The sequence below is a fragment of the Aotus nancymaae genome, unplaced genomic scaffold, assembly GCF_030222135.1.
Source record: "Aotus nancymaae isolate 86718 unplaced genomic scaffold, 86718_ANA_hifiasm-v0.15.2.pri h1tg000021l, whole genome shotgun sequence".
Classification (NCBI taxonomy): Eukaryota; Metazoa; Chordata; class Mammalia; order Primates; family Aotidae; genus Aotus; species Aotus nancymaae.
The window spans coordinates 27,574,037-27,706,058 of record NW_026988433.1 but is presented as its reverse complement, the minus strand read 5'-3'; the positions used below and the strand labels follow the sequence as shown (position 1 = coordinate 27,706,058).

Genomic DNA, 132,022 nt, shown 5'->3' with positions numbered 1-132,022 from the left:
TGAGTATCTGTTAATATGCCGGGTATTGTTTTAGGGATTTGAGATGTAGCAGTGAGCAAATCAGAAAAAAGCTTCTGTCATCCTGGGGTTATGTTCTACAGAGGGGAGGCACATTAAATGAATAAATAATATATATGTAATTGTTACAGTAATACCAGAGAAGAAAAATAGCCAGTTGGGAAGGTGAGCATTGCAATTTTTATCTTAAACAGATGATAGGGAATTACTCACCGGAAAGATGAACTTTAAAGGCAAAGACCCGAAGGAGAAGTAGCCATGCATGCAGGTATCCATCAGAAGACAGTCCAAGAAGGACAGGTGACAGGTGAAAATGCTTCCTGCAAGAGTGTGTCTGGCTTATTTGCAGGAGAGCCAAGAATTCGGTGTGGCTGGGCAAAGATTGCAAATGGGAGGGTATTAGGAAAGTTTAAAGGGCTGCTGGGAGGGGGATTTGGAGGAAGATCAGGTCTCCTGCAGACCACCAAGTTTATTTCCCGGGTAGCTTTCACCTTGGGAAACCATCCAGCCCATAAATTGTTTGGAGCAGAAGAGTCATGTGATTTAAACTCAAGGCAAGTTCCTGGCTGCTGTGTCAGGTGTGGTGAGGATGGGAGCAGGGGGATCACTTGAGAGGCTGTTGGAATAATCCAGGAAGGAGGATAAGACTTTGGAACAGGGTGACAGTATTGGAAGTGATCAGATTCTGGATAGATTTTGAAGATTGAGTGGACAGAATTTGCGGATGTGTTAGCTATGGGGTGCAAGAGTGGAAGAAGAATTAAGGAGTAATCCAAAGATTTTGGCTGAACCACTAGTATAAAGTTGCCATTTGCGGAGATGGTGAAGACTGTGGGAGGAGTAGGTATGAGGGTAATCAGGTGATTTGGACACATGAAGTTTGAGATGCATCTTTGACTTCAAAGGGGAAGCATAGAATAGGAAGGCGAGATATCAGGAGAGAAGTCAGAGCTGAGGTTTCAGTTTTTGGTGTGCATACCTGGGTGTGTATTTGGCTATCAATTAGGTAAAGAATATTTGCACCATAGGGCTGCTGGGACCTCCAGCAGAGTGAGTAGATAAAGAAGAGTTTGAAGGGCTAGTCCTGGCCACTCAGTGTTTAGGATCTGGAAGATGAAAAAGTGTCAGTGCTGAAGTAGCCAGAAAGAGAGAGACACAGAGAGAAAACCAGGAGAGTTTGGTGTCCTTGAAAGCACATGGAAAGAGTGCTGAATGAGGTGTTTAGCAAATGGGTAGAATAATCATACTCTCACAGGCACAGATTCCCATCGAAACAAAGCCAATGGAAGCAGAGAAGAACGTCTGGGAGTATTGATTTTGTATTAGGCAGATAGTCTATTAATAGAAACTCTCTTGTATTTAGGTCTATTATAATTGTTGGCTTAGGTATATTTTTATAACAGATGTAGTTCTGTTTGGAGCAAAGAATAAAATCTGTAACCTGAACTTCCTAATTCCCTCCCTAAAGGTGGTATTTGTTGTGAGGGAGTGATATAAAGAGGTTGTATCCTTTAGTAACAAATGATTATCTATGTAATAGCTTTAGTGCAGTTACAGTCATAAAATATGTCACTTGAGAGAGTGGAAGTGACGAGAAGAACATGCCTTACTGGATATCAAAGCATTGATGTAGCCACAGTAGCCACAGGAGGACGGGGGCAGGAATAGATAGATGGATGGAACAGAAGAGGAAACAACTTATACTACATACATTTTGCATATGATGATGTTATTCATTGGAATGTAAAGAAAATTATTTTTTAAAATGGTGCTGGAAATAAATAGGTGGAAAAATGTCACATATCACCTACTGTCCTATAAATACAATCAAGTGGATTTGAACATAACATAAATGATAAAATCATAAAACTGAAGAAAATATTGGTGAATGGTTCTATCTGACCTGAGATTGGAAAACACATTTATATGAATGCTGCATGAAGCTGAATTTATAAAGTAAACTATTGCTAGACCTGACTATGGAAAAAAACTGGGGCTGGGTGAGGTGGCTTACACCTGTAATCCCAGCAGTGGGAGGCCAAGGCAGACGGATCATGAGGTCAGGAATTTGAGACCAGCCTGACCGACATGATGAAACCCTGTGTCTACTGAAAAATACAAAAATTAGCTGGGCATGGTGGTGTGTGCCTGTAATCCCAGCTACTCAGGAGGCTGAGGCAGGAGAATCACTTGAACCTGGGGGGCGGAAGTTGTAGTGAACCGAGATTGTGCCATTGCACTCCAGCCTGGGTGACAGAGTGAGACTCTGTCAAAAAAAAAAAAAAAAAAAAGCCGGAAACATATAAAAGGCAAATGGCTGGAAAACAAGGGAATATTAGTGACAGAGAAATAATATGCTTTGTAAAGAGCTCTTAGATGAAGGGCCTAAGAGAATTACTAACAAAGGAACCAAAAAGGCAGTTTGTAAAAGGAATATAAATGGCCGTGAGTCATAGGAGGGAATTGAGCCTCATTAAAGTCAAATGATTGGAAATAAAAAAGGAAAGTTTTCACCGATCAAATGAAACTGCCCACCACCCCTACTGTGACTGTTAGCTGGACCGTGGGGGGCTGCTGGTCCATGAGGACTTATGTTCTTGGTCACTGTAACCAACATGACTCCTTGGTGATTTCCACATCCATGTGCAGGAACCATGCAGCACCCTGGCCTCGCAGCTCCTTGATCTTCCCTTCTCCAATGAACTTGTCCTCTACCCAGCCTCTGACATCTGCTCCCATCCTGACACCCAGCTTTATAATCCATAACTACAGCTTCTCTCAAGGGCAGTTTCTAAAATCCCACACTCGGGCCGCTATCTCCTCTCTTTCTGTCTCTGACTCCAGCCATCTTTTGGCCTCAGGGCTCACTTACTGCTCTTTTCACTGCTCGCCTTTCCTGTCCCTCCTTCCTCAGCTTAAACACCAAGGTCACTCAGTGTCATCCCTCCCTTGCCCCTCTATCTTTTTCTTGTAATCACTTGCCTGACTACAACCCTGGTTGAAGCCATGTCCCTGCATGCACGTGCCCAGCTGATAGGGCTGCATAAAAATAGACAACCACATGGACAGGGACTTCCAGCAGGTCCATATGCTGCCAGGGTACCACCCTCTGTTTCCTGAGCCCATTCACTCTCCCTTTCCTTAGATGACTATTTCAGATCTTCTCACTTTTTCTCAAACCTCCAACACATCTTCTCATCCTCACTCTCAGCTGACACCCTTGCTTCCTGTCTCACTAACAACAAAACGAAACAATGTGGAAACAATCAAGCTTCCCCCACGATGGGTGCCACTTCTCCCCCTTTCCTGTCATTCCTCGGGACATGGCGTGAACACCCCTATACATGTGCATTGCATCCCATCCTCTTGCACCTAACCGAGCACATTGCCCCAACAATTCTCAACAATTCTCAAGTCAGTTCTTCCTCCTCTACAGGATTATTTCCATCACCATACAAACATGATTTTATTTCTCCTGTCTTAAAAAAAAGAACCCTCTCTCTTGACCGAATACCCCTTTCTCTCCTGACCGAATACCCCTTTCTCTCCTTCCCTTGGCATCAGAGCTCCTAATAAGATTAGTCTATAATCACTGTCTCCACTTTCTCTCTTGAACCCACTCCAGTCAGGTCTTTGCTCCTCTCACTCCACTGAGACTGACTCTCATGGGCACCAGTGGCCCCCTTGTTGCTAATCTAATGGTCCATTCTTAGTCTTCCTCTTAATCCTGATCCCTCCAGCCTCCCTGAGACTTCACTTGGCTTCTGGGTCACTGCATTCTCCTCATTGTTTTCTTGCCTCACTGTCTGCTCATCCTCAATATCCTTTGCTGATTCCTTCTGGCATTCAAACCTCTGAACATAGGCATGCCCACAACCTTCATCTTTGGATGGATCCTCTTTTCTGTCTATTCTATGTGCTGTTAATTCCTGTGTGTCCTCAACCTTGACCTCTCCCTAAGCTTCAGTTCTCTATCCAGCTTCCTAATTGGTGCCTCTACTAGTATGTCTTAACCTGTTTCTCATATTTAATAAGCCCATATCTGAGGTCTTGATATCCACCCTCTACCTCTGTTCTGTTTTGTTCCTTTCCAGACTTCTCCAACTTAATAAATGGCAATGGCAACCTCCCTCTCCAAGCTGCTCAGGCCAAAAAGCTGGGACTCACCCTGACTCTTTCTTAGCTCTCTCCAGTTCTGGCATCAGCAAATCCTGTAGGTGCACGAGCCGCCTTCACAATGTCTCTAGATTTCTATCTTCTCACCATCCCCATCACGTCTATTCTATTGTAACCATCATCTCCATCCTGGATTACAGCACTAGCCTCCTTCGTTCCTCAGCCCGCCCCAGCCTGTTCTGAACACAGCAGCCAGAGGGATCTTGTTAAATCCCAAGTCAAACCCTCCAGTGCTCCCCCTCTCTTCCAGGGAAAGTTGATGTGCACACGGTCCTCCACAACACATCTCCTTCTTCTTTTCTGATTTCAGTTACTCTGACCTCACCTATGTGCATTACTCTTCTCTCTCCCTTTCTCCAGCCACACTGATTTTACTTTACCTTGAACTTGTCAACCAGGCTCTCATCTCATCCCTTCACGCTTGCTGATCCCTCATGTCTGCAATCTTCTCCTCTAGATATTTGCATGCCATCTCCCTATTTAGGACTTTACTCAACAATCTCCCCAGTAAGCCCTTCTCTGCCCACCCCTTCTAAAATTCACGTCCCTTTTCACCCAACACTTCCCAGTTGTCCTTGCTGGATTTATTTTTCTCATTAACATTTACAATGAACATGCTATATACTTTACTGATTTCTCTTATTTACTGAAAGCCTCCTGCACAAGAATGGAAGCTCCAGGAAGCAGGAATCCTTATCTCTGTTACTTACTGCTGTGTCTCAGCACCCAGCCCAGAGCCTGGCACCTAGTAAATACCCAATAAGTAATTTTTTGAGTGACAAGACATTAAATGTGATCATTCTCAGCCTTGGCATGAATGTGGCCAAATGGTCACTCTCATCTTTGCTTGAAAGGTTCAATTACTAAAAGCTTTTTTTTTTGTTTGTTTAGAGATGGACTTTCACTCTTGTTGCTCAGGCTGGAGTGTAGAAGTGTGATCTCAGCTCACTGCAACCACTGCCTCCTGGGTTCAAGTGATTCTTCTGTCTCAGGCCTCCTGAGTAGCTGGGATTATAGGCACCCATGCCCCCACATCTGGCTAATTTTTTGTATTTTTAGTGGAGACAGCATATCATCATGTTGGCCAGGTTGGTCTCAAACTCCTGACTTCAGGTGATCCACCCGCCTCGGCCTCCCAAAGTGCAGGAATTACAGGCGTGAGCCACCGCACCTGGCCCACTAAAGCCTTTTTAGAGAGCAGTTTGGCAATTTGAATCAAGAACATTTAAGGCCAGGTGCATTGGCTCATGCCTGTGATCCCAGCACTTTGAGAGGCCGAGGCAGGCAGATCACTTGAGCCCAGGAGTTTGAGACCAGCCTGGGCAACATGTCAAAGCCTGGTCTCTACAAAAAATATACAAATTAGTCTGGTGTGGTGACTCTCATCTGTAATTCCAGTTACTCAGGAGGCTGAGGTGGGAGGATTGCTTGAGCCTGGGAGGTCGAGGCTGCAGTGAGCCATGATCACATCACTGCACTCCAGCCCAGGTGACCCTGTCTCAAAAACATATATAAATAAATAAGATGTAGTGACTGCAAAAGGAACGTTCATCAAAGTTGCTTAAAGGAGAGTTGGACGCCATATAATGTCCAACAATAAAGGACTGCCTAAAAATTATGAATCAGCTATACAAGGGAATATTGTATAGTCATAAAAATTATACTTTTGAAGAACATGCAACTTAATGAGAAAATGTGCACTGTCTATTTCAGAAAGCAAAGATGAAATTTTGTATAGAATTATCTCAGATATACATGAATGTGTGTATATATACATACACATATATACACACATAAATATAATAGTGTGTCTATAAGAGAGACAGGAAATACTGCTTTTCTGTTTGTGATGGAATGCAAATTCCTTATGTATTTTCCTAAAATGTTTAAAATGAGACTTCTTTGATCAGAAGCACATAAGCCCCCTTCCCCCAAAGCAAATGATTATTCTACTGCCTATCTTGGCTGTATTCTTACTTGGGGGTAGGGTGGGTGGAGTGAACAGGGAGGGCTAATCTCTCCTCCTTCTTTCTGACTCATTCCACAGCCAATCCTCTTTCTTATTATTCTCCAAAGGCATGAGGACCTTCCACATTCCAAAGTATTTCATTTCCGAAGTATTTTGTTGTCTAGGGTATTTCTTCTAGACTATTTTCCACTTCCTTCCATCTGCCCAGCCAGGTATTCTGCATCTGTAAAAGCTGGTTTCTGATGTCATCTCTAGGCAGGACCACTCCCTCTCTCTCCTGCACTCCTATACTTCATGGCAAATCCGCCCCAAGATAGCACCTGTCACTCTGTTTTCCAAATTCAGTTCCATTCATTTTCTTCACATTGCACTGAGCCCACTGATTTCTTTCCCTCTCTGTTGCCAGCACTGGAGACCAAGCCTGCACCATCAATCATCTTTTAACACAGAATCAGGGTGAGTGGAGAGTGGTGGAGTGGTGTGGCCGGTCTTTGCCTCTTGCTGTCTAGTGAACTTCATGCCTGTCCTCCTGATCCCCAGCACTAGCGCAGGATCAGGCTCATGGAAGTGAACAACAACCATTGATCTCTGGAGTGTTGGCGGAAGTCCTTTCATTTACTTGACAGTTTACCTGTCAATTTTACATGCGTGGTCATTTCTAATCCTCTGCACTTTCAGGTAATGGAAAAATAATGTAAATCAGTTTCTTCCTTCACCACTAGTCTAAAATCAGTGATTAAACTTTTTGTCATTTTTATTTTTATTATTATACTTTAAGTTTTGGGTACATGTACAGAATGTGCAGGTTTGTACATAGGTATACATGCGCTATGGTGATTTGCTGCATCCATCACCCTATCATCTATCAAATTAGTGCAATCAAATTAGAACTCAGGAATTAGAAAATCACACAAAAATGCACAACTACATGGAAACTGAACAACCTGCTCCTGAATGACTACTGGATAAATAATGAAATGAAGGCAGAAATAAAGATGTTCTTCAAAACTAATGAGAATGAAGGCACAACGTACCAGATCTCTGGGACACATTTAAAGCCGAAGTTTTAATATTTAACATTTAAAAAAAAAAATTCTCCAGGCTTGCCTCATGCCTAAATAATGCATGCATCTACTTCCCCCTGGTGGACTCATCTTCTAATAGCAGCTTGGCTTTTCCACCTTTATTATTGGCAGGAGTAATCCATCTCTCACTTTCCTTAACACAGAGATTCATGGATTGCAAGGTTCAGCAGTTTCTTCATAATAGCAGGAAGTTTATGTTCTGGCTTTGCCACTTATTAGCTGTGTAACTTGGGCAATTTACTTATCTTCTCTACGACTCAGTTTCTTAACCTGTAAAATGGAGACAGTGTCAATCATAAAATATTTAAAATGAATACATATGAAGTGCTTATCACATAACATGTATTAAGTCACTAAATTTCTACAAAAAACCCTATTACACAAGATTTGAAATGGCCTATACAATGGAAACAAATAGCCTGAGCAACATGGTGAAACCCTGTCTCCAAAAAATACGAAAGCATTAGATGGGCGGTCCCAGCTACTTGGGAGGCTGAGATGGGAGTCCAAGGAGGTCGAGGCTGCAGTGAGCTGTGATTGTGCTGCTGCACTCCTGCCTGCTGGACAGAGTGAGACCCTGTCTCAAAAATAAATAAAATAAAATGGACACAAATATTCTTTCTGTTTTATAAATAAGGAAATCAAGAACTGGAGAAAATAGTTCCTACTTCGTAGAGAAGTGTGAGAATCACATGAATTAATACAGGGAAGATGGTTAGAGAGGGCCTGGCACAAAGTGTCCCCTAACATCCTGGTCATTGTTAGTGTTACAGGATCAGTTCTGTGACAAAGGCATTGCCATGGGCCATGTGGATCCCTGTTCACACTTGAGCTACTCTCATTTTACTACACGCACCATTCACTTGTGTAACAAAATATACACTATATCAAACAATGTGCTATGTTTATATATTCATAGTTTTCTAGACACTTCTTAAGTCAGGACATAAGTCTTCATTTCTCCAGAGGCTAAGAGAAGGTCAGCCCGTTTCACTCTTGAGTGTATTGGGGAGATCCTTGGAGAGGGGAAGGAAGAGTGAATGGGCAGATCGAGTATTTATATTAGGATGCAGCTGTCTAGCGGTAAAGGGGATATATTTTCCCCACATTTTCCCAGGTCTGAGCGTGAACAGTGGGGATGAAGGAACTGCGAAGGTGCCCACAGCTGTGCATGTGGTTTGTTAGCCTGCTCATTTCCTCACGCATCTACACCCTGAGACCCTAAGTGTCTTGCACTGTTCAAAGTACTGGCCTCTTGCTCAGCGCTTCCTTATGAAGTCCATCACGCTGCTGATGCCGACAGAACACAACCAATGTGTGGATTTTCATGAAGAGAAATCCTTTACATTTGCTGGGGTCTGAATACTTGTGCCCTCGCCGCCACCCCAACTCATGTGTTGAAATCTTAACTATCAACTTCATGGTATTAGGAGGTGGGGCCTTTGGGATGTGATTAGGTTATAGGGATTCAGGCCCTTAGGAAAGAGGCCTGAGGGAGCTTGGTCATCCCTTCTACCAGGTGAGGACATAGCAAGAAAGTGTCCTCTATGAACCTGGAAGGGGACCCTCACCGGACATTGAATCTGCCAGAGCCTTGATCTTCAACTTCCCAGGCTCCAGGACCATGAGAAATACGGTGTTTTTTGTTTTTTTTGTTTGTTATTTATAAGCCACCCAGTCTATGGTATTGTGTTATAGCAGCCTGAAAGGACTAGGACAACGCTGCATTTAAAAAATAAAATATAGGTATTGTGTTAAGAAATGCAACAGGCCGGGTGTGGTGACTCATGCCTGTAATCCTGACATTTTGGGATGCTGAGGCAGCTGGGTCGCCCAGGAATTTGAGACCAGCCTGGGCAACATGGCAAAACTCCATCTCTACAAAAAAAAAAAAAAAATTAGCTGGGTGTGGTGGTGTGTACCTGTAGTCCCAGCTACCAGGGAGGCTGAAGTGGGAGAATCACCTGAATCCAGGAGGTTAAGTCTGCAGTGAGCCAAGATCGAACTACTGCGCTCCAGCCTGGACCACAGAGTGAGACCCTGTCTCAAAACTCAAAAAAGCAAAAAAACAGAAACAAAACAAAACACCCAAACAAACAAACAAACAAAAAGAAATGCAATAGTGTGACTGTTTTTGAACTCTCAACAACTGATATTAAATTTGATTCTTGATTAAAGGCTAATCATGCAAAATTAAATACTGAACTTCAATTTAAATTTAAAAATAAATTAAAATTAAATTTCCATTCCAATATGAATGGAAATTATTGGGGGTGGGAGGGAGTACATTTTGGGACTTGATTTTTTTTTTTAAACAAATAGAGCACCAGAAGCCATCTCATAGAAAGCTGAGGAAATATGAGAGAACGTTCTAGGGAATGGCCAGGTCACAGGGTGCTCCATGGAAAGTCAAGCTTGGTGCTGATTCTAATCTGAAGATGAGTACTACAGTGACAGCACAGGCTGCTTCATGGAAAACGGGCAGCTGCCCCTACGTGTCCTTCACCTAAAAGCACCAGTTCCCTCTAACGCTGCTGCTGTGAAGGTGCACACAAGGCACAGTGGATGTTGTCATGCAATTCATTGCCATTTACCTTTCTGGTGAGCATAGAATGGAATCTCATCCACGCTCATTTTACTTGCTGATGACATTAGGAGCCCCCGATTTCTTTCTTCCTTCCATCCCCTCCCTCCCTCCCTCTCTTCCCTCCTCTCTCCCTCTCCCTCCCTCCCATCCCCCCTCTCCCTCCTTCCCCACCTCCCTCCCTCCCTTCCTGCCTCCCTCCCTTCCTTCCTTCCTTCCTTTCTGACGAGGACTCACTGTCACCCAGGCTGGAATGCAGTGACATGATCATAGCTCACTGCAGCCTCCAACTCCTGGGTTCAGGTAATCCTCCTGTCTCAGGCTCCCAAGTAGCTGGGACTACAGGCACGCTCCACCACACCTGGCTGTTTTTATTCTTTTGTAGAGACAAGTTCTCACTATGTTGCCCAGGCTGGTCTCAGACTCCTGGGCTCAAGTGATCCTCCTGTCTTAGCCTCCCAAAGTGCTGGGATTACAGGCATGAGTCACCACGCAAAGCCTGATTGAGTTATTTATTGGTTTTGAGAGCAATGCCCAAAGGCCTGAGAAATGGTAACTCATTCAGTGAAGGCTACAATATGAAATGTCAACTTGAAAAAACGGAAAACAAATTGCTTAATTTCTTCTCCACAACTTGAAAAGGAACAGTGCAAGATGTTGATTTAGAGGAAAATTCAACAAACATTTATTGAGCACTTACTATTTGGGCCAGGCCAGTGTTAGATCCTTTCTATATATAGTCTCTCATTTAATTCTTAAAGCCACAGAGAAATGAAAACTATAGAGATTATTATACTATAACAAGGTTAACTCTCTATGCAATGGTTTGGGATTTCCATGTATGGCTATTTACTGCTAGAGAATTTAATTTGGAGACAAAGCGATTTTAATGCCCTCACACCTATAGGTATACTTTTCTTTCTCTTCCTTCTGTTGGAATGTGAAGAGACCCAAGAAAATATTACTCTTCCTTGCCAAGTTTTGAACGAGTTGAAAAATAGAACAAAAGAGTAAGGCAAATGGAAGAGTAAGATGTCACCTTTGTTGCTGATAAAGCTGACTTTGGAGATTGTGGCTTTTTTTCTGTGGGCCGGCAGATTTCCTACTACTGAACCCCAGAATTAGAAATACCTAGCCACCAGCAGTGCGGGGCCACCCTGGGCCTCTGCACACGCAGGAGTATCCCCAGAAAACCCTCAGTGTGTCTGTGTGGTGGTGGTGCGTGGGGAAGAGAATGTGTATTTCTTGCAGGGAGTCATCTCCCAAGGAGAAAGGGAGGAAAAGGGCTGAGCTGCCCTGGTGCAGCACCTGCTGTTAGCAGAGTTGGCCCGCACCGGCTTGTGGATATCCCTTCTCAGCTCCAGGTTCAGTGAGCGCTGGTTGGTAGCTTGGAATCAGCCATGCTGAGATGGGTATCTTTACATCACAGAAGTTATCCAATGCTGCAAATTAAAACTTTTTCCCCAGAGAACCAGTTGTTGAACATTTAATAGCACACCACTAACTGCTCCCAAAATTTCCAACCAGAGATCTTTCTTCTTCCCCAGCAAAAATGTGAATGAGAGGGATGGAAAAAGGGTGGAGCTTCTTCTATATGGAAGGAATATCAGGAGCTGAGAAGCAGAGTTCGGCATCACCACTGTATTCCTCCAGGTGAGGTAGAGTTACATCTTTCTCAATGATTCTCAAGACCAGGGCCATGAGAATGACCCCTCCAGCTAGGGCTCTGCTCTCTGTTTCCCTTTACAGCAAAATTCCTCAAAGGATTGCCTACACCTTCTGTTTTTGTTTTGTTTTGTTTTGTTTTTTTTGAGATGGAGTCTCACTCTGTTGCTCAGGCTGGAGTGCAGTGGAGTGATCTTGGCTCACTGCAACCTCCACCTCCTAGGTTCAAGCGATTCTCCTGCCTCAGCCTCCTGAGTAGCTGGGATTACAGGCGTGCAACACTATGCCTGGCTAATTTTTTTTTTTTTAAATATTTTTAGTAGTAGAGATGGGTTTTCACCATGTTGGTCAGGCTGGTCTTGAATTCGTGACCTCATGATCCACCTGCCTCGGCCTCTCAAAGTGCTGGGATTATAGGCATGAGCCACCGCACCTGGCCCACCTTCTGTTTTAAAATATTTTCTTTGGGTCAGATCATTAATGAGATAAGGCTGATGAAGCTTCTTACCCTACTGAGAAGCACTGGGAAGTTACAGGCTCAGGATGCATGCGTGATCCCTTTATGACAAGGACGCATACTCCTTTTAGAAAGGCATGAAGAAGTGGAGACCATCATCCACTCACCACTACCACCCATGGTCCTCGAATTCTGCATGCTCATCACACTGTTGAGGATGATCGCTATGGGGTTCCCTAAAGCTTTGCCTTCCAGGGGCATTTCGTTTCCAGAGATCACAGTGATAGTGCAGTGGTTGGATTTACACACATAAGGACATGCACTGTCAGAGCCTGATCCTCTATTTTTAGCTGTATTCTCCTGACCTCAGATCCAACCATGCCAGAAAATTCATCCTTGATTTTCATTTCCTTGAGTGTTTGGCCACCTCAGACCACTCCTAATACTGATTACTGTAACAGGGCTCTTGTTGAAACACAGAATCCACTTTAACTAATTGTAGCAGAAAATGCATGTATTAAAGTATATTAGAAAGTGCAAGAATCTTGGGGGTGAGGAGGGAGAAGGAAGGCAGAGAGTGTCAGGCTTTGAGGCTATTTCAGCTAGAAGCAAGACCCAACTCATCCCATGGGGGTGCCCCAGTGAAGACCCCAATGCTTCTGCTTCTGCTGCTGCTGTGCTCAGCACAGACTCTACTTTTCCCACTCGTGATTCTGGGATTACACACCCGAGGCTCTGCCATCTGCATCAATGCCCTGCTCCTTCTAGCACCTCCCGTCCTCACTTTGTGTGCTTGGAATGCATGCATCTAACTGATGGAGTCTATGTCACATGACTGGCCCCAGCTGCAAGGGTGGCTGCCAGGTGGAGTTCTGGCTCCCTCCCCTGGGGAGGAGGGAGTGACTCATAACATGGTACTTTCTCCAGTATGAGAGGGATGGTCCCAACACGACACATGTCCACTGCCCTTTCCAAATCCCACTTCTCACCACTTGGCCTTTCCCTCCACAATGCTTCAGTCATTGTGAGTGGCTTGGAGGCCCTGAAATTTCTTGTCACCAAGCTTTTAAACAATACGTTCTCCTTGCCTGGGATGCTCAGTTCACCCCACTATGGCGGAGGCATCCTCAGGCTCAGCTGTCACCTTTTCCAGGAAGCCTTCCCTGGCCCAGCAGAAGCCAACATAGAGTCATCACAGACACATGCATGGACTCTCATGGAGCCCCAGAAGCAAAGTTCTCTCTGCTGCAAGAATTCTCCCAAGGGTCTCCCGCCCATTCTTTTTTGCTCTTCCTTCGGGTCCTGTTGATGGCTGCTATTATTTCCATTTTTTCTTGTTCATGCCTCAGTGAAGAAGAATCACATTTATTTATTTATTTATTTAGAGACAGGGTCTCAATCTGTTGCCCAGCTGGAGTGCAATGGCATGATCATAGCTCACTGTAGCCTCGAACTCCCAGGCTCAAGCAATCCTCCTGCCTTAGCCTCCCAAGTAGCTGGGACCACAGGCATGCACACCATGCCCAGCTAATTTTTTAAATTTTTGTGCAGATGGGTCTCATCATGTTGCCCAGGCTGGTCTCAAACTCCTGGGCTCAAGTCATTCTTCTGCCTTGGCCTCAAAGTGCTGGGATTACAGGCCCAAGCCACGGTGCCTGGCCAGACAAATCACGTTTTTTTTTTTTTTAAACACAAAATCTCACTCTGTCACCCAGGCTGGAGTGCAGTGGCACGATCTCAGCTCACTGCAACCTCTGCCACCAGAGTTCAAGTGATCCTCCTGCCTTAGCCTCCTGAGTAGCTGGGATTACAGATGCCTGCCACTGTACCTGGCTAACTGTTTTTTTTTGTATTTTTAGTAGAGATAGGGTTTCACCATCTTGCCCAGGCTGGTCTTGAACTCCTGACCTCATGACCCACCCACCTTGGCCTCCCAAAGTGCTGGGATATACCCAGTGACAAATCACTTTTAAAAACAATCTAGAGGCCAAGTGCAGTGGCTCACACCTGTAATCCCAGCACTTTGGGAGGCTGAGGCAGAAGGATCAAGTGGGCCCAGGAGTTTGAGACCAGCCTGTTGGCAATATAGTGAGACCCTGTCTCTACAAAAATTTAAAACTTAGCTGAGTATTGTGGTGTGTGCCTGTGGTCCCAGCCACTCAGGAGCCTACGGTGGGAGGATTGCTTGTGCCTGGGAGTTTCAGGCTGCAGTGGGCTATGATCAAGCTACTGCACTCTGGCCTGGGCAACAGAGGGAGATCTTGTCTCTAAAAGCAACAATGATAACAACAAACAATCTGAAATTGTATTTGAGAGCAACGTGCACCTCTTCTGGCTTTAGTGGCTCTGGTGAAGAGCCAAATTGTTTCTCAGGAGTGTATCAAGTACACAGCGCAATGGCACCCTGTCAGGCCATTCTTCGTGTTGCTCTAAAGAAGTAGCTGAGACTAGGTAATTTATAAAGAAAAGAGGTTTAATTGGCTCATGGTTCCGCAGGCTGTACCAGCGTGGCTCCAGCACCTACTTCTGGCGTGGCCTCAGAAAGCTTACAACCGTGGCGGAAGGCAAGGTGGGAGCAGGTCACAGGACGAGAGCAGAAGCAAGAGGGCGGGTGTAGGGAGGCACCGCACACTTTTAAAGAACCAGATCTCGCCAGAACTCACTCACTGTCACGAGGATGGCACCAAGCCATTCACAAGTTATCTGCCCTCATGACCCAGAGACCTCTCACCAGGCCCCAACTCCAGTATTGGACATTACACTTCAACATGAGATTTGGAAGAGACAAGCATCCACACTGTATCAAGCACTTAGATCTTTACATCTGGAAATCCATGAGGCTATGGCCTGTGTGGGAGTGGGGGTGGTGGGGTGGGCAATTAGGCAATGGAAAAGTGGTGGGGCAGGGGAGAGAGGGAGAGGGAGAGCGGGAAGGAAGCCAGGCTCTGCTGAGAAGCTATGGGCTGCAGGAGTAGCTCCTGATGTTGGAGCTCAGCTTGCTTGGAAGGCCTCTAGGGCTGCTCTGTTTACTGTGCTGAGCTGCTGTGAATTCTCTTAACATCCGCAAAAATTGACCATATAACAGTTCTGTCTCCTTGATCCCACTCATATGAGAACCATTTATTTCATAGTCTTTTTCATTAAGCAGAGATTTAATATTTCTCAACACTCCCATGTTTCAAAAGAGGAAACTGAGATACAGGAGAGCAATGCACTTGCCTCAAGGCCTCTCATCCACTGGCAGGTTCTACCCACACCTTTACCGAACGTCTACAAAGGGTCAGGCTGTAAGGACTGGCAGGTAGTGGGGTGGGTCTTGAACCCAGGTCTGTAAAACTTTAGTGCCTTTCCACTAAAGCAAGGCAGCAGCATGCACCAGAGATCTAACTGGCAAAGGAGTGCTTAATAACACAAAGAAAGAGAGAGAAGAGAAAATGAGAGGGAGGAAGAGAAAAAAAGGAGAGATGAGAGAAATTAGCTAATGATGGTGCCCTTTAGAGGCTGCGGATTGGTGGAATTCATGTCGAATATGGCTGCTGGGTTTTCGGAGATAAGGAAACAAAGGTCCTTTCTTCCTCTCCCAGTTGGAACCAGTGTAGAGACAGATGTGGAATCAGACAGGTGAAGATTAAAATGTTGCATATTAAGAAGGGAAAGTGAAAACAACTCTGTTGAGTTGAGTAGCCCCAAATCATGTCTGCTAGAACCTCAGAATGTGATCTTATTTGGAAATAGGCTCTTTGCAGATGTAATCAGTTAAGACGAGGTCATTCTGGATTAGGGTGGCCCTAATGCGATGACTAGTGTTTTTATAAGAGAAGACAGACTCAGAGACACACAGAGAACACCTTGTTAAGACAGAGGCAGAGACTTGAGTGATGCAGCTGTAAGCTCAGAGATGTCAAGGATTGCCAGAGTCACTAGAAGCTGGAGGAGGTGAGGAAGGATCTTTCCCAGCGCCTACAGAGGGAGCATGAGCCTGCTGACACCTCGATTTTGGACTTTTAGGCTCCAGAACTGTGGGAGAATGAATTTCTGTTGATTTAAGCCACCCATTTTGTGATACTTTGTTACAGCAGCCACAGAAAAGTAATGCGAGCCAGGCAGTTTGGAGAATTGGTTTTCTGTTTGTAAGGAAGTGGGTTTGTGGGTGCCTCATCCCTAAATAGACAGACTTTCCCTTTCCAGGAAGCAGAGACCCTCCATGGACAGGCTGCCTCTCCAGGAGGAAGGAGCTAAGTTGAGTCTTTCTCCAAGACTTACCAATCAGAGGCAAAAGATGAGAAGTGGGGGTAGTCTAGCTAAAGTTCCTCCCATGGGAAGCATGGGGAGTGGGAAATAAGAGTCCCGTCTAATGGTGGGCTGTAGATGCCTATTTTTTAGCTTGCACTATGTGTGTGTGTGTGTGTGTGTGTGTGTGTGTGTGTACATAAATTGAATATATATAACTATATATATATATATATATATATATATAAATTGAATTGGTAGTCAATACCTAAAAGTTGGAAGTTTTTTTATATAAAATCCAAATTTCAAGGTTCTCCTATGGAAAAATCTGGCCACAATGGACTCACATTCCCACAGGGCTATGTTGCAAAGAGCCTGCCTTCTGCAGGTGAGGCCCAAGCTCTCCAGCTCGCCATTCTGTCCCTTTCTACCTCCTACCACTCCCTACCGCCCACCCTCATGCCTGTGTCCCCTGGTGCCTTTAGATATTTTGGTTTGGGACTTACAGAGTAGAGGTTAAGAGCACAGACTCTGGAATCAGCCAAGCCTTCTGTTCAAATCTGATCCATGTCACTTCCTAAATGTGTGGTGTTGGGCAACTTAGCTAAACTCCTTGAGACTCGGTTTCCTCATTTGGAAAAGGAAAATAATAATAGAACTACCTTATGGGGCTGTTGTAATAATTAAATAATGTAATCATGTGATTCTTTTTGTATACGTGTAAGATACATAATAGATGGGAATTACTGTTACTCTTTGAAAAGCAAAACTGGGCAATGTGAGAGGAAACCTGGAAGAGAACTAGAGCCTCTGGCCTGATGTACACTTTGTCTGGTTTTAGCACAACCCCTGGTCTCATCGGTTTTCAGAAAAATATTTTCATAAGCTCACTTCCAAGGAGTCCCCTTTCTGTGGCAAGGAGTCCAATAGCAGTTTTGGGAATTAGGGGTTCAATTAGAGCAGTTTTCCCTCTTCCCCACATTTTGATTCTCTTCTGGAAGGAGGTTGCAGTGAGGCAGGAAACTCTGGATTCCATCCAAATACTTTGATGTCTGGCTTTTAAAATAGCAGCGATCTTAGCTGGCTTCACAGACTTCCTAGTGGCCCTCAAAGGACAGCTTCTGCTTTGACTGATCACTTCTCCTGGGAGGCCCGGAATGATGGAAGATGCAGAAGTAACCAATTTACTTCAAATAGCCTACTTCCAGGTAGAGGTGAGAAACCAGATGGAATTGGGAAGGAGACAGGGTGATAGTGAGGAGAGCCTTTTTAGGAAGAACATATACACTTCTCACTAGGAGAAAGAATGTCCAGTTAGAAGGCCATCAGCCTTTCAAATAGTTGCAAGCTACAAAACCCAACTCAATTCAGTCCTTGCAAAAAGGTAAATTTATTTGGAAGGACACAGGCATATTCTGACTCACGAGGGACATAGGAGTATTCTCTATAAACCCAGGGACACCTAAAGACAGCAAGGCCTCCCCGGGGACAAGAATCAGGGCCTAGAAAGCATACAAGGTGCGAGGTGTTAGGTCTTGGTACAAGAGTTCACTGCTGACACAACAGAGGGCTACCTGATAGTTCAAACACTGTGTATTAAGTAATCTATTTTTTCTCAACTGGTTTGAAATGCCACATTTATAGAATTCTAATTTTTTTTTGTATTCGGGTCAATTTCTGGCAAGATTTTATCCCATCTGCTGTTTGTGGTTGTTATGGGTTGAAATATGTCCCCCAAAAGACATATGTTAATGTCCTAACCCCCAATACTATGGTAACTGACCTTATTTGAAAATAGGATCTTGCTAGAGGTAATCAAATTAAAATGAGGTTATTAGGTGGGCTCTAATCCAATATGGCTGGTGTCCTTATAAAAGGGGAAATTTGGATGCAGAGACAGACATGCACAGGGGGAAGGCAGCCATCTGAAGTGGAGGACTGGAGTGATTCTTCCATAAACCTGGGGACACCAAAGATTGCTGGCTAACCGCCAAAAGCTAGGAAGCAGCAAAATAGGAAGCTTTTCCTAAATGCTTCAGAGGGCACATGACCCTACCAACACTTTACTTTCATACTTCCAGCCTCCAGGGCTGTGAGACAATACATTTTTCCCAGTTTGTGGTACTCTAGTAGGGGAGCTCTGGCAAACTAATACAATACTTCAATACCAAACCGTTTAATGATAGCTTTGTAATATTTCAAAACACCTGGTCATGCCCATCCCAGGGAGGATATATTTAAGATGAAAAAGATTAGATTTAGTGGAAATGCTGAAGATTATAATCTAAACCATCATTTTAAAAATTGATTTTTTTTTGAGACACAATTTCGCTTTGTCACCCAGGCTGGAGTGCAGTGGTGCCATCACAGCTTACTGCAACCTTGACCTCTCAGGCTCAAGTGATCCTCCCACCTCAACCTCCAAGTAGCTGGGACTGCAGGTACACACCACTATGTCTGGCTACTTTTTAAATTGTTTGTAGAGACAAGATCTTATCATTTTGCCTAGGCTGGTCTGGGCTCTAGCAAGCCACCTCGGTCTTTCAAAGTGTTGGGATTACAGGCATGAGCCTCTGTACCTGGTCTACTTTTTAATTATTTAAAACACTAATAGAAACATATTCTTGAAATTGGTATATTTTATTGCATGTTGATTATACCTCAATAAAATTGATTTAAAAGACTATAGAAACAACACAGCTTCAAATGTGTTATATACCTAAATGTAGCAAATAGAAACCACCACCAGTTGGTCCTCTATTGTATGTTGCATGGTTTATGTAAACTTTGGACTAGAGCTCTGCATATATTTAAAATTCCTGTGGAAGTCTCATTGACTTATGCGGGTGGGGTGTTATACTAATATTTCAGGCACTTTAGGCTAGCACTCATATACTTGCCTAAAACCGTGCAAGTGAATACATTCTTATATGTGCAGGCCGTTCTCAAGTATGGCCTGGGTGAGGCTCTATCATTGCTCAATGGATCAGCTCTGTAGTAACAGCAGAAGAAAAAACATGGTAAGTTGTGACAATGTAATGTCATAGATAATTTTCACATTTAAAGTTTTTGTTGTAGTTCTGACTTTAGTAAGCAGAATGATTTCAATATAGCAATGTGGGGCTCACTATATTACCATGCCTATAGGAGCAGTTAAATCTTCATGAAAGTAATTGAAAGACTAAGCTTTGGACTCAACATTTAAAACAAAATCAATTAGATGGTTTAGAAGCATTTTATGAATATCCAACGGAGACAGAAATGGAGGTTTCTAATAATTAAAAATGTTTAGTGTGTCAAGAGGTATTTTAAAACTGTCTTTTTTTCAAGGAAAATTTAAATTGGCTGCCAACCTTGTTCATCAAATTCCCCTAAGCAACACAATAATTTAGAAATGGAAGCAATTGTTAGTGATTTATTATTAGACCAAAAATTCTTACTGTTTTCTGACCTCTGGATCCTTTCTCTTATACCAGATTAAAAGACGAACTATTCAAACTTTTACATGTGCAATAACTTATGCAAATTAAGTGATTTGAAAAAGATAAAAAGCTTGGCCTAATGGGCATATACAGATTTCTGCATTTAGCAATTAGAGAATATTCGTTCTTTTCAAGCACACATTGGGTATTTGCATTAAAAAAAAATCTTGTACTAGGCTATAAGGAAGTCTCAACAGATTGCAAAGAAATCTCTGATGACATAATATTATGAAGTTAGAAATCACTAACAAAATGGGAAATAAAAAATTTTATATATCTGGAAATTTAAAAGTATACTCCTGCAGGTAATGAAGTAACTCAAATAAGACTACTTATCTTCCAAGAACAACTAGAAAACCTGTAAAGATATATGAAAAAAATCTGTTTAAAGGCATGAGAGAACTCCAGAGGCAGCTAAGACTTGAGGGGCCAAAATCCTGGAGAAGAGGGAATCACAGAGTTTAGTTGACATTCTATAGCCACTTTTCCCCTCGAGGCATTTGACCGTTCTGGGAATGGGGTGAGAATCTGAGAACAGAGGCAAAGGGTCTGGATAGAAGGGCTGCTAATAAGAGGCAGAATTTTTGGCTGTCCCACAGGGCTAGAAAGACACAATGTAGAGGTTCAGGGGCCAAGGTCCCAGGGAGAAGGGAGGGGCAGTGAACTGATCCCATACAAGGTCGATTTCCCTCTTATGATATTTGCTGATTTCAGAAATGGCTTAAGACAGGAGGCAGGCAGAAAGTCTCTGAAATGTAGAGTGTATATTGTTTGGCCATCTTGTGATGTTGAAGAAGCAAGGACTAATAGTTAAGGACCTCTGTGGGGCTGGGGGAAAGGATCTCTGAATAAATCCCCAAATTCTCTATTGCAATTTCTGGACCTTATTGCAATTAGTGTCCCTGCTGAATTTGCATTTTCATCCTGTCCTGTCAGGGATTCTCTGAGATCTGTGGGAACTCCACACCTGCATTTCTCCGGATCCACCCTTGCATAGGAAATGCCCCGAACTGAGCCAAGGCTGCCTTGGCTTTGGCAGGAAGTCAAAGCTCGCCAACCTCATGTTTTCCTTAACTCAGCAGTCTTCATTCCAGTTGTATTAATCTAATTAGCAGCACATGGAACTTATTCCACCTCATGTGTCCTTTCAGGAGGTACAAAGGTAGTATAATAAATAAAACCGGCATTATAACACATAGCGTATCATTTATGTTACATTTTGCCTCTTTGAAGTACCATGCGTGCTCTTGACTGATGTTACTAGCCTGAGAAATCATTACTTTCCCTGGCTGAATTGTCCTTTGCGATTATGCCGTAATTTAGTAATTAAAATCTATTTGTAAGCTAACCTCTTTTCTGTTTGTCTGTCTGTGGTAGCTAGCAGATGGTCGCAATGATCCTTGCTTCCTAATATGCATCTCTTGTGTCAGTGACCACATTGAATGGGGCTGATCTGTGCCAACAATAGAATATCGTAGAAATGACAGTGAGTTACTCTGGAGGCTAGGTCAGAAGAGACATTGTGGTTTCACCTTGCTCTCTCTTGGAGCATTTTCTCTGGGGGGAGTAGTTGCTATGTTGTGAGGACACTCAGATAGCTCATGGAGGACGAACTGAGGCCTTGTGAAAACAACAAACACCGTGTACATAAACCATCCAGAAGTAGATGCACCAGTTCAAGCCAGGCCTTCAGATAAAGGCATCCTTGGCCAACATCTTCACTGCAACTTCATGACAGACTGAGCTAGAACTACTCAGCTAAGGTGCTCCAGAATTCCAGACCCACAGAAATTGTATGAGATAATAAATATTTGTTGTTTTAGGCTGCTAAACTTTGGGTTAGTTTGTTATGCTGAAATGAATATATTAATACACTGTCTTATTTTCTTGTCTGAATTCCTGAGTTCTTTCTCCCTTTTTCCTTCATATGTGTATCAGTATAATTGAGTTCTTTCCATGGTGCACATTTCTGTGCATTTATTGAGCACTTTTCTTGTCTTTTTTTTTTTTTTTTTGCCATTGGCTGTTTCAGAGAAGGATTCCATGATGGAAATATCCTTCTTTAATACTGGTTCATTCTTTTCCCAAGATGCAGCATAGGGAGTTTAATTTGCAGTGTTAAACGTGGCCTTGGAGTCGGTCCCTTGGGAGAGCATACCTGATATGGTTTGGGTGTGTCCCCACCAAATCTAATCTTGAATTGTAGTCCTCCAAATCCCCACATGTCATGGGAGGGACCTGGTAGGAGGTAGTTGAATCATGGGGGCAGTTACTCCCATGCTGCTGTTCTTGTGATAGTGTGTGAGTTCTTAGGAGATCTGATGGTTTTACGAGGGGCTTTTCCCCCTTTGCTGGGCTCTCATTCTTCTCCTTCCTGCTGCCGTGTGTAGAAGGACATGTTTACTTCCCCTTCCACCATGATTGTATAAGTTTCCTTAGGCCTCGCCAGCCATGCTGAACTGTGAGTCAGTTAAACCTCTCTCCTTTATAAATTACCCAGTCTCAGGCATGCCTTTATCTTTATTAGCAGCATGAAAACAGACTAATGCAATACCTGAAGGGGTTTCAGGTGCTGATCTTGCTCAATCATCTGTGAAAGCCACACAATGGAAGCAGTTTATTTTGGTTTAGAGATCAAGGTTGTATTTTTGCTAATTAGTGAGAGGAGTAGTGGGGAGGCTTTGGCTGTCAGGAGTAGATTCTTTTTTGCTGACCCATGGAAAGTGACTTTCCTTTCCTGGACAGAGCCTTTCAGATGGCTTTTTAAATGGTGTGTTTTCAACTAAGGATGTGCGGTTGAGAGTCAAGCTGTTGGAGAAGGCTTTTGGCAGACTTGTGGGCACTCTGATAAACTGTCTTTCCTCCAGAATTTTCAGCAGTACTCTGCTGAGTTCATTTCATGAATACCCAGAAATGTTTGCCTAAGTTATTCACTTTTAATGGTTGGAAATATTATGTTCAGTAGGATCAGCACTTTTGTTCCACCCTAGCCTCAACATCTAACCTTTTTTTTTTTTGGACAGTCTTACTCTGTTGCCCAGGCTGGAGTGCGGTGGCACAATCATGGCTCACTACTAGCTCAGGTGATTCTCCCACTTCAGCCTCCTGAGTAGCTGGGACGACAGGTGGCTACCACGCCTGACTAATTTTTTGTATTTTTTTGTAGAGAAGGGTTTTCACCATGTGGTCTAGGCTGGTCTTCAACTCCTGAGCTCAAGAGATCTGCCTGCCTCAGCCTCTCAAAGAGCTGGGATTACAGGCATGAGCCACCATGCCCGGCCTGGACATTTTTTATGTGAAGATAGTGTAGGTTCTAATCTCCAACTGATCTTTAAGTCTGTGCTCTTGATGTTTTGGGGCTGTGATAGGCTCGATAGCTTCCTGTGCTGAAATGCTCTTGTGTCATCCCTTGAAAATAAGAGCTGCTTTTCACTTAGGGTTCAGGCACTATGCTAAGTGATGTACCTGCATTATCTCATCTAACCCTCCACACATCTGTGTAGTAAGCACCACTACCGTCATTTTACAGGTGGTGAAGCGGAGGCTGTGACAGGTGAAGTGATTTGTCTGAGACTGTGTAGTTGGTCAGTGAATGGACAGAGAACTGATCTCAGGCTGGTGAATTCCAAAGCTGGTTCTTTGAAGCATGACGAGGCCACCCTTGCTCTACCATAAGCCGTTTGCTGGGACAGTAAGTAGGATACCAAGGGCAACAGAGTCTACCTGCTGACTTGATGTGCTGAACACCAGTGTCAGTCCTCCTGGCAAGACTCTTGCCCTCCACACCCATTCATAGAGCCGAGTGTGAGTGTGTGACATCAGTGTGACATCCTGTGGGACACCTGTGTTTCACTGGCAACAGTATCATTCTCCATTCAGTTCCACTTGTAACTAGCTCAAGAAACAAAATTGTGAAAAGGCTCAGGGAACATATATCAGCCCATTTCCTCTTTCCCTTGGCTGGAAAATACGATTCTGGCTGAATGACATCTTAAAAATATTTATAGCCATAGAATATGAGTGCTACAAAGGCCGTTAGCGCAAACTCCATTTTGTAGGTGAAAAACCTGAGGCCCAGAGAAGGGAAATATCTACATGTGATCGGAAGTCAGTGCAGTGTAGTCGTGACAGCTACTTGGATCAAAATCCCGGTTCTTTCACTTACTGGCTACATGACCTTGAGCAAGTCACAGAATGTTTCTTAACTCTCAATTTCCTCATCTGTTAAATGGGAATGATAATATGAGTTGGTGCAAAAGTAATTGCAATTTTTGCATTGAAGTTTTTGCATTAAAAAAAAATGGCAAAAACTTTTGCACCAACCTAATATTATCATTTCCATTTTACAGGTGAGGAAATTGAGAGTAAAGCAGGTTTTATTAGGTTGGTGGAAAAAAAAATTAGCTCATGATGAAATGAGCTAAGACCTTAGGGGACTGTTGGAAAGGCATAATTGTACTGCCTTTCCAGTGTGCAAAATTACTTTCGCACCCATCTAATAATACCTGCCTCACGGTGGAATCATGGAGAGTGGATGCGCTTAGGTGTGTGTGTGTGCGTGTGTGGCTCTCAGCCCCATACCCGGCAGTGGAGAAGTGCTTAGTCAGTATTAGCTCAGGTGCTTCCTACCAGTCCTCCTTCACTCCCTCTTCCAGTGTCACCCAAGGAAACTGCGGTAGAAAGCTCACGCTCTCCTTTCCACAATCCCCACATTCTGGATGGAGAATTGGTGCCATTTTGTGTTTAAGGTTTCCATCAACACCAGAGTCACATATGCTGCTTCACCTTTGAGGACAACTTTGATTTCTCTACTTATCTAATTAAACATGTCATTGTGATCACATGAATATTTATATAATTAAATTTATTATAAAAAATAACAATGGGCATACATGGAGTGTGTTCAATATGCCACTGTGCATGAGTCTTCCTAGCAACCTTCTGAAGTAGGTTCTATTTTTATCATCCCCATTATTCAGATGAAGAAACTGAGGCACTGAGAGGCAAAGTCACTTGCCCAAGGTCACTGGCTGCTAAGTGGCAGTGTCTAGTTAGGGGCCTGGAGCTATATGATTTTGGAGTTACAGTGCTTCACTCCATCAACTCAAATAGCACGTCTTTACTCTAAGCTCTTGCCCTATTTAAAGAGGATCATTCTGTTTTTCTTTTTTCTTTTAAAATCCATGTTGACTTTACAAGTTTTATGGGCAATTATATTGTTTCCCAGTTGTTGACTCTTGGGTGTGGGTGTAGGTGTGGGGCTGGTGGTTTCTTTTTAGATGAAATGGGAGATGGCTGAGGCCTATTAGTTAGCTTCAGATATTTGACAACTGGAATTCTTTGCTACATTCTTTCTTTCTTTCTTTACATTGAACAACTTTGGTCTCAGATGAAATAATTTATAGTTTTTTTTAATGACTTTCTTTTTGAAAATTTGAGGATTGGAGGTGATGGGTGGAAAAACAGGCGGGGCAAAGGAGAAGGTCTTGAATTTTGAGTCTGGCCTCATTTAGAAGACTCTTTTTGTACCTTCCTTAACATTTCGGTTTTTAAGTTTTTCTCTTGTTCGTGGTTTCGCCCTGTCTCTGTTTATTTTGTGAGTCCTGGCTAAGGAGGGTTTTCTCAAAAGGGAATTATCCACACTGAATCTTGTTCTGGCCAAGTGTTGACCACCCTCTCTGTCAAGACCTTCTTTGTGCAGAGGGGCTGAGTGTTTATTCTGGTTGACATGGATGCCATATAGAAGCGATCATTAGGTGGGGCAGGCACATAGTGAGCTTCATTAGAATAACCAGACATTTGAGATGGAATCCCATGACAAGATGTTTTTCCTGGCACCACAACCACTTCAGCAGAGGTTTAGGACACAGGACTCAAATGTGGGTGACTGAAGCACATCGCGGTTCCTGTTGTTTTAGAGCTAAGGAAACAAAATTTAAGGTGGTTTAAATGAGGGGGCTCATTTGAAGGTGAAAACAAATTATCATCACACTGGAAAACAAAGAAGCTTGGGCCTCGCAGGGACCGGAGCTGGACTTTAGGGGCACAGGTCATGCTCTCTGGTTCTCAGTTAGTGCAGGGATTCCCTCTTTCTCCCATTTCTCAGCAGCTGCATGATCTTCTCTGAGCCTCAGCTTTCTCATCTGTATAATGGAGCAGTCGCAGAGCGATTAAGAGTATAGATCCAGAAACAGAAGGTCAGTGTTCATTCTTGTCATCACCACTTCCTAAACTTTTGGCAAATCACTCTGTTTGTGCCTCTGTTTCTTCATTGGTGAAATGAACATTGCCAGACTTGGGGGATGTTGTGAGGTTTAAGTGGGTTAACAGCTCTCAAGTACTTAGCACAGTGCCTGATGTTCACCGGTGTTCAAGGCAGATTAGCATTGTCTGTCTCTTGCGACGGGCTTCTTTTGCTCTCACAAGGCCGAAAATAGCCACAGCCAAGAGTGGTATTAACACTACTAGCAATAGTAATAATAGCTAATAGTTATTGAACTTTTACTATATAAGCATTTTGTAAACACTTTCATTTTATCCTCGTAAAAATCACTTTGGAATAGTTACCTTTATTATCCCCACATTACGGAGAAGGAAACAGGTTCAAGGAGACCAAGTAACTCACTTAAAGTTACACGGGCAAATGAGACCCAGATCCACCTCGCGTGACTCAGTTGCCCACTATGGGAATACATGATCTTATTCATTCACTGGCTCCACTATCTGATGGTGTGGTTCACCGTTCTCAATCTTGGTTTCTTAGTTCAAATTCTTGAGAAAAATGTGACAGACCAACTTATCCTACAGATCTTTTTTCCTCAAGGGTTAGGTGTGAACTCTTGGATCAGTCAGGTCGGCCATGTGGTTCCAACATGGTGGTCTCAGACACATAGGGACTGCAAGCTTTTTTCAGAAGAGGAAAGTGGGCAATAAAAAAACCTTTCCGTAATGGACCCCCATTCAATCCTAAAATTGCCTCAGTATTCTCTCCAGAGGGTTAAGGTGCTGCAGATATTACTGCCCGCCTTTCTCCCACTGAGCTCGGCTTGGGCACCAGGGACCTTTGCTGGCAAGCTCAGTCCCACCCGTTTCTGGAATCGATCTACCCAGCTTTGGCAATGCTTTGAGTGCCCTGTGTCTGCCAAGGGGTGGGGTCTGGAAATTAGTCTGGCAGCCCTAAGCAGCAAGTATCTATGTGTCCGTCATGTTGGTTTCCTCCCACCTTTTAGTAGGACTTTCTTTTGGTGTTCTTGCCTGCTTCTGATAGACCCTTAAATGAGCCTATTTGCCTAGCATTTTCCCTTCCTCCCCTCTGCCTGGGACCCCAGCCACCAGCTGACCTCTCCCCTCAATCTATACATACAGCTGTGAGGCACAGATGTGTTTGAGGAAGAACTCTTTCTACCATGACTCATCCACTCATCCACTCAGCCTCGACGTTACTCTGACTAAATCACTTTAGTCAGTCACTAGTGCGATCTTTGTGCTTTCAATCCTAATCACCTTGTTTCTCTCTTTCCCCAAACATGAATAAAATTCAGTGTTCTAAGACTTCTACTGCAACTAAACAGACAGGAGGAAAAACTCCTCAGGTGAGGTGGGGTAAACCCCATGAGGCTCCTGGCAAAAGATCCAGAGGAGGCCAGGCCACTCATGTTCTCTTCTCATGAGTGGATGAGTTTAAAGTGGATGAGTGGATGAGTTTAAAGGTTTTATATAGGCCCCTTTGCATATATACTTTCAAACTTTTATTATGGAAAATTTCGAACACACACAAAAATATACAGAATCATATCATAAATCCTCATGTACTCATCAGCTGGTTTCAACAATGACTGAGTCATGGCCAAACTTGTTTGATCTGTCCTTCCATCTAATCTCTCCCACTATTATTTTGATTCAAATTATCTGGCCAATGTTTATATTTTCAATCGTCTCATAAATGTTTTAAAGTTTCTTTTATTTTTTAACTTGTCATGCAGGCTGGTTAATTTTTTTTAACAGTTTGAATCAGCATCTAAATAAGGTTTCCATATTGTGATTTGCTGATGAAATATCTTTGTCTCCATCTGTATTTTTTTCTTGTGATTTATTTCTTAAACAAATTGGGTTGTTTGTCCTGTAGAGTTTCCCATTTGGGACTTGTTGATGGGACATCCCCATGTAAATTAGTATTTAAATAGAAAGTCTTGATCATATTTAGATTTGATGTTTCTTGGCAAGGCCATTCCATAGGTGGTACTGTGTTATTTCACTAGAGGCATTCAATGGTTGTCTCTTTTTGTGGGTGCATCAATGCTCAATGCTGAAATTTAATAATTTATTAGGGCTTGCAAAATGGTTAGGTATGAATTCTCTGATTACTTCTGTATTTATTAGGTGGATTTTTTTTTTTTTAAGAGCTGAGATTTTGTTCTGTTGCCCAAGCTGGAGTGCAGTGGTGTGACCATAGCTCACTGCAGCCTTGAGCTCCTGGATTCAAGCAATCCTCCTGCCTCAGCCTCCTAAGTAACTAAGACTACAAGCCCATGCCACCATGCCTGGTTAATTTTTGTTTTTTGTAGAGACAGGGTCTTATTATGTTGCTCATGCTGGTTTCAAATTCTGGCCTCCAGTGATCCTCCTGCCTTGCTCTCCCAAAGCACTGGGATTACAGATGTAAGCCACTATGCCCAGCCAAGATGAAACACTTAAAAATAAAAACAACTTCTCCTCATCTACCATTTGGTTATCCAGTGGCATAGTTTATAGAGAAAAAAGGCAAAATAAATGCTTGATCCTTTTCCTTTACTCCCAGCTTCATGAATATGGAGTTAGTTCATTAACATCTTCCAACAGTGAGCAATTAGGGTTTTTGAGAAGCCTCATGAAAGTTCGGATATGTTCCAATCCATTTTAGTTATTATCTTTATTCATGTTCACACTGTTCCATCTTTGGCCGATGGAAGCCTCTTCAAATTGGCTTCTGAATCCTTATAGCCCCTATGCTGGGTTTGGCATATTGACAGGAGCCCAGTTTGAGCCATTCGCACACTTAGCACGATGTCTGGCACATCAGAGAATTTAACAAATGGTAACTATGAATGTTATGATCATTTGTAAAAATCATAAAGCCTTCCCCACCCAGGGCCAGTGCCATAACTGGGCTTTTTAACACCCGCCCTACCCAGTCCTGACTTCTGCAGGGCAGGGGAGGAAGGAGCTCCATTTTTCTCTCTCCCACCCTTGTCTTTCCCCTGTCCTTATCTCCACCCCTCTTGCTAATGTGTCCCACCAGGGGAAGGAAGGACATATCTCATGGATGAGATTGAGACCAAGGGAAGTGACCATAGCCAGCATAGCCCCTTCTGAACTCAGGGGCAGGGTTTGTCCATAAGCTACGTTACCTTCACAGCTGCCTCCTCCATAGGGAAAGAGCCCAGAGCAGGCTGAGCATCTGGAGGAGTTTCTGGGAGGGAACAGGCAATCTGCAGTTATACCTGCCACTGGGTATACAGTTATATATTTTTATTATGTTTTTGAGTTACATGGTTTGGCTCTGTGTCCCCACACAAATCTCATGTTGAATTGCAGCTCCCATAATTACCACGTGTTGTGGGAGGGACCTGGTGGGAGATAATTAAATCATGGGGGCTATTACCCCTCTACTGTTCTTGTGGTTGTGAATAACGCTCAAGAGATCTGATGGTTTTATAAGGGAAGACCCCTTTCACTTGGCTCTCATTCTTTCTCTTACCTGCCACCATGTAAGATGTGTCTTTTGCCTTCTGCCACAATTGTGAGGCTTCCCCAAACATGTGGAGCTGTAAGTCCATTAAACTTCTTTTTTTAAATAAATTACCCAGTCTCAGGTATGTCTTTACAGCAGTGTGAGAACGGACTAATACATTGAGACAGGGTCTCACTCTGTCACTCAGGCTGGAGTGCAGTGGCATGATCACAGCTCACTGCAGCCTTGACCTCCTGGGCTCAAGTGATCCTCCCACCTCAGCCTCTTGAGTAGCTGGAACACTGCAGGCATGTGCCATCACACCTGGCTAATTTTTTATTTATTATATTTTTAATTTATTTTTTGTAGAGATGGGATCTTGCTATGTTGCCCAGGCTTGGGTATGCATTTAATTCAGAGAGGAAGGAGTAGAGTCCTGCATTTGGCTTCATATCCAAGCTGTGCTTTCTAATCCTACTGCTAGATGAGTCCATATCCTCCTGCCTTGGCCTTCCAAAGCACTGGGATTACAGACATGAGCCACCATGCCCAGCCAAGATGGAATACTTAAAAAAACCCAACAACTTGTTTTCTCCATACTTCTAGAAAGCATCCTAACACCATGTTTGCAGTGTCTCTCAGGGTCCCTGCCAAGGTATTAAATCCTATATTTGGAGGAAGTGCCCAATAATGATAAACTCTCTTTTATCCAGTTTTGTTTTCTATTTCTCACACCTTCCTTAATCCAGCACGCTTAGAATGCATTCTCATTTGTACTTTCCTAATGAGACTTGGCAGGATTCTGTAGCTCCTGTGGGGTAGAGTTCTTTTCTTCCTTATAAGGTTCAGCACCTCCACCGCTGGGTTGTGTTGCAAGTTGGGATGTGCATCTGACTGAGAGGCCAGGGGGAAGTATGGACAGATCACAGGGGCACACACATTCTTTTACCCAGGAAAGGCCTCTGCATCACCTTTCAGAAGGCAAACGGGGATGGCGCTTAACAAGATAGGTTATTTTGCAGGCCCAGACATTCAGAGAAATCAGAGGATTCATGCTTTTTCAGGGGCATTAACCCAGCTGTCATCCCATACCCAAGGTCAAATCATTGCTTTCCCAGCCAGGGTCCTATTAATGCAAATCTACCTAAGGTTGAGAATTTAACCTCCTTTGCTGCAGGAGATAAGAGTCTTTCTTTTTTTTAACGATGCTAAGGAGGCACTTGAGCTTTTGTGTTCAGTTTTCAGTTGACTATTTGTCACCCTCAGTAGTTTGTCATCTTTTTCCAAAGCATACGTTTTTCTTCAGCGACAGCCACTTAATTCCACTGCCCTTATAATGACTACTTCCCACGTATTTTTAACACCAAATATGTTGCCTCTCTAGTGCCTTTCCTTCCACCTGTATCTCATTTCATTTTAACACTGTTGGAAGTTTTGCCAGTTTCGCTGACATCCTGTGTCAGGAGCTATATCAACTCGATGTACCAATTGTAATGGGGTTCTCATTGCTTGTCAGTCGTTGACTGGCAGCCTCAGATCTCATCTTAGCAACTTCTTTCTCAGACTACTCCTGGCATCATCTGTTTGGTTGATTTCCCCAGGAAGCAGGTGCTGGACAGAGATTCGAGTGTGTAGGTTCACCAGGAGTTGTGCTCAGCATGGACACCTGTGGTGACAGGGAAGGAAGCGAGATCGAGAAAAGAGAGGTGGTGAATTGCAATTCAGTTTCATCTAAGGCCTCAGCTGACTCTTTTGGGAAGCTCTGAACCTTCAGACTTGTCCCAGGTTTGGGAAATGGCCCAGGCGTTTATATTCCTGTATTGACTGGTGCAGTGGGCTGAAGATTTGTGTCTCTCCAAAACTTCATGTTGAAATCCTAACCCCCAAATGTGATGGAGATGGGTCTTTGGGAAGTGATTAGGTCCTGAGGATGAAACCCTCATGAGTGGGATTAATGCCTTTATAAAGGGGACCCCAGAAAACTCTCTTCTCTCTTTCTGTCATGTGAGGATAAAATTCTCACATGAGATGTGAGATGACCATCTGCAACCCAGAGAGAACCTCCACCAGAACCCAACCATGCTGGCATCCTGAGCCTCGAATTCCAGCCTCCAGAACAGTGAGAAATGGGTTTCTGTTGCTCCTAAGCCACTCGGTCCATGGCACTTTGTTGTAGCAGCCCGAATGGACTAAGACAGTTACCATTGCAGGCTGCCCCTGGGAAGGTGGGGTGTCCTTGAGTGAGGCAGCTTTCTTCAAGGAAAAAAGAACAATTTCTGGAGAGAGATGACAGTTGGGGGCTCTCAACCAGCAAAAGTCTCAGCAGCAGAAGGAATGAAGAGAAAAGAATGGGTGCAATATTTTGTAGATCTGTCTCTTAAGAAGCAGATTCTGTTCTTCCAGCTCTTGAATGTGGCTTGGCTTTGTAATTTGATTTAGCCAGTAGGAGAGTAGCCAGCACCAGACAGGAAAGTCCTGAAAAGCACTTGGCCAGGCTTGCTACTGAGAACCCTTCCATGGTGTGTGAAGAAGCCCAGGCTAGGCCCCTGAAGGAAGAGAGAGGCCCTGTGCATCCCAGGCAAGGCCTCAGACATGTCTGTGGTGTCCTATACTAGGGGTCCCCAAACCCCAGGCCACAGACTGGTACTGATCCATGGCTTGCTAGGAACTGGGTCACACGGTAGGAGGTGAGTGGCAGGTGAGTGAGCATTACCGCCTGAGCTCCGCCTCCTGTCACCTTCTAGATGAGTGGCAGCATTAGATTCTCATAGGAGCATGGACCCTATTGTGAACTGTGCATGCGAGGGATCTAGGTAGCATGCTCATTATGAGACTCTAATGCCCGATGGCCTGAGGTGGAACAGTTTCAACCTGAAGCCATCTTCTCTACCCACTCCACCCCTGTCTGTGGAAAAGTCTTCCATGAAACTGGTCCCTGGTGCCAAAAAGGTTGAGGATGCTGTCCTAGACCATCCAGTCCTGGCCAGAGGGGCCCAGATGAACCACACAGCAGACCCAGCGGTTCATGGGAAATAATAAGTGTTTGCTGTCTTCAGCCACTAAGTTTTGGGAGCCATTTGTTACATAGCAAAAGCTTATTGATGAGTAGGCCAGCATGTTTGTTCAGAATGTCCTGGTATTTGGAAAACTTATTTTCTTCCCCCTCTCTAGGTTTCTAGATTTCCAATAAAACTCTAGCCAAATCCATGTTTGTTTTTTCAGAGCCTTTTACAAAGCACTCTTTCAATTACCTTCTTCAGCTCAGAAAAGGGAGTATAAGAGGCCTTTACTGTTCAAATTTGCTAAAGAAAATATACGCTTTCAGAGCTGCCATTGTTACTGAACAGAAAACACAATTACCACTGGAAAAAACAAAGAACTGTTATTTGATCGTAAATGTTCTAAAGAGGGCAGTATGCTGATTATTAGCTGAACTGAGTTTTTGGAGGAGCATTTGAGGACCTGATGCAGTGAATTAAGTGGAAATGTGCTAAAAAGAAAAAGAAAAAGAAACCGAAAAGGAAACACAAACCAAGCACCTTCTAGCTGCCTACTGGAAAAATATTTTCATAGTACATATTTCTTGGCACTAAGTAGGAACTTGGTAAATGTTTGTTGACTGAATAAATGAATACATGAATGGTAGGAATCTGTGCTACTGTGCTTGAAAAATGCACTACCCTGCTGCCCTGGCTTTGGGATCGTGGAGGAATCAAGTTGACATTAAAATAGAGGAATTGGGGTCAGTAATCTTAAGATTTCCCTTCCCAAACTCCCTAGAGTTTTGGTGAAATTCTAGGGTCTCCACTTCTGTAGGATACATCTCTCCCCTTTTATGCCTCTGTTTTCTCTTCTGAAAATGAGAATATCTGACCATTTTGAAAGCCTAGATTTTGAGATTTGCCACAGGGTAATGGAATGTGCCTGGAGACAGTGATCTGTGTTTAATTCCTCACTAGACCTCTCACCAGATGTTTGTGTGATGTTGGGCAAGTCACTCAAACTCTCTGTGCTTCAGCTTCCAAATCTACATAATGGGGACAATAATACTATTGCAGGATTGTTGGGAGAATTCGAAATAATATACACAAAGTGCCTGGAATGTGGGTGCTAAATAGCTGGAAGTTATGATTAATTTGTAGATTTCTATAGAGTGAGGAGAATAAAATTTGTACTATTCTGATGGCTTTTGTGATGCATCCAGTATTTCTGATTTTATTCACAATTGTCAAATATTGGGGAAAACTCCTCTGTGCCCATTCAGCCTCATGTCTTTATTTAGAATTCTGAACTCTTTCTTTCCAACTGTTTCCTCCTCTGAAAGCCCATGGGGACAAGTCACATTTCTTGAGCTGCTAAATTGAATGGCAGCTGCCTCTTACTCCATATGTTTCTCATTCTAACATGTTGTCTCAAATATTTTTAGCTACTAAGCACACACTCTGGCCTGCTATGTTTTGCCTTCTAATTTTTTTTTTTTTGCACGTTTTAGATGCCTGCTTTTGGGTTTTGCATTATTCTGTGGTTTCCTGCCCACTTGCTCCGCCCTTTAATTGCTCCACCAGCACTCAGTCCCCGCCGCCTGCCAAGGCTGGCTCCCCCTCTTCCTAATATCCCTGGCTCTCCCCAAGGGCCGTCCTTAATCCAACAAGCTCTCCAGTGCTTTGCAAAATTGAAACCCCTCTGTTTATCCTGCCCCCTCCCCTCAATGTCCATGGCAGTTATCTCACTTGGGCTCCCATTTCCTGCTCTTATTCTTGGCTTCCTGCCAGTCATCACACATTCACATGAAATCCTGCCTCTCCTCACCGAAGGGAAAGGCTGTTTCCATTCATGGAAAGCTCATTTGCCACAAAGATGCTACACCCTTGCCATAGGCAGGGTGTTCTCGGGTTTCCTGACATGCCCGGGGCAAGGTTGGAGGGCCCGGGTCCCATTAGTTATTTACAGTGAAGGCAAGTCAGGTTAGAGAACAGTGTGGTCTTTGTGGTGTAGGGGAGAGAGCACGGGCTGTGAATTCTGACTGACCTGGATTTTGGTCCATGTACCATTTCTTAGCCTCAAGTCATTTATCTATGAAATGAGAATCATCTTAGTACCTACCTCACAGCAGTATTGTGAGACTCTTGAATGGAAAGGACTCAACACAGAGCCTGGAGAATGATATTTGCTCCATAAGTATTCTATTCCCCCGCCCTCTTCACTGACTGCTAAGGCTTCCAGATCAGCCAAAGTCTCAACAAGAATGAAAATGACTTGTGTAATCCCAGCACTGTAATCCCAGTGCTCACACCTGTAATCCCAGCACTTTGGGAGGCAGAGGTGGGTGGATCATGACGTGAAAAGATCGAGACCATCCTGACCAACATGGTGAAATCCCGACTCTACTAAAAAAAAAAAATACAAAATTTAGCTGTGCACAGTGGCACGCACCTGTAGTCCCAGCTACTCAGGAGGCTGAGGCAGGAGAATCGCTTGAACCCAGGAGGTGGAGGATGCAGTGAGCTGAGATTGTGCCATTGCACTCCAGCTGGTGACACAGCAAGACTTTGTCTCAAAAAAAAAAAAAAAAAAGAATGAAGATGACACTTCAGAGGATTTAAGTGAAGAGTGTATAATGAAGATTATTTGTAGAGATGTGGGCTCGGGTGAGATACACCCCGGGATGTTTCTCACCCGAGCCCAGAAACAGCAGAAGCCCTAGTGCCTGCCGAAGGGCAAGACCAGGGTGAGCTCCTACCCACAGTGTCTGGTGAGAGCCGGAAGCCTGACACAGGGATGGGGCCGACTGGCACTTGGAAAGTGTCCTGAGGTCTTAGTGAACTGACATCATTTCCTCTTCTCTTCCCCAGGATCTCAGATTTCTAAAAAAACCCTATACAAATCTAAGTTAGTTAAAAAACAGCAACAACAAAAACTAAAGTGGTTGGATGGGAACTATGCTTAGGTAGAGAAACACGGCCCATCCAAGAGGGACTAGGGATCTAAATAACCCCATCCTCTCTCTTCTTGTCCATGCCTTCTGTTGGGTGAAACTAGAGGCCCACTGGGCAAGGGGGCCTGGGTGGAGATGTCCAGTGGCATTAGCCTCCCAGGTACAGAGAAATGCAGAGAAAGATGCAAAATGGACCCAGAGGAGCTGAGAATCATCTTGTCATTTGTCACCTATTCTCTGGTTGCTTTGTACAAGGCCTTGAGTCTCAGTTTTCTATAGAGTGGGCATCAAACTTACTTCTTGCCTACCTCACAGGGCCACGGGGCAGCCAGTGAAAGCATTAAAATCATTCACTTGCCATGTGACCCTCTTCTTCATTTGCATTATCTCGCTTAATTCCACAGCAGCCGGGTAGAGCATAAGGGAGAGAGGCCAGGAGACAAGTACAGGCACTTTGGAATCAGAAGAAGAGGGTCATCAACTGTGGCTCAGCCAAGCTTTTTAACTGTGAGATCGTGGGCAACTGAAGCTCTCTAAACCTCAGCTATTGTCCTACTTTGGGTTCCCCGAAAAGCACATCCTGAGACAAGTATTTGAGTGCAAGTATTTCATTTGAGAGCTGATCCCAGGATGCACCGGGAGGGCGTGGGCAGGGACTCAGGGAAGGGAGAAGAACCAATTTTTGGTGTATTCACAAGTGGGCAACTTGGTCTCAGTGCCACAAGTGCCCTGAAGACTGTGCAGGACACATCCTAGGGTTGGTTGACGGCCGGGTGAGGGTGCTGAGGTGTTTATCCACCAACTCCCATCCCTCACTGGCTGAGGGTGATTCTTGGAAGTTTTCACTCCCTGGCCATTTCACACTGCCTGCTGTGGCCGGAGGAGACTCAAGCAGCCAGAGAATGCCATGGGGTGGAGACACACAGGAAGCCACCTGGAAGTCCTCTGGCGTGGGCCAGGAGGAAATGTCTGGGGGACCGACGCCATCCATTTTGTTTTTCTAATTTGTATGCTGGAGATGATGTCTATGTCACAGGACAGTGACAGAGATGAAATGATTAATGATGAGATGGCTAAATATCTTCCAAGTGCCTGGCTCATAGGAAGGTATCCAAGAAAAGGAGGCATTCATAGTAAAGACGGGTAAATATTCATGTGTTACAGATGGAAGCAAACGGACTCAAAGAAGTTAAGACATTTGCTCTAAATCACACAGACAGTTCTTAAGTGGCCAAGTCAGCTCTGGCCCCAGTGTGTTCCCCTTCCACTCTGCCGTGGCTACCTCCTGTTAATGGACTATGCATTTAGAGTGCTTTTGCCTCATAAACTGTGAGAAGCTCCATAAATATAAAATGTTTGTAGTCCCAGGCTTGCTAGCTCAAATTCAAGTTAAATTGACTCTTGGGTAGTTCTTCCCTCACCCCTGATTCTCATAAGCTCAAATATATATTTTCTTAGTCCACTGGGATCCTCCATTCTGTGCCCCAACAATCCCTAACCCTTCATTAGTAATGCCTAGGTGTCTCCACATATTTCAAGGGGTGCCAGAAAGTCTCCAGACAAAATAAAATATGCCATAAAACACAAAGTGCATAAAACTCTAGACACCTTGTTCCCCATGTCATGTTTCCTTTTAAAAACAAATATTTTGAAATGCCCTCTTTACTATCCTGCCGATACACACATAAAAACCAATAAAATGCACAAACTCTTTTCTTAAAAATGGTGGGAAGACATACATAATAAAAAATTTTCCATTTTAACCACTTTCGAAGTGTACAGTTTTGTGTTTTTTAGTACATTCATATTGTTCTGCCATGACTGCTACCATATTTTCAAAACTTTCATGATTCTCCCAAACTGAAAATTTACATTCGTTAAACACTAGTTCCTCATTCCCCTCTCCTCCCAGCCCTGCCACTAGCATTTTACTTTGTGTCTCTATGAATTTAACCATTCTAGGTACCTCATATGAGTGGAATCACACAGCGATTTGCCCTTTTGTAGCTGGCTGCTTTTTCTCTTTCTCTCTTTCACCCTGCCTTTCCTCTTTCACCCTCCTTTCCTCCCTCCCCTCCCCTCCCCTCCGCTCTGCTCCCCTTTCCTTCCCTTCCCTTCCCTTCCCTTTTTTGATAGAGTCTCACTCTGTCAACCCAGGCTGGAGTGCAGTGGTAAGATCTTGGCTCGCTGCAACTTCCTCCTCCCAGGTTCAAGCAATTCTCATGCCTGAACCTCCTGAGTAGCTGGGACTACAGGCATGCACCACCATGTCCAGCTAATTTTTGTATTTTTAGTAGAGTCAGGGTTTCACCATGTTGGCCAGGCTTGTCTTGAACTCCTGCCATCAAGTGACACTCCTGCCTCAGCCTCCCAAAGTGCTGTGATTACAGGTGTGAGCCACCACACCCGGTGTGGTTTATTTCACTTAGCGTAAATTCTTCAAAGTTTGTATTGCAGCGTGGTTCAGAACTGCTTTCCTTTATATAGCTGAACAGTATTCCATTGTATATATATAGCAGTTTTTTTTTTACATTTGGGGGTATATGTGCAGGTTTGTTACATGAATATATTGTATAGTGCTGGGGTTTGGGCTTCTATTGAACCCATCACCCAAATAGTGAATATAGTAACCAATAGGAAGATTTCAACTCATGTTCCCTTCCTTTCCTCCCCCTTTTTGGAGTCCCTGGTGTCTATTGCTTTCATCTTCATGTCCGGGTACACCACATTGTGTTTATCCATTCATCTGTCGATGGACACTTGGGTCTCTTCCACCTTTTGGATATTTTAAATAGTGTTGCTATAAACATGGGTATACAAATATCTGTTTGAGTCCTTGCTTTCGATTCTTTTGGGTATATACCCAGAAGTATAATTGGTGGATCATATGGGACTCTATTTTTAATTTTTTGCAAAGCTGCCTTATGGTTTTCCATAGCAGCTGTACCATTTTATGGTCCGATCTGCATAACAGTTTTATAAATGAGAAAAATAGAAAAGCAATTGGTAGCTAAGTAGTATGTGGTATTTCAGAATGCCAAGGCTGGAGCTGGGCAGCCTGAGTACACAGTGCAGCAGTTGCCCATCTGCCCCTCGTGCCACAAAAACAGACTAACGTATAGGTGCCGTGTGGCGATGCAGTCCCTGGAGTATGTTGCCAGAAGTAATTTTCCAGAATAATGAACAACTCTTCGTAAAGCTCTAAATGAATCACAGCGCATCTGCATTCGTCTTCCTAGAAACTCAAGTAGATATTAAAGATGCACTAAAAGGTACCTTGTATTTATATGTGAAACAAAATTATAATTAGAAAATTATGAAGAAATATTTCATCTATAGCAGTTTCCAGCAGGACATCTGAGAGTTGTTAGGATGGGGATTCTTTTTCATTGTGTCCTTTTAGAACTCTCCAATACCTCACTTACTCATTTCTAGTAGCACGCTATCTGTCAACATTGTGAACAGAAAATGCCCCTACAAATTCCTATCTCCTCTAGAAGTGAGATGCAGCCCCCATTTAGAAATGCTCTAGGGAAGCTCACCCAGGTGGTGGGTGAATGATTTCTGATTGCCTGACAGTAACAATAGGACTTGTTGGAGCAAAGGTCATGTGCATTAAAAAATGTCCAAGCTATCCAAGGTCTTGATCATAAAAACCAGCACCTGGCTTTTTTCCCATTAGTTTCTTGTATCCCATAGAAGCTCAATTGTTCTCAAAGTCTGTTTTCTATGCCCAATCCACAGATAAGAAGGATTGAGGGGCCTGGGCACATGTGGCCTTTGTGGGAAGGAACAAAAAGAGGACAGATATGTGAGATATTTTCAAGGCTTGTGCACCAAAATTTAAGTCATTAGATGTGGGGAATGAGAAAAAGATGAACATAAAATGTGGCTTAGTATTTTTGAGATTGGGCACTGGAGAGTTAACATGCCATTAACATAGTAAGGGTGGTAAAGTATTATATTAACAGCTGGCCCCAGAATTCCACAGATGAAGAGCTGTCTGTGACCAGGTGCTCTACTATGAGAGGCGAGGCCTGAAAGATGCTCTGGAAGGAGAGTGAACCCAAGAGTGAGGCATTTTGGAGGAGGAGAACTGGGGTTTAGGTTCTGCTCTACCATCCATAAGATGTGAGGTTTGAGAATAACTGCTTATAAGTGATGGTTTCCTCATCTGTAAAATGGGCTATTCTAGCAACAACCTACCTCCCAAGGCACTTGTGTGTGAGCACAGTATCTGAGACTGGCTGCTCTGTTCACCTCATGCCTGAAATAGCAATAGCTACTCTGTGTATTAGACCAATGGAACAAAATAGAGAACCCAGAAATAAGACCACACACCTACAACTATTTAATCTTCAACAAACCTGACAAAAATGAGCAATGGGGAAAGGATTCCCTAGTCAGTAAATGGTGCTGGGAGAAGTGGCTAGCCACATGCAGAAGATTGAAACTGGATCCCTTCCTCACACCATATACAAAAATTAACTCAAGATAGATTGGGGCCTTTTGGAGGGTGGAGCGTGTGAGGAAGGAGAGGACCAGGAAAAGTAACTGATGGGTACCAACCTTAATACCTAGGTGACACCTACAACTATCTGATCTTTGACAAACCTGACAAAAATAAGCAATAGGGAAAGGATTCCCTAGTCAGTAAATGGTGCTGGGAGAACTGGAATGACACAAGTTTACCTATATAACATGAACCCCTGAAGTTGAAAGTTAAACAAAAAAGGCAAAAAATAACTACCTGTGTATCAGTCAGAGTTCTCCAGAGAAACAGAACCGAGAGAGTCTACATCTCCATGCACTAAGATTTATTGTAAGAAATTTGTTCATGTGATTGTGGGGGATGGCAAATCTAAAATTTTAGGGCAGTGGTAGGCTGGACACTCAGGCAATAGTTGATGTCTCAGCCTTGAGCCTGAAATTTGCAGGGCAGACTGGCATGCTAGACACTCAGGCAGGATTTCCATGTTATAGTCTTGAGGTAGAATTTCTTCTTCAAGAAATCTCTTGCTATGCTCTTAAGGTCTTCAAATGATTGGACGAGGCCCACCTACATATGGAAGGTCATCTCCTTCACTTAGAGTCAGCCAACTGCAGATGCTAATCACATCTATAAATACCTTCAAAGCAACATGCAGTTTAGTGCTTGATCAAACAACTGGGCACCATAGCCTGGCCAAGTTGACACATAAAAGTTAACCTTTACCCCTTGGACACATAGGAAGCTAGACATGAGAAGTGTCCAATCCATGGCCAGGAACTTGTCCACTTGTCACATAACCCAGAATACACCCTGGCCTTGCTCTGGGTCTCATATCCTTACTTAATAAACTGGCTATCAAGAGCACAGTCCTTCCAAAGTTCTAGGAAGAGCTTCTTCCATTAAAGCTCCCCTGCCAGATCAAGTTGCATTCAGTCTCTCCCTGGCTAGATACTGTCCCTGTGGCATCTCTAGTACCACAGCCTATCTAGGCAGGGGTGGGTAAAGGTAGAGGGGCAGCAAATAGGTGACCTTCCACGCTACCAGGTTCTCTGCATTTCTCTGACGTCACTGCCAGTCTCTTGCCTCCTTCGACTCAATGGCCCTCGGTGTGTGTCTGCTCTTGCAGATGCTAATCACATATATAAAATGTATCCTTTTACTGTTTCTGTTATACTGCTTGTTGCCTCTAGGATGTTAAACACAGCCCAGTGTCTGGCTGCCGTTCCCAAGAAATCCACCCACCCCAAAGATTTTGTGAATTTCAGCAGCATTTCCTCAAGACTTGGTGATAGCAAGGGTGATTGAAGTTTACCTACATTACCTACATTTAATTCTTACATCAGCCTTTGAGATAGACATCATTAGTTTTACTGTCCTAAGCATCGTGACTCTGGCCACATAGCTAATAAATTGAGGGTGCTTTCAATCTTTTACTTTGTACTGGGTCCTTCTTAAGAACCAGGGACTTGGGAGCCTTACGTTCACTCGTAAGGTAATGGAACTTAACTGAGCCACTGGAAATAGTGATACTTGTCATTTATTCAATTTATCCCACACATGAATACCTCCCAACAGTGAGCATGCAGCCTAAGGAAAGAGTCAGCTGTGCTCACTGAAGAGGCAGTGAGGCAGTCACGTGCACATGTACGTGTGTGCAGTCAGGAATGTGGAGACCAGGGTAGGGAGGTGTAAAAAATGCTGTATGTGGGCTCAGCATGGCCCTGCCCTGCCTCAAAGCCTCCACATAGGAATGCCACTGTCATGAATCTTAAATTCCATCCCAGCTGCATGGGCAATATTAGCCCCACCCAGTTGGAGTAGGAGGGGGCATGGGGTGAGCTTGCTGAAAGGGTGGCCGTCTTTCTAGTCCCGCCTAGTGTCACAGTAGCCAGGCAGATGTCTGTGAACACTTGTGGAAAGTGGGATCCAAATATGAAGAGCTTCTGCCTCCTTGTCTGTGCTGGTCCTCTGCCTGGGTCACGTTCCTTTCTCCCTTCTGCGTAGGGGAATCTGCTCTTCATCCCTCACCATGTCCATGGGCAGGTGCCCTTGGGGCTCCCATAGCAATACCGCAGTGTCTTGGATGCTCTTCTGCGTCTTGTTTCTCCTTGTGATGATAAACTCCCTGTTAAACTGCCTGAGGCCTGAGATAACTAAGCCTCTTCTATCTCCTCGACACATTCCTCCCGTTGACACACTGTCCTGGGTGCCTTCTTCAGATGGATTTGTGCTTTTCCAACAGGACTCTGAGGGATTGCAGCCCCAGACAGCTTTGCCAGCAGGCCCTGCGCTTTCTTGCCTTTGCTGGTCCTCACACCTGGACACCACCTCTGCCTTTCCAAGGCCCGACGCCTCTTTCCCTAGTGTTGTGAAATCTCCGTCTCCTTGGAATTCCAGACTGCTTAATTCCATTTCTTCTTGCAGCATTTATAATTATAGCAATAACTAACCTCTGTCTGGCTAGAATTCTTTACAAAGCACTTCCCCATATATGATCTTTTCTTGTTCCTACCAAAAGAATTTGGTGAATAGCTGTCCTGCCTTTCATATTTTCTGTGAACAGATTCTGTACATATATATCACTCTTTTCTTTTTTTTTTTTTGAGACGGAGTCTCACTCTGTCACCAAGGCTGGAGTGCAATGGAGCAATCTTGGCTCACTGCAACTTCTGCCACCCAGGTTCAAGCGATTCTCTCTGCCTCAGCCTTCTGAGTAGCTGGGATTACAGACATGCACCACTACACCTGGATAATTTTTGTATTTTTAGTAGAGATGGGGTTTCACCATGTTGGCCAGGTTGGTCTCCTGACCGCAGGTGACCCACTGCCTCAGCCTCCCAAAGTGCTGGGATTACACGTGTGAGCCACCATGCCCGGCACATATATACCACTCTTAATTGTCACAGCAGAACCACAAGATGTGTGTTAGTGTTCCTGTTACACAGATGAAGAAACTGAAGTGCAGAGAAGCGAAATCCCTCACTCTAATTTATCCAGCCAGGAGTTGAACCTAGGTCTGCCTGACTTCAAAGCTTTGTTAACCAACAAAGCATGTAGCCTGTGGTGCTCTACTGGGCTCTGTTTATAGAGGTGGAAACAGAGGCTGGGTGACTGAAATAACTTGTACAAGATGGCAGATGCAGGACTGTGTCCGGGTCTTCTGAGTTCAGACCCCAGGCTTCTCCCTTGACATGGCTGTTCATCTGCCGTACAGTCGCTGATGTTCATGACTCATCTTCATTTCTCGATGTGAGCAACATGAGGGTAAGATCATTGCCAAAGTTGCTAAATTACCTATGAAGCATAAAGGAGGAGGGAGCAGGAGTGGGTGGGAGATCCTCAGACCACAATGTCACCTCCCACCAGCAAAGTGGGGGCAGGCAGGCAGGAAGACTTAGGGAGGAGAGCTAGGACTGCAGCGTGGCTCTGAGAGGGCCTCCCCAGGCCCAGGGGCAGACTCCAGGCACCAGAGCTATCAAGGAGGCCTATCCTGGGCAGATGTCACCTGGCTTTAGTCCTCCCTCATGCTCAGTCATGGCTGGGAGAATTCGGGGAGCCGGTGGCCTTAGTGCAAATGCCACATCGATTCTGAAGGTGCACAGGTGGTGGCTGTCAGTCAATTGCACCCTTGGCCAACTGCATTCAATTGCAATGCTCTCTGGAAAGAAAAGCTGAGCAGCATGCCTGCATGAGCATCGCGTGGACGAAGCCAATGTTTTGAACTCAGACAGACCTGACTTACCAGCCACAGGACCACAGGTAAGTCATTAGTTTTTTTGAGTTAATTTGCTTACCTTTGGCTGACAGATGGATTAAATGAGGTAACGTATGTAAGATGCCTGTCATGATACAGCTGCTCAAAAATTGGCAGTAACCTTCCCTCTGAGAAGTCTGCTGTAGTGGTTAGCAGGACAGATTCTGAAAAGAGATGGCTTATGTTCAAATCCTGTTTCTGCTACTTGTTAGCTGTCTGATGTAGAACAAGTTACCTAACCCCTCTGGGATTCAGGTTTCTTTTGCAAAAACTGGAGATAATAATAGTTCTTAACCTCAGGAGAGGTATTGTGAAAACTAAATGAGATAATCCATAAAGAAGTCAGAATGTAACAGCTATTACTAATGGCCTGTATCCTGGAGCTGGGCTTCTCTCTTAAAGGGCAATGCATAGCAGTGGCCTGCAGGGGGCAGTATCACCGCAGCAATCTGATTTGCCTCTGGGCTAATACTGTATCTGGGCCTTTCAAACTCAGAGCAGAAAAAAACCAAGGCGTACAAAGAACAGCAAAGTGACCAGGTGACAGAATGTGCCAGAAGAGATGCAGACAGCATGTAGAACAGGTAAATTTTTTAAAAATAATATTTATTGGTGAGTGGCTGCAATGAAACAGAATGGAGAAAAATATCAAGAATTTCAAATTAAAATCCTATGCACAATTTAAGGTGAACATGCAACCCAAAACTTCTCATAGAAAATGACACACCTGCTCTCTTTGGACAAGTCTTAGGAGCCCCTAGAGTCTGGAGACCTGGGCCTTAGTTTGTTTATACAATTTGTGTCCGAGATCAAGACATTCTTTGAAAACACTTGGAATGCAACTTAAAGATCAACGGTCTAGAGCTGAGTGAGAGAAAGTGGAGTGCTTTGGACTTACAGGACATCTGGTATGTAATGCCAGCTCAGTCCCGAACTAGCTGGGTGACTTTAAGCCATGCGAGTCATCTCTTTGTGGGATGCAGACAACCTTTTGAACAGTCAGAGCAAAGGGCCAGGCCAGGGATTACCATCAGTCTGTATTCCATGCCACAGCCCCAAAAGTCCTTTTCTGTTTGTCCCCATGCTATCCTGCAGGACATTCTTCTCGTTTCTTAAGCATCTTGGACAAAGGGGGCATTTTCTTACACCCCCACTGTGCTTGTCACTCTTTTTGCTCCTGATAACTGCAATGTCTACTATCTAGTCTCTTAGGGGTCTCTTGGGACCACCATTAAGCACCTTCAGACACTGAAATTCCTACTGCTATTTGTCATGGAGCCTGCTTCATGTACAAAAATACAGTTCAGTTCATGTTGTTTTCAACTTAAATGTCTAAATCCCTGCCTCATTCTGTACATATCTTTCTGCAACTTGCCCTTTTCACTTAATCCTGTACCTTGGAGAATTTTCCATGCCACACATAAACATTGACCTTGTTCTTTACGATGGCTTAATGGCAATCCACTGTATGAATGTCTGGAATTAAAGAATTCCAGTGTCAAAGGTTGTTTAGACTTTTTCAATTTTCCCCTTTAAAAAGCAGTGTGGCAAGGGTGCCTGTGTGTGCCTCGTCCATTTCTGCAAGTCTTTTAGTAGGCTGGATTCCTAAAAATGGGGTTACCGGGTTTCAGAGGTGAGCATGTAGAATTTTAATAGATACTACTGAGGCACCCCTAAAGTCTATACCTATTTACATTCCTGTCTCTTTCTAACACACTCTTTATTATAGTCCTCAGATGACAGGTAGGGTTTAATGTCAAGAACTGAGGAATGTGAGAGACATATAGCCTAGTGGTCAGGAGCCAGATATTGCATTCAAATCCTAACTCTACTCCTCACAATTTGTGTGAATTTGGGCAAGCCATTTAGTCTTTTGTGTCTCAGTTTTCTCAATGACTTAATATATGAAAAACACCCAGAACAGGTGCTGACAAGTAGCAAGCAGGAATCCATTGTTTTGTGTTACTGTTATCCCAGGTTCTCTGATCTGTAACACCCAGGGGTGTTGGTGTTCTTAATGTGTGAAAAGAAGTTGCAAGACGCATGAGGTGCACGAAGTCAGAGGATACATTTCACCAGTAGACTTGTTGAAATAAGTAGTTGATAAACACCTAAAATCCTTTTTTTCTTTTCTTTTTTTGAGACAGAGTCTCACTCTGTTGCCAGGCTGGAGTGCAGTGGCGCGATCTTGACTCACTGCAACCTCCTCCTCCCGGGTTCAAGTGATTCTCTTGCCTCAGCCTCCTGAGTAGCTGGGACTACAGGTACATACAAGCATGTCCAGCTAATTTTTGTATTTTTAGTAGAGACAGTGTATCACCATGTTGGCCAGAATGGTCTCAATCTCTCTCTCTCTTTTTAAAAATATTTATTGCACTTTAGGTTCTAGGGTACACGTGCAGAACATGCAGGATTGTTGCATAGGTACATACACGGCAATGTGGTTTGCTGCCTCCATCCTCATCACCTATATCTGGCATTTCTCCCCATGTTATCCCTCCCCAACTTGCTAACCCCCGCTATCCCTCCCCTAGTCCTCCCCAACAGACCCCAGTGTGTGATGCTCCCCTCCCTGTGTCCATGTGTTCTCATTGTTCAACACCCGCATATGAGTGAGAAAATGCGGTGTTTGATTTTCTGTTCTTGTGTCAGTTTGCTGAGAATGATGGTTTCCAGATTCATCCATGTCCCTACAAAGGGCACAAACTCATAGTTTTTTATGGCTGTATAGTATTCCATGGTGGATATGTGCCATATTTGCCTCATCCAGTCTATCATTGATGGGCATTTGGGTTAGTTCCAGGTCTCTGCTATTGTAAACTGTGCCACAATGAACATATGTGTGCATGTGTCTCTATAGTAGGATGATTTATAGTCCTTTGGATATATACCCAGTAATGGGATTGCTGGGTCAAATGGAATTTCTCTTTTTAGGTCCTTGAGGAATCTCCACACTGTCTTCCACAGTGATTGAACTAATTTACACTCCCACCAACAGTGTAAAAGTGTCCCTATTTCTCCACATCCTCTCCAGCATCTGCTGTCTCCAGATTTTTTAATGATTGCCATTCTAACTGGCATGAGATGGTATCTCAATGTGGTTTTGATTTGTATTTCTCTAATGGCCAGTGATGATGAGCATTTTTTCATATGGTTGTTGGCCTCATAGATGTCTTCTTTTGAAAAGTGTCTGTTCATGTCCTTCGCCCACTTTTGAATGGGTTTGTTTGTTTTTTTCTTGTAAATCTGTTTTAGTTCTTTGTAGATTCTGGATATTAGTCCATTGTCAGATGGGTAGATTGCAAAAATTTTTTCCCATTCTGTTGGTTGCTGGTTCAACTCTAATGATTGTTTCTTTTGCTGTGCAGAAGCTCTGAGTTTAATTAGACCCCATTTGTCTATTTTGGCTTTTGTTGCCAATGCTTTTGGTATTTTAGTCATGAAGTCCATGCCTATGCCTATGTCCTGAATGGTTTTGCCTAGGTTTTCTTCTAGGGCTTTTGTGGTGTTAAGTCTTATATTTAAGTCTTTAATCCATCTGGAGTTAATTTTAGTGTAAGGTGTCAGGAAGGGGTCCAGTTTCTGCTTTCTGCACATTGCTAGCTAGTTTTCCCCACACCATTTATTAAACAGGGAATCCTTTCCCCATTGCTTGCTTTTGTCAGGTTTATCAAAGATCAGATGGTTGTAGATGTGTGGCATTGCCTCTGAGGCCTCTGTTTTGTTCCATTGGTCTATATCTCTGTTTTGGTACCAGTACCATGCTGTTTTGATTACTGTAGCCTGTAGTATAGTTTGAAGTCAGGTAGCCTGATGCCTCCAGCTTTGTTCTTTTTGCTTAGAATTGACTTGGCTATGTGGGCTCTCTTTTTGTTCCACGTGAAGTTTAAAGTGGTTATTTCCATTTCTGTGAAGAGAGTCCTAGGTAGCTTGATGGGGATAGCATTGAATCTATAAATTACTTTGGGCAGTATGGCTATTTTCACAATATTGATTCTTCCTAACCATGAGCATGGACTGTTTCTCCATTTGTTTGTGCCCTCTCTTATTTCCCTGAGCAGTGGTTTGTAGTTCTCCTTGAAGAGGTCCTTTACACCCTTTGTTAGTTGTATTCCTAAGTATTTTATTCCCTTTGTAGCCATTGTGAATGGCAGTTCATTCTTGATTTGTCTCTCTTTAAGTCTGTTATTGGTGTATAGGAATGCTTGTGATTTCTGCACATTGATTTTGTATCCTGAGACTTTGCTGAAGTTGCTTATCAGATTCAGGAGATTTTGAGCTGAGACAATGGGGTCTTCTAAATATATAATCATGTCATCTGCAAATAGAGACAATTTGACTTCCTCCTTTCCTAATTGAATACCCTTTATTTCTTTTTCTTGCCTGATTGCTCTGGCTAGAACTTCCAGTACTATATTGAATAGGAGTGGTGAGAGAGGGCATCCTTGTCTAGTGCCAGATTTCAAAGGGAATCCTTCCAGTTTTTGCCCGTTCAGTATGATATTGGCTGTGGGTTTGTCATAAATAGCTTTTATTATTTTGAGATACACTCTGTTGATACCTAGTTCATTGAGAGTTTTTAGCATAAAGGGCTGTTGAATTTTGTCGAAGGCCTGCGTCTATTAAGATAATCATGTGGTTTTTGTCTTTGTTTCTGTTTATGTGGTGCATTACATTTATAGACATGTGTATGTTGAACCAGCCTTGCATCCCTGGGATGAAGCCTAGTTGATCGTGATGGATAAGCTTTTTGATGTGCTGTTGCAATCAGTTTGCCAGTATTTTACTGAATATTTTTGCATCTATGTTCATCATGGATATTGGCCTGAAGTTTTGTTTTCTTGTTGAGTCTCTGCCAGGTTTTGGTATCAGGACGATGTTGGTCTTATAAAATGATTTGGGAAGGATTCCCTCTTTTCGTATTGTTTGGAATAGTTTCAGAAGGAGTGGTACCAGCTCCTCTTTGTATGTCTGGTAGAATTCAGCTGTGAACCCATGTGGACCTCGACTTGTTTTGGTTGGTAGGTTACTAATTGCTGCCTCAACTTCAGACCTTGTTATCGGTCTATTCAGGGTTTCGACTTCTTCCTGGTTTAGGCTTGGGAGGGTGCAAGTGTCCAGGAATTTATCCATTTCTTCCAGGTTTACTGGTTTATGTGCATAGAGCTGTTTGTAGTAATCTCTGATGGTATTTTGTATTTCTGTGGAATCTGTGGTGATATCCCCCTTATCATTTTTTATTGCATCTATTTGATTCTTCTCTTTTTTTTATTAATCTGGCTAGTTGTCTGTCTATTTTGTTGATCTTTTCAAAAAACCAGCTCCTGGATTTATTTTTTTTGAAGTTTTTTTTTTGTGTGTGTCTCTATCTCCTTTAGTTCTGCTCTGATCTTAAGTTATTTCTTGTCTTCTGCTAGCTTTTTAGTTTTTTTTGATCTTGCTCCTCTAACTGTTTCAATTTTGATCATAAGGTGTTGATTTTAGATCTTTCCTTGCTTCTCATGCGGGCATTTATTGCTATAAATTTTCCTCTGGACACTGCTTTAAATGTGTCCCAGAGATTCTGATATGTTGTGTTTTTGTTCTCATCAGTTTTGAAGAACATCTTTATTTCTGTCTTCATTTTATTGTTTATCCAGTCAACATTCAAGAGCTAGTTGTTCAGTTTCCATGAAGTTGTATGGTTCTGAGTTAGTTTCTTAATCCTGAGTTCTAATTTGATTGCACTGTGGTCTGAGAGACTGTGATGATTTCTGTTCTTTTGCATTTGCTGAGGAGTGATTTATTTCCAATTATGTGGTCAGTTTTAGAGTAGGTGTGATGTGGTGCTGAGAAGAATGTATATTCTGTGGATTTAGGGTGGAGAGTTCTGTATATACATCTATTAGGTTTGCTTGGTCCAGATCTGCGTTCAAGTCCTGGATATCCTTGTTAATTTTCTGTCTCGTTGATCTGTCTAATATTGACAGTAGAGTGTTAAAGTCTCCCACTATTATTGTCTGGGAGTCTAAGTCTCTTTGTACATCATTAAGAACTTGCTTTATGTATCTGGGTGCTCCTGTATTGTGTGCATATATATTTAGAATTGCTAGCTCTTCTTGTTGCATTGATCCTTTTACCATTATGTAATGCCCTTCTTTGTCTCTTTTGGTCTTGGTTGGTTTAAAGTCTATTTTATCAGAGATTGGGATTGCAACTCCTGCTTTTTTTCGCTCTCCATTTGCTTGGTAAATCTTCCTCCATCCCTTTATTTTGAGCCTATGTGTATCCTTGCACGTGAGATGGGTTTCCTGGATACAGAACACTAAGGGGTTTTGACTTTTTATCCAATTTGCCAGTCTGTGTCTTTTGACTGGGGAATTTAGCCCGTTTATATTTAAGGTTAAGATTGTTATGTGTGAATTTGATCCTGCCATTTTGATGCTAGTTGGTTGTTTTGCACATTAGTTGACACAGTTTCTTTATTGTGTCAATGCTTTTTACCATTTGGTATATTTTTGGAGTGGCTGGTACTTGTTGTTCCTTTCTATGTTTAGTGCTTATTTCAGGAGCTCTTGTAAAGCAGGCCTGGTGGTGACAAAATCTCTCAGCAATTGCTTGTTCATAAATGATTTTATTTCTCCTTCACTTATGAAGCTTAGTTTGGCTGGATATGAAATTCTGGGTTGAAAGTTCTTTTCTTTAAGGATGTTGAATATTGGTCCCCACTCTCTTCTGGCTCGTAGGGTTTCTGCTGAGGGATCTGCTGTGAGTCTGATGAGCTTCCCTTTGTGGGTAACCTGACCTTACTCTCTGGCTGACCTTAGCATTTTTTCCTTCATTTCAACCCTGATGAATCTGATGATTATGTGCCTTGGGCTTGCTCTTCTTGAGGAATATCTTTGTGGTGTTCTCTGTATTTCCTGAACTTGAATATTGGCCTGTCTTGCTAGTTTGGGGAGGTTCTCCTAGATAATATCCTGAAGAGTGTTTTGCAGCTTGGATTCATTCTCTCCATCACATTCAGGTACATCTATCAAACATAGATTAGGTCTTTTCACATAATCTCATATTTCTTGGAGGCTTTGTTCATTTCTTTTCACTCTTTTTTCTCTAATCTTGCCTTCTCATTTTATTTCATTGAATTGATCTTCAATCTCTGATATCCTTTCTTCTGCTTGGTTGATTCGGCTATTGAAACTCGTGTATGCTTCATGAAGTTTTCGTGTTGTGTTTTTCAGCTCCATCAATTCATTTATGTCCTTCTCTAAGTTGTTTATTTTCATTAGCATTTTGTCAAACCTTTTTTCAAGGTTCTTAGTTTCTTTGCATTGGGTTAGAATGTGTTGTTTTAGCTCAGAGAAGTTTGTTATTACCCACTTTCTGAAGCCTGTTTCTGTCAATTCATCAGATTCATTCTCCATCCAGCCTTCTTCCCTTGCTGGTGAGGAGTTGTAATCCCTTGAAAGAGGAGAGGTGTTCTGGTTTTGGGTGTTTTCATCCTTTTTGCACTGGTTTCTTCCCATCTTTATGAATTTTTCTACCTGTGGTCTCTGTGGTTGGTGACTTTGGGATGGGGTCTCTGAGTGGACATCCTTTTTGTTGCTGATGAAGTTATTTCTTTCTGTTTCTTAGTTTTCCTTCTAACAGTCAGGCCCCTCCGCTGTAGGACTGCTGGAGGTCCACTCCATACCCTGCTTGCCTGGGGATCACCTGTGGTGGCTGCAGAACAGTAAGGGTTGCTGCCAGTTTCTTCTGTTATCTTCATTCCAGAAGGATATCCACCAGATATCAGCCTGAGCTCTCCTTTATGAGGTGTCTCTTTGGATAATACAGGGGTTGAGGAGCTGCTTGGGGAGACAGTCTATCCCTTATAGGAGCTCAAGTGGTAAGCTGCGAGCTCTGTTGTTCCATTCAGAGCTGCTGGGCAGGTACGTTTAAATCTGCTGCAACAAAAGTCATAACTGCCTTTTTTTCCCTGGTGCTCTGTCCTGGGAAGATGGGGCTTTATTTATAAGTTCCTGATGTGCTGCTGCCTTTCTTCAGAGATGCCCTGCCCAGCGAGGAGATAGCCTAGCCACAGTCTGCCAGCAGAAGCATTACTGAGCTGCCATGTGCTCTGCCTTGCTGCTGTGTGAACTTCCTTACAGTTTTGTTTATAGAGGTATAGTAAGAACTGCCTCAGTAATGGTGGATTGCCTCGGTAATGGTGGACTGCCTCAGTAATGGACTGTCCTGGGTCCAGCTGTGCTTGCTGTGAAACTCTCAATCCAGAGCGTTTCAGATTGCTGGTCTTTGTCAGGGTGGGACCTGCCTAGCCAGATCACCTGGCTCCCCGTTTCAACCCCCTTTTTTTTCAGTTGAATGGGTGACTCTGTCTCCCAGGCATTCCAGGTGCCAATTGAAATAGCTGCTCAGATTTGTGTGAGTTTTTGTGTGGATACCCACTGCGCCAGCTGAAACAGCCATGTTGGAGACTTGTGGCACTTTTCTGCCTGGGAATCTCCTGGTCTGTGGGCAGTAAAAACTCCTTTGGAAATGCAGTGATCACTCATCCTCTGCATTCTTGCTGGGAACTGCACTCCAGAGGTATTCCTATTTGGCCATCTTGGATCATCTCTCCAGTCTCCATCTCTTGACGTTGTGATCCACCCACCTCAGCCTCCCAAAGTGCTGGCTAAAATTCTCTTATATGGAAACAAACAAATGCATTGTGAAGAAAAATGCAAAATTAGCATAAATTTGAAAACATGGAATCTCAAAAATAGAATACCTGTTGAGGGCTGCTATGAACTAGATACTTCACCCCACTCTCTTTGTGGGTGCTCATTTTGGATTATTCTGCTGTGAAAAGGTCAAGTAATTAGAATAATTCATGGTGGTTGCCTTCTGAAAACTGAGGGTCTTTGTGGGTCTAGATTTGCCTTCTGTGGTTTCCACACACTAATGCTTTTTCCTTAGCAATGAAATGCAAATTATTCTCCTAGAAAGCCAATATATTGATGTTTCAGCAAAGCAATGAACAGATGTTTTGCTTGAAATGATTTCTAATTAATGCTCTATAAATTGCTGGAGTTTAAAATAGTCAGCTAGGTAATCAGAGTTAGCCTTGATTTCCTATCTTACTGAGCCACTGGAAGAGATGGGGCAACCAGGATAACCTCAGATTTTCAGAATCTTCAGATACCATTGAAACTTGTACCTCAGTTACACTGTCCTTCACTCTCTGCCCTTCTTTCACTCCATCTCCTGTTGTGTCTTTATTTTTTCATGTATGTTTGTCATATTGCAATCAGTTAAAAATCCAGTTTGTCATCCTTACCAGCTTTTCAAGGTGAAACAAAGTAGCTTCAAATCTTGGCTTGGTTATTTGTGTGAACTTCAGAGAGTTAGTTAATCTCTTGAAGACTTTGTTTGCCTCAGCTGGAAAATGTTGGTCGTTTTCTGCATCAAGTAGAGATCCTTCTGCTGCAAATACTAGAAAACTAATTCCAAACAGAATTTCCTGACTCACATGAGTGGAAAGGCTGTGGGTTCTCATTTTAGGCATATTTTGATTCATTACTCAATAGTCACCTGAGGACCCGATTTCTAAACTGCAATTCCTTAGTTTTGACTCCAATCTCAGGCTTCAAATGGTAGAAAGACACATTTGCTCTATTCCCTACACATCTCAGGCTAGAATCCTAAAGGAAAGCCAGCCAGCCTCTGTCCCTGCATTCCTAGTGGAAGCCTTACTGGGTCTCACTGAAGCTGATTGGGTCTTGTGCCTATCCCTGAACCAATCACTATGATGAGGGAAATAGGAGGTGTTGATTGGCTCAGCCTAGGTCACATTACTCGTTCTTGCCCCAGACGTGGCCTTTATTGGATGCATTTCCACCACGGGTTAGAGGAGAGTATCCCCAAGCCTAGTCTGTCAGAAGTTGCTAGAAAAAGAGAGTAGATGTTGAAAGGAAAAAGGCAAATGTTTGCTCTCATATCTCTCTAATACATTTGTCTTGTGGATAATGAAGAGAAGTAAAGATTGGTACCTAGCAAAAGTGATGCATGCTGGGGAATTCATGTCAGTTTTTTGCCAGTGTCTCCTCTCTGGCAATACTTTGGCTATTGCTGCTTTCTCTTTGTTCTTTTGAGATTTTGTCCACCTTTACAACAATTCCTCAACTGATACTTCTATCTCCAGTTCCAACTTCTCGTCATAGTTTTAGTCCCGTGTCTCCAACCCACTTTTGATCAGTGCTACCTACAGATCAGTGGAGTCCACATCAGAAACCCAGCTCATCATCTGGATCTTTAAATAAGATCCTTATTCCTGAATCCTTCCCTTCTGCTCTTGGGTCCCACGCATCCCTTTAGGTACTAAAATGGCCTTGATTCCATGTCCATTTTCATTTTCACTTGATTCCCAGATCATTAAAATGACCTCTTCATTTCCCTTGTGAATTCTGAGGGTCACTAAGGATGGAAATCTGAAATCCTACTGCCTGGGTGTTGTACTTTGGTTATAAGTCTTAAAAAATGCATGAATTTGAGTAAATAACTTCACCTTCCTAAGCCTCAGCTTCCTCACCTGTAAAATCAGTTTTTCTAAATGTATAATTTCAATTTAAATCATGTGTCCCTTTGATGAAGGACCCAACCTTTGGAGCAAGGTGTGGGCAGTCTGGTTTGTGTGATCTGCTGGGCTAACTACCCTGTACTGTCTCTCCTATGCCATTTGACTTAGTTTATGATTTACTTCACTTTCTTTCTTCCCCCATTCAGCAGCAGATATTTTTGATTTAGAGAGTGTTGGCCAACTCTGTAGAAATGCTACTTTCACACCTGTGGAATATCATGTTGCCTGACATTCACTTCTGTAGCACTTCTAATCCTCTCCGGCTCTGAGATATGTAATTATAAACACCCCTTCTCAGCTCTGGCTGCTGTAGTCCCACTGCTGGATTGCTTGTCTGTTTCCTCCTTACCTTCCAGTGACCCCTTCAGGGGTTGTTACCTGTGAGGTGTATTTCTCAATATGAGGCAAATGTACTAGATGCCATCACAGGCTCATCTACAAGAACCAACGGGTGTGTGGTGAGTTACCAGTGGGGCAGGACTTTACTGTGAGTGGCTTAGCAACCCCATATGGGGTGATGTAAGGACTCAGAGTGGAGAGACAGGGAACACACCTGGTTGGCCATACTGCATATGTGTCCTGTCCAATATGACAGTCACTAGCCACAGCTACCTGTGGTGATTTAAATAAAAAATAATTAAAATTTTTAGTCTTTAATTGTACTAACCACATTTCAAGTGCCCAGTAGGTACTTGTGGCTCATGGCTTCTTCTTTGGACTGCACAATTCCATCATCCCAGAAAATTCTACTGAATAGCACTATTTTCAAGTGGGGAAACAGGAGCAGGTATGCTGGGCCCTCATCCAAGGCTGCCAGAGAGAAACAAGGGCTTTGACCCCTTAGCCAATGTGATGTGGACTGAGGAAACTGGCTTGGTTTCAGAGGTAGACACTGGACATGGCAGTGCAAAGCATCCAAGGAGTATATAAATTGAGGGAAGCATCTTTAATGCTATGCAGGGAGGGTGGTCTAATATTTTTGGCCAACTACAATCTTGAGAGATTCATGTCAGATGGGAGCTCCCAGGAGAGAAGCCCTGTAGTGAGTTCTTTACATAGTTTATTTTATTCAACCTTAAAGGGAAAGAATATTACCTTGACTTTGTAGATAAGGAAACTGAGCCTCAGAGCAGTGAGTCTAACTGTAAGCTTTTCTTAACGGCCCTGTACTGCCTTAATATTGGGTAAGAAGGACTTGGGGGAGCAGCAGGCTGAGTTCTTGGTGGGAAGTTGACTTGAATCAAGCAGTGTCTCGGATTGGGGCTTGGGCCAGCTTTCCAGCTCTCAGAGGACTGAAATGTAAGACAGAGGAGTGGGCTGGGGCAAGGTGGGGATGGGACCTACCTAAATTTGCGGGTGATGCAGATGTCTCAAGGTGCATGCAGATCTTTTAGGTGATGCATTCCGTAGATCCAAGAACAGGGACGCAAGTCCAGGGCTGTGCAGCAATGGCTACAAGTGGAACTTGAGGCCACACAGCCCTTCTCTACGTTCCAGTTTTGCCATTTATTACTTTGCACCCGCTGAGGTGACCTTTCTCTTTCAGTTTTCTCATCTGTAAAATGAATATTATAAAATGGCAATTATCATTATTATCATTATATTTATGTCATACTAAGGATGATATAAATACCATCCTTAGTATAAGTAGGCTTTCCATAAAAATGGAATGAAATTGAATCCATTTGTGAGGACTGCAGAATGTAAGCTGAAACAAAGCTCCACCTGGATAAAAAGACAGACTGCTTCAGGCACATACTAGGGCAGCGATAACAGTAAGTTAGTAATTTACTTCAGGCTCACCAAAATCAATAGTTTAGTTTTGCTGTTGGAAATCCCAGTGACGTGTCCATTTGCTGTAAAAATGGCCATCCCATACCACCATTTTGTGACCATTGGCCTTATCAATACTACAAATTATCCTAGTATTTATTAATTAATTGTGAATGAATTTCTCGGCTCAAGCTAGAAATTGCCAAATTATTGTCCTTTGGGTGGGCACAACATATTATATCTGTACACACAGAGTAGTTTAGAACCATTTAGTTTAATTCAGTTAAAAATCAGTTATTTTGAAAATATTCAGTTTCCAGATATTCAAGCAAAATCTCAAAATAGTTTATCTGTGTAGTCTTAAGAATTGGCACATGGAGGTTCTTCAGAGTTGGCCAGACTCATATTCTGTCTGCTTGATGACACTAGTGGGCCTTTGGCAGAGAGACACTTTTATCCTGTGTGTGTATCTCAAAGTTAAATTCATAATCAGCGATCTTGTGGTCAAGGTCACCACCACTAACAGCATTGTTAACAAATATTATTGGATGTCTGTTATGGATGCTAACCCTCTTTGCCCAGTACCACCTGGTCAACATATAGGCACAATCCTAACCCAGTTCCCAAGCTAAACAAAGACTGCTTTTAGCAAACACATTTCAGAGAGTTTAGTTATTAAATTACACAGACCGAACTGTTTAAGCTTTTTACTTCTAGGAGGTGAGGTTTCTTGCAATGGGTGCCTCAGTTGAGTTCTACAGCAAGAGAGCTAAGGGAGAATATATAAATCCTGTCTTCTGTTGTCTGTATGTGTGTGTGTGTGTGTGTGCATGTGTGTATTAGTGATGGAGAGATACACCTGTCCCAGGACTCAGGTTTGGTGTCTACTTGAGTTGCTGTCACACAGTCCTGTTATCTTGTGTGACTCTGTAGATAAGCTTTCATGAGGAGCCTAGGCATTTTAAAGTCACGTTCACTGGTAGAGTGACCCAAAGAAGCAGTGCCCCAGTACTGACTTCTGACCCTCTGTCTGAGAACTAGAGTCCTGTCCTGAGTTGGAATATCAGCTATGGTCTCTGAAGCTCAATGTTCCTTTTTCCTTCTCCCCAGTTTGTCTACCATGAGTTCCAGTCCTTAAGGCAAACATTGGCTTTGGCTTCTTTACAGGGCCTTCTAGTGCTCTCTCTTGTCTGGTTCTACTCTCCTTTCTGGGCACATGGGATAACTCTGTTTCCCAGCCACTTTGCACTCAGGTGTGTCACTGATGAGTTCTAACCACTGAAATGTGAATGACACCAATGTGTGTCATTCATAGGCCGAAATATTTAAGAGCCAGTGTACCACCATCTAAATTCTTTCTCCTCCCTCAAAATGTAGTAAGTGCTCAGTAAATGACAACCATTGGGATTATGATTCACTGGAGAAATGTGAAGACATTCCTTGCAAAAGGGATGGCTTGAGAAAATATGTGGAAGCAAGAATAGGGTTATTTGTTGCCTATTTAGAGAATGGAAAGAGATCAACTTAAACAGAGCAGAGGAGTGAGCAAAGTAGAAGGGAATGATGTTGTAAGTGTCTAGAACCATGAACCTGCATTGAATTACCACCCTTCTTCCATTAGCTATATGTCCTTGGACAAGTTAGCCTCCCCAAGGATTGGGTTCCTCATCTGTGACATGAGGGGAATATATGATACATATACAGAGTATTCTGAATACTAATATGGCAAAATTGCTTTATAAGCCAAACAATGTTAAAACAAACTAAACAACACCCCTCCATTACATTTTAAAACATTGTAGAATGAGTATGAATTTTGCCCTGAATTAGCCCCTTCCTTTCATCCATCCATGCATCCATTCATCCATCCATCCACAATAATTGAATACTCTCTACATATGAAGCACTGCAAGCAATAGTGAGTCACTGAAAGAGAAAGAGAGAGACTGAGAGAACGAGAGAGAGTACATGTGTGCTTATGCATGTATTAGGTTGGCCTGTTAGAGTGAACTGTCTCAGTTTTCCTGGAACTGAGGAGTTTCCTGAGACATGGGACTTGCATGCTAAATCCAGGAAAGTCCTAGGCAAGTTGAGAAAAAATGGTTGTGCGTGCGTGTGTGTGTGTGTGTGTGTGTGTGTGTGTAGTGATACTTTGAGAAATTTTGGCAGTAAGATATAGGATGATTTTGCAACAGTGAGAGACTAAAGACAGTTCATTAGGAGAATATTTCAGTAGTTTAGGTATGAGATAATGAAGCCTAAGCGGGGAGACTGGGAGAGGTAGCAATGGAGAAGAGGTTGACAGCCATCAGTGATGTTTTAAAGCAAAATCCAACAGGATCTCCAAATGGATCAGAAGCATCCCAGACCATTGCTTATGTCTGTGTATTGCATTGAAGTGAAACATTTATTAGCCATCAAAAGGTGTTAAAGTGATACACGGTTTCAAAAGTTTTTAAAGGTATGATAAGTAATTTAAAGACAAAGTTCCAGTTTTCTCTCTCCTTCAAGGTTTTTGGGAAAGAAAATGGGTTAGAGATGGGAGGGGTTGGAGAGGAGGGTAGAGCCCGGGAGGAATGACTAGCACTCTGTGTTCCTCTGCCAATCCCAGTTGCCCTGATCCCTGCCTGGAGCAACAGGACACAGAGCCCTTGCCAGAATACTGCTCGGTTTTCACTAATGGTAGCAGAGAGGTGGAGACAGGCAGGCCACGTATCCTGTCCCTGCTCTCTCCTTTACGCCACAAAGCCTGGCTATTCCAGGCTGTATCTGAGCATCAGACTTCAGTGCAGGATTGAGGATAACTAACAGGGAGGCACTTTGTGCTATTCTTAATAATATTCCCACCCTAGGAAAAAGCCCCCAGGGAGTTAAAACTCTTCACATGCTGTTGGGCTCTATGAGAATCCCCATTTCCTAACACCAACCCTTTGTCCCAGGTCAAGGCTTCTTTGAGTACATTCTTCTTCTGTTGTGTTCTCTGTGTCCAACTTTCAGAAAATTTCTGCTCACAGGAGCAGTCAGGGCCATTTCCTAAGTCTGAGTTATTAAGAGCAACTGCCCTGGAGAGTTACTGTAGTGGTAAGTCCACAGTTGCCCTCAGGCATTGTATTTTTAGCACAGTCTGGGGAAGAGTGGGGTGTGGTAGGGCTGGCTGAGTCTTGATACTCTAAGCCCCATAAAGTCCATGGTGGTCCTCGGCACCCACATGAGGTATTGTTGGAGGTCCCCACACCAGCGTGAGTTGTAGCTTAGACTCTTTCATTCTTCTGATTTTCCAGCTAGTAATTGTTGGAACCCCTCCACCTCAAACACCACATACACACCCAGCACGCACACGTGCGCATGCACACACACACACACACACACACACACACACACCCTTCCCAAGGACCAGTGCAAATTCTCAATTATAGTATAGTCAAATCTCAAATGGTCGCAAAGCATCTTTCCCATGATGAAGTTTCTGCCCATTTTCCTTGACTGGCTTTCAATCATATGCTTTCAAACCATAATCAGGAAAAGATAAGGCTTCATGCGTGATGTACAAGACTGTTTCTGGTGATCTTCAAATTATGCCCCCATCTGCCAGGTGCAGTGGCTCATGCCTGTAATCCCAGCACTTTGGGAAGCCAAGGCGGGGGTGAATCACTTGAGGTCAGGAGTTTGAGACCAGCCTGGCCAACATGGTGAAACTCAGTCTCTACTAAAAATACAAAAATTAACTGGGCATGGTAGCTCACGCTTGTAATCCCAGCTACTTGGGAGGGTGAGGCAAGAGAATCGCTTGAACCCGAGATGTGGATGTTACAGTGAGCTGAGATCATGCCACTGCATTCCAGGCTGGGTAACAGAGCAAGACTCTGTCTCAAAAAAGAGAAAGAAAAATTGTGCCCCCTCTAGCCCACTGGAAATAAAAAATACATGCTATCTCAAGCTTCACAAAGACCTAGGGGAAGACTTGGAATTACCATTAACAAGAGCCCAGTTATATTCTTAGGGGCCATTTTCTTCCTTTCCTTCTGGAAAAGGAAGCTGATTAGGTTAATTTCTCTAGCTACATAACTGGATCCATTCACTTTTATCATCTTTATTCTGATTGCAAAGAATCACAGTACTAGTCTTATTAGACACTTAGGTGTTTAGGCTTATGTTAATCATTCTTAACCTGATATAATTCCCCTAAGCTTATTAAAATGGTTAGTTATGTGGCTTTAGGTTTACCAACACAATAGTTCATCTAAGTTTCAAACAACAACAAGAAAGACAATTCTGATGTTCAGAGAAATGGACCTTTGATGTCTCTCAGCTGTTAACTGGAAATAATTGCTCAAACATTTTTACAACTCTCCTAGGAAGCATTCTCTGTTTAAACCCAGAGCAAAGAACTCCCTATTCTCCTTGGAGCAAATAACACTTACTTTACAAACAAGATTAGAGACGATTTAAAAATGGGAAAATGGTTGCGTTGGAATTTTTTTTTTAATTTTCTGTTCCATGAGACACTCCCTCTTCCCCTGCACTATTCAAATTGGAAGTCAGAAAGAGAGGTCAGCTGGCTGATCTGTGAGTTATTGAAGTTTTGGCTTACAAAGGAAATCTGATCTCTGTCTAAGTGGCACTAATGTGTGGGCTGAGAGCTGCTACTGTAAATTCAGCAAGGGATTCATTAATGCTGTGAGCCTCCTGGAGCGCTGTAGATGGGTGACCTCTGAAATAAAAGCATAATCAGGAAAAGATAAGGCTTCATGCATGATCTGCAAGACTGTTTCTGGTGATCTTCAAGATATCTTAAGTCAGGAGTACTTAGGGCCAGAAAGTCAGGAATGGGGGTGGAGATGGGGGAAGACCACCCAAAGTTTCAATGATATCACACAATTGATTCTTGGCTTTTAAAAAGTCTTTGGAAAATCTCTCTCTTTTTTTCTCTCTTTTTATTTTCTTTGCTGAGAAAAACAGGCTGCTGTTTTTGAAATTATGATGATACAATCAACAAATCTTGTAAATTGCTTATAGGAAGACATAGCTGGAAAATACCAGATAGAATATTACAAGGAGACCCAGTTGTTGGGGTGTCAGGTGGCTTTGTAAGATTCTAACTTTGACATGGGTGATGGGGTTGGGGATATAGAAGGACAATCGGGCTGCCAGAGTAGCCTTCTTGGAGTTTCCTCTTATGGTATCAAAGCTACCCTGACCATAGGACACACTTTTAATTGAAAATTGACTTTGTGAGTTTGAATTTCAAGTCAACTAAGCCGTTCACCCCTTAACAAAGGAGATACATTCTGAGAAATGTGTGGTTAGGTGATTGATTTGTTGTGCAAACATAATAGAGTGTATTTACATGAACATAGGTGGTATAGTCTAGTCTATTATACACCTAGGCTATATGATATGGCCTATTGCTCCTAGGCTACAAATCTGTACAGCATATTACTATACTGAACACCATAGGCAATTGCAACACAGTAGTATTTGTGTATGTGAACATAGAAAAGGTAAAGTAAAAATACAGTATAAAAGATAAAAATGATACACCTGTTTAGGGCACTCACCATGAATAGACCTTGCAGTACTGGAGGTTGCTCTGGATGAGTCAATGAGTGAGTGGTGAGTAAATGTGAAGGCCTAGGACATTACTGTATACTACTGTAGACTTTATAAACACTGTACACTTAGGCTGTACACTAAATTTTTATAAAAATATTTTATTTCTTCAATAATAAATTAACCTTAGCTTACTGTAGCTTTTAAATTTATAAACATTTAAATTTTTAAAAGCTTTTTGACTCATAATAACACAGCTTAAAATGCAAAAACATTGTACAGGTGCACAAGACTATTTTCTTTATATCCTTATTCAATACACTTTTAAATATTTCTAATTGTTTTAACCTTTAAAGCTTTTTAAATTAAAAACTAAGACATAGATACACACATTAGACCAGGCCTGCACAGGGTCAGAATCATCAAGACATCACTAAGCAATAGACACTTTTCAGTCCCCTTATAATCTTGTGGGACCACTGTTGTATTTGTGGTCCATTGTTGACCAAAACAGTGTTATGTGTTGCATTGTGAGAGTGGGTTTGTTATTGTCTTAGTCCTTTTTCTTGAACTCCCGACCTCAGGTGATCCGCCCGCCTTGGCCTCCAAAGTGCTTGGATTACAGGTGTGAGCCACCACGCCTGGCTGTCTTAGTCATTTTTCTGCTGCAGTAACAAAATACCCCAGATTGGGTAATTTATAAAGAAAGGACATTTATTTGGCTTATCATTCTGGAGCTTGGGAAGTCCAAGACTGAGGGGTTGCGTCTTGTGAGGACCTTCTTGCTGCATCCAGACATGGTGGAAGACATTACATGGCAAGAAAACAAATGTGTGTGAGAGACAAATGGGGGCCAAACTTCATCCTTTTACCAGGGACCCACTCCTATGCGAACTAACCCACTTTCCTGATAACTGCATTAATTTATTCAAGAGCTACTCACCTCTTAAAGGTCCCACCTCTCAATACCATTATAATGGAAATTAAATTTCAACATGGGTTTTGAAGGGCACATTCAATCCATGGCATTTCCACTCCTGATCCCCCTAAATCATACCCTTCTCACATACAAAATACATGCATTTTATCCCAAAGTTTCCAAAAGTCTTAACTCATTTCAGCAACAACTTTAAAAGTTCAAAGTCTAGAGTCTCATCTAAATCAGATTATAGGTAAGACTCAAGACATGATTCATTCTGAGTCAAATTTCCTCCATTTATGAGCCTGTGAACTAAAAACATGTTGTCTACTTTCAAAATACAATGGTGGGACAGGCATAGGAAAGACTTTCCCATTCCATTCCAAAATGGAGAAATAGGCAAGAAAAGGGGTAACTGAATGCAAGTAAGTCCAAAACCTAACAGAAAACAACTTTTTCCCTGGAGAATGTTGAGTAATAATACCCTTTGACTTCGTATTCTACATCCTGGGCACACTGGGGTGGGGATTTAGCCCGCAAGGCCTCAGGCAGCCCTGCTGCCATGGCTCTGCTAGGCTCAGCTCATGTTTGAGCCCTCTTTAATTGGGATCTTGTGCCTGCAGCTTTCCTAGGCAAGCGTTGCATGCTGGTAGTGCTACAGATCTGGGGTCTCTGAGGTGGTTTTGTTCCCATGGCTCCATTGGGCATTGCCTTAGTGAGGACTCTCTGTGGTGACTTTGACAACATATTTCTGCTTGGCATTGCTCTGGTAGGAGCTCTCTGCAGTAGCTGTGCCCCAAGTGACAAGCCTCTACCTAGTCCCCCAGGCTGTTTACAAAATCATTTGAGATTTAGATGGAGGCCACCATGGCTTTGTAGCTCATCCACTCTGCACACCTACAGAATTAGCACCATAAGGATGCCACCAGGATTTAATCCTTGAGCCCTCTAGGGCTGTGGCATGAGACATACTAAGGCCCACTTGAACCATGACTGGGGTGGCTGAGGGATGCCAAGGGAATGTGGGGAGCAGAGTTTTGAGGCAGCCCTGGACAGTGAGCCCACGGTGGATGCCCTGGGCTTGTCCCCTGAAACCATTCTTCCTTCTTAGAGCTTTGCCTATGATGGGAGGTACAGCCTCAAAGATGTTTGAAATGTCTTTGGGGTCTTTCTTCCACTGTCTTGATGAATAGTACCTGGCTCCTTTCTAGCCATTTTAATCTCTTGAGCAAACAGTCTCTTGGCCACACCCTTATTTTTTTTTCCCTGACATACTTTTTTATGCTTTACATGGCCAGGCTTTGAGTCTTCTGAATCTCTTTGTTCTGCCTCTATTTTAATTGCAAAGTTCATCTTTAAGTTATTTCCTTCCTCTCGCATCTCACTGTATGTGGTTAAAAGTAGCCACACGGCAGCCTGGCAGCCTGAATGTTTTGCTGCATAGGTGTAACTTCCACTAGATATTCTAGTTGATCTCTCTTAAGTTCTGCATTTTGTAAAGACCTAGGACATGGACACAATTTTGCCAAGTTATTTGGAACTGCATGGCAAGGATGATCTTTACTTTAGTTTCCAATACGTTGTTCCTCAGTTCTGTCTGATACCTTATCAGAATGGCCTTTACCATTTGTGTTTATACCCACAGTTTGCTCATGACCACTCAAGTAATCTCTAAGACATTCCGGTGTTTTTTTTTTTTTTTGGTATTTTTATCTTCTTCTGAACCTCACTTCTGAACTGCCCTTAACACTTCATTCGTGGCAATCTAGGCTCTTTCTAGCCTGCTCCTCCAAATTCTCTCAGCTTCTACCCATTACCCAGCTCCAAAGTTACTTCTACATTTTCAGGTATTTGTTATAGTAACAGGTCCACTTCTCTGTACCAATTTTCTGTCCTAATTCATTTTCTCTTGCTATAAAAGAATACCTAAGACTAAGTAGTTTATAAAGAAGAGATATTTATTGCTTACAGTTCTGGAGGGTGGGAAGTGTAAGGTTGAGGGACTCACATCTGGCAAGGGTGGTCATACTGCATCACCCCCTGGTAGAAGGCAGAAGGGCAAGAAAGCATGAGAGAGAGGAGAGAGAGAGGGAAAGAGAGAGAGACACACACATAGAGAAAAAACAAGAGAGGGCTGAACTCACTTTTATAACTGCTTTGGCTTTAATGTCCATTCCAAAACTCATTTTGAAATTTATTCCCATTGTCACAATATTCAGAGATGGGAACTTTAAGAGTGATTAGGTCATAAGGACCTAATCAATGGGGTGAATAAAGCCTGCAGTGGTTGGAACTTTGATCTCTTTCATTGAGCTCCCAGATTCTGAGTTTATAATTTTGTTTTCTAGGTTTAAGAAACTCTTCTTAGGTGCCCAAATTGTAAAAAAAAAAAAAAATGTATGTAGTTGATGGAAGCCTTTTTGTACTAGCACTGCTGTTTGCCTCTCTGTTCTTGTCATATTTGTTGTCTATCAGGAAGAGAAAAGTCATGGGGAAGTGGACAAGCATAGACACTGAAATAAGCCCTTTCCTCAAGCAGGGCATGAGGACTGAGAAGTTCAGTTTAAAAAGGAGCACTTTGAACTTCCAATGGTCCTCATTTCTTAATGCTGATTAAAAAGCATCTGAAATATTCAGATTCCAAAGTCTTTTTTCTAAGATATTACTTGGCTGAAGCAAAATTTTAAATAACCTTAAAACAGTTTCTCTCTTTAGATCCTCCTGAATGGCAATTTTAACCTAATAATAGCCTTTATGCTACTACTCTTCCCAAATCCTATACTCCTCCATTCCTTCTGCCCCATTTATCTCTCTGATTTGCTCTTCCTCCCTCTAGACTCTCCTGCATCACCTTAAGCTCTATTGTCACTTAGAGTTAAATTTCCCCCAGAACAGACAAAATCCTTTTCTGTTGATTTCAAGCCCTGATCTCAGTCTTAGCTGAGAGCCATTGTCAAAAGACTTTTCAAAGCCCAGACAGGAGTGGGAGAAATTTGCAGAGGAACTTAAAATTATCTTATGAATGTATAATGTAGGACTTACTAATCTTATCAATAAGTTCATGTGCTAGTGGTAATCTCACATGCTAAAGACTGGGTAGAAAGAACAGGGTTGGAAGCTCTCAAGAATGATTTAAATGACCCTGGCTTTTACAGAAAATCAGAGGGCTTTAGAAAAGCTGTAAACGTTGGATAAGGTCTTTTGGAGTCGAACCCAAAGTTTTCCCTATGTAGGTAGATTAGACTCTAATCCAGTCGGAAGCAAGGAAAGGATGAGTTCTTTGGAGATACCAGAGATAGGGTCTTTACACCTTTAAACACCATTTAGGAGAAGATCTTGAAGCAAATGCAGCCCTGATTCTCCTTTAACTTTTTTACAAATAAATATTGCCAAGCCAGAAGTTGGGTATTTAACACATAAGAATATACCAGAATGGGAAACAACCCTACTGCCAGAACTCCCAATTCTTTGCTGAATGCTTTGAAAAGAGCTTAGGACAAAAACAAAGTGGAAATCTGAATACATTTATGGCCTTACAAATAAAACATCTAGATGTTCCCACACTAGTCATTCAACTCCAAATGAGGGAGTCTCTTAATAAAGATAGTGGTAGATATTTAAAAAAATACATTACTAAAAGAATTGCCCTGTATTGACTGAAAAAAAAAAAACAGAGAAAATATAGTCTTCCTTTGGTATCTGTGAGGAATTGGTTTCAGGATACAAAAATTTGCACATGCTCAAGTGCTCAATATAAAGTGGTGTAGTAATTGCATATAACCCACACATAACCTCCCATACACTTTAAATAATCTCTAGATTACTAATAATACCTGTAATAGTCCACATTTACACTACTATAGATTCTCTGAGACTGGGTAATTTGTAAAGGAAAGAGGTTTTATTGATTCACAGTTCCACATGGCTAGAGAGGCCTCAGGAAACTTACAATCGTGGCAGAAGGCAAAGGGGAAGCAAGAACCTTCTTCACTAGGTGGCAGGAGAGAGAAGAGAGCCAGCAAAGGAGGAAGTGTCAACACTTGTAAAACTATCAGATCTCACTCACTATCATGAGAACAGCATGGGGGAACCACCATTGTGATCCAATCACCTCCCACTAGGTCCCTCCCTTGACCCAGGGGAATTACAATTTGAGATGAGATTTGGGTGGGGACAAAAGGCCAAAGCATATTATTTCATCCCTGGCCCCTCCCAAACTTGTATTTCTCACATTTCAAAACAGTCATGTCTTCCGAACAGTCGTCCAAAGTCTTAACTCATTCCAGGATTAACCCAGAAGTTCAAATCCAAAGTATCATCTGAGACAAGGCAAGTCCCTTCCAACTATGAACCTATAAAATCAAAATCCAGTTAGTTACTTCTTAGACACAATGGTGTTACAGGCATTGGATAAATGTTCCCATTCCAAATGGAAGAAATTGGCCAAAACAAAGGGGCTACAGGTTCCATGCAAGTCTAAGGGCCAACAGGGCTGTGATTAACTCTTAAAGCTCCAAATAATCTTTTTTGACTCCATGCCCCACATCCAGGTCATGCAGATACAAGGGGTGGGCTTGCATGGCCTTGGGTAGCTCATTCATGGGCTAGTGTTGACTGACTGCATCTTTTCCAGGTGCATTGTGCAAGCTGTTGGTGGATCTATCATTCTGAGATCTGGAGGATGGTGGCCCTCTTCTCACAGCTCCACTAGGCAGTGCCCCAGTGAAGACTCTGTGTGGGGGCTCCAATCCCACATTTCCCTTCTGTATTGCCCTAGCAGAGGTTCTCCATGAGGGCTCTAGCCCTGCAGCAGACTTCTGCCTGGACAGCCAGGGATTTCCATACAGCCTCTGAAATTTAGGCAGAGGTTCCCAAACCTCAATTCTTTTTTTTTTCTTTTTTAACTCTAGAAAACCAAACAATATAGAGGAGATATTCTGGTGTCTTTTCCTCTTCTTTTTTGTATATTTTATTTTGCTTAAAGTTACCAGATACATGTGCAGAACATGCAGGTTTGTTACATAGGTACACATGTGCCATGGTGGTTTGCTGTCCTATCAACCCATCATCTAGGTTTTAAGCCCCACATACATTAGTATTTGTCCTAATGCTCTCCCTCCTCTTTCCCCTTACCACCTGGCAGTTCTGGCAGTTCTGGTGTCTAATGTTCCCTTCTCTGTGTGTGCTCTCATTGTTCAGCTCCCACTTATGAGTGAGAACATGCAGTGTCCAAACCTCAATTCTCGACTTCTGTGCACCCACAGGCCCAACACCACATGAAAGCTGCCAACACTTTGGGCTTGCACCTTCTGAAGCAATGGCCTGAGCTGTTTATAGCTATGGCTGGAGTAGAAGTGGCTGGGATGCAGCGTGCCATGTCCTAAGGCTGCACAGAGCAGCAGGGGCCCTGGGCCTAGCCCACAAAACCGCTTTTCTGTCTTAGGCCTCCAGGCCTGTAATGAGAGGGACTGCCCTGAAGATTTCTGACATGTCCTGGAGACAATTTCTCCATTTTCTTGGTAATCAACATTTGGCTCCTAATTATTCACGCAAATTTCTGCAGCTGGCTTGAATTTTTCCCTAGAAAATGGGTTTTTCTTTTCTACCTCATAGTCAGACTGCAAATTTTCCAAACTTTTATGCTCTGCTTTTTGTTGAATGCTTTGCTGCTTAGAAATTTCTTCCACCAGATACCCTGAATCATCTCTCTCAAGTTCAAAGTTCCACAGATCTCTAGGGCAGAGGCAAAACACCACCAGTCTCTTTGCTAAAGCATAGCAAGAGTGACCTTTACTCCAGTTCCCAGTAAGTTCTTCATCTCCATCTGAGGCCACCTCAGCCTGGATTTCATTGTCCATCTCACTATCAACATTTTGGTGAAAACCATTCAACAAGTCTCTAGGAAGTTCCAAACTTTCCCACATCTTCCTGTCTTCTTCTGAGCCCTCTGAACTGTTCCAATCTCTGCCCAATACCCAGTTCCAAAGTTGCTTCTACCTTTTCAAGTATCTTTATAGCAGTACCTCACTCCTGATACCAATTTACTTTATTAGTTCATTTTCATACTGCTATAAAGAACTTACCTGAGACTGGGTAAAGGAAAGAGGTTTAATTAACTCACAGTTCCACATGGCTGGAGAGGTCTCAGGAAACTTAACAATCATGGCAGAAGGCAAAGGAGAAGCAAGCACCTTCTTCACAAAGTGGCAGGAGAGAGAAGAAAGCCAGTGAAGGAGAACTGTCAACACTTTAAAACCATCAGATCTCATGAGAACTGCATGGGGGAAACTGTAACCATGATCCAATCATGTCCTCCTAGGTGCCTCTCTTTACATGTGGGGATTACAATTCAAGATGAGATTTGGGGATGCAGAGTCAAACCATATCATTACCCAAGGCAATGTAAATTCTATATAAATATCTGTTATACTGTATTGTTTAGAGCATAATGAAGAGAAAAAGAGACTATATTTTCAGTACAGATGTAAATTTTTGAAAGAATATTTTCAATTTGAGGTTGGTTAAATCCATGGACACAAAGCCCATGGATGTGGAGGGCTGACTCTATGTAAAAATGCAGTGGTTAATCAATGAGTTGCTCAGAGGGAACTTTAAAGATTAAAGGAGCCCTTCTAATTGATTTATTTGAAATAAGTGCTTCTATCAATTGAATAATTTTTAAAATTCCCAGAAATTAAAGAAATTCAATAAATACTTTTGCTATGTTAAGGATGATAATCTTATAGAAACTTAAATGGTCTAAAAGTCTAAGTTTACATACTTTCAGTGAAATTTTACAAATTTCATTTCTTATTTTTAGCTTGATGAAAAAGTTATATTTTCTCTGATTTATCAGGTAAAGTACCATAGAAGCTTATGATTTTATTCTAATTGGGTATGTTTTTAAACTTATACAGGTTAACTGATCAAATAAACTAGCCTTACTTCTATTTAATGCTTATGGTTATGAAAAATATACATTTGTGTTGATTTATTGTGAAAATTTTACTTCAACAGTAATTATGTTTTATAGTCTGTTACACCATTAATTTCCAAGATATTTAGAACTATTAAATTTAGTTAATGAATGGATATTCATTAGATGACTATATAATTTCTGAGTAAGATAGCATATTGAAACATTAATTACTAAGCATAATTTAAAGTTTATATACTTTTGCTTCTTGTTTTTCTATGCTATTTTTGTGCCTGTTAATGAATGTAATCATTTTTGCCACTTTGAGAAGTTATATTAGGGTTGTGTGTAGCTGTAGAAAATTGTGTTATATTTATGAGCTCTGCTAGTCTGCAAAGTGCTGATATGTGACAATGGACAATTATCCACACTCCTCCTGCTTACCCCAGTTTTCTCTGGGAAATAGAAATTACTTTGGTTAAAAGTTATAATTGAATATACCTGGATGAGACTCTAATAGAATAGTCTTGGCAGAGTACATGTTTTTACGCAAGGTAATAAGATATGTTTTTGTTAAGAGAAAAAGAAGATTGTAGAAGAAAAATGTTATATGTAAAAGATGTATAAATGCATCTGAAAAGCTATAAAGTGTGTTAGAATCTTAGCAAAATTTGTACAGTTTTGATGACCTTGTTTCCTTTCCTTTACTGCTTATTGCCTTTACCTGTAATATAAAGGCTTTTTATTTATTTATTGTCTCATTGATTTGTCCTCTAGGAAAAGGAGACCCACAGATCTTCAGTTCAAGGAAATTCCGGATTTTGAATTTTTGCCCTTTCCTTAGGTCTCTTTATTCATGCTTATAAGAGGTCTGAAAAGTTGGAGGAATCCTACCTGCTATGGTTAAGAGAACAGCAATCAATTTAGGCAATGCCATGAAAGCCACTGCAGGGTACCAGAATTGCCACCCCAAAATATGACACTTTGGCACAATAATTATTTTGAGCTGAAGAAAACTGAGAAATAGCAGGCACAGGAAGAATTCTCTGCTCTCCCCTTTTTTGCTTAAAAGCAAGACTTATATTTCCCTTTGTAAAACTGACATAAATTTCTATTTGTAAAGGTGTTCCCTTCCCCTGTATTAGGAAGAGAAGGAAGACTCTCTTCCTAACAAAACTTACTAAACAACTCTTATTTACCATACATGTTCTAGTCACCTTCCCACAATTTACTTCCCCTAGGAGCCCAAACCCCCACTTTCCTTTGTCTTGTCTCTCACACAGAATTTATTGTCCGTTGTTAAAACGGTATATAAGCCCCCAGGGCTAACTGCTTCTTTGGGGTCTTCACTTCTTTTCTAAGAATGCCTGTCTACATAAAAATTAAAATATTAACATATTAACATCAAATACAATTTGTATGCCTTTTCCCTCATTTAATCTTTTGTTAGATTAATTCACAAGTCCCACTCACAGTACCTAAGAGTAGAGAAACAGAGGCCACAGAACTCCTCATCCAAGAGGATGATGAAATTGGACAAGTGGTGGTTCAGGACAGAGCTGCTTTAGACATCATATTGGACTCTGGAGGAAGAACATGTGCTGTTTTAGGAGAAGAATGCTATATGTAAATCCCTGCAGACCTCTCTTAGATTTTTAATATTAATAAAAAGATCTGGGGAAGTAAACAAAGAAATCAGAAAATTAGGTCATTTGGTTAATGACTCCATGTCTGGTTCTGTAAACTCTTCAGATTAGGGGATGGAATCTGTTCTTTTAGTGTAACCTGGATGCCTTTGGCTCCTGACTGAGAAGTGAAGAACAAACTGACCATAATTCTGGTTTAATATTTGTCTGTGTCACAGGGTTCACATGTGCAATCTCTGCAGTCATAAATGCTGTTGCTCGGCGGCCGTCCCATCAAATGTTCTAGCGAAAGGAAGGCAGAAAGAACTGGAAAATCCAACCCTTTTAGAGGTTGAAATGACCACATTCGGAAACTTAGATGCAATTATTAATGGAATCTTGATATGCAATTATGACACCTCTAACAGTGGTAAATATATGAATTGATTACATCCGTAGAAATCAATGGTTTATCCTTCAACTGAGGCTGAAGAATGACCTCAGGAGGGGCTGAGAACAGAAATCTCCTAACCTCATATTCAGGCTGGGTGCTGAGAACCAAATACACCTTACTCTGCATTAACATGACTTTGTGCTATTCTTCTGTCTTCATTAGAGGTGGCTACCCAGGCAGATGTTCGTTATTGAAACTTCCTGAAGATTCTTCACGTCTCTTGCTTTCAAATTGTCACCTTGCTGTTTCTGCCAATTCTGAACTGTTGTACCATGAACCTTACCCAATCCTAATCAAATCTCGGCTTTGAAAGCCCACCTTAAATCAAACATTTGATTCGTAACATTTTTCTTCCTACAAGACATGGCCACAGCTTTGCTAGGTGGTATGGTTATAGTAGGTAATTAGGCAGTGGTGAGCAGGGCAGGAGAGCTCCATGAACTCCCAGCACAAGAATGTCAAGTGACCATCAGGTGATGGTTAGGTGGTTGTTAAAATGTTTCTAAAATAATTGGTCCCAGCCAGCGCCAGGGAAAGGCAGTCTCCCAGTAGATAGAAAACACCTGAAGCTGATAATCTGCAGCTTCCCGATAAAATCTCAGGACCTGGGTGAGTGGGTTCAAGCATGCGCATGAAAAGGCAAAATGGTGGCGTTTAACTCGTAAATGACTTTCTTCTAGGAACGCTTGACTGGTAAGGGAAGAACTCCGCATATGAACATGTGCATAACTAAAGTAAACACACTGTGCAGGCGGTGCCCCCAAGTGCTGGCAGACCCCTACGCATGCAGAATGCCAGTGTATGTAAAACTCCTATTAAAGGTCAAACTGCAGACTTAAATCTCTCAAGTCGTGCCCTTGGGCCTCTCTCTTGCAAGTGTACTTTACTTTCTTTCATTCCTGCTCTAAAACTTGCCTCAGTCTCTCACTCTGTCTTATGCCCTCTCCTTTAGGCCTTATGTCAAATTCTTTCTTCTGAGGAGGCAAGAATTGAGGTTGTTGCAGATCCGTATGAATTCGCTGCTCCTAACAGGGTTTTCCTTTACTGCAGTAAGCAATGAACTCAGCTTTGTCTTATCAAGAGGTTGTGTCTGTGATATTAGTGGAGCCAGCCTTTGACAGATGTTACAATTGGTTTAAAGGAGAAGTCAAACCACAGAGACTTTTATAGATCAGAAATAATGAAATAAATTTGCAAGTGACCGCAAAACCAGCTTTATTGTCAGGGGGCGGGGAGGGGAGGGGAGGAGACATGTTCTTACTCTAACAGACAGAATTTATTTGCATATCTATAGACAAAATTACTGTATGTAAGTACTGTAATTACTACAATACTTAGATAAATGACTGCAACTTTATTAGGCAGTAATAAAGTTACAGAGCTCCCATGGAATCAGAATCAGATGATCTGGAAAAGTATACCCAGACAATGCCTAGTTTTCCATTGAAGCATATATTTTTCCCAATCTAGGTGCTTGGTGTGCTGTTCTAGGGCATTTCCCATACATTATTCTGTTTAATCTTTACCACACCCTGCAAGATGAATATTACAATTTCTTTTTTTCAAAATAAGGAAACTGAGGCTCAATGAGTTTTTCAAAAACCACAAAAATGCTCTAACGTGTAATATATTTTGGTTAATGCAAACATCATATACTGAGAAGAAAAAACTGAAAATCTTTGAATGGCAAGGAGAGAAAAGGATTACTGGTGTTGGAAACAGGAAATGTGTTTATAATGTCGGGAAAAGTCTACACAGAGACAATGGATTACTCAGCAAGGCTAGTTTACTTCCTGCAGGAAGGGTACAACTCGCTGGCAGTCTTGCCATGAGAGCACACCTGAACAAGAGAGACAGGGACATTTATAACTTTCATAACCTGACACAATTGCCGTACTGCCATGTCCAGTTTCCATTGGCTGGAACGGGACCTCACATTCTATGCTTGACCCGATTGGCTAAAAACTTGGAAATTTTCTAAAGAAGTAAAGGCAGAGGAGAACAAAGGAGAAGAGGAAGTAACTTGAGGAATGCTTAGAGCAGTGATAACATTTCCAAATAAGGAAGGAGAATAAGCTTTGACCTAAGACTTGCCTGGTCTTGTCCAGGCATGTCAGGGCAAATACCTAGATTAAAGTGTAAGAACTAAGAACACGGGATACACTTATTTCTTTATTATGACTAACAGCTACTTTATTAGCAAAAGCTTTAAAATCAATTAACCTTTGAAGAAACTATTATTTATTCATAATGAACTAAGAGGAAAGCTTTAAACAGGAACCTTTTATTTATTCTCATTTCCTACACTGGGTATCAGATGGCTGGATGCTATCCTGTACTTTAATTTGGGTTCTTTAAGTTTGTAGTAGCCTGTACCTTTCCCTCTTTGAGCTATTTAATAACTCTGTAAATGAAAAAAGAATCATAGTAATGTAAATGATTCTCATCCACAGTCAATGCAAATGGATATTTGGTGGAGAAAAGCAGTCCTCCATCTACTAACAAACGCATTTCCTCATTGCTGGACATTTCTGATTGCCTACGTCTGTGTCTGCTCTTTGAATTCTCCTTTGAACCAGTTTATCACCTTAGGGTTTCCTTATTAATTGGTAAATAATATAAAACCTTTGATATGTGTTCATTTTCTAGTTGTATGACAGTCATAATTTTTACTTTTTGGGAAAATGTCTTTTAAAAAAGTCAGAAATGAGTTTAGTTCTGGGGCCGCTTAATGTTTTAGGCCGTAGGGAAGGTTAGCAGCTAATCTAAGACTTTCCCTGCTCTGAAATTATTAGATTTTATAACCACATACTTGACATTCCTAGAGCTGCATGTTAAGCCATCTATTGTTTTCTTTCCAGAGCTATCTGATAGCACAGGCTGTCTGTGAAATACAGTCTGAGCAATTAGGCCTAGCTAACGTCTTCCTGACTGAAATGCCAATACAAATATCTGACAGAAGCAAGTGATTGAAAATAAATAGGGGCTACTTAACGGAAACTAATTTGGTATTACAATGGAAATAGGTGACTTAATGCATTCTAATTCCAGTTAAATGTGACTAATTCCAGTTAGTGTTTGAATTTCAGATACAGTTAACTTTAACCACTTGAGTCCTTGGAAGTTTCACAGATGCCACTATAGTTATACTATAGAGATGTCTAGATCATCACATGTTACCTTTGGAGCCATTGTGGCCTTGTAACTCCTGCTTCACCGTCCTGAGACCTGCATCATTAATCACTCAAAGAGTGTATTAAAGTTGAAATTCTTAGGTTAAAAGCATCAAAAAATTCAGATGTTTTCAGAAAATAGAGTATTAGTCAGGGTCGTCTTTGCTGCAAGTAATGGCTAAGTAAAAAAAGACTTTGTTGGGTCACATGGCAACGGTCCAGGGTCTAGGTGAGTTCAGATCTAACTAGATCCAGGGGCTCCAAACATGTCATCAAGACTTGATATTTCTTCTTCTCTGTGTTCTCCTTCCTTTGGGTTGACTTCATTTCTGATGGCCCTCCTCTGCTGACGGCCTTAGGTTATTCCTGGCCGGCAGGGTCGCCTCCCCAAGACCAGTGGAAAAGAGTCTGGTTCTCACCAACTCTTTCTGGTTTTTCAAACAAAAGACTCAGGATTGGCTCCAGTTGGACTGATTGCCATAACTTGGCATATGTGCCCATCTCAGAACCAACTGCTATGTCTAGGAGGATGTGATGTTCTGATTGGCTAGGTTTGGGTCATATGTCCAGGATTATAGCTCATGGTTGAACACCTACTTCTGTGTTCCACCCAAAGCATAAAGAATGAGAATGAAGGAGGGGAGACTACCCAGAGGAAAATCCATGGAACTTGGCTATGGGAAGCCCAAAACACCATGTAAACCAAAAATCAAATTCTAAGACTACCTCAGCCATCTAAATGGACCCCTCCTCTTGGCCAAGGGCATTCCAGAGTTGACCTGAAAATTTGGTTCAGGCCATGACGGAAGAGGAGTCAGACATGCCTCATTATACCCCTCCAGCATGACATGAACACGGACCTTAAGTCTGATAAGAAACATTTACAATCTATCCTCTCTGAAGCCTGCTACCTAGAGGCTTTATCTGCATGATAAAACCTCGGTCTCCACAGCCAAGCAGAAAAAATTTAAATCTACCTCTAACCTGGAAGCCCCCACTTTTGGAGTTGTCCTGACCTTCTAGATCAAACTGATGTAAATCTTACATGTATTGATTGATGAATACATATTATGTCTTCCTAAAAATGTATAAAAGCAAGCTGTGCCCCAGCCACCTTGGGCACATGTTCTCAGGACCTCTGGAGGCTGTGTCATGGACTTGTCCTCAACCTTGGCAAAGTAGACTTTCTAAATTGATTGAAACTTGTCTCAGATACTTTTTGGTTCATACTGCATAGGAATTGTAGTATCAAATGTTCACTGAAGCCCTCAGGTTAAAACTCTTGCCAAATGGCCATACTGCTTGAGGGATCTCTCTAGGGGACAATTGTGTTGTTAATTGGTATTAAAAAAAACCCATCCATTTATTTGATCAATTAGCACTTACTGAGAAGTTCCTATGAGACTGATCCTAAACTTTAGGTTAGGGATGCAGAAGTAAAAACTGTATCACTGCTGTTAGGTGTCTGTGATGGTCCAGGGAGCTTCCGAGGTGTTCAGGCAGTGTTAGTCTTTAGATGCCAAGCCGCAGTGACATGAGTTGGACAGTCCGACTTCCAGTGGGGCCCTGGCACAGATGGGGCAGGGCTTAGGAGGAATCCCAGGCTGTGGGCATTCCTTGGCTCAGTGGCCAGGTTTTTGACCCTTGAAGCAAGGTCTGGGAGGGGCGGCTGGATGCTGCAGTCTGGGCACTTTGAAGAGCTGGTGGTGTGACTGGGGTTTGTGAGCCGGTGGTGTGACTGGGGTTTGTGAGCTGGTGGTGTGACTGGGGTTTGTGAGCCAGTGGTGTGACTGGGGTTTGTCTTACGGCAGAGGGAAGCATCTGTAGTTCTGAGATGCGCTGCCACTGAGCAGCTTCTTCCCTATTGTTGAACACTTGAAGGTGAGGTGGATTAATTCCTATTGTGAGGTTTGAGGACCAGGTTCTAATTTCTGTAGTTGTTTAATGTCAGGGGTTGATTGGGTGATAAACAGTCTTCAGGGGTGAGAGTAGAAGTAAGCATGACATTAAGTCTCTCCAGGTAAGATTATAGGACTGGGTTAAATATCGGAACTCTTGTATATATTTAGTAGGATCTGATGAAAAGGAGCCTAACCACTAGCCGTTTTGGGAAAGGTCAGATAAAGAGAAAGGAACGTATACCCTAACCGTGCCTTCGGCTCCAGCCACCTCTCGAAGGGGGACTTGTTGGGCGAGATGGAGGAGTTAGTCGCGGGACTAAACAGGGTAGGGGGTGGGAGGAGACAGGAGGGGCATAAGGAGGTGGGTTGTGGGCAGAGGAAGAGGAGGGAACCTCGGGCAGGGGGTGGTTAGGGCCCAGGTTAGGGCCTGGTTTGGATGGGTGGGGAGGAGAAAGGTCGGAAGGGTCGATGGACAAGGAGGATTCTGGATTGCCAGCAGAGGCAGGAGGGGCAGACGGAAGGAAGAGAAGGAAAATTTGGAGGGAGGGATTGGAGTGTAAAAAAAATGCCTGGACGTCGGGCACCTCAGACCATTTGCACATTCATTGACAAAAATTATTTAGGTCTCGCAGAATAGAAATATTGAAAGTGTGGTTTTCTCGCCATTGAAACCATTGTCTAATTTGTATTGAGGCCAGGCAGTGTTACAGGAAAAAATATGAGATGTTTAGGTTTCAGATGGGGTGACAGTTGAAGAGGTTTTAGGTTTTTTAGGATGCAGGCTAGAGGCGAAGACTGAGGAATAAAGGGTGGAATATTGCCCCTGGCGAAGGAGGTAAATTTTAAGGAGAAGAGTAGAGACCAAGAGAAGGAGCAAACAGCTACCAGGGTTTTCAGCAGGTGTCCCTGACTGAGTCCTGGGCCGTAACGTGGGTGAGTGATCAAGGCAGGCATTCCCACGATTGACCAGACACCAAGGGAAGACTGTCTTCCCGAGTCTGTGACCAGTGTTGAAGTTTTTTAGTGAGAGGGAGAGACTTGTCTCCTCTGTCTCTACACAGATAAAGAGCATCTCCTTTGTCTGTACTAGAAGGAGAAGAATTTAAAGGAAAAGAGAGAGAAAGAAGGAGAGACTTGTCTCCTTTTCTCTAATGGAAGAGAGAGAGAAAGAGGGAGAGACTTGCCTCCTTTTCTCTAAAGGAAGAGAGAGAGAAAGAGGGAGAGAATTGTCTCCTTTTCTCTAAAGGAAAAGGGAGGGGGAGAGAGAGAGAGAGAGAGAGATACTTCTTACCCCATCTGAAGAAGGCAGAGCTGTTCGGCATTCTAAGCGTGAGCTGCTGGTCCGGTCTGATGTGTTGAGGTCTCAGGTGGGTCTCTTCCCAGAGGGGAAGCAGGGCCAGGGGGTGAGTCTGCCCAAAGGAGTACCCCTGTCCTGGGTTTCGGCACCAAATGTTAAAATGTGCACTGAATGAGGAGACTCCCCAAACAGGCTTCATGTGAGCAACCTGGCTGTTTATTCACCTGGGTGTGGGCAGGCTGAGTCCAAAAAGAGAGTCAGCGGAGGGCAGTGGGATAGGAGTTGGTTTTATAGTTTTGAGGTAGGCAGTGGAAAGTTACAGAAGTTAACAGTTTAAGGCAGTTTTTGCAAGCTGAGACAGGGTCGTAGGGTCTGGAGTCACAAGGTTGACCAAGGTCGGTTACAAAGTCCAATTGCCTTGTCAGTTTAGGTGGAAATAAGGAACAACAGAAAAATGTCTCAAAGTTAATTATGTGCCACAGGGGTTGATCATTTCTTCTCCTTTTGTGGTTTTCCAGTTACTTCAGACTTTCTAATTCTGGGAGGACATCCAGAGGTGTACGTGCGGGTCATGGGGGTCACCATGGCTTGACTTAGGATATGGCATATGGTGCAGCCAGTTCAAAGAACCTTGCATTAGGGAGAGCATAACATTATTGCCATTTTTATCAGGGTCCCTGGTCATTGGACAACCAAGTGAGAGTAGATTTCAGTGGAAAATCTTCAGGTAAGGTTCTACAGAACATGAAGGAGTAGATGTTTAAATGTGTTGGATACAATCTATTCATATTATCTATTTGCATTTGCCCTGTATTTCCAAAGTTATCTTTCACCTAGTACCTCATTATCTCTTGTTCATTTGGAAGCAATCTATAGTCTGTTAAGATTGTCATAGTAAAATACTTCCAACAGAGTCATGTTTGATCTATCCATTGTGACCCATGCTGCCTGTTTACAGTGTGAAGAGTGAGCAGATACAGTATCTTCAACTAGTCATTGGCTGCCTAGTGAATCACTCCATTATCACTCACCTTGAAAATTGTTCTCAGGGTGTTGTTTATCATACCATTAAAAAAATACATGGTTAAAAAATTCCATTAGAAGGAATTCCAGGGTTTCAATGTGCTCATTGTTGGACAAGCAATTGTTCTGGTAACTTAAGAGTTGTACATGATGAGACTCAGGTCTTGCTGTGATAAGTGCTAGGAATAAAGGCTACATGGGACCCTGCAATTCTATAGAGGACCCCAAGGTAGGCTGATGGTTGGAGAATTCCCTGAAGGCATTGGACACAATGTTTGAAGGATAAAGAGAAAGAGGAATGAATTAGTTGAAGGATGTGGAGATATGGTGGGTGTAGGAAATTCCTTGTGGTGGGAGAGGGTAAAGTTGTTAGAAGATGATAATGTTGATATTTAAGAATGTAATGGATACTTTGCTAAATAACCAATGTTAATTGGGTCATTTAGTACTTATAGCAATTGTGTAAAGTAAAAATTATAGTTATCACCATTTTCCAGATGGAGAAATGGACTTCCTAGCTATCCCACTCGCTTCCCCTAACCTATACACAAAAATTAAGTAAGTTGCTCAAAGTCACACAGCTAGAAGAGGCTGAGTCAGGATTTGAATTGTAGGCTATTTCATGCCAGAGGTCCTGCTATATTACAGGGGTTTCTGGGGAGGAAAAAAAAAAAACCCTGCTATATTACAGGGATTTCTGGCTGGAGCTCAGGGAGCTAGGGGAAACGGTGTGTGAGCTAACACTGAAAAAGTAGTTGGGGGGTCAGGCAATGGAGGGCCTTGCAGGTCTAGGGCCATGTGAGGCCATCAAAGGACTCTGATGTGACTTGATTTTTATTTATACGATCACTCTAGCTGCTGGGCTGAGAACTGACTGTAGAGGGCAAGACTTGAAGTAGGGAGACTGGTGAAAAGACTGCAGCAATAGTTTAGGCAAGAGCTGCTGCTCATTGGACTAAGGCATGGCGGTAAAAATCGGCATAAATGGATAGACAAGAGACATTTAGGGGGTAAAATTCCCTGGACTTGGTGATTGGTTATGGGAAGAAGGTAAAGGGTAGCATCATGGGTGACACCCAGGAAACTGGCTGATGGAACTGAATGGATAGTGATACTACCCACTGAGTTGGGGAGACAGACCGAAGCCATGTTGGGGTATAGGCTTGAGCAGGCAAGATGTTGCATTAAATCAGAGACACAATTAGTTTAGGTTCCTCTGAGCTATAACCTTGGCAGTTTTAGGTGTTTGCCTGGAACTCAAAGAGAGGCCACAGAACTTAGATGGACATTTGAGTGCTGTATTAGGTTCTTAGGGCTGCTGTAACAAATTACCACAAACGTGGCTGCTTAAAACAGCAGAAGCTTATTCTTGCACAGTTCCGGAGGCCAGCAGTCCAAAATCAGTGTGTTGGCAGAGTTGGTTCTCTCTGGAGGCTGCAAGGGAGAATGCATGCCACGTCTCTCTCTCAGCTTCTATTGGCTCCTGGCAACCCTTGGCACCCCTTGGCTTGGGGCTACTTGACTCCAGTCTGCTGCCTTCATCTCCACATGGCCTTCTGCTCTGTGTGTGTCTATATCTCCTCCTTTCTTTTCTTTTATAGGAACACTCACCATTGGATTTAGGGTCGAACCTAAATCTAAGATAATGTCATCTCAAGATCTTTTGCTTAATTTCATCTCCAAAAAAACTGTTTTCAAATAAGATCACATCAACAGCAATGGTTCATACTTGAACACATCTTTTTGGGACCACTCTTCAATCCAGTATAGGTGCTATTAATGTAGAGATGTCACCCAAATCCTGGAGCATGCACGCAATTTCCTCAAGAGACGATGTGGAGGAGAAGAATAGAAGGCACAGAGCAGAGTCTTGGAGAATTGCATCATTTAATGGTTGGGTAATGGTGGACAAGTCTACAAAGTAGAATTAGAAAAGAGCCCCGAATGGTAGAAAGAACTCCAGAAAGTGAAAATCAAGAGAAAGAGTGGATTTCATGATGGAAGAAGGGAGCAGTGCTTACAAATGATCACCAAAGTGCTAGGCACTTGCTTATAGTAACATTGATCGTTGGCCTTTACTGTTGCTAATCTAGGACTAATAATATATAATTATTTTCATTTTTCTCAGTTAAAATGTAACCAGAATACCAGGCAGAATGTTAACTTTGTAGGAAGTTCAGTAGAGCATTTATAATTCACAAAGAAATTATCTGGAGTTTTATTTTCCTTTTATTTTGAGACAGCATCTCACTCTGACACCCAGGCTGGAGTGCAGTGGCTGCACATGCCTCACTGCAGCCTCAACCTCCTGGGCTCAAGTGATCCTCCTGCCTCAGCCTCCCAAGGAGCTGGGGCTACAGATGTGTGCCACCATACCCAACTAATTTTTAAATTTTTTGTAGACATAGCATCTTGCCCTGTTGCCCAGGCTAGTCTCACACTCCTGGGCTGAAGCAATCCTCCAGCCTCGGCCTCCCAAAGTGCTGGGATTGCAGGTGTGAGCTACCATGCCCAACCTTATTTTCCTTTTTGGTGAAGAGAATCCAAGTAGCTTATCACCCAAGTCTTCACAACTAATGTTTAATTTTTATGTAGTAAGTCAATTTATCCTTCAACCCTGGAGTGAACTAAAATGTAGTCCTGAGTCTTGACTTTACAGCTATACTATAGAAATAACGCCCTTCTTTTGGTATTTCTGTGGCACAATGATATTACCAGAGAGAAGATAAATATATATATTGTGGACTCAGAAAAAGACATAGCATCATGTTCCTTTTGAGATAGCACATTGGGTAAAAATGCTTTGGCGAAAACTAATTGCACTATAAAACCAAATGAAATTCCTGGTTGCCTGAACCAGTTGAATACTGGCTCTACCTTTAGGTAGGGATTCTTCCTCTCTATATGTATAAGGTGTCTCCTGGTTTCTTACTGAGGTGTTTTCCTGGATATGGAGGAAACAGATGGGGGTGAAGTCTTCTAGCTGGAGTAATGATGGGGCTGGGGTACCCCATGGGTGAACAGGGAACAAAATCTATCTGACAGTGTCTGTGTAGGAAGTGAAAGTTAAGAGAAGTGAGTCAGATTCTGGGAGTCCTTGAATACCAAGTTCAGGACCTCCCAGTGGAAACAGTGGAATCTGTCCCAGAACGGAAAGCTCTTTTCTCTACTTCTGTGGCTGTGATTCATCCTTGGTTTTCATTGCAAGTGCGGCAATCCAGGCTGTAGTTATTTGTGTTCCCACTGGGCTCATTTGGGAGTTTCTCTGGATTGAGGTCAGATTTTCATAAATCAACCTGGAATGCCTTGCCTAGATATTGAGGAGTAGCTCAGGTGAAAAAAAAAACAAAAAAAAAACAGCAAGATCTGGGGTCTCCTGCTACTATAGGCACCGTGGGGTCTACTCCCAGCAGCTGTGGACTTTGTAACACACAGTGGGGCCTGGTCAAATGGGCCACAGTGGCGGAGTCCCCGGGAACCTGATCACAAAGGACCAGAGGGCTCATGTTCATCCTTTGTGGATTTTTGATTCCCCATTTCTTTCAGCCCAGAGGTACTCTGCAGAGATACATGCCTTCTGTCTTTATTATGTTCCTCTGGTTTGGGGAGTGAAAGAGATGGGGAACAGGGAGGGGGTTGCAGATGAGATGGGCTCCAAGGCTGGGATTTATAAGAACAGCCTCCCGGCGGAGGATGCCTGCATGAGGTGGAGGTATGGTTTCAATTCCGCTCTGGCAAGCCCGCGTTGGCAACACGTAGTTCTCTTTCAAGTCTCATAGTGATTCGAGAGTTTGTAGACAACTTTGTACTCTGGGTCTCTGCCAGCGTCCTGAAGAAACGACTCCCCTTGGCTTCCCGTTTTCTATCTCGCTGGCCCCAACCAAATTTAGTGAATAATAACTTTTTTTTAAAAGCAAATATTCTGCTAAGTAAACCCAGGAAGGACCTACACCACTGTGCATTTGGGGACTAGTGTCTTTTCGCATCTTTGTGACTTCTCTCCCTTTGATCACATGAGAACAGCAATCTCAGATTCGTACCATTCTCTGGTTCATCCTGGGGAGAGAGTCACCACACACAGATGATAGGCTGGGACAAATGGCTTGTTGTTGTTTGTTTTGTTTTTGTAACTACTAACCCATGCGAGATTCTTGCTTTGTTTTTTGTATTAACCTGTCACCACATTTTCTGATATATCAATGGAAAGAAAAAAACACGTGTCTGTATATCATCTCTTATTCTCCAATATGCCCTTTGTTTATTAAAAATGCAACCAGTCTCTGTAGGATCTGATTTACCTGTTTGTGGATGATCCAAACCACTGGCCTCGCCTCTGTCTCCTCACTCTCCTAACACAAGAGTAGTTCACTGTGGTCCAGCTCCAGCGAGTGTGTAAAGGAAGGAAAAAGTAGCAGCAGCTCTGCCCCTGTATCAGCACATTCTCGAGCAGCAGCCAGAATCTATGTAGAAGGCAGGTCTGATCATGGAACTTGTGAGCCTGAAACAGAGGTAGGCAACTTTCTTTTTTAAAATTTTATTTATTTATTTATATGTTTGAGATGGAGTGTCACTCTTGTTGCCCAGGCTGGAGTACAATGGCACTATCTGGGCTCACTGCAACCTCCACCTCCCGGGTTCAGGTGATTCTCCTGCCTCAGCCTCCTGAGTAGCTTGGATTACAGGCATGCACCACCACGCCTGGCTAGTATTTTGTAATTTTAATACAGACAGGGTTTCACCATGTTGCCCAGGCTGGTCTTGAACTCCTGACCTCAGGTGATCCACCTGCCTCAGCCTCCCAAAATGCTGGGATTACAAGTGTGAGCCACTGCACCCGGCAGCAACTTACTTTTGTAAGGAGTCAGAAAGTAAATATAGGTTTTGCAGGCTGTGTGGTCTTTGTTACAGCTACTTAACTCTGCCCTTGTAGCATGAAAGGAGCCGTAGATAACATGTGAATGAGCGGATTTGCCCATGTTCTAATAAAAATTTATTTACCAATATAGGCCAAGGGCCAAATTTGGCTAAAGGGCTGTAGTTTGCCAAACCCTTGCTTAAAACCCTTTAGTGTCATGCCTGTGTCTTCAGATTGAAACTAAAACTCCCAACCAATGTGTAAGGCCAGCATGCTTTGGCCTCTGCCCCATTCAAGGCACTTTATCCCTCACACAGGGGGTCCAGCCAAGCCACAATGACTTTGTTTCTGCTCCCTTCCACCTTGGGGAAACCACATAAGTTGTTCCTTCTGCCTTAAACCGTCTTCCAATCCCGTCTTTTCTCCTGCACATATATATGTTCAACTTCTCCTTTAGGTATTACTTTAATCTTCTCTTCCTCAAGGAATTCTCCTTTAATTCCTTTATAGTGAGAACTCTTGATAGCAAAAGACAGAAGTTAAACTTGATTAAACTGAGGCATTAAAAACAAGGGTATATTTTGACTGATATAAACAAACTCTGGATAGGGCCAAGGGGAATTGCACTTAGGGATGAGTAAAATCAGAGAAGTGCTGAATTACGCAGTTGATGTAGAATGTACTGATCTCATGGTAGACATTCAGAGATGCCTCCTAAATGTGGTGACCTCAACTAACTGGAACATTGCTGAGAAATGAAAAGCAGCAGGCCCTTCCAGCATCCAAAAGGATGGTAAAAAAACCCCTTGTTTTAAAACAAAAATATTTAATTGTACTCATAGGAGAACTCCTCAGACCCTAAATCGGAGCCTACTTAATTTTAGTTTAGTCACAATCATAACATATTGGTTTATCAAGTTTCCCAGTCTATAGCTAAGTAGAAACAGTTTATTTTTTTTTCTGGATGAGGAAGAATAGCCAGGAGTTGACATAACGATGCCAACTAGGAGTGACAATTAATTTACAAGGAAGGTAGAGAAGGAAGCCTTCAGGAGGCAGAGGAGGCTGGGGCCACTTAGTGGTAGCAAAATAATTCGTATTCTTCAGCAGATACTGATATGGTTTGACTGTGTCTCCACCCAAGTCTCATCTTGAATTGTAGTTCCCAGAATTCCTGTGTGTTGTGGGAGGGACCCAGTGGGAGAGACCTGGTGGGAGATAATCGAATCATGGGGGCATTCTCTTGGTGGTGAATAAGTCTGCCATATTGTGAGCTGCCCTGTGGAGCTCTCTTGGTAGTGAATAAGTCTCATGAGATCTGGTGGTTTTATGAGAGGAAATTCCTTTCACTTGATTCTCATTCTGTCTTCTCTTTCGCCATGTAAGATGTGCCTTTCACCTTCCACCATGATTGGAAGGCCTTGCCAACCACGTGGACTGTGAGTCCATTAAACTTCTTTTTCTTTATCAATTACCCAGTCTCAGGTTTATCTTTATAAGCAGTGTGAAAACGGACTAATACAGATATCAAAGGCATTAATGCCTTCTAAAATAGCTAATAGCACAATGTATATAATGCTTCTTATATGCCAGGCCCTGTTCTAAGCATTTTATGTGAATTATTTAATCTTGTATTAACTATGTACAGTGAATGCTACTATCATCACCATTTTATAGATTGTATTATCTATTACCGTATAGCCAACATTTAGTGGCCTAAAATGACAAATATTTATTGTCTTACCATTATTGTGGATCAAGCATCCAGATGTGATTTAGCTGGTTCTTAGGGTTAGAGTCTTCCTAAGTCTGTAATCAAGGTGTCAGTCAGGGCTACTTGTGGTTCAGGGCTAGCCTGGGAGGGGTCACTTTCAAGCTGAGTCTTTTGTCTATTGGTGGGATTCAATTCCTTGTGGCCGTTGGACTCAGGATCTTAGCTCCTTGCCACTTGGTTATCTCCACAGGGCAGCTCACAACATGGCAGGTTGCCTCATCAACTGAGCAAGTGATAAGAGTCAATGAGAGGTGGTGGGCAAGATTTAAGTCAGTCTTTTATAACTTAATCTTGGAAATGACATCTATTATACTATGGTTTGAATGATAGTGCCTCCTCCAAAATTTGTGTTGAAACTGAATCCCCAGTGCAACAGTATTAAGTAAGAGGTGTGGCCGTTGGGAAGTGACTAAGTCATGAATGGGATTAGCACCTTTATAAAAGGACTTGAGTTTGAAGGGAGCCCTCTTGCCCTTCCATCCCTTCCTCCACGTGAGAAAACAGCGTTCTTCTCCTTGGGAAGCCACTGCAACAGAATGCTATCTTGAAAGCAGAGAAGGCAGCCTTCATAGACACCAAACCTGCCAGGGTCTTGATCTTGGACTTCCCTGCCTTCAGAACTGCAAGAAATTTCTGTTATTTGTAAATAACTCAGTCTGTGGCATTTTGATACAGCAGCACAAACTGATTAAGACAACATTCTGTTGCTTTTGCTGTACTCTATTAATTAGAAGGAGGTTACTAGGTCCAGTCCACACATGAGTGGAGGAGATTACAAAAGGATATGAATGCCAGGAGACAGAGCCTTTGGGAATCATGTCAGTAGCTGGCTACCACATAGATGAAGAAACAGAGGCATCGAAGCATTGAAAGGTTATGGATTTGGCCAAAGATCCCACAGTTAATAAGCGAGGGATCCTGGGAATTAGATCCAGGATCTGTGCTTTTAACCACCAATGTACACCGGGCAATCAGGTTTGCATAAGCTTCCAGGTGATTCTAACGTGCAGCTGAAATTGTGAATCACAGTCTAGCACTTCTCAAGTTTCAATGTGCACACAAATCACCTGTGTTAAAATACCCGCTTCTGATTTGGTGGGTCTTTGCTGGGCCTGAGATGCAGCTTTTCTAACAAGTCCTGGATGATGCTGGTGCTCTGGGCCGTGGACCACACACTTTGAGCTCAGGGCTGAGAGTTGGATGATTGTTTTTCCACTTGTGATTCTCCCTTGAATTGGTGGTAGAGCAGACTAATCATTTGATCTTTCTGCCTTTAAAAAAATCTTATAAAATTTTTATATATACATTCATTTGTTCATTTATTCACCTACAATATTCAATAGTTCATTGTCTAACAGCCAATATTAATTTTTAAACCCTTTGTTTTATTTAGTTACAAAAGTAAGTGATTCTTGCCTATCAGGTTTGGTTTAAACATCACTTCCTATGGGAAGCCTTCCCTTACTCCTAATGTCTACCTTCAGATGTGCTCACAGTGATACCTTTTGTCCCCTCCTTAATGCACTTATCATATGGTATTGTAATTGCTCAAGGCCACTGCTATCCCTGTTGAAAATTTTGTGTAAACTAAAAAAAAAACAACCCTTTTTTTGGAAACACCATACTTTCATCTGCAGGAAAAATGTTATTAGGAAAGAAATGCTCTAAATATAATTGCCCTAAATATAATTATATAAAATTAATTATATATGATTTATACAATAATTAATTATATATACTGGACATTAATTCATCTTATCAACTCAGTTTTATTTAGCAGTCCTCCTTCAGCTACTAAAATCTTTGCATTTTGTAAGATCCATTTGCCTTTCACACACTGCAGCTAGGTGCAGCAGCTAAGAGTCTCCTTGAGGTGGTTTTGGGTAACTGTCCACTTAATAGGTGTTTGAGAATCCTAGTGATTTGCTTGTTTATAATTAACAATCTTATGCTCCCAATGATACCCACCTCTTCAGAGAGTGTGAAATAATTCTTTGCTTTAATTGATTTCTTTTGTGTCTACTGCCTTGTTTGGGCTTCTTTCCTTGTGTGTTCTGAAGATCATATTGTTTAAAAATTTAGCATCGTTTTTAAAATTCAAAAGCAGGTCTTAATTGTGCTTTGTGTAATGGATTAATGAGAGCAAGTGAATCACAGTATTATATGGAGTAATTGATGAAGGGGCAATGTCTGGTTAGGTTAATATAACTTAACAATTGAAGTAATTTTGGCCATTTTAATGAGGTTTGGTGGTTATTTCTTGTTTGTCCTTGAATATTTTGGTTTTCTTTAGTAGAATGGGAGTAAATTTGAAGGTTTAAGATGCAAAATTTTTTTCTCACTGAAAATAATACAGTGTTGTTTACAACTTTGGATGATTTGCCCTATTATAAGGGATTTTCAGGAAAGAATTGCTCTTATAAAGTGGAGAACTGTACAGGTTGTCGGAGTCTCAGTAAAGACTCCTCCTGGGCTAGGTTACCCCAGAGTCTTTCACATTCCTACTGGCAGAGCTAGGACCAACTGTTCTCCCCACTTCATATTTAAAATGCCAGGATAAATTCCAAAATATCGAGGCTCATCATGACAGATGTACCTTGTTAGTCATGACTCCAACTCTATTTCTAGACTTTAAGTTCCCAGGAGCTTTAAGTTCCCAACAAGAAATGTGGCTTATTGCAATGGATCTTTCATAGCATGAATCTTTCAGTAAATGCTGGCTGTTTCATGGAAAAGAAGTAGAGGAAAAGTCACAAATATGGGTGGAAATGTACATATGGATGACACAAATATTTATGAAAAGAAAAAAGACTAAAGGAATTGTATTGAAACATTGGCAATGGTTATCTCTGTGTAGTAGGATGGCACATGATTTCTTAATTTTTAATTTTTATTTTTTGCTTTGCAGGATTATATACAATGAGCATTCATTCAACACACCTTATTCTTTGCATGGTTACCATATATTAGGCAGTGTGCTGGGTCCTGGGGATATAAGTGTAAAACAGACACAGTCCCAGCCCAGAACTAACCTTGTGTAGGAGACAGATCAGCATGAAGACAAGATGCACTGCACAACTTCAGACCATCCTCAGTATCATCTACATCACAAAATTGTCTATTTAACACCTGTTGAGTGGACAGTTACAAGAAATTACCACCAGCTAAGGAGACTCTTAGCTTCTACATGTAGCTGCAGTGTGTGAAAGGCAAATGGATCTTACAAAATGCAAAGATTTTAGTAGCTGATGGATGACTGCTAAATAGAACTTGGTTACGATGAATTAATGTCCAATATGTAATTAATTATTATATAAATTATATATAACTAATTTTGTATAATTATATGTACAAATAATATAATTTGTATTATAACCCATATAATTTCGATCATATTGTACTAAAGGCTTCCAAACATAATGGAACTGGGAGATGAGCTACTCTTTCTCTTCTGATTCTCTTACCTCCAAATCTGCTCCTTCTAATCTTCATTTCAATAAATGGTGCTATTTTGCACTCTGTTACTTAAGCTAAAAACCTAACTATCATCTTGATTCCTTTCTTTCCACCATCCCTCATAGCCAATTTATCTGTAAGTCATGATAACTGCCTTCAAAATATATGCTGAATCCATTCTCTTCTCTCTATCTGTGCTGTTCCCTATCTAGTTCAAATCACCTTTCTTGATATCCTGGACTAATGCAACAGTTTCCCAGTTGGTCTCCTGATTTCTACTCTTGTCCCTCTAAAATTCGTTCTCCATATTGATGATCTTTACAAGGTATAAATGAGATCACACCACCTGCTGCCTAAACTCTTCAGTTTCCATCTAACCTGGAATACAATCCAGACTCCTACTGCAGCCTCCAGTGGCCATGTAACCTGGCTACTGCTGGCCTCTCTGGCTTCATCTTCTATCACTCTCTGTCTGGTTCACCATATTTATGTGGTTATATTTGTTATCTATGGCTGTGTACAAGAGCAATACGCATTTAATGTCTCATAGTTTCTTTGGGTTAGGAATTAAAAGTTAGCTGTGTGGTTCTTACTCAAGGGATCTAATAACACTGCAGTCAAAGATCAGGAATTATAAGTTAGCTGAGTGCTTCTGTCTCAAGGGATCTCATAAGGCTGTGGTCAGCATGGGCTGCAATCATCTGTAGGCTTGACTGGGGCTGGAAGATCTGTTTTCAGGATGGTCTCATTCACATGGCTGTTGGCAGAAGGCCTCAGTTCTTTGCCATGTGTATTGCTTCATTGAGCTGCTTGAGTATCCTTACAACATGGCAGCTCATGTCCCATAAATTGAATAATTCAAGAGAGCAAGACTGAATTTGTAATGCCTTTTATGACCTAGGCTTAGAAGGCACATTCCTTCATGTTTGAAATGTCTTCTTGGTTACACACATAAGCTCTGTCCAGAGGAGGTGGGGACTACTTAAGGGCATGAGTCTCAGGAGGTGAGAATCACTGGGGCCCCTCTTGGGGGCTGGCTACTCTTAAGGATTTCTCAAAAACACCAGACTTTTTACATCCAGGACCACTGCAGTTGCTAGTCTCTCTGTTTCTGATTCCTTTCCCTCCACCTTTTCATAAACCTGGCCTCTTCTTCATCTTCTACATCTCAGCTTAAATGTCTCCTTCTTGAATAACATTTTTCTAAAAATTATATCTAAGGGAGATATTCTACTACCCTGTTATTTAGTTTATAGCATCCACCATAATCTGTTCACTCATTTATGTACCAATTTACTGTCTTCCTCCTTATCTATAGAATTTAAATGCCAAAAAAAACAAGGGTCTATTGTGACCCCAGCACCCACCACAGTATCTAACAAATATGAAGAGTTCACTAAATATCATTTGAATGAATGAGATGTTTAAGGCTAAGATGGGTTTTATGAGACATTTTCTCTTTTAATCAGGAAGGGGTTTGGGAATAGAATAAAAGCAAGAGGAGGAAACAAGAAGGTCCATCCTGGAAGCAGATTGAGGGCTGGGCTGAGGGGAAGAGGATACTAGAATGTGGCTTGCACTTTGATGGGCACCACCAGGTGCCATAAAAGTCATTCTCAAAGGTAGTGTCCATTACCACAAGGTCTACTGGGCCACATCAAAATTTTATTCTGACTTCAGGAGGAGGGGATTTCCACTGGGATTCTGAAGGAGACAAAAGACTTTTTAATTCTAGGTTTTGCCAGAAAGTAGCAGAATGAGAAGGTGAAAAGAGGTCGCAAGCATCCTGAGTGGAGGATGTAGTGGTGGGAATGTCTGGGCATGTTTGTGAAGAGGCCCAAACACTAGCTTCTTTTCCCCTCACTTATCTCTAGATTATTCTATCTGGGAACACCTAGAGCCAGGCAGAACAATGTGAGGAAATTTGCACAGAATGTTATCTCTACACTTTGCCAAGTAATTGGTAAACCTCAGGGAGCTGGCCCAGCCTCTGCACTGATCTGGATTCTCATTTGGAGGCAGGGAAAGAAAGCTGTCAGTGCTCCCCAGGCCTCGTTTGGGAGTGAAGTCCTATAGCTGGAATGTCTGAGGAAGGGGGCCAGGGTCAGGGCTGCTCAGTGGCCAATCCAACCTGAAAGGTGTTGCTGGGATGTTTTTGCTCAGCGAGGAATCACGTGGCTTCCCTAAAGGCCTCATCTGGGTCCCCAGAGAAAGCCTTATCTCTGTTCATGGTGTTAAAGTATGATTTTCAAAAGGTTAAAAAAAATGTGACTCTAAAAACAAAACCAAAGAAGACATGCAATTACGAAAGGGATGCATGTCAAAGATTTTTTATTCAACTCATTTATTAATTAAAGAAGCAGTAATATGTTAAAATCTGTCCAAAGAGCATTTGAGATGCTTGGGATACACACACACACACACTATTTAATATGTATTGCAATCTATGGGGTATCTTCTCCCCTAGACTGAAATTATTTGCATCTGGACTAGACAAAATTCTATGAGTCAGCCTCTGCCTCTACAGAGTTGTAAAATAGCCCAGGAAATAGAAAGTCAAGTTCAGCACAACAGTGAAGAAATGCTTGATAATCTTCTTCACCTATTTCCAGAATTCAGATAATTTTTCTGATAACAGATTGCTTTGAAATCTCCCTTCCTGTGTGATCTGATGGCAGCTGAAAGGTGCCTCATAGCAAAAGTTGATTCTGACAGCCTGAGCTGGCATCAGATTCCTTTCCGTGAATATTTTCAAGTCTGTCCTATGGGCTATAATCATAGTTCATATTATCAAATACCTAGTCCATGTCAAACATACTGCTAAGTGCTTTTCATGGATAACCTTGTTTAATTCTCAATAAAAATCAATTATTCTGATCTCCATTTTGCAGATGAGAAAACAGAGGCTGAGAGAAATTCAATAATTTGCCGAGGGTCACACAGCAAGCCAGGAAATGGTGGATCCAGGATTTGAAGATATACAGGCTGACTCGAGCTGCAAGAAGTTGTGGTAAACACTGCATGTCATAGAGAGATTAATTATACACTGTCCCTGCTCAAAGTCATCTTAGAAATATCACTTTCCTGTCAAAGCAAAGCCTCATGTTTTTGTTTGTTTGTTTTGAGATGGAGTTTCGCTCTTGTTGCCCAGGCTGGAGTGTAATGGAGCAATCTTGGTTCACGCAACCTCTACCTTGTGGGTTCAAGCGACTCTCCTGCCTCAGCCTCCCGAATAGCTGGGATTACAGGCATTTGCCACCACACCTGGCTAATTTTGTATTTTTTTTAGTAGAGATGACTCCATGTTGGTCAGGCTAGTCTTGAACTCCTGACCTTAGGTGATCCTCCCACCTCGGCCTCCCAAAGTGCTGGGATTATAGGCATAAGCCACTGCGCCTGGTATGCAAAGCCTCATATTTTAACCTGAAAATTGGGATACTGCTCATGCCTTCCCACAAGCTGACTGAGGATAAATGAGATTATGTGGATGCTCTTTATAAACTTGAAGTCACTGGGAAGGCCAGTGTTGTCATTAGGGAGCTCAAGAGTCTCACTGGGAGTTTCATCTTTTGGGCTCATGGTAGTACAGATATTTCTGTGAGGAAGAGGGAATTTGAGTTTCTCATGGTCAAGCTCAATGATGAGCTTGGTGAGTACCAGGAGGGTCAGGAATAGGGTGATGCAAAATTTAAGGGAGTACCAAAAAGCTTAGTAATAAGATAAATAACAATGTCCTTCAAAAATAGTCAAAGTTAATGTAGACAATCAATATGAACAAAATATCACACATTAAACCAAAGCCAGAATCAGTTTTACTTTTTTTTGTGTGCTTTAGCTCCAGTATGACTCAGGATGGCACAGGCTACTAAGCCATTCCTTGAAGGAATTCACCCAAAGACAGTATGGTGGGGCACTCCCAGTTGTGTTCTGGAGTGGTTGCTGCTCTTAGATATGGATCCAGATCAAGTAGAGTAATTAAAAATGTTTAATGTTCTTTGCTATTTTTTTGAAGCATAAAGAAGAAAGAGCATATCATACCTTCCTGAATTTTCACAAAATGAGCACATCCAAGGAACTAGCACCCAGATGTAGAAAAAGGATGCTATCAGCACTGCAGGGAACCATCCCCCACTGCTTTTGTCCCCTTCTAGTCATAACTTAAGAGCCATTTTCCTTGTGGAGACTCCTTCATTAAGTAGTAATTTTTGCCTTGTAGAGATATGTGCATATCTGACCCAGGAGCACAAACTAGGTTCATACAAATACTTGGTCCATGAAATGCTTTCATTTTTGGCCCATGGGTAAGACCTTTTTAAATTTCTTTATTAAGGCATTAATTTACTTATTTTAAATAAGACCACAAGCATGAAAAATAGAACACAGCAGTTTCCATCTACCTCTGTAGACCTCTCACATGCCTTCCCTATGCCTGCCCTCCTCGGGAGTAACTGCTTTGATTGTAACCCGAGAGTGTGTACTCATAGGCAGTTCCATTTGCCAAATTTCTGACATCAGACAATCAGAGCCTTGACCATGATGTATTGTCTGATCATCCCTTCTCTTCATTCAGGTCCCTGGAAGCCCTTTGCTTTGCTTTGCCCTTGGGTAGAGGAGGCCAAGGAACAAGCTGCATGACAGACAGTACTAAAAAAAATTCCAGGGTTAGATCTGTGTGGGTTGGGGCTGGCAGCTCGTTAGTGGAAGGGTGGGGGCTCTAGCTTGGCTCTTTCGGGATGTGGAGGAGGACTTGCTTAGAAAGCCGGGTTGGGGTAAGGGGGAACCAAAAGTGAAGGTTGTTGGGGTTTCAGTGGGAGGGGCTTCAGCAGCTGGGAATGGGATTTAGATGGCCAGAATCAGGGGCATTCAAGTTTTTTGTTTTTGTTTTCAGCTGAAAAATGCAAGGGAAGAAGACCCCAGAAATGTATCAGTGAGAAATTAGCAAGGTGAGGATAGGCAGCCCCAGTGCAATATTTAAAATGGAAATCAATCTGGCAGCATCACTCCTTTGCTTAAAGCCACTTGCATTATGGTGGGATGAGCATACGCTCAGACAGATAGAGCTTCCAGTCCCAGCTGTTAGTCATATGCTCTTGGACAAATTGCATAATTTTTTCACCTTCAGTTTCCTCATCTATAAAGTGCAATGAATCATACCACTTGCGTCATAGTGACATTGCATGAGTGAAAAAGAAAACAAATGAAAGCCCTGAGACATTAGCACATACTAACCATGAAATAAATATCTCACTATTATTATTCATGTTGGTATTATTATTATGAATATGGGATGGAATCTGGACTTCATAGCATAACAGAGGAATCCGTCTAGCTTCTGCCCATTGTTTTGCCTTGTTTCTCCCCGCTCAAGGCCCGATACTATGTGAACTAGAGAGGAATGCCTATACCACCTCCCAACCCATACCCAGCCAGCAGAAATTGGGTGGCCTTTGCTCAGGCTGTTCCTTCTGCTTACATGATCCTTCTCACCTGAGTAGATGCAACTGAACTTCCTCACTACTGACCTGGTGCACCCATCTGCTAGCTGCTTTGAATATTGGTTGCTAATGGTTCATTGCTATACTCTTTTCCAGAGAATCAGCCTTGGTTATGGTCCCAGAGGGGAAATGCCTGGAACGTTATGCCCTCCAGGCATCTCTGCAGGGGTGGGCAAGAGCCCTGGACTGAATGTATTTGGATTACTAGGTCCTAGCCTTCTTCAAGGACAGACATTTAACTGTGGGACTACTCACACTAGAGCTCCATGTAAGATCAGGCTGACACTAGAATTCACTGGTTCCACATGTGTTTTTGTTTGTTTGTTTTGAGACAGGGTCTCACTCTGTTGCCCAGGCTGGAATGCAGTGGTATCATCTCAGCTCTCTGCAGCCTCGACCTCCTTGGCTCAAGCAATCCTCCCACCTCAACCTCCAGAGTAGCTGGGGCTACATGCATGTGCCACCATGCCTGGCTAATTAAAAAATTTCTTTTTTTGTAGAAGGGGTTTCACCATGTTGCCCAGACTGGTCTTGAACTCATGTACTCAAGCTTGGTCAGCCCGGCTTGGCCTCTTGAAGTGCTGGGACTGTAGTCGTGAGCTACTGCGCCCGTCCACTTCCACATCTTTGTTTTTCATTTGTCCTTTCAACTTTTCTTCAGTCACCTGCAGGGCTCTTCTAAGATCACTCCATTGACAAATTGTACAGGAATCCCCATCTCAGGCTTTCCTTTTAGGAAGTCTGCCCTTAAGACTACATTTCTTCAAGATTTAGCTCTGGTGGTATCTTCCCAAGAGAGCCCAGCCAGGGTGGTACTAAGTACCCTTCTCTGAGCTCTCACATCCTCTTAAACAGACTCTCTAGCTTGTCACCCACATGTCATATTGAAATCGTTTGTTAATATGCCTTTTTCCCACCACTGGATTGTGAGACGCTTCAAGATCATGACTCCCTCATTTTTCTGACTGTACCTTGGCACTGAGACAAGTGATTGTAACATAGTAGGTGCTTAAAGAGAGAATCACATAGAGACTTTATTTGAATTAGGGGTTAACAAAAATTTTTCTGAAGGAGTAGTGTTTAAAAGATGAACTTTGCCAAGAAGACAGGCACCATCTGGATCAGTCTGCATGTTTTCTTATCCCTCCTTTCAGGGTCTGGCTGGCGCTAGGTATTTATTACAGAGATAGATTGGCAAAGATACTTGACAGATGCAGAGATGGGCTTTGGATGTGTCTGTTCTCCTGTGGTTGGGCATAAACAGCCTTCTGTATTAGTTAGGATTAGAGACAGCTGCATATGAAAGGAAAGACAGTGGTTAAAACACAAGTATTTAAAAAAAAATAAATTTTTCTTGTAAAAGAAATGCAGAGGTATGTAGCCCAGGATGAGCATGGTGGCTTCATGGTCATCAAAGATCTAGCAACTTCCTTTCTACTCTACCATCCATATTGTATAATTTTCATGGTCAAGGTCACTTCATGGGCTTGGAGGGCTACTGGGACTCTGATGGTCACACGGCATTTCTACCTGGAAAAAGCAGGAAAAGCAGAAGAGCAGTCAGATTTATGCTCTATGTGAATCAGCTTCTTTAATGGATCCTCTCTGGAAATCCAGCACACTAGCTAACGTTGGCCAGTACTTAGTCAGATAGGAGGATGGGTAAACTCACAATTGGGAGTCCCTTGCTTCCTGCTTCCAAGGGGAGAATGGACATTTGGAAGGCAACTGGCAGTCTCTTCCATCCCTTTCACCCCAGGTTTTCTAGGAGAATCCCATTTCAACATTCTGCATCATAATCTTCACAAACAATCTAAATATCCCATGTTCTCTATCCAATGTTCTCTGTTTCTAAGTAGTATCTCTTAGACTGGCTCTCCTGATAAAAATCCTTTTCCTATGCATGTCTCTATATTTTGGTCTTCATCACAGAACAGACAGCCTCTAGTATTCTAGTACTTGACCTTCATCAGACAGATGATGTAGACAAGAAGGTATTTGATACATTTAAAAAGAATCAAGGTGTTAAACCAGACACCACCTTGGCAATGAATGGCTTGGTGGCCATGGACACATTTTGCTTCTTGGCCATTTCATTCTTTAACAGCTGAGTCAATAGCACACCTGGGGCATGAAAAGAAACAGCTGATGCTATTCCTAGGAAGTTGCCGGGAAGAGAAAGGACCACTTTAAGGAACATCAGAGCTTTGCGAGGTTATAGAAGCAAAGAACACTGTCTCAGAACAAGGAATAAATGCTGTGATGCTGAGAAATGCCTTGTACTCTGCTGTTAGTTGTGTAAATGCCAGCATTATACAAAGGGTTCATGACACTTTGGTTATGTATTCCCCATGATCTGGTTCCCACATGGGTTTCCAGCCCCTGGTCCCACTCCTCTCCTGGACTCCACACTTCACCAGTCTTCAGGATGTGTTGTCCCTATGCCTGCATTTTGCTTTCTTCCTTCTGAACTTTTCCTCATGCTGTTTCTTCTACGAGGTAAGCTGATGGGTCCCATTTCCATAAGCCCAGATCCCATAATGCAGATTATGAGCATGGCTGCTTTAGGTCAGATACCGCATGGGTGCTGTTTCCAAGTAGAAAGGCCCCCTGTCAGGCTGAGCTTGATTTCAGACCTGGGTCTGCCCAGACTCTGCCAAGAGGCTCTCAGAGGTCAAGCGGAGCCTGAACCATTGCCATATTTCAAAGCCTCTAGTTTATTTAAAAGGAAGAAATGCCCAAATGTTGGTGGAATTAAATGTTCATATAAATTCACATTGCTTGGCAGTGGCTCTCTTTATTTTATGTATAAATACAGATGGAGGTAATGGCAAAAATCTACACTTGGGGCATTTTGTGATAGTGACGTTTGGACCAAGAGATCCTCTTGTTGGTCCTGTGTTTGCTCCCTTTTACTTGGATTCTGTGAGTTGGTCCTTCTGAGTTATCTCATTCAGCATGGTACTTTTGGCAGGAGATCAAACCCTCTCATCTCACATCTCTGCCCTGGCATTTCCCTACTGGCCAATCAAGACTTCCTGTTCAGCCACCCTCCACAGTTCTCACAGACCCCCCTCTTTTTCAAAGCTAAGTATGAAGTAACATTTTTTGAGTACTTTCTATGTGCCAGATGTTATGCCGAGAGCCTACCATTAATTACCTCATGTAATCCTTTCCACGGTCCCTAAGAGGTAGCTACTATTGGCCCCCATTCACAGATGAGAAACACTGAGGCTCAGAAACATAAGTCCGTCTGGAAAGAGTTTCACACAGTTGACCAGTGGTAGAGCCTGCACCAGAAGCCAGGCTTCCTGGCTCTTGAGCTCATGTTGTTCCCACTGTCACCCACCTGCCTCATTTCTGAGAGCAGCCTACGCCTAAGAGCTGCTTCTTTCCTGCCCAACTCAGGAAAGAGTTGTCCGTCTTGTCTACATTTTTTTTTTTTGCTCTCTCAGCTAGAAGTTTATTTCTCCCTTTCCTCGTAGTCCTGAGCACTTTCTCTGAACCTCTCTTATAACTCCTACCACATTCTTCCATTTCCTATATTTATTTGCGTATGTTTCTGAAAAAAGAGCTTTGTCTAACAGACTTCTTTCTCCTCTTAGAAAAGCACAATGCCTTGAATATAGAAAGAACTCAATGCATTTCTGTTATGTGAAGGGAATTTGCTTGTCGCCCTTGGATGCAAGCCTTAAACTGCTCTGTAGGTGTCTTGCTCAGTATGGTATAGAGAGAAAGTCGTGGTCAACCAATCCTGCTGACTGGCCGAACGGAGCTGAGATGCCTCCTGAGGACGGTTTTCTGAGTTTTACTGTCTTTGACATAAAAGGCCCTGTTTTTTGGGAGTGTTAAGTTTCTGAATACAGAAGCTAAGAATTTTTCCTTTCATAAGGTAGGAAACGCCTTATAGAAGGAAAACAAAATCGTGCCAAAACCCTAAGAAAATTCTCAGAAAAGGTCCCATCAGAACTCCCAGGAGTCTGTCTAAACCCAAATCCCCCAGGTTGAAACTCTAGCTACCCAAAGAGGTCTTTCTGTGGGATTTCACTGCACCAAAGTCTCGTGTGTGTGTGTGTGTGTGTGTGTGTGTGTGTTTAAATAAGGAAAACTTTATCTCTGATGAAGAAACAGCAAATGAAAATCTTAACAGGCTCCCTCAAGAGTGGCTAATTTCAATAGCAATGGATTCCATGGGGATGTGGCAGAGACAAGCTGAGAACAGGGCTCTTAGCACTGGTTCTCGATGAGATGGAGACATAGGTACCACTTCACGGCAGGTCTGCCCTTCTCCTTTGAGGGCTGTCAGCGGTTTTGCTTTTCCTTTACCTAGACTACCATTCATTGTCCCTTTGCTCACCCCCGGTTTTCAGAAGACCCCACACCAAGGTACCTGACTCTCTCTTCTCCTACTCAGGACCTTTCTGACCCTCTTCTTTCCCCGCTGAAAATTGAACATCCTGTCTCAGCTCCCTCCGGCCCTGCTCTTGGAGCGCAGCTAATCTGCTAATGTGACAATGGGAATGTGTGTGTTTCTCCCTACTCAAGATAACATATTTGTATTTTATTTTCACTCAGACACAGACGAGCAGGGAGGTGGTAGGAGCAGGACCAAAGCTATTCGATAGCATCAAAGTTACTGTAGTTCAGCCTCTTTGTTATTGTTTTTGTTTTACAAAAAGCAAAGAACAAGCCAACCAACAAACAAAACAGAAGCTCTTTTGCAAATTCAGGTCCAGCTTTTTGTTCACTGTGGCTCCGAAGTTTTCTTCCTTTCTTTTTTTTCCCCCTCTCTAGTTGGGCTGTTACATAACCAGGCTTCCTCTGGCTGGTACGTTGCACATCGTTTTTTTTTCTTTTTTTTTCTTTTTTGTGATCTGCATAAGCAAGAAAATACTGTCCCATTCCTCACCTCCAACAACACAGATAAGATGCCCATTTCTTTCCAGCTCCTTCTTTGCAATCAGACCCTTCTCCACTGACAGCATTGTGACGAAGGAGACATAACAAGGACCACAATCCCCTGAATCCTCACCCCAGCACCCCCACCCCCATTCTATGTAGGATTCTAGGTTGGTCTGTGCAAGGGGTGAGCGTGGCAGTGCAAAGCGTGGGTACTCAGAGCTTCAGCCCTCGTTCTTTACCTTCCTTCTGACCGGACAGCTGGGATATGAGTCTGGAAGATTCCTTTTGCTCATTTTCCAAGAGCCACTCATGCTCTGTCCTCTTCCTCCTTCCCATCTTTGTCTTCTAAGATACAGGATGTCCCTGACTAAGAGGATTATCTTGTTTCCTCAGTTACTAGGAAGCAAAGAGAGGAAGAGCCCACCCTTGGAAGAAAACTATCTCTGCCCACCAAAAGTTGCACTCCTCCTCCAGCTTTGTCTAATAGAATTTTCTCCCCTCTTAGAAAAGCACAATGCCTTGAATATAGAAAGAACTCAGTGCATTTCTGTTGTGTGAAGGGAATTTGCTTGTCGCACAGATAAGATGCCCATTTCTTTCTATCTCCTTAATGAGAAGGAGATATTGACCACTGTGTACTTGATCTGTATGAAAATCCCTTTTCTGCTTCAATAGGGAACTTTCGTCTTCCCCTACAGGCTGACAGAAACACGGTGAGCATCTAAGCTTCATTTTCAGGCCTGTGGCAGACATCACTCGTCAATTGTGATTTTCCACTGAACCTTGTGTGTGTGTCGGGGGGGGGCCTGCACCCCAGCAGGCATGATCAATCTGTTGGAATCTACATTGGAGAGAAAAAACATCTGCCATCTTTTCCTCAGTGATGCTTCTCTCATCCACGCAGGAGGCTGGTGGTAGGGACATCTTTTCAGCAACCTGCAGCTAAGAAGACATGGAAGCTTCTTAGCTTAAAAAAAGAGTGTTTTCTTAGCTTCCATGTAGATTTAGCTATAAGGCCAAAAGCTTCACCTGGTTCACCTGCTCTGGGCATGAATGTGGCATCTCCATTTATTTGCTCTGCTTAGTAAGAAATAAAAAGTGCAAGGAACACACTACTCTTAAGGTAGCAGTAGACATGCTTCCCAGGGAGGACTCAGCAATGCATGATGGTGACTCAGGGGCTAGAGGGTCTTGTGGAGAAGGAAGAGTGCCAGGGACTGGGGACAGCTGGCTGAGCTGGAGGCATCCAGTTCCCTGGCAGCCTGGGCGCCCAGGGTCATCCTGCAGGACAGCAAATATTCTTGTCTGCCGCTGGTATTTAGACACTGCTGGAATGTCCTGGCGGGACTATCTGTCCAAATCCATTCAAAATTGATTTTTGTGTCTTCGATGGGGAATTTTGGTCAGAATCCCCACGGTCCTCCAATTCAGTTAGACATTCTCCTCTCCCTTGTTTAGCTTATTAGCTCCTTCTCAGGGGGAGTCTGGGCCTTTGTGTTCCATCTTGTGCCAATTCAAACGATCTGAAGCTGTAGGAAGGATGGAAGTGGGTCTGTGCTGTGAATCTGAAATGCCCAGATGCATTTATTTAAAGCGCAGCTCAATGCTGAAAAATTGGGTTTTTGGCCAGGATCTCCCCACTTTTGCTAGAGAGCCAGGAAATGGGTAGGAATGTGTGAACCAGCGCAGAGGAAAAGAAGAAGGGAGTCAGAAAAGAAAAGCAGAGCCTGTACAGCCACACCCTTGAAGGATTTCCTGCAAGCCTAGCTCCTCCGCTGGGAGTGCTTTCCTTGATGTTTGCTGCCTTCGAGGCTATTCACACAGTCAGCCATGATGGGGCACCCATGCACACCAGGGGCTGCCAGGCACTGAGAGGTGGGAGAAGACCAAATCCTATATCCCTGAAACTTATAATCAGGCAGAAGAGATAAGTACAAATCTAATTAAAATTAAAAAGTGGACAAGAAAGTGCACAGCTACAACATGCTAAGAGGAGTTCTGATGCAGTGGCTCTTAGGACTAGGTTTTGAGCAGTTTGTATAAGCGTGTGTTTGTGTTATGCCTTTGTGTGTACATGCGCATATGTCTCTGTATGTTTGTGTCTGTGTGTGTCTCTCTGTGTATGTGTATGTCTCCAAATATGTGTGTATGTGTTTATATGTATCTGCGTGTGTGCCTGTGTATGTCTCTGTGTGTGTCTGTGTGTATGTGGATGTCTCTCTGTGTGTGTCTGTGTGTATGTGGATGTCTCTCTGTGTGTCTGTGTGTATGTGTTTATATGTATCTGTGTGTGTGCCTGTGTATGTCTCTCTGTGTCTGTGTGTGTCTGTGTGTATGTGGATGTCTCTGTGTGTGTGTGTTTGTATCTGTGTGTGTCTGTGTGTATGTAGATGTCTCTCTGTGTGTGTCTGTGTATATGTATATGTCTGTGTGTGTATATGTCTCTGTGTCTGTCTATGTGTGTCTGTGTGTATATATGTGTCTCTGTGTGTATTTGTGCATGTGTCTCTCTGTGTGTATATGTCTTTCTCTGTGTGATTGTGTGTGTATGTGTATGTATTGATAAGAGGTCTTTGTCCTCTAGGCCAGTGGCTCTCATTCTCAATCTTGGCTTCTTGGCTGTACCTTGGAATTAGTTAATGAGATTTAAGAAATTCTGATGCCAGGTGCTACCTCCAGAGTTTCTGATATTACTGAGTCCGAGTCTAGGGAGGGAATCCATAAGAATGGTAAGGTCAGGCTCTGTGGTGAATGGCTGGGCTCTGGTGCTTGTCTGCTTCCACTGAAGAATTGGAGGAATGGCAGAGGTGGTATGGTAGAGGGCAGTTCCTGTTAGTCACATGGGAGATATCATACTGTCCTTTACTGTCTCTGGGGGTAACAGACGAGGGGAGGAAGGTAGTCTCTGGGTTGTATTTGCATGGAAAATGGACCCACAAGAGGCACAGCTTCACAGTCTAAAGAAATATCTTTGACTTCTTTAATACCAACATACACTTCTGAAAGGACCTTCCTCAATCCCCCTTTCCTTCTCTCACTTCATTCTTCCCTCTCTCCTTTCCTCTATCCCTCTTTTACCTTTATCCAGAAATATTTGTTTAGCTCATGCCATGTCCCAGGCACAGTTCTGGGGGTCAACCAATGAACAAGGCAGATTAGTTCTTGATATCAAGGAGTTGACATCTTAGGTGCTTACCATAGAACAATCATGAATAGTGGTGGAAATGTGCATGTCTTCTGTAGATGGGACTTTTCCTGAAGAATCAGTAGTTGGTGTCTTAGCACTGTATTTTATGGCAAAACATGGCTCCAAAATTTTAAGATAATTGCATTTGCATTAAGATGTTATGTGCTGTCGATCATAATGGACTAACAATGACTCAGAGTTCACACATGCCACATTATTAAGTATTGAATAGATAGAAGAGGTTTTTTTTTTTTTTAGAGACGGGGTTTCACCATGTTGGCCAGGCTGGTCTCGTACTCCTGACCTCAAGCAATCCACCCGCCTCGGCCTCCCAAAGTGCTGGGATTACAGGCGTGAGCCGCTGCGCCTGGCCGATAGAAGAGTTTTAATAATATATGGGTAAGGTATAAAGGGTAAAATTAAACCAAACAGCAATGTACCTGCTACCCAGCTTAAGAAATGAAATATTTCATTTACCTTTGAAGTCCTTCCAGATTTGGCTACCATCTTGAATTTTGTGTATAATGTTCCCTAGGTAACGTAGTTCAGTCATACCTGATTTTGAACTTGAATTTTATACAACTGTTGTATACAGATGTACTATTTAGTGACTTGCTTATTTATTTATTTATTTACTCAGTATTATTCCCAAGATTCAGTCATTTTGGTACTTACAGATTTAGCATGTTAATTTTTATTGTTATCTAATAGTCCTTTGAGTGAAAATGCCACGCTGTACTAATCCATTCTATAGCTGATGCATATTTAGATTGTTTCCAGTTTTTTTTTAATGAACATTGCCGTCAAGAACATTTTTATACATATCTCTTAGTCTGCAGAAATCAAACTGCTGGCCACTGGAATATATAAACCTTCACTTTAGCATGTACCTACCCTATGATCAAGTTATTCTATTTCTAGATAGTTATCCAAGAGAAATGGAAGCATAGATACACATAAAGACTTGCACATGAATATTCATAGCAGCTTTATTTGTAATAGTTCCAAACTGGAAACAATATACATGTCCATTAATAAGTGAATGTAGGGGCCAGGTGCAGTGGCTCACGCCTGTAATGCCAGCACTTTGGGAGACCGAAGCGGGTGGATCACGAGGTCAAGAGATCGAGACCATCCTGGTGGATCACGAGGTCAAGAGATCGAGACCATCCTGGTCAACATGGTGAAACCCCGTCTCTACTAAAAATACAAAAAATTATCTGGGCACGGTGGCTCATGCCTGTAATCCCAGCTATTCAGGAGGCTGAGGCAGGAGAATTGCCTGAACCCAGGAGGCAGAGGTTGCGGTGAGCCAAGATTGCACCATTGCACTACAGCCTGGCTAACATGAGCGAAACTCCGTCTCAAAAAAAAAAAAAAAAGCGAATGTATATATAATAATAAGTGAATGTATATACAAATTGTGGTATAATCATGCAATGGAATACTACTCAGCAATAAAATGGAATGGATTATTAATACACATAATTAACATTGACAAATCTCAAAATAATAATGCGGAGTGAAAAAAGTCATAATAAAAACATTTGTTTTCCAAGTGATTACATCAATTTATACTAGGTGGAGTTTCCTTTGCTCTGTGTCTTTTCCAAAGCTTGGTATTGTTAGATTATTAATTTTTGCCAGTCTAGTGGTATTTAGTGATATCTTGCATTTCTTTGATTACTATTATGGTTGAATATTTTTCTTATGTTTCCTATGTTTATTTGCCTTTCACATTTTTTCTCTGTATAATGATTATGTACTATGTATTTTGCCCATTTGTCTATTGAGTTGTTTGCCTCATTCTTATTGAATTATAATTTTAAAATACTTTCTAGAAATCAATTTCTTGCCAGTTTCATGTGTTGGTCACCCATCTATCCTAGTCTCCCAGCTACATCTAGCATTCCGCTATCCCTGCTGAGGTGCCAGATCTTTGGGTGAACCTTTTTGGATGTGCAGGTCCAGCAGAGCTCCCCTACAATTGCTGCCCCATCTGACATCATGAAAAGCAGAAGAGTCACCCAATTTGTGTAACTTTTACGTTCCATTATGCATCCTTGTTATTAGAAACTGTGGTGAGACAACTATGATGAGATGGGGAAAGCATCATAGGAAATGGAAGAGCTGGATTCAAATCTTGACTCTCACTTACTTGATAAAGTACATTGGGTAAACAACTTATTCAGATTTATTCAGGCTCAATTTTCACTAAGTGTAGTAACAAAATATTTTCTAAGAGCTTAATGTGGACTCCTTGCTATGTCAGGAACTTTATACATATATATTATGTTGCATAAATCCTCACTCTAGTCCTATGAGGTAGATGCTATTATTATAGGAGCCAGAGAAGGTTAAAAAGCATGTTAAAAAGCCAGAGAAGGTTAAAAAGGCTACATGCTGGTAAGTAGCAGGAATTAAAACCCAGGCAATGTGACTTCAGGGTCTGAGCTCTTACCAGATATTCCAATATTACATTGGAATTGTAATATTTTCTCACTAGCTTGTTCTGCAGATGACATTATCTGTCATGTGAAAGCAGAAAGCAGCTAAATTATTGCCTGACACACAGAAGCTTTCTGATCATGGTTTGATAATTTTTCAACCAAGTGCTGTATGATTCTAGGTTAATCCTTTCCTAAATCATGACATTACACTACTACAGAGACAGTAGAAACAAAATGTCTAACAGTATTTTCTAATGTTCCCTGTCACACTTAGCAGTGACCATAATAGATGAATATTTACACAGAGCCACAATAAGATCATGTATGCATCCTATAAATGGAGTTTGCTTCCTGACAGCTCCATAAACTTACCAACACTGGCTATCATCTATTTTTCTAATTCTATCTATCTTAGTGGTTGTAAAGTGGTGGTTGGTGGTTTTGATTTGCATCTCCCCGATGAGTGATGATGTTGAGCATCTTTTCAAGTGCTTATTGACCATTTGTGTATCTTCGTTGGAGAAATATCATTTCATATCCAATGCCCATTTTAAAATTAGATTGTCTTTTTATTGCTGAGTTGTAAGAGTGCTTTAAAGATTCCGGATACAAGTTCCTTATCATGATTTGCAAATATTTTCTCCAATTCTGTGGGTTATCTTTTCATTTTCTTAATTCAACCCTGCTAGTGACTTTTCTAGGTTTTGGAACACTGTCTAAGCCCTGGTACTTCTGACCCCTATCAAGTCATAGCACATTAGAAAAAGAAACAAATTTTTATTGAGAACCTTTCATGAGTTATCCATTAAATCCCCGCAACTGGCCAGCGGTATATATTATCCTTCCATTTTAGAGTGATAAAACTGAAGCTCAGAAATAAGGCACTTTGACCAGTCTCTTGCCTCATAAGAATGGAAAAGGGGATTTGTCATTTATTTCTCTTTGATACTAATGGACTTAAAAATTATTTCTATTTGAATAGTTTAGGAGTACAAGTGGTTTTTGGTTACGTGGATAAATTGTACAGGGTAAAGTCTAGGCTTTTACTGTATCCATCATCCAAATAGTGTACATTGTACCCAATAGGTGATTTTTCATGTCTCACACCCCCCCCCACCCTTCCCCCTTCTGAGTCTCTAATGTCCATTATATCACTCTATGTGCCTTTGTGTACCCATAGCTTAGCTCCCACCTGTAAGTAAAAACATACAGTATTTGGTTTTCTATTCGTGAATTACTTCGCACAGGATAATGGCCTTCAGTTTCATCCAAGTTGCTGCAAAAGACTTTATTTCCTTTTTCTTTTTTTAAAAAGGAGATTTTAAACCATATCCTTGTGATTCAAAATTTATGCTTCTATTCTGTAGTTAGTGGCAGTGGGTCCCTTTGTATCACAATGAGTTGACACTAGATTCATCAGATTTATAAAAATAAAATAGTGATATTGAAGAAACAATTAAGGGCCTGGCCTGAAAGACCATTTGCCTAACGTCACCTCCGTTGAAATGAGTGGGAATTGTGAGTATCTTGGAGCCTGGCCTGGGAATGAGAACTCTCAAGTTGGAGCATGTAAGTATTGTTGCTAAGCCATTGTGTTTGCTCTTCCTTTTTGTAGGTGTCGAGATAGCCCTTCATGGCAACTATTTATTATTCGACTTGGCATCAGGGCCTGGGAGCTGGCAGAGTCTGGGGCACGCTGGGATACTCATTATCGCAGCAGATAAAGGAGCTTGAAATCACCAGCTGACCTGGATTTCCTAGTGAGATTAAGAGAACAGATATTGCTGGGAGGGAAAAAGGGCCATGGGTAATGTCCTGGGAGAATAGCCGATTGTGGAAGGCCAGGAGGGCTCACTTTAAACAATCCTATTTCTCTGGAATATGTCTTTGGGGACATTTGATAAAATAGAATCTCACGGCTGAAATTATGTAGTTATATGGAGGGGAATACTGCTAGAAATAAGGTCCTTTACTCTAGCCCACAGTCCCCCACCACCATTTTTTCCAGAAAAATAACCAGATGATCTTTCTCTGTAGTCATAAAGAAAGTTACGCCAGGTACGCTTTCCTAAAACTCCCAGGTCAGCTGGGAATGGCCAGTGTTGGAGATAAGGAGTAGCTGGTTTTTATTCCTGCTCAAGATGACTCTTTCTGTTCCCAGACACTTTTTAATCTGGTACAAGCAGCAGAGATCGGTGGAGCAAATGCTCTGGCTATTGGCTAGCTCTTGGTTTAATAGGGTGGCTTTTAAGAGAAGGTTAAAAGCCTTCAGGTTCACCCAAAATATGCTCTGGTGTCCTTATAGAGATGCTTAGTGATGCCAGGGATGGTTGTTTGCTAAATTTTTGTAACAGAGGGAGCAGGGTTTGTCAAGGTTTGGGAATCCCTGCTCAAATAAGACACTTTAAATCAATAATTCAATACTTACTATACACCTGGTATAGCCCAGGTGCTGTGTTAGGTGCTCTGAATCACAGTAGATTCTAAGACACGACCCCTGTATTCATAGAGCTATTGTGTAGTGGGTAGGGGCACTATCGAGGAATAATTAGATTGACCATTGTAGGTCTGTGGCTGAAATCTGTGAAAGAGGTAGTGTTGCATTTTCTGGAAGGCAGATACAAATCAAATCAAATCCAAATTTAGCCATGAAAAATTGTGTTTTGTATTTAAAGAACTGCCTTTAATGCATTTTCTAAGCTCCACGCGGTTTGTTTCTTTGGGCTAAATAAATCTAGAAATCATTAAACCCCTCATGTCTGCTGGGTATGCCAAGAATGCAAGGCCCTGACCTTTCTTTAATTAGGCCAAATCTCAGAGGTATGTTTGCATTGAGCACCCTTGAGAGATGAGCTCCCTCTAGGATAAACATCAGGCCAGCTTACTGCTTGCTATGTAAGTGGGAGATGCCCCAAGCTCAGAGTTCCTCAGCTGTGATGCAGACTCACTGTATGTGAAGCATCCATCTGGGCCTTAACATGTTGTCACCATGGGATTTGGGGGCCAGGGAGACTGATATGAACATGCTATTGCTCCTGCTGCTTGCTGTGCTGTGAGTAATAACATCCTTTGTCTTTGACCCAAGGGTCTTGTGTCTTCTGCCAGTATCTATGAAACAGTAGCAGTCTCATTTATTAGCTTGTAAAACCCTAGGCCCAATAGTACCCCTTTCACTGTGAAAGGCTGAAAGGTTCTTTCTATGCTATGCTTGGTTAAAAGGGAAGAAGAGGGCCCATGGCAAACTTGTTTGAACCCTCAAAGTGTCGCAGTCATATAATAATACAGTTCTATCCTGAGCTGGCATCATCAGAGTGCTAAGAGAGATGATCTGAAATGAAATGAGATGGATTATTAGATAACAGAGGTTTCCAAAGTATTTTAATGTTGATAGCTGAACCCTTTTTTCCCCAAGTAATTTATAAGGAACTACAATATATACAAAGATCCCAGTTATAAAACTACTGTTTTAAGGTTAAATTTTGGATTTGAAGGTTACTTAAATTATTGTAATTTAGTTGTATATCAAAGGACATTCCTAATTCTGCTTTGGTGGGAGTTGATCTGTAAGGCAGCCCAGGTATTCTTGTGCTGGTTTAAATACAAGGTGTTTGGCAGTGGAGGGCTCCTGACAGGGAAGGCAGCTAGTTCTCCACTCACAATATTCACAGGGAGGACTTTACCTTTGTGTATTTACCACATTCTTCTATCTGTCCTTTAGAGACCTGATTTATCAGTACAGCAGAAGTGGCTTTTCAGGGCTGACTCACATTAACTGTGCACAGGAGACTCCTATTTAAGGAATGTATTATACAAAGAAAACTAGAAGAGTTTCAAAACCAGAGAAATTACCTGGGGCGCTGAGTTGGCATAGATACTCGTTTGTAGTCTAAGCAGGAGTTGGTAAACTGACCTGTGGGGCAAATATGGCCCACTCCCTGTTTCTGTATGGCCCCTGGGCTAAGAATGGTTTATACATTTTTTGGTGGCTGAAAAAAAAAATAAAAAGAAGAATGCTGTTTTGTGACATGTGAAAATGATAAGAAATTCAAATCTCAGTGTTCATAAACAAAGTTTTGTTAAAACAGAGCCATTCAAGTGAATAGACTCATTCATTTACATCTTGCCTATGGCTATTTTCATACTGCAGCAGCAGCACTGAGTAGCTGGGACAGGGACCCTAAGGCCAGCTAAGCCTAGGATATTCATCTCTGACCCTTTACGGAAAAAGTCTAGAGTTGTGATTCTTAAAAGGCAATATGCATACAGATCTTTCAGAAAGTTTATTGAAAGGTAGATTCTAATTTGGCGAGTCTGAAGGAGGGGCCTGAAATGCCACATTTCTAACCAGCTGCAGGTGATGCTACTGGTGTCTGAGTGGCAAGTGTAGAACCCCTTTTCCACTGGGTGGCACTTGGATGGCCATGCCAACTTCTCAGGTAGGGTATACTTTGCCCCTGTAGGGTAGATTTTGATCTGATCATCTTCTACTCTTTATGTAGTCTTTCTTCAGACTGGGTACAACACAGTAGCATAACTTTCCACATGTTAAACTGTTGCAGTCTGCCTTCCTAAGGTCACGTCCAATCTATCTGGATTAAAGAAGATTATTGGCTTACTCCCATGTGTGGTTACCGCCCAGCCCATCCACGATGTCTGTGCATTTCACTGGTTGAAGTCTCAGAGAAAAATCTAAAACCCATATTGTTTGGGGAGCCTCATCATTGACCACATGCCACAACCTACATCCCTAGACCCAATGGGCAGGACGGGATGCTGCATTGAGAATGAAGACTCTTGGAATTCACAATTAGAAGGATGTTTACTTTCTTTCTGAATAATCTCTCTTAACAATCCTTTAAAAACTTTGCAGGGCCTAGAACCCAGGATCTGACATTCAGTAGATGAGATATTTAATCAATGCATGACTAAACATCTAATAAATTCCCAGCATTCAGCATTATTCAACCTTCCTAGGACTTCAGCCAGAAGGACCAACTTGCCATTTCCCAAACTGGCCATAGGCTTTCATATTTCTGTGTTTCCTCAATGAGTTTTCCTTTTATGGGAAGGCCGTTTCCTACCTTATCTCCCTGGCAGATGACTTCTCCAAAAGGTAATTTGTTTAAATGGTGCCTTTTGCCAGAAGCATGTCTTTGGCTTTCAGAGGAGAGTGTCATTACTCTTTAAGGGATGATTGAGAGAGCTGCCCCAGGAGGGAGGAGGAACTTCCATGTGGTTGTTGTATTAGCTCAGCTCTGAATGGCTTCTTCTGTTTAATAAACCGTGTTAATTTTACTACTGCTTGTTCCTGGCTCCACCACACAGCAGTGGTTTAGGCAATATGTTTGAAAAATGTGCTAATTACAGGCTGCAATTTTCTTCCATCCTAAAATAAATACTTAGCATTTTAGTACTTGGAGAGGGAAATAGTTTAGGGGAGCTAGAGGAGTCACAAAGCTTGGGGGCTTTTGGGAGGGGCTGGAGAACATGGGAGCAGAATGTGCAAGGATAGAAAAAATGGAAGGTTTTGGATGGCCCTGGTGTTGGGGTCTATTTAGTGGGAGTGGTGTGTATGTGGGTGCGTGCAAGTTTGGGGGATACTTGGGAGATGCAAAGAGAGGCAGAGGGAAGGAGGTGCTGGCTACCTGCTCACCAAACCCTGTTCCTCCTCTTCTGTGGTGCAATTCTCTCATTCAAGAAGTGTTTTTTTTTTTTTTTTCCAGCTGAGCATGGTAGCTTAATGCCCGTAATTCCAAAACTTTGGGAGGCTGAAGTGGGAAGATTGCTTGAGCCTGGGAGTTCGAGACCAGCCTAGGGAAGACAGTGAAACTGCTTCTCTACAAAAAATTATGCAGTGAGATATGATCATGTCACTACACTCTAGCCTGGGCAACAGAGTAAGACCCTGTCTCAAAAAAAAAGAAAAAAAAAAACAGTGTTTTTTTAACACTAATATGTCACTTCTTGCATGAGAATTCTACAATCTATGAAACTCATGATCTTATAACTTGCTCTCTTACAATTGCCAAATATCAACAGGTCTATGGGGTACCAAATCCTCTTTTTGTGTGTGTGACAGAGACCATTGTTGGTAACCTCCTGGCACTTTATACCTCCCCGTTCCCTCTGCCTCTCCTGTATAGCATCTGCATCTCTCACCTGCACATGCCCACATACATACTTCTTCCATAAAGAGGCCAAGACCTCAGGTATGGGGCAGACATGGCCCTGGCCCCTTGGAGCTGACCGTGGAGTCCTGTGGTGAAGAGCTGGGTAGACCTTTAAGATAATCTCTTCCACCCTTTATTTGACAGTCATAGAAACTGAAACCCTGAGGAAGTGAACAAACTTGACTCATATCAATCAGCTCCTTTAATGGCAGAGGCCAGATTAGAGCCCAACTCTCTTGATTCTAGGCCCAGCTTTCTTTCTACTCAAATTTTCCTTAATGCCGCTAGAACACACTGTTCATTCAAGATTGGAAGCCATAGATACCTAGAAGCACGTTTTATTGTATTAGTTAGGCCAATGCTAGTGCCGGTAGACAGACGATAAGCTGCCAAATTTCAGTGCCTTAAGCAACAGAAGTTGATTTCTTCCTTACATATAGGCCTTTCAGGAGCTGGGGTCCACACAGCCAGACTCTGCTATATTTAATATATGGCTTCCAAGGTGATCAGGGCAGTCGTAGGTTTTGCTGGAATGAGGTTTTCACAGGTCTAGGCCTGTAAGTGGTGCTCCCAATTCGTTGGCTAAAACTCAACATCTCAGTGCATAGAAGGCTGGGAAATCCAGTTTAGTGATCCTGGGAAGAGGGGGAACAAGGTTTAGTAAGCAGTTAGCTAATCACTGCCATATACATTCTCGATGAATTTCATTTCAGGACAGTAAAGGGACAATTGCAAAATATTTGTCACAAAAAGAGGATGTTGGATATGATAGAGTTGACAATAATTGTATATGAAAGCCCTCTGGAGGGGTACTCAGTAGATATTTCTGTTTTTTCCTTTCCCATGGTTTTCCAATTAATTCCTAAGGAGATTTTCTTTGACCCAGTGAAGTTCACCTCAACTTGATTTGGAAGTGCGTACACCTGACTCTAGGGAAGAGGGCAAGGGAGCTTTGGACAGGCTTTCAGCAAATACTCCTTGAGTGTCTGAAGTACTGTACTGAGCAACATAGAACTGGACACCATTGACCATATCATTCCTTAGTTGATGAGCTCTGGGCCCTCATAGGCCCTCATGTTTGAATAGTGCCTCCCGGTTTACAGAGAACTTACTTGAACATGATCTCAGCTCAGCATCACAATAACCCTCTGAGATGAGAGAAGGTAGGGAAAGAATGAGAAAAAACTAACAGGAACTGTGAGAGTTCAGAATGAGGGATTATTTCTAGCTGCAGGAGCCCCACAGAGGTCTCCTGAGAAAGTGGCATTGAGATGCTTTTAAGGAAGCATGAGAGAGCAGAACAGTATTCCAGGTGGAAGCCACATCATAGCCAAAGTCACAGAGATGTGAAAGCGTGGGTGTGTCTATGGGACTAGGGGAGGTGATCAGTGTGGCTGGAGTATAGGCTGCCTGCAGGAGTGTGGGAGGCCAGGCTGAAAAGAACCACAGGGCTCAGAGATCAGCGTCATTTCATTAGGATCATCATCCTCACTCCCCTCTTTAAAAACACACTTCCAGACCACTTGCTATATGCCAGGCACTTGGCTAGGTATGGGAGACACAAAAGATATCACATACAGTTCCTGCCTTGAGGGCATTTACAACCCACCAAGGGGAACTGCCACACACACACACACCAACCTTAAATGAAATGCAAAGAAGTTACTTGGAAAGTTTGCACTTTCATTTAACATGTGCATGTTCAGAACAACAGAGGCCTGCAAGAGTTCCCTTTTCACATGTACTTGGCGCTTTCCCTTGAAGAGTCTTCTAATTAAGTCTTTGGGGGAGGCAGTGCAGCCCAGTGGTTGCAACCACAGTCTCTGGAGTCTGAAGGCCTGAGTTGAAATTTGGGCTGCAGTGCTCATGACTTATAACCCCCTGGTGGAGTCTTTAGTTCTCTATCCTTGGTGATATGGTTTGGCTGTGTCTCCACCCAAATTTCATCTTGAATTGTCGCTCCCATAATTCCCTCATGTAGTGGAGGGACCCAATGGGAGATAATTGAATCATGGGAGTGGTATCTTCATACTGTTCTCGTGATAGTGAATAAGTCTCATGAAATCTGATGGTTTTATGAGGAGAAACCCCTTTTGCTTGGTTCTCTTTCTTTGTCTGCTCCATGTAAAACGTGACTTGCTCCTCCTTGCCTTCAGCCATGATTGTGAGGCCTCCCCAGCCACGTGAACTGTTAAGTCCATTAAACCTATTTTTCTTCCCAGTTTCAGGTATGTCTTTCTCAGCAGTGTGAAAACAGACTAATACACTTGGTTACCTTGTCTATAAAATAAGGATCCAAAGACAACCTTGTTGATTGGGCTGTCATATCAGCTGAGTCAATGTAGAGAAATAGTAGTATGCATGATACCCAGTTAACCCAATAAATGCGAACAAGTAAGAACGATGCTGCTGGCTGTGGCTTACATACTGTGGCTGAGCTGAAGTAGAGTGTCAGAGCAAGGAGGGTACCAGGGAACGCATTCTTCCAGGAGTCTCGCTCAGAAAGCAAAGCTGAGTGAGTGTGCAAGGTTGCTGTGGTGCTGCCAAGTCATTGTGGAGCCTGGGTAGCATGTTCTGGCTTAAAGGAGTAGGGATTTCTTAATAAGTCAGGTGTTTCTTGTAGACACTCCCCACCCCCAGCAGTGCTGGCATGTGCAGAGGATGTTTTGAATGTGTCACTGATGGTTACATGCCGTCCTGCTGCAGTGCATTTCCAGCAGCTAAACCAAGGCCAGGGTCAGGGAGCCCAGCTTTAAGGCAGCAGATGATGCATTCTTCTGAAATACGCCGACTCCTTGAGAGCTTCCTTCAATTATACTGCCCTGTGTGAGTTTGCACACCCTCACACACAATTGGCTTTCCTTTCTTAGGAGTTTGGGATATTTCAGGGCTTGCTAATCTGCTGTGTTTATTAGATAGCCTTTGTTTTCCCCTTCTAAGACAGGAAGCTCATTAGAAACAAGCACAAATGATCCAACTTTCAAACCTGAGTTCAAAATGTCCCCTGAGAACCGGGGATATTTTTCAAGGGAGGCATGTTCAGAGGCACAGCCCAACTCAGGGTAGCTAAGCTGGCTTGTAGGCTCTTGGAATTCACATTCCAAGAATTTTGAGGTTCCCATGAGATGAATGCTTTCCCTCCATGAGTCCACCTCACAGCTAGAAATATGGGGAAAATCTGTGGCAAACTATAATATAGCAGGTAGTGACAATGGCCCTGGAGCCAGATGACATGGGCCCATGTTCTCGCTTAGCCATTTACTACTTATGTGACCTTGGGCAAGTCACTGACCCTCAAATTCCTCATCCTTAAAATAGGGGTAGACTGGGAAGGTGGCTCATGTCTGTTATCTCAGCACTTTGGGACGCTAAGGTGGGAGGATCGCTTGAGCACAGGAGTTAGAGTCCAGCCTGGGCAAAATAACGAGCCCCCATCTCTACAAAAAAATTTTAAAAAACCAGCTGGGTGTGTGATGGTGTGCACCTGTGGTCCCAGCTACTTAGGGGGCTGAGTCGGGAGGACTGCTTGAGCCTGGAAGTTTCAGGTTGCAATGAACTATGATTGAGCCACTACACTCCAGTCTGGGTGACAGAGTGAGACCCTGTCTGAAAAAAAATAAATAAATAAAGGTAGTACTACCCACTTCATAGGATTATGTGAGCTTTATGTGAAGGCCTTACATGATTGTTAGTTATTATTATTTATAGCAGCTTTCATTTATTCATTCATTTCTTTACTTAGCTGATATTGATTTGGTACTTTCTATGTGCCAGGTGCTGTGTGAGGTGTAGGAACACTGTAATAAAATAAGCTCTTGTCCCTGCTCTTGAGAAGGTCGCCACTCAATGGGAGAGACAACATGTACACAGGTTTTATAAAGCAGTATGAGCAGTGCATGCAGTGGGCTTTGGGAGCACAGTGGAGGGACACCTTGCTCTAGTTGATGGTGGTTGTAGTACTAGTGATAGTGGTGGTTGTGGTAGTGATAGCCCAAGTATATTACAATGGAAGTAATAATGATGGTGATGATGAGGGTGTTGGCTATGCTGGTAATGGTTTGCTTATAAGGATGGTAGTGATGATGGTGGTGATGATGGGACTGTGGGATGGTGGTGATGGTTGTGGTAGTAACGACTCTAGCAGGTTGTCATAGTGATAAAAGAGACAGTTATACTGGTGATCGTGGTGATCATGATGGTGGTGGTAGTGGTAGTGGTTTACCGTGAGAATGGTAGTGAAGATGGCACTGCTGCTGATAATGGTGATGGCAGCCATACAATGGTAATCAAGACATCAGTAACAAGATTGTAGTTGAGATGGTAGTAGTAATACAGTGGAGGTGGTGATGGTGAGGATGGCAATGGTGGTATTAATGTTTTGAGTAGGATGGTACTAGAGATGGTACAGATGATGGTGACAGTGTGATGGTGGTAGTGGTAGCAATGACTGCAATAGGATGGCAGTAATGGCATAATGACAGTGATCATGGTGAGAGCAAGTAGAAGTGGCGGTGATCTTCCCTGAGGAAGGTAGGAAAGGTGGTAATGATGACCATGTGGAGGTGGTAGTGGTGGCACTACGTAAGAAGACGGCTGTTCTCTTCCTACCCTTCTGAGAATTATTAGGAAAATCCTGCCAGGTGCGGTGGCTCACACCTGTAATCCCAGCACTTTGGGAGGCCGAGGCAGGTGGATCATGAGGTCAAGTGATCAAGACCATCCTGGCCAACGTGGTGAAACTCCATCTGTACTAAAAATACTAAGATTAGCTGGGCACAGTGGCATGTGCCTGTAATCCCAGCTATTCGGGAGGCTGAGGCAGGAGAATTGCTTGAACCCGGGAGGCAGAGGCTGCAGTGAACCGAGATCATGCCACTGCACTCCAGCCTGGTGACAGAGCAGGAGACTCCATCTCAAACAAACAAACAAACAAACAGAAACAAACAAAAGAGAAAATCCCAAATTTGACATTATTTCATCTGTAAATGTAAACTGTATCTTTAAATTTACATTTTCTGTTGTTCCTAGTGTGTAGACATGAAAATGGTTTTTGAAAATTGATATAAGCTGTAGCAACCTTGCAAATCTCTTGTTATTTATACTGATTTGTCTGCAGATTCAACTGGGTTTTCTACATAGATAATCATATCATCAGCTAATAGAGTTTTGTTTCTTTCTTTTTAATCCTTATGTCTTTTGTTTATTTTTCCTATCATGTCTTCCAGTTTAGTATGAAAAATAGGTTGTAAGAATGGTATCTTTTTCCTGATTTTAATTATAATAATTCTAACATTTTACAAATATTAAATATTAAAGTGATGTTTATTACAGGTTTAATAGGTATGCCATATGAAGTTATGAAACCTGTTCTGTTGTTATCCTGGTTTGCCAAGAGATTTTTTTGGTGGTTGTTTAATTATGAATATTTGTGGAATCTTATCAAAAGCTTTTTCTGTTTGTATTGAAAAGATTATATGGTGCTTTGGGCATTTCCTGTGTACGACTTCAGAGCTCTGCACCCTTAATTTTTTCTTATTTCAGCCACTGATGCAGTGACCAATTTTGTGTGAGCGCTGATCAGTTTCATGCAGGTGCACCCTGACAGCAATTAACCTCTGGGTCTCACAACATGCCTCTTCTCATCTCTGTTGATGCCACAGTGGGAGACAGTATGAGAACCATTTGGTACTCACCAAAATTTATTCATTGAGAAGAAGGATTTGTCATTCTTCTGTATGGACAGTGCTGAAATGCATTTTACATGGCAATTCAGGCAGTCCCATGGGCTTTCACCACTCATGCAGCAGTGGCTTGATAATTTGTCCTGGTGTTAGTTTTCCTTTCCTTTCTGGCTCTCCTTTTTTCTTCCTCACTTCTGCTCTTTGGCTCTCATGCCTTAGAAAAGTACTCACACTTTATCCTTTGTTTCTAGGGAACTTTTTAGAATATATATATTTTCTCTTTTTAGTCTATTTATGTGTTGAATTACATTTATAAAGTTTCTGGTGTTAAATTACCCATGCATTTCCTTGGATAGGTCAGCCTGGTCACAAAGTTATACTTAAAAAATATTTTTTATTACACTGCTGGAGTCAGTTTGCTACTCTTTGGTTTGGAAATTTCACATCTGTGTTCATGAGTAAGACTGATGTATAATTTTTCTTTTTTAAAACTTCTTTGTCTGCTTTTGGTATCAGTATTATATTGGCCTTATAAAATAAGTTGTAGATAAGTTGTAGACTGTTCTTTCTTTTCAATTCCCTGGAAAAGATATTTGAATTTGAATATTTGAATGGTTTGTTCCTTGAAAGTTTGTGAAATATGTTCTATGAAATAGTTTGGGCTGAGTGTTTTTCAGAAAGATTTATATAGCTGATTAAATTTCCTTACGGTTATAGGATTATACAAGATTTCTATTTCTCCTTGAGTCAGTTTTGGTTATTTAGCTTTCCTAGGAATTTATATATTTTAATCTATATCGTCAAATTCATTAACATTAAATTTAAATGTATTAATATTAAATGTTGATGTATCATTTTGAGTCTGTATGATAGTTATATTTCCCTTTTTTTCTTTTTTTTTTTTTTAAAAAAAGTCCAGTCATTTAATAACAAATGCTCCCCCCACTCTCACCCCATCACAGCACCCTGAGACTCATGGGTCCAACTGTGCGGGAGGGGGCTGTGGAAAGCCAGGGTGAATAGGGGCAGCAGGTAAGGGGCTGGGTGGGCCCCTGCAGCTCATGTCACTGGCTCCTGGGAGCACAGAATCAGGCTGGGCACAGAGGCCTCTTCTCTGCTCAGGTACCAGCAGGGCAGCTCCATCCAAGGGAGGGCCAGGGCTGCCCATTGGCCCAGCCAGAGAGCATGAGGGATCAGGGCTGGCTGGAGAAAGGAGAAGAGAAGTGACTCTGGTCCATCACGCTTAGGTCCTCTGGCCTGCCTCTGCCACGCTCAGCTGCTAGGAGCTGGCCTCAGCCCTGAGGGGCCTCCAGCACTCACTCCGGCCTTGCCTTCTTGGCCTTCTTCTCAGACTTCACTGCCTCATCGTGGGCTTTCCGCTTCTCCGCCAGCTTCTTGGCCTCTCGGATTTTTCGCCTCTTGCCAAACATGATCTTCTGGTACAGGTACTTCTCCCGCTTCTTCATCATCATGATGGCCAAGCGCTTGGCCTCACTCTCTTCCTCCTGGGCCAGCCGCTGCTTATCCTCCAGCTTCAAGGTGCCTGCCATCACCCTGGGCTTCTTCCCCTCCATCCTCTGCTCCTCCAGGGCTGCCAGCCGGGCCTCCTCCTCCTTTTCTGAACCAGCATCTGCATCTTCCTCCTCTTCCTCATTTTCTCCCCCTTCATCACCATCACCTTCGTTGTCATCGTCCTCTTCCTCCTCTTCTTCTGACTCATTCAGGTTTCCTGGGTCCTCTCCCCGCTGCAGAGCCAGCAGCTTCAGCTTCTCAGGTGGGACATAATCTCCTTCCTTCTCAGTCACAAAGGGTGAAAGGTGTGGGGGCAGCTGCACCCCAGGGAAGTACTCTGCCACAGGGAGGAGGAGCCTAGCGTTCACTGAGTCAAACACCCACTGGGGCTGCACGTAGCACCTGCCTATGACGGAGGTCTGCTGCCCAGGCCAGTCGACAATCTGGTGGGTGATGAGGGAGTCTGTGACGTCGTAAGTGGCCCCAATGCACAAAGACTTGTCCCAGGACACTTCCCCCGCAAAGCTCCTGATGATGAAGGCCAGGGCCTCGCGGGGCACCTCTAGGTTCAGGAAGAACTTCAGGCCCTCAAAAAGCTTCCTGTGCTTCTCGTGCGCCTCCAGCTCCTTCCTGCGGTCTTCCTCTTGCACCGACATCTCCCCATCGGTGGGAAACTCATCCACCTCGGCCTCCTCTTCCATGGCAGGCACCACCACGAGAGCCAGGCTGGCACTGAGGGCCGCCAGTTTCTCCATAGAGCTCTCAGAGTCCAGCGCGTAGGTGTCCTCACTGGCCTTCACCTCTGCTTGGGCCTGTCCCTCGAGCTTTGGGGGGTAGTGGAGGTTGAGCGACTGGTAGAGGCGGAAGTTGACGAAGCCCAGCAGGGTGGTGTAGAATTCGGTGAAGGTGGCCATGACCCTGTAGTCCACGTCTGTCGGGTGGTCATGGGAGAAGGCATAGGGAGTGATCCACACGATGGGCTGCCCCAGCACCTCGGCCTGGTAGTAAATGCCTTTGATGGACAGGAAGACCTTGCGCAGGGCACGGGAGGCAATGATGTAGTGCATGAACTCCACGGTGAGCCGGCGGCACAGCTGAATGGTCTGCACGTGACACTTGCCAGTCCGTGGGAAGGTGGAAAAGAGGAAGCACATGGAGAGGGCGTCGTCCAGGTCCCGCAGGGCATCAATGAACGTGGGGTACCGTTCCTTGATGATGTGGTCAAGTTTGTAGTTGGGCTTATTGTCCTTCAGACGCTCTACGGTGTTCCACTCGCTCTTCCCATAGGCTTTCCGGAGCTTCCGGACGAACACCTTGTATTCCCGGAACTTGTTGACGATGGGTTCGTGGAGGAGAAACCTGATGTCTTTGATAAGGTAAAAAGTTCGGGCCGCTGTAGAACCCTTGTTAACCTTCTTCTTGTGTTTGGGTTCATGGGGATAAATGCCCTTCAGAATGCACAGCCGCCTAAAGTCAGCCAGGCTCAGCTGGAGCTTCTTGCGGGCTTTGTTCCGGGTGATGTAGTTGGTGGCTGAGCCTCGTTCATAGTTTTTCTTCTCAAGGCCTCCCATCGCTCCACGTTGACTAGCGGACTAGGGTCGCGCGGACAGACAGCCTATATTTCCCTTTCATTTCTAATATTTCTCACTTACATATTTGTTTGTTTGTTTGTTTTCGATCAGCCTCACTACTTGTTTATCAGTGTCTTTAGTCTTCTCAGAGAACAAACTTTCAGCTTTGTTGACCTTTTTTCTTATGTTTTTGTTTTATATTATATTGGTATTATTATTCTATTCTTTTAATAACTTTTTTAGTTGGTTGCTCAGCTCATTAATTTTAAGCCTTCCTTCTTTCCTATACAAAAAATTAAGGGTATAAATTTTTCTTGAAGTATTGTTTTCACTGCACCCTAAAAGTATTAATATATAGTATTATTATGATAATTGAGTTCTATGTATTTTTAAATTTCCATTTTGGTTTCTCTTTTCCCATGTACAATGTAGAAGTTTATTTTTATAATTCCTAGTGTGTTTGAATTTTTTCATTGATGTCTAACTTAATTGAATTGGAATTTAAAAATATCTACTATAGGATACTCATTTTAAATATTCATTGAGACTTATTCTTTAAGTACTGCATGGCAATTTTAAAGTAAATATTTTATGTGTGTTTAAGACACACATTTTCTAATTTTTGGAAGCAGGATTCTAAATATGTCCTTAAATCAAGTTTGTTAATGGATCATTAGGATTTTCTACACTTTTTATTTTTTCATTTGCTTGATTAGTCATTGAGATGATGGTTTTGCTGATTTTCTCCCCATAGTTCTGTCAATTTTGGATCTATATAATTTGAGGTTATTTTAGTAAATATGTGAAGGTTTAGTATTGCTATATTAAAGTGGTTAAACTTTGTAGCAGTCTGCACTTTCTTATCGTTATACTTAAACAGTGTATTGTTACTACCTAATTATAAGTTTATAACTCTCACAGACTGTAATTTCTGGAAGTTCATACAACAAATCTGAATTGTTCAGCTAGCACAGTGCTCAGTTAATAATTGTTAAATGAATGGATGCATGAATGAATTGGCCTCCGCCTTTCTGATATGGCAAATGACTAACACTGGATTGTATATAACAGAATCTCTTGTTTTGTGCCAAGTCCTGAATATGTGGAGTGTCAGAATTTGCAATGCATCAGAAGCTAGATCTCAAACATCCAAATCTTGGTGTAGAGGGCCTCTTCATTTTACAATCTCATCTGTTGATGCATTACTTGTTACAGAATTTTGATGGTGACTGTGTTTCCACTTGGTTGACAATCTTTCTTCCTACCCTTCTTTTTTCTTTTTAAGATTTTCATTTGGACAAAACAGAAAGTCAGCAGATTCTTTCCCTCCCTTGAGTTAATATCAAAGTGCTGATGAAGGAAAACAGGGAGAGTGAATCTATAAAGGACAATGGAAAATTCTCCTTTCCATATTTTGTCTGGAGGATGTGAGATTAGATTGGGAATAGCCTTACTATGAAAGAATACAAAGAACTTTAGCTCTAAAAGTATTTAAAGCCATTTTTGTCCCCAACAGGTTCAACCAGATGAAAGCCCCTTCCTCTCTTGGGCCCAGGCATAGATTTGGGCAAGTGGGCAGCTATTTCGGATCTATCACCAAAACACTTTGAGTGAGCACCTCTTCTGCCCCAGGATTTATACTAAACACCATAGTTGCAGAAAGGCATAGAACTCTTCAAGGAACTGCAGCTCTTCGGGTGGGGAAAGGGTAACAGGTTTTGTACAGTTACTAGCAAGTTCAGTGACCCCACAAACCTGCCCTGTGAGTGGCATCTTAGATACTTGGGGCTACAAGAGCCTGAGCAGGCGCAAAAGCAACAATTTTTGTATGCATGTGGCATGAATCATTGTAAACATCTTTATATTCATTATATTTTTTGTTCTTCACAACACCTCCTAGGAGCTGACTTTTATACATTTTATTTTATTTTTTATATTTTTTTGAGATGGAGTCTTGCTCTGATGCCCAGGCTGGAGTGCAATCTCCACCTCCTAGGTTCAAGTGATTCTCCTGCCTCAGCCTCCTGAGTAGCTGGGATTATAGGCACCTGCCACCATGCTCAGGTAATTTTTGTATTTTTAGTAGAGACTGGGTTTCACCACGTTGGCCAGGCTGGTCTCAAACGCCTGACCTCAAGTGATCCTCCCACCTTGGCCTACCAAAGTGCTGGGATTACAGGTGTTAGTCACTGTTCCCGGCCTATAAATTTTATTTTTAATTCACAAATAATAATTGTGTTTATTATATGTTTGTGGGATACGATGTGATGTTTTGTTATATGTTTACATTATGAAGTGACTAAATCAGGCTAATTAACAATTTCATGACCTCACATATCTTTTTTTGGTGAAAACACTTAAAATCTATTTTAGTAATTTTGAAATATACAGTGCATTATTATTTATTATAATCACCATTCTGTGCAAAAGATCATGAAAGCCTATTCCTCCTGTCTAACTGAAATGTTGTGTCCTTTGACCAACACGTCCTCTTTTCTCCATTCATCCTCCTCCCCCATTCCCTGGTAACCACCATTCTACTGTATAGTTCTATGAGTTTGACTATTTAAAATTCCACATGTAAGTGATGGACATCATGCAGTATTCATTCTTTCTGTGTCTGGTGTATTTCACTTAGCATGATGTTCCCCAGATTCATCTGTGTTGTCACAAATGACAGAATTTTCTCCTTTTAAAAGGCTGCATAGAATTCAGTTGGGTGACCATACCAAATTTTTTTTTATCCATTCGTTTATAATGGATGGGTAGGTTGCATCCATATTTTGGCTATTGTGAATAATGCTGTAAATAAATGTGGAAGTGTAGGTATTTCTTTATCATACTGAGTTCTTTTCTTTTGGATTATATACCCAAAAGTGGTATTGCTTGGTTTTCTGAGGAACCTAGGGATTAACTTTTATTGTTCTCATTTTGCAGATTAGCAACCTGAGGCTCTGAGAGAGACTCTGCAGTTAGGGCTTGACTACAACCTGGTTAATAAGTAATAATAAAAAAAAAGGTAACTTTTACTAAGCTCCTCCTATGTGCCAGACACTGTTCTGTTTTAATGCATTATTGCCTTTAATTCTCAATTACAATACTTTGGAATGTGGTTACCATTTCTCCTCCCAATCTCCTTTTTGCAGATGATAAAAAGATGCATGGAGAGATGAGGACAACTGCGTAAGGCTAACAGGTGCTAGTGGTAGGTTTTAAACCCAGAGAGTCAGGCTCCGTAGAACGTACACTTTAATCTCTACATAAGCAACATGATTTAGTATAGCTTGGAAATGCGAGACTCCATTTTGAGCCCTAAATCTGCCTCTCATCTTTTTGCTACTTAAAGTGTGGTCCATGGACCAGTAGCCTTAGCTTCACTTGGGAGCTGTTAGAAATACAGGATCTGAGCTCTACCCCAGACTGACTGGATCAGAATCTTCATCGATCTCCAGACGATTCACCTGCTCACTGAAGGTAAGCACTGCCTGTCTCACCAGCTTTGCTCAAATCACAGGATCTCTCTCAGCCTCAGTTTCTCCAACTGCATAATGAGGACAGCATCTGCATCTGCCCCTTCTCAGGGCTGCTATGGAGATCAAAAGGCAGGAGGTATGTGGAAAGGTGTTGTAAATTGCACAGTGTTCTACAAAGGTCAGAACTAAACAAGGAACCAGAGCATTAAAGCTTTAGAGACAACTTGACAAATAGATAATGCCTTTTATCCCCAAGGGTTGGCTGGGCGGGAACTCACAGTGCTGTGTGTTATGCAAAATAACCAGACAGGAGAAATGCCTTTTACAAGCAGTTCCTGGAAATTTCAAGCTTTATCAAGGAATTTGGTTTCTTCAGTTCACTGCCTAGTGAAAATAGCTGCTCCTTAATAAGACCCAGATGTTGACACAGCCACTCATCTTCCCCATTGCACGGATGCGTTTCATACTGAATTTCACCTAAGGAATTTTAGACTTTAAAGATAATAATCAAAACCACTACTAGCTTCCCTTTGGGATTCTTGCTGATTTGGGAGATCAAAGATGTCCCAACAATACAGCAAATGTAGACAGAAAGTGATGTTTCTTGCCTACTAACAAAGAGATGAATGCAGTATACTAATGACCATTTTAGCACTTTTGTCCTCAGGTAGATCTGCTTAAAGCAGGTTCTCTTCTCACATATTTTTATTATTTCCCCCAACTGCCCTTCTTTGCCTCATGGTATCAGCAAACGTGGCTGGTGCGCTAATAACATTAGCTTCTGTTTCAAATACAATTAAATGGATGCCCTTGCTGGCTAATTCTTGGCATACCTAAAAAATACTTTCTCCACATCTAGGAAAAGTATGAGATGTTTAAATTCCAAACAATGAATGATTCCCAAGGGCATCTCACATGGAGTTTCATGGGATGGGAATCTGGCTCAAAGGAAGGGCGCCCTCCATAGTGGCCCCTCATTTTTTCCAGAGGCGGCCTGATTTGACTTTCTGTGAGTGGCTGAGAAATAACATAACTCTTGACTTTAGAGAGAGCTCTGGACTCTTGTAGACCCACATAGACAGACCAGGCTGTTTTCATTATACACTTGCTGGAATGCATGGGATCTGCTATAGGTCACCAGGGATTTCACAAACCCCAAAGCAAGAATGGCAGAAATTTGGCTTTTAGAGACCCTGCCACTCTTCAGTTTACTGTGTGCTTTCCTCCCCCTCTTTAATGAAATTATTGAGGGAAATGGTCTCAAAATTGTTTTCAAGGGCCAGACAAGGAGGAAGTTTATTCACTGAGGCTTTTCTTCCCAAGGCAAGGATATCTTGTGAGCATGGCCATTAGACCCAAGACAGAGGCATATAATAGGTTGGTGCAAAAGTAACTGCAGTTTTGCCATTAAGAGTAATAAATGGGAAGCTTCTGGTTTGGGCCTGGGTTGTACCCCACCTTTGCCATTTACTAGCAGTGAGACTTGGGCAATTACTCAAACTCTTCTGAGGCTCTGTCTTCTGACTGTCCAAATGGCAAGCAACATCTCAGAGGGTCCTTGTGGAGATTACATGAGCTCCTGGCTCATGCTACTAATAATCTGTGGATTTCTATAGAAAGATATTATTTTCTTTCATATGGGAAGCCTCCATTGTTTGACTTTATTTTGAGTTATGTTGTTTTGAAACTATTTAAGGACAATGAAGATTTGGTCTATTTAAAGAGCAGACTAGATAATGCTGCAAACCCAGGTCAACGTCAGAGGCTGCTCTCGGTGGGAGCTTCAGGCCCACCCAGACCGTCTCAACACATGTGTATGGAGTTCTTGCTCCAGTGCAGGCACTGGGTGTGCTAGCAGCTTCCATTACAAGAGTGGATGAGACAGACCTGGTCCCTATGGTTAAGAGGCTGAAAGTTAGTGGGGGAAAATAAGTAAACAAAACAGGGAGATAAATGCCACAATGAGGAAAAGATAAGGTGCTAAGCACACTAGTGGAGAACTGCAAGGTGGGGGAAGATGGGCTCTAAAAGACAAATGAGACAGATAAGGGAATGCCTGTGCAAAAACCTGGAGAGACTGTCAGTAGGACCTCTTAGAGAAGCAGCAGCCCCTTGCTCTGTAAACTAAACAAAATTAAAGGCTTTTGATGATGAAAGTGCAGGAAGCTCCATGTCAAATTCTGACATACTGAGTGAAGCCAGCAGAATCATAGAAAATAGAATTGTATAGCTGGAAGGGCCTATTGCAATTCTCTCAAATAGCTAAGTCGTTCAAGTCCTATGTCTTCTCCACAGGCATTCTCGGATCTTCATGGGGTTGCCTTGTTATTCTCCAGCTTTGCCTTGCTCTCTTGAATCGCCATGCCTTTGTTCTCTACATGCCTGGAATCTCTCCTTGCCAAATCTGGCTTATTCCTACATGTCTTTTGAGACTCAGTTTAAATGCCCTTTGATTTTTTCATTCATGAATTATTCTTTCATGACTCACTGTATCAGTTAGTTATTGCCACAGTCATGCTGCATAACAAATAAACATACAAACTCAGAGGCATACAATAGTTAGTACTTTGTAGCTCAAACAGCTGGGTGTTGGCCAAGGGTTGCTGATGGAGCCTGGGCTCAGTGGGAAGAGCCTATTCTGCTCCATGTGTCTCTGACCTTTCTCCTTGGACCAATGGCCTAACTTTTCTTGCCAATGATGGCAGAGCTGCTAGAAGGAAAACAGAAAAACACACACAGCCTGAAAAGCCCAGGCTTGGAACTAGCACTCCATCACTTTTCTTGTATTCCACTGGCCAAAGGAAGTTGCATGGCCAAACCCAAGATCAAGGAGCAGAAAAATGTACGCTGCCCCTTAAGTGGAAAGAAGTGCAAAGTCACATGGCAAAGGGCATGACTACATGGAGAGGAGACAAACGGGAACCAAGAATGCAATCTACCACATTAACCTTTGTGTCTCTAGTACTTGACTTGTGATAGGAATGCAGTCTGTGCTTCTGACTTGCAATGAGAAAACTAAGCCAAGAGTGGTAAAGTGACTTGCCCAGGAAACCTGACAGCTAGATAGTTCAATAGAAAGTGTATCGTAGGAAGCATTTAGTAAGAAGAATAAAGCTGGAGAGGGCTTTCCCAGTGATTTCGGCTAATTCCCCTTTTTTATAGATGCTCAAGAATCTGAGTGAGATTGAGTTACTCACTTAAGATCATATAGTTCATCCATGACCCAGCTTGCCTTGCAGTGAAAATGCCCTGTGCTCTTCTGAACCCCTCTGGTATGGCATCTGTGAAGTTGGAAGCTGGAGACAGTTGAGAGCCTATCAATATGATGGGATGGGGGTTTTCTCCCTCTTCACTGCTGCTTCATTTTTCTTTTTCTTCTTCTTTTTTTAAATTTTCTTTATTATTATTTTTTGGCCACTGCCCCTTCAGAAACAACAATATGAAAAGGGATTCTTGGGTAATGGAACTCAATCCCAAACAATCAAGGAAGAGGAATCCCATCTTGGCAGTGTGAAAAATCTGCTTTTCTGAAAAATACTTCACTTACAAGATTGAAAGAAATATTTCCTCTAGACAGACCCCAAAACATAATCCCATTTCTATAACCCTATTGATGGAGGGTAGATCTGGCAGAGTTTATTATTAAGTTCACTCACTGTTAACCAGCCAAGCACACTCAGAGAATTCAGAATAATGCACAAAATAATCCTTTTTTAAAACATTTGAGTCCCATCTTTCAGCACTCACAGAGCCCATGTGGTATTAGGGATTTGGATGTGACTCTGCCTCTCTTTTCAGCTCATCCTCCAACTTCCCATGGGTATAGATCCCTTTCTTTCACCTGCCCTAGTGGTGAATTTGATGATGAAAATATTTTTTTCTTTGACATACTCTTCTCTTTAACCTTCTCTCCTCTTTTCCCTGGCTTTAGATTTTCATACAGCATTTACAAGGCATTTCTATCACTTATACTGATATTAGGCTAAAAGAGTTCCTGGCTCTTTTTCTGCTTTACCAAAAGTCATCTTTCTGTTTTGCTTGTATTTAAAAGCATAACTGGGCTTTAATATCATTAACATAAGCCTGTGGGTAAGGTCAGAGTGATGGTTACAATGGTGTTAATGATGGTAGTGGTAGACGCAGTAGTGTAGGTAATGGTGGTGATGGTGATGCTGGTGGTGGTGATGGCAGTGGCAGTGGTAGAGGTAGCGTGAGTGGTAATGATGGCAGTGATGGAGGTGGTGGTAGTGATAGTGGTGGCAATGGTGATGGTGGAGGTGGTGGTGTTGATAGTGGTGTTCATGATGGTGGTTATAGTGGTGGTGTTGGTGATGGTGGTGGTGATGATTATTGTGGTGGTGATGGTGGTGGTGATGATTATTGTGGTGGTGATGGTGGTGGTGGCAGTGGTGATAGTGGTGGTGGTTGTGATGGTGGCAGTGGTGGTGAGGTAGTGGTAGTGATGATGGTGATCATGATGGTGGTAATGGTGGTAGTGGTGATGATGATAGTGATGGTGGTGGTGATGATGCCGGTGATAATGGTGGTGGTGATGATTGTGGTGGTGGTGATGTCGGTGGTATTGTGATGGTGGCAGTGGTGGTGAGATGGTGGTGGTGGTGGTGATGGTGATAGAGGTGAAGAATTTAGTGGAGGTGGTGGTGGTGATTTTGGTAATGAGTGAGGTTGGGTGGTAGTGGGGTGGTACATTTTCATAATTGATTAGTAATAAACTTAGCGGGGCAATAAACTTCAATCTTACCTACTTTCACAATGTAGTTCATGGTTTTGCTTTCACACTGTGTCACTTAAAAACCAATACTCTCAACAACAGAGGAATTTGTTGTTGCTAGCTATACCTTTAACTACAGTCAATTCTGTCCATAAATGTAATTGAAAAAAATATCAGAAAATTGTCACTTTGGGATGATATGCTTGGGGATTAGCTTCTGTGTTTTACATATCTGAGTTTCTGTTTCTTCATGTTAAATCTGACCTCAACTCCCTCAGTCTGAATGCATAGAACAAACCAGATAATGCATGTGAAAGCCCACAGGAATAATAACATCTACTATTTGTTTAGCACTACTCAGTGAGACTATTAAGAAGTTCACACACATTACTGATAATTTGGAAAACAATTCTGCAGGCATTGTTTTGTATTATTTACGTATGTTGCCTCAATTCAAAAAGGATTTACAAGCTTAGCAGTATATTTAAAAGACATAAAAAGGTACTATGGAAAAACAAAACAAAACAAGAATGTAGATTAATGTGGAGCCAGAAAAAAGACTGAAAAATCCAGGGTAATGACATCCTATTTCCAGGACCCCAAATTGGGCCCTAAATTTCTAGCAGCCATTTTGAAAAGTGAAACTGTCTGTTACGCAAGTCATCTCCCTTAAGAAAAAAGCCTGCTTGTGGTTTGGTAGATCAATGTCCATACTACCCAAAGTGAACTATGGATTCAATGCAATCTGTATCAAAATGCTAATAGCATTCTTCACAGAAATTTTTTAAAAAAGCACTAAAATTGGTAGAAATCACAAAAGACTGTCAATTATCAAAGCAATCTTGAACAAAAATGGACAAAGCTGGATGTGTCATACTACCAAACTCAAAATATACTATAAAACTATAGTTACCGAAACAGCATGGTACTGGTATAAAAACAGACACATAGACTAATAAAACAAAACAGAGAGCTCAGAAATAAATCTACACAGTTATAGTCAACTGATTTTTGACAGAGATTCCAAGAACATCTGGTGAAAGAACAATTTTTTTCAATAAATGATGTTGAGAAAACCAGATATCCACATGCAGAAGAATGAAATTTTCTTTTCTAATGTAATTTGTTTTTAGAGGCAAGAGTTCACTCTCTTGCCCAGGCTGGAGGGTAGTGGTATGATCACAGCTCACTGTGACCTTGAAATACTGGGCTCAAGCAAAACTCCCACCTTAGCTTCTGGGGTAGCTGGAACTACAGGTGCACACCATCACACTTGGCTAATTAAAGAAAAACATTTTTGTTTTGTAGAGATGAGGTTTCTCTATGTTGCCCAGTCTGGTATCAAACTTGTGGCCTCTTCATTACAGACGTGAGCCACTGTGCCCAGCCCCAGAAGAATGAAGTTACTTTTATCTTGCACCATATACCAAAATCAACTCAAAGTGCATTAAAAACTTAAATGTAAGGCTCAAAACCATGAAACTGCTAGAAGAAATGTAGGGAAAAATCTCCACAACATTGATCTGAGCAATGATTCTTTCAATATAATCTTAAAAGCAAAGGCAACGAAAGCAAAAGTAATGTCACACGACAAAGCTTCTGCACAGCAAAGGGAACAAGCAACAGAGTGAAGAGACAAGCTAGAGAATGGGAGAAAATATTTTCAAACTATATATTCAACAAACAGTTAATAGCAATATATAAGGAACTAAAACAACTCAATAGCAAGAAAATATATTACCCTATTAAAGAATGGACAAAAGACTTGAATAAACATATTCCAGAGAGACAAGCTATAAATGGGAGAAAATATTTTCATACTATACCAACCAACAGTAAAATCAATATATAAGGAACTAAAACAACTCAATAGCAAGAAAATATATTACACCATTAAAAAAGGGACAAAATATTTGAATAATCATTTCTCCAAACGAGATATACAAATGGCCAATGGGTATAGCCATGCACTGCAGAACAGCGTTTCAGTCAGTGTCAGCACTGCATATATGATGGTGGTTCCATAAGGTTATAGTAGAGCTGAAAAATTCCTATTGCCTAGTGTATAGCATAAAGATAAAAGCATTAGATATAAAGATAATATTTTTATACAGCTGGACAATGTGTGCTTTAAAGTTAAGTATTATTACAAAAGAGTCAAAAAGTTAAAAAATTTAAAAAGATTAGAAAATAGGCCAGGCGCGGTGGCTCACGCCTGTAATCCCAGCACTTTGGGAGGCCGAGGCGGGTGGATCACGAGGTCAAGAGATCGAGACCATCCTGGTCAACATGGTGAAACCCCGTCTCTACAAAAAATACAAAAAATTAGCTGGGCATGGTGGCACGTGCCTGTAATCCCAGCTACTCAGGAGGCTGAGGCAGGAGAATTGCCTGAACCCAGGAGGTGGAGGTTGCGGTGAGCCGAGATCGCGCCATTGCACTCCAGCCTGGGTAACCAGAGTGAAACTCCGTCTCAAAAAAAAAAAAAAAAAAAAAAAAAAAAAAAAATTATAAAATAAAACTGTTACAATAAACTGAGGTTAATTTATTACTGAAGGAAGAAAATATTTTTAAATAAACAGTGTAGCCTAAGTGTGTACAGTGCCTTTAAATGTACAGTAGTGTTCAGCAATGTCCTAGGCCTTCACATTCACCCACCATTCACTCACCGACTCACCCAGAGCAACTTACGGTTCTGCAAGCTCCGTTCATGGTAAGTGCCCTCTACAGGGGTACCATTTTTAAATCTTTTATACTGCATTTTACTGTATCTTTTCTGTGTTTAGATGTACAAATACTTACCACTGTGCTACAATGGCCTACAGTGTTCAGTATGGTAACATGCTGTACAGGTTTGTAGCCTAAGAGCAATAGGCTCAATCGTATAGCCTAGGTAATGATTCTTGATTAGACATTTCCCAAAAGAAAACATGCAAGACTACTAGGTGTGTAGTGAGCTATACCATCTAGGTTTGCATAATTACACTCTGTGATGTTCGCCTAGGGATGAAATTGTCTAAGGATGCATTTCTCAGAATGTATCCCCGCTGTTAAGCAATACATGGCTGTATATGAAAAAATGGTCAACATCACAAATTATCAGGGAAATACAAATCAAAACCACAATGAGGTCTCACCCGACAACTGTTAGAATAGATATAATAAAAAAAGATATGTGTTGGTGAAGGTGTGGAGAAAGGGAACTCTTCTTATACACTGTTGGTGGGAATGGAAATTAGTACAGCCATTATGGAAAACAGTATGGACATTCTTCAAAAAATGAATAATAGGACTTCCATATGATTCGGGGATCCTGCCAAATTTGGGCATACATCCAAAAGAAATAAAATTAGTATGCAGAAGTGATATCTGTACTTCTATGCTTATTACAGCAATATTCACAATAGCCAATACATGGAACCATGGGGGGATGTCAGGATCAAAACAACCTGTATGTCCATCAGTGGGTGAATGGATAAATAAAATGTGTTACATATACACAATAGAATACTATTCAGTCACACAAAAGAACAAAATTCTGTCATTTGGGACAACATGGGTGAACCTGGAGAATATTATGTTCAGTGTAATAAGCCAGGCATAGAAAGACAACTAAAACTTTACTATATGTGGAATCTAAAAATGCTGATCTCATAGAAGAAGGACAAGGGTTTGGGTGGTGAGTGGGACCCCCTCCCTAACCATACAAGCCTCTGGTATGGGACGGTTGGGGAGATACTGGTCAAGGGACATATTTATAGGGAGACATTTATAGTTAGGAGGAAAAAAGATTCAGAATAGACAATATATAGAGACAGAAAGTTAATCAGTGATTGCCTGGGGCTGGGGGAGGGAGGAAGAGGAGAGGTGAGGCAGGGAGAGAAATTGGGAGTGACTGCTAACGGTTATGGAGTGTCTTTCTCGGGTGATGAAAATGCTCTAAAATTGATGGTTGCACAACTCTGCGAATGTCCTAA

General features: G+C 42.3%; 1 protein-coding gene and 1 long non-coding RNA gene across 2 annotated transcripts; one reads left to right on the top strand and one right to left on the bottom strand.

Moving 5' to 3' along the window:
• Positions 1 to 11,386: 11,386 nt before the first annotated feature.
• LOC105728680 (uncharacterized) lies at positions 11,387 to 121,529 on the top strand. The gene is made up of 4 exons (XR_002479373.2): positions 11,387 to 11,485; positions 91,764 to 91,882; positions 93,761 to 93,815; positions 121,357 to 121,529. It is a non-coding gene; the product is annotated as an uncharacterized LOC105728680 (long non-coding RNA).
• On the bottom strand, positions 117,667 to 119,879 carry LOC135276225 (pescadillo homolog). Its single transcript, XM_064379492.1, has one exon. It carries the CDS (start codon positions 119,838 to 119,840, stop codon positions 118,074 to 118,076), a length of 1,767 nt encoding a protein of 588 aa, XP_064235562.1. The 5' UTR covers positions 119,841 to 119,879; the 3' UTR covers positions 117,667 to 118,073.
• Positions 121,530 to 132,022: the final 10,493 nt, after the last annotated feature.

Bases quoted from the DNA above. Each gene is read 5' to 3' on its own strand.
- LOC135276225 (XM_064379492.1), bottom strand. From the start codon at position 119,840: ATGGGAGGCCTTGAGAAGAAAAACTATGAACGAGGCTCAGCCACCAAC.